The 143138-nt window shown below is 42.5% G+C and overlaps 7 protein-coding genes across 11 annotated transcripts; 6 read left to right on the top strand and 1 right to left on the bottom strand.

Moving 5' to 3' along the window:
• Positions 1-7346: 7346 nt before the first annotated feature.
• ccdc120b (coiled-coil domain containing 120b) lies at positions 7347-12650 on the top strand. The gene is made up of 9 exons (XM_041959873.1): positions 7347-7395; positions 8082-8212; positions 8791-8892; positions 8988-9108; positions 9310-9369; positions 9718-9871; positions 10019-10120; positions 10455-11492; positions 12554-12650. Exons 1-9 carry the CDS (start codon positions 7347-7349, stop codon positions 12648-12650), a joined length of 1854 nt encoding a protein of 617 aa, XP_041815807.1.
• Positions 12651-26025: 13375 nt separating this feature from the next.
• LOC121615071 (SRSF protein kinase 2-like) lies at positions 26026-43127 on the top strand. Its single transcript, XM_041949241.1, has 16 exons — positions 26026-26310; positions 26435-26750; positions 28727-29030; positions 29110-29218; positions 29325-29412; positions 29893-29980; positions 30173-30279; positions 30429-30594; positions 30764-30789; positions 30905-30958; positions 32111-32471; positions 32711-32808; positions 41816-41923; positions 42077-42146; positions 42229-42321; positions 42464-43127. Exons 3-16 carry the CDS (start codon positions 28799-28801, stop codon positions 42646-42648), a joined length of 1785 nt encoding a protein of 594 aa, XP_041805175.1. The 5' UTR covers positions 26026-26310; positions 26435-26750; positions 28727-28798; the 3' UTR covers positions 42649-43127.
• A 348-nt stretch (positions 43128-43475) lies between these two features.
• comtb (catechol-O-methyltransferase b) lies at positions 43476-47556 on the top strand. Its single transcript, XM_041960892.1, has 6 exons — positions 43476-43530; positions 44620-44791; positions 46552-46669; positions 46761-46954; positions 47042-47173; positions 47262-47556. Coding segments are annotated over exons 1-6 (798 nt in total). The 5' UTR covers positions 43476-43528; the 3' UTR covers positions 47442-47556.
• A 2197-nt stretch (positions 47557-49753) lies between these two features.
• grm6b (glutamate receptor, metabotropic 6b) lies at positions 49754-61812 on the top strand. 2 transcript variants are annotated; one of them, XM_041950625.1, is made up of 10 exons: positions 49754-50290; positions 53884-54103; positions 55854-55989; positions 56169-56323; positions 56676-56816; positions 56906-57106; positions 57861-58000; positions 58812-59435; positions 59506-59817; positions 61573-61812. In XM_041950625.1, exons 1-10 carry the CDS (start codon positions 49754-49756, stop codon positions 61810-61812), a joined length of 2706 nt encoding a protein of 901 aa, XP_041806559.1. The 2 variants fall into 2 exon arrangements, with proteins under 2 accessions (XP_041806559.1, XP_041806568.1); XM_041950634.1 differs by having other exon boundaries at positions 53884-54100.
• A 1455-nt stretch (positions 61813-63267) lies between these two features.
• Positions 63268-67882, bottom strand: LOC121622382 (TRAF-interacting protein). Of its 2 annotated transcripts, none has more exons than XM_041959345.1 (16): positions 67743-67882; positions 67410-67528; positions 67263-67320; positions 67092-67175; positions 66886-66925; positions 66669-66796; positions 66443-66537; positions 65862-65975; positions 65637-65724; positions 65459-65548; positions 65284-65372; positions 65019-65174; positions 64869-64911; positions 64684-64788; positions 64537-64587; positions 63268-63918 (listed from the first exon to the last, which is right to left on the bottom strand). In XM_041959345.1, exons 2-16 carry the CDS (start codon positions 67505-67507, stop codon positions 63811-63813), a joined length of 1347 nt encoding a protein of 448 aa, XP_041815279.1. In that variant the 5' UTR covers positions 67508-67528; positions 67743-67882; the 3' UTR covers positions 63268-63810. The 2 variants fall into 2 exon arrangements, with proteins under 2 accessions (XP_041815279.1, XP_041815286.1); XM_041959352.1 differs by having other exon boundaries at positions 67747-67871.
• A 688-nt stretch (positions 67883-68570) lies between these two features.
• On the top strand, positions 68571-74249 carry mon1a (MON1 secretory trafficking family member A). Of its 2 annotated transcripts, none has more exons than XM_041956454.1 (6): positions 68571-68700; positions 69184-69335; positions 71240-71623; positions 71738-72503; positions 72682-72829; positions 73150-74249. In XM_041956454.1, exons 2-6 carry the CDS (start codon positions 69212-69214, stop codon positions 73288-73290), a joined length of 1563 nt encoding a protein of 520 aa, XP_041812388.1. In that variant the 5' UTR covers positions 68571-68700; positions 69184-69211; the 3' UTR covers positions 73291-74249. The 2 variants fall into 2 exon arrangements, with proteins under 2 accessions (XP_041812388.1, XP_041812395.1); XM_041956461.1 differs by having other exon boundaries at positions 68594-68700; positions 69164-69335.
• Positions 74250-74833: 584 nt separating this feature from the next.
• Positions 74834-91635, top strand: mst1rb (macrophage stimulating 1 receptor b). Of its 2 annotated transcripts, none has more exons than XM_041951561.1 (21): positions 74834-74969; positions 78215-79521; positions 81657-81833; positions 81932-82054; positions 82704-82874; positions 82977-83137; positions 83730-83865; positions 83981-84117; positions 84477-84656; positions 84879-84978; positions 85082-85300; positions 85418-85564; positions 85901-86054; positions 86233-86322; positions 86426-86641; positions 86745-86825; positions 87037-87218; positions 87349-87458; positions 87646-87811; positions 88337-88473; positions 90435-91635. In XM_041951561.1, the coding sequence occupies exons 2-21, from the start codon at positions 78316-78318 to the stop codon at positions 90664-90666; spliced, it is 4125 nt and encodes a 1374-aa protein (XP_041807495.1). In that variant the 5' UTR covers positions 74834-74969; positions 78215-78315; the 3' UTR covers positions 90667-91635. The 2 variants fall into 2 exon arrangements, with proteins under 2 accessions (XP_041807495.1, XP_041807503.1); XM_041951569.1 differs by having other exon boundaries at positions 86429-86641.
• Positions 91636-143138: the final 51503 nt, after the last annotated feature.

Below are 143138 nucleotides of genomic sequence, written 5' to 3' on the forward strand. Positions count from 1 at the left end.
TTTTTCTCAAACTATTCAGCGTCACGGTGCGCGTGCCCGCGCAACACCTGGACAACAATAGTTGTGTGACGGGCGCACATTGAAGGCATGTTAACATCTGGGAGGGGCGTCGCTGCTGTGACACCGTGGAGTCCGCCTGGCTGCGTGGAATAGAGGGTTTTCATCCGGCGCAGATGGGGGAGCTTTCTTCTCTCTGAAAGCGGCTCTGCTGAGATGCGCAGGGCTCCGACACGGCGGAGGTCGCGGCGCTGCTGGTGAATTACAATTGGGATACGAAGCCACCATGAACGAGCGGCTTTCCCTGCGTGCCGCGCGTTTGCTTCGTTAAAGCTTTCTCCTGAGAGGATTTTTTTGTCCCGTGGTGCTGAGCAGGAATGCATTTTCTCGGCTTGGTTTTGCTACAGAGGACCATGGAGACCTCCGAAGGCATCGGTCATGCTCTCTGGTAAGAGGGGATTCAGCTCCAAGATGTCCTTCTCATCCTGACTGGGCGTATTAATGAACATCCGCCAACACATCCTATATTCTCTGTAAAAAAAATAGCCTGGCCTATATATTAGACGTTATTTGCTATGTTTATTTATTTATTTATTTTGGACGTGCGTTTACCTTCACGTAAAAAAACGATCGGGCTTGTCACCGTGTCAGCCAGTGACACACCTGCGGTATGTTATTGCTTCCATTAATTAGTGCGCTGTGTTTCATTACCAGCCGGTGCCGCCGTCTGCAGCCACTATGCAGATGCGGGACGGCTGTTGCAGCCTCGGCAGCGCGGGCTTAGTGTGGGAACGCACGCTTTATGCTCTCCACGCCGAGCTAAATAACACGCCTGTAAATTCAATGCACGGAGCGCGGGGAACGAAATCCTCCGCGTCTTTCCTCCGTGCGTGTGCCATATCCCAGAAACAGAGGGGGACGCACCGACTGTGTTCACCATAAAGGCAGGGAATGCCAGGGTTGCATTAGCATCTGCATGCATTCAAACGGGCAGATTTAAAAGGAGTAAAGAAAAAAAATCTGTGTCGCGCTTCTTGGGAATACACAACTTCTCATTGCTGCATTGTTGTTGAGCAAAATAGGCAGAAGCACGCTGCTGTCTGCGAGGCCGTATTGATTTCACTGGTAAAAAAAATCCTGCTTGTTCTCATGCAGCAGCGTTGAGCCCTATTATTAACAGATTCCTGAGCAAGGATGTCTGTCTGGATCTGAAAAAACTCATCCGCATGTGTTGTGTGGGTCAGTCGGTGCCTTCGGGGTGATTCACTGCTGGTCCACCCTTTGGTGTATCTGGGAAACACCTCTCTGTTTTCAGAAGAGGATTTTCCACTCTGCTGCCAAGCATTTACCAAAGTGCTGATCGCTCCTATTTTTGGGTTCTTGTATTTGCAGGGGCTTTGAATTCTTGGACCATTGAGCCATTTGCAGAGAGCTTTGGTTCCGCTGTCTTGTTGCAGGGGGGAGCTTGGAGGCCATTTATACGTTGCTTGATCTTGTTCGGGGGTTTTTGACACATGTTGGTGTTTGTTTTCTCGCCTCTCTGTTTGCTTTTACCGTCAAATTGGTCGCACGGCACTCTTCTTCTCTCTAAAGCACTCCTTGTGGTTTCCACGCTACTTTGAGTGCTACAATTCAATCAAACACCATGGAGTTGGACCTTGACCCAGATTGGTGCAAACACAATGGTGTTCTTTAGCTATGTTGTTAGTCAAGGTGACACTGCTACTTTTATGATGCCCTTAAGACGTGGACTGACATGATTTTAGCATCTGGTTCAGCAGCAGTTGACTGACAAATGGGTAGGTTTACTGGGGCATGTGGAGTGTCACACACTCACCCCCTGATCCGGATCTTTCAGCAAACCCTTTTACCTGTACATTTTCATGATTTCATTATGTAAATATGCTTTTGGCTTTGTCCAAAGTGTCTTTGCGCGTGGTGTTTGAGTTCAGGGAATCAAATCCCAGACCTTATCAAGAGTTGAAAATGTACCCGAGCGGTAGCGCCACGGGGAGGACAGGGACTTCACCCACATTTCTTTAATCAGGAAGAAGACAAAGGCACAGAAGAGTCAGGTCAGGCTGTATGCATGTGTATGAATGAATGGAAGCGTATGGCTGTGGCTGCACATCATAAGCAGACCTGAACTCCCTCCATAACCAAACAGGGCGGATTATAGCCGAAGTGGAACATGAAAACAACTGGAATACGTACTGTACAGAAATCCCTCCAGGTGTTACAGAGCGAAGGGAAAATGCATAGGAATAATCCCCTCGGACGTTAGAGCCACATTCCTTTCTTTATTGCTCCCCCTACCTCAGCTTAGCAGAATCCAGGTGGATAGCAATCACCAGGATTGCTTTGTTTCGCCCGCAATGGTTGTGTCAAACGTGCAAAGGTGAGCGTCAAGGCCAGGGAGGCGAAATGGTGAGCCACACGATTGGTCAGTCCGAGCTAAGCTGCCCTGCTGTGTGCCGATAAGCGTGTTATAAATCAGTATTTCATGGATATAGAGAGCACAAGAAGAGATCATATTAGAGTGGGGGGTGGGGAGTAGGGTCGCCTGATCTTCCATAAGCCCTCCACGGTTCTTTGGTTGGGGTTTGCCAGGTGGGAGTCGTTCAGTAAATCTTCTGCCCTGAATCAGCTGTGTGTCTGGCCTGGACTGATCTCTGTTTCACACAGAAACCTGAATTGCATCCACGTTTTTTTTTCTTTGAGTTAAAACGTTTGGATGCTGACATTTCTATTCCTCACTCTCATCGTCACAACTCGACAACGGGTGTATAACATCTGGTTATCTTACAAAAGAACAAAATGAGGTTCACAGCTCGGACGCGTCAAGATAAAACAGCGCAAGCGTTGTCCTGGCACGCCATTGAAGGCATTGTGAGTGCCAACTTTGTATCCTTTCATATGGATGTTTCAAAGCTACACAGTCGGCAACACTACTGGCCTACTTCTGGCTGCTCAGAGACAGACCTTTGCATGTGTCTAGCAGGAGCTGCATGGTTGTAACCCTGCCCTCGTTACCATGTGTAAGTTCACAACAGCGGCAGCTGTGTCAACACCAACAGTCAACATGCGGGCTGCCGGCCTCACCTGTCTGGAGAGAGCTGGAGGTGATATTTCAGCTGCTCTTTAGCGTCTCAGCTGCTCTATGCTGCCTGTTGAAAGAGACTCGCAAACACGTCTTGCATCCGCAGCCGCTTGCTGCAGATATCAGGCTGTTGCACAAGAATCTCCTGTTACATATTAAGACGCGCTGCTCTGTTAGCCATGAATATATCTGTTACATAAATGCTGTTGACAGCAGGAGCCTGTTCCTGGGACTCTTGGGCCAGATACAAGCTGACAGCAGAGAGAGTGGATCTCTCCAAGAGCTGGGAGGCATTGTGTTTATCAAGGGATGAGAAAGCTGGATATGAAACTGTTGCCCGTGGTAATTTAGCTTTGCTATGACTGTTGCGCTCTAATATGTATGACTTCTAAGCCTAAGAGAGCAGCGCAGTTCCTTGGGTGGACACGGTAGGATTGGACCTACCTTGCAGGCGTCAGTGTTTAGCCCGTCGGACTTGAATATTAAACTCCTCGCTGATTAGCATTCGTGTGATGCGCGCTGCACAGGGGCAGCTCACTTTCATCGCATAGCTCATGTTTTAATCAACATGGCTCCCACAGTGCTATCTATACCGCCATCCAGAGCCCGTCCCTCATCCCCTTCCACATGCTAAGTCAACATGTGTTTGATGTTCGTGCTGCATTCGTATCTCCCCTAATCATTCCTCCTCTGATCGCCCCTTTGATGCCGCTCTCTGTGACTCTCTGTTTATCTGATCCTTCACTGTCCCGCCATCTCTCCCGCGGGCTTCTCTCTGGAATGTGATGGAGTCTCATGTTGTTGTACCTGTGCCTCCGTCTGCACACATCTGTAAACCAGATGTTTGAGCAGTTAGCGCTTGACTTGAGCCAGTGAGACCACTGATCCTCTCAGGTGTGTTATTAGACTCAGTGGTGGTTTGAGTGTGACCTGTTGCAGTTGATTGATTCACCTTTGTCTGAAGCAATTCTCGAGGTTCCTCCGGGGGGCCATGAGGTGTGTTTTTTGAGGGGGGTGGTATATGGGTGCTAAGGACACACTACAGCTGTGTTTTGCTCTACGCTGCATTACAGTGTGTTTTCTTTTTTTCTTTATACTTCCTGTCAGGCACTTTTTCTCTTTCAGTTTTGCCGTTAACACAAAAAGTTTCTTCTCACGAGCCGTCACCCCGATGAACAGTTAGCAGTCATACAGTGTCATTAACCCTCTGACACCCAAACATCTGCTGATAATACAATAACGCACGGTTGTTAACATTCACTGCCACTATCAACACACTCTACACAAGTAGAGTGGCCCTCCACTTATCACAAGGTTCGTGGTTCAATCCCAGGCCTCGGCAGTTGACTTGATGAGGTGTCCTTGGGCACGATACTGAACCCCAAACTGCTCCTGATGCTGTGCCATTGGTGTGTGAATCCTCTTTTTTTCTACTAATCCTGCCAGCTCGCAACTAAATTCATCTGTTTATTCCAAACAAATGGCAACAGCTATTGTCGGAAGCCTTCGCAGTGAAAGACCAACCAGAGTGTTGCAAGAAACTTCATGTACACTGCAACACTGTACGTTAAAGCAAGACTTAAGTGTGACCTGGTGTGCAACCTTTGCTCAGCAACAAGCAATTATGGGATGATGGTAAATGCTAAAACACAGTATGAAGTGGATCGCACACTGGCTGTTTTGTGCAGCGTCATGTTATTGCACGTCGGCAACTGATGCCACCACCACGCGCTGCACGTAGACAGGCAGAGGCACAGCAGCCGGGCTGATGTGATAAAATTGCTGTTTTTCTGGAGAGTTGACGCGAGTTGACGCTAGAAAATTAGGACAGCGGTGAATGCGACGCATTTAGACGCCACAGGTATGTGCTGCCCTATGGAAGCGCGTGTAGAGGAGAGCATTTAAGCCGTCAAACTGACTCAGTTACACTGCAATGTTTACTTGCTAATGTTTGCTAGCATCAGCTACCATTAGCCACTGCATAGCTAGTGGCCATACTTGACCAAAGAAGGCTGTAGCTGCAAGACCTCTGAGTGCATTTATGAGAACAAAGGTGGGTTTTATTGCTAATACGTTTAACTTTTCATTTGTAGGAACAAGAATGTGTTATTTTCTTTCCTCCAAAGTAACGTTGTTACCCTTTAAATGATGAATGAATCCTCTCAGTTATAGCGGCATAAATGAAACACAGCCACAGTGCAGAAGTGGAAGGGTTGTTCGTTTAAGAAAGAGGTAAAGGACACATGTTAACACCTAGTTTCCAAGCAAATGTTTTGGTTGCTGGACAAAGCTATTCTTAAGAGGCATGGCAGCCTTTTGGCTCCTGTATTCAGCTGCCCGGCGACCATCCAGATGAATACCAAACGTCTCTGTCTTCTGTTGACTGCCTCTCTCAGTGGGTTCGCTATTCAGCCTTGCTGTTCAGCAGACATGACGCTGCCCTGTCCAGTCCCGGGCGAAAGTCCTTCTCGGCATATTAGGTTAACTTCCAATCTGATTATCACAGACTCGGTTTCGCGTAACGAGGTTCATGTGATGAGCTTTTGTCCGAGCGGCGGCCGTAACTCTGCCACTTGTTTGTGTGAAAGGCTCCCGCTCTTCTGTAAATGGGCGGGAGGTCGAGCGTGCTGGGGGTTTTTCACACGTTCCGGAGCAAACAGGCGCTACTGGTTCAGTTCCAGCGCAGGAGCAAACTCTGTGCAAGCATGTCAAGCATGTCCTCAGATGAAGGGAGCCTCATCCTTTATGTTGTGTTAGTGAGGAAAACAGAACTGTAGGTCTTCCTGACCCCCAAAAGCAAAAGAGCCGGCCGGTTGTGTGCAGAGCCTTGAGACAGATGCTCAGTAACCGATAGATAAATGCTTCCTTTTGAAAGGTGCAATGCTGGCAGCAGCAGCCCTTGGACGGGTAATTTAGATTCAGCCCTTGAGGCCTTCCATCTAGATTTGTGGGTCGAATGGAGTCATTTTATGATTTACTCAACTGGCAAGATGCTTGTTTATGGCAGCGATTTGTGAGGAGCGTTGAATGAGAGGCTTTTGGCAGAAAACGTTAATGCTATTTTTGGATGTCAAGTCTCCATTGGGTATTAGAGAAGAGGCTTTGTTTGTAATGAACCTCCATTATGTGGGGAGAAGTGCACATGAGACATTGCTCACCGGCTACAGACAAGTGAAGGCAGCATTTCTTGTCTTCTATTGCTTTTTTAATGGAGATTTATTCTATTTTAGGCTACAGCTCTATTTTGTGCTTCTTAATAGAACTATCCCAGATGATCTGATATGTAGAAGCTATAAAATAAACTAAACGTAATTCCATGCAAAGTGAATTTCATGTAAACCTTCATATTTATGACTGCAGCAAAGAGGAAAGTCCACTGAACATTGCTTTTACTCCTCGCCTGCGTTATTTATTCCATCACTTTGCTCCTGGCTCTATCCCTTTGGCTCCCTCTCTTTCCTACCGGCACCTATTGAGCTATTGAGACATAAAACACAAATGGATTAGGTTTCTCCCTCTCTGTTTCTGTCCATACATTATTAATGTTACTTTTCCTGTCTCGTTCTTCCTTCTCTTTCCAAATTAATTGGTTGCTAATTGTATCTGAGAGCTAATTTTAGAGCATTACTCACTTTCAAAATGCCTCATGGTGCAAGTTATGATCAGACTTTTTACCATTGAACTTTTGATATTCTCTCAATGTTGTATATATTTTATATTTTAATATAGCTTTATATATTGTCAAATCTGGGGTTATTGTGCTTTTAGTGAAGCCGTTGCTATAATGATAACAAGTTATCTTTCCTACATTCAGTATGACAGATTGACTTTCATCTTTCCTCTGTCTCTGGTGATTTTATGTATATTTTAAAGTCACAGAAACATACAAATATTGTTCCCACATTTCTTTTCTTTTGAAGATGTATTAGTAATATTTTTTAACCTTTTCCAAGGTTTCAGCTTTAGACACCTGGAAATAGGTGCAGTGGCTCCCCCCTGATGGTACCTGGTGTAATCTGATCTAGGAGACACCCATGCTTATCTACTGCTGACTTGCCCGGAATGCAACCATTGGCTCTACACCTCAAGAAGACACATGGCTGATACTGCAAGGTTAGAGAGAGGAAAGCATCTAAACCTAAATATATTCTGCCACTGCGTGTCAGCAACACTTAATTCTTGGTTTCTTTTTCATCAGGTGAGGGCGTGGCTGGGAGTGTGAGTTGTAAAGTCCCCAGAGTTACATCACATGGAGGTCAAAGGACATCTGATCACATCCATGGGTTTGGGGGCTCCTGGTGAGTAATAATGACTTCTCACAGTCTAAAGACACTTTCATGTCTGGACCGGCCTGGCAAATCTATCAGATTGTGTTTTTTTTCCACACGGTTCAACAGAAGGAAAACAAGTGTTTGTCTACAGGGAACAGCCAGCTGAAAAAACAGCTGTATGTGTGAGGGCCTTTTGTTCACATGCTGTCACCACAGCTGTCAGATAATCATACCAGAGCAGTGAGTAACTGTTAGCAGACACCCTATTGTTAGGAACAGACACTTAAAACGGCCCAAACCAAAACATTTTTGGTTGCATTTTTTAGTTAATTTTAAATGGGAACATTTATTTTAAGTCCTTCACATCTACATTCCAGTTATTTGGTGTAAAATGCCCCGTTGTCAGAGGAGACGTCTGTAATTTTTCTGTATTTTCCTTATGGTTAACAAATGTTGGTTTATTTTATTCTAGTATCGTAATTTTATTTTAGAATCTTTCTTATCTTTCTTATTATCTTCATCTACACGGGGCTTGCAATGCAAATTTCATTGACATGTCATGCTCAGTGACAATAAAGAAATCTTGAATCTTGAAGCTCTAGATACACTGACAGTACTTCAGTGCGATCAGTTCACTGTTGGTTTGAGTCTTTTGGTGGGATTTGTTGACAGCTGCCTTTCTGAAGATGTGTTACATGTGCTGTGGCGTGTAGATGTTCAAGGCTGCCAGGACAGCAAGCTGCAGGCCGAGAGGATTGCAGCTCTGCAGGAGAGGAAGCAGGCCCTGGAGGCTCTCCTCAACACCAGAGTGGGAGAGCTCAAACAAGTCTGTTTGCAGGAAGCAGTGAGTAGCTCTCACTTTTAAACACATGTGGCTCTGGGTGCAATAATCTCACTCTAGTTTACCTCAAGTGTTTCGATGGCAACTGCACTTTGGTGATTTGTTCTGAGCTTAGATGCAACTTGTTGAGAATCAGTGGAATTTTTTTCTTATGTAAAATGGGCTGGATATTAATATTTGCTTGATTTCTACAGAAAACCTGTCAGCACACCATAATGAAGCCACGGCTGCTTCCGCCTTTCATTAACAGCTGTTTAGACCATGTTTTCAGCTCAGTGCACTGTGACTCACAGGATTCACAAGTTATTTTCAGTAACCTGCAGTGTTTTCAGTGTAGCTTATTTCATAGTTTGAAGCACTGCTCATCTGCGCAGTTGTTCTGTTTCTGCGTCAGAGGTAAATTATGATAGAAACATTATTTCTGGCATGCCTATTTCAGTGCAGTCAACTATTTAAAGTGTGGTTTTATTGAGACTTAAAGTAATCTCTTAAGTGGTGTTATTTTATATAACACTTAGGGGCTCACAGGCAAGTGAGAAGATGGATTTTAGCTACTGGGGACTAATGAATGTCCTCTGCAGGAGCTGACTGGGAAGTTGCCACGTGCTTTCCCCCTGGAGACGGGAGAGAAACCCCCACTGGTGCAGCGCAGAGCTGGCCTGGCGCCCAACACCAAGGCAGAGGTAAGTCAACACCTTGAATATCAATTGTGTTTACGCAGCAGCCGTACCTCTGTGTGTACTTGTGGTCTAACACTGCTGGCTGTCCCTGGATGCAGGATGAGGCTGCCCAAAGAAAGCAAATGAAAGCCATCTTTACCGGGGCTCTGTACAGACACTCAGAGTCAGACAGAAATGTTCCAAATAGCAAGAGGACGGTTCATCGGGGGTGTCACACAGGTATAATTACGAAGCACCTAAACATCACACACCCACTTAGAATACAAATATATCTGGTGTTAGTGAATAAAAGCAAAGCTACACTGTCATCAACCTTTTATGCTTTTATAAAACACACTTAGCTTTGCACTTGTGTTTAGTGAATATTACAAAGTCCATGTTGCATTGTGTGTGACATGTGAATGGTTTGCTGTGTTTCAGAGGACACGGTCATGTCAGAGAGTACAAGCTCCATGTCTGATTCAACATCCCATGACAATGGTGAGTCGACCGAATACAAACTGTCTGTCAACAACTATCTCGGTCTCCGGTGGATAGACTGCATGTCAATATTCATGACGAAATTAACTGGTGCAGTATTTGGCAGGCAGGCAGCAGAATTAGCTCAGTGTATTTGCATCACATTCAAAATACATCACTCACACTTAGCGGGTGGGGACTCATTCGCACTTCTGGTGTTAAGACACCAAATCAGAATATGTTGTCACATCTCAGTTGTAGACCCAAAGCAGCACCCTGGACTTGTGCTGTCAGTGAAAGTGATTTGTTTTTTTGTCTGTGAGTGGGCTCCATTAAAAGATAATTTCTTCGCTTTTCCTCCCCCAAAAGAGTCTTCTCCCAGCGTGGCCGCTGAGCAGCGCTCTCTGTCTCAGCCCCGGCTCACTGTGGGCAGCCCTGACCACAGGATCAGCAGGAAGCTTTCTCCAGTCGAGATTTACTACGAGATGAGGACACGCCGCAACTCTGTCACCAGCTCTGTTAGGTACTTCTCTTAAAGTGACCCTACAAGTAGTCCAGTCTTATGACGTGTGTGAGAGAACACACTGTCTGTTCATGTCTGCATAGACAATTTCAAATATGCGTGATAAATGTTCAATGCATCCTTGTCTTCTTGCGTTGCGTCTCACAGCCCCACTCACTCTTTACCAAGAAGTGCATCTAACGTTGAAGGCAGAAGTGTTCCAGCCACTCCTCTCTTGGCCCGGACCGCTCCAATCAGCGTTCACGTCAGGTAATGTCACGCGGCTGCTTCCGTCTGATGCAGCACAGCTACGTCTCCCTCCCACCGCGATAACTGTGGTGTTGGAAATGGCTTAATGACTTAGTTGAATGCAGACACAGAGTCAGGGCTGTAACAACGATTAGTGTCATATTTAGCTACCAGCAAGGGCTTGAGCTCATCGTTTGGTCTTTGCGCATAAAAATTGTGTCCCATCTTAAGAGATTTTCTGTGAAATGCAGTTACATGGTTTTGATGAAAATTGCCTTCACGCGCTCTTCTTTATCCACAGTTTCTCTGAGTCCTCTCCTGATGTCAGCTGTTGTTGTGCTTATCTCTGCCTCAGGTCGGATGCGTCAGGTGGTAATGGGTTGAAGCAGTGGTCTGGCAGCCTGGATGTGCCCTATATGATTCCACTGGCCCAGGAGGGCTCGTCTTCTGACCGGCGAAGCTGCCCTTACAGCTCCCGGGCCAGGCGCAGTAACAGCTCAGAGGCCCTGCTGGATAGATCGAGCCTTCCTGACGACTCTGCCCCCAGAAACGGGATGCCCCCCAGAGGAGGGCCCTACAAGAGCTCAGAGACACTGACTGATGGCAAGCTGCGGCACATTCATCTGGGCAGCCCTGAGAGACATGTCGACAGCTCTGTGGAACAGGCCAAAATGCGCCTGTCCATGGGTGGCAGAGGGGCTGGTGGTGGCTACAATGAGCTGTTGATGGACTATATCTGGGGGAAACAGCAGAGGATGCAAGTGCAGCACCACCTGTACCAGTCCACAGGCAGGATCTGGCAGGACATGTCCTCTCCTCGCTCCTCCACTGCGGCGGTGCCTCCCCACTCCAATGGCTTCTCTCATTCCCAGGTGCACCTCCCCAGCGCTGCACCTCCTTATAGCCCCATGGTCCTCCGCGGGTCCCAAGCTGAGCTGCGCAGGGTCAAAGTCACCAGAACCAAATCTTGTGGACCTTTTATTCCTTTGCAGCAACATCCCCAGGATGCCATCCTGCTGTCAGCGTATGAGACTCCCCTTCCTGCCTCTGGCACCACCACATCCTCCATCCCCAACCTGCACCCCTACCAGACCGAGCTATCTGGCCCTTCCTTCAACCGCAGACCCCCACAGTTCTCCCTGCCGACCCCAGAAGACTCAACGCGAAGCTTGCATAAAGCCCTGGCTCTGGAGGGACTGAGGGACTGGTACCTAAGGAACGCGCTCGGCTATCCTCCTGCTGCCTCAAAGGGCCACGAGGCAGGGATCTCTCGTCTCTCACACCCCCATCCGCTGGTGCACCAGGCCCAGTCTGTTCAAGGCGAACCAACCAACCTCCACAGGTCTCAGATACCCCAGTCAGCCAGCTTCCATGGTCACCCGCTGCATGGAAGGTCAGTACGTTTGTTTGGTTTTTTTTATCTTACTGCTTTGAGTCTTACACACCTGTATCTCTGTTGGTGGGAATCATCATCAGTGCTGTGAGCTAGAATTCGTACACATACATCATAAAAACATAAAGGAATGGAACTTTTTCTTTCATTATTGCACATTGTTTTGTGTTTGACATTATATTGCACTTGAAGCAGAAGAAATGTTGCTGTGTCATTTTAGGAGATGTAAGGGGCATTTTGTAAGCTTTAGGGGCTATTTAAGAGTACATTTGATTGAACTACGATTACTGACATGCATGTTTTGCATGTTAGTGTTTGTAGCTTACATTTACTCACTCAGTATTTAGAGATTTGGTTAAATATTTCACTGGAGGATGATCCTATATCCTGCCAATTGATCCGCACACATCTGCAGCGTGGGAGCTGGAGGTGATGGTGGCCATTCCAGACAATGTTTGTGATTCCATCACAAGCGTCTCTCTGCTCTTCTCTGTGGGAAATACGCATCTAGTTAATTTTCAAAATAAAACATAAACACAATTAAAACAGACAAAAAAATAATAAACCATTTAACTATGTTGCCCACTTACCCATGGCGGAAGGAAACATCACCAAATCAACAAAATCTGAGCAAGTCAACAAAATTTGGCCGGCAAAATGCAGAGTCGCAGCGGGAACGAGGCGCGGCCGTGCCCTCTATTCCCAACCAATGCATCTATCACCCTGTGACTTTTACAACAGTGGTTGTTTTATTTTTGTTTGTGTTTGTATTTTTGAGGTCAGCATTGTCTGCTGCTGCCAACACCCACGCACTCGGATGTCTCCTGATCAGAAACACTCGCTTTCTCACCATTAGGCTGAATTGCCTAAAGTGGCCTGCGAGAGACAGCAGCGACATTTAAACACGAGCTCTCAAAGACGTCCCTCTCCAAGCTCCGTTCTATCTGACCATGATCCATACTTATTATTTCATGAAGACGTTTTCTCAGTGCGGTTTCACCCTCCACTTCCTCCCTCTTGTTTGTGAAACGCTGTATTGATTTGTCTTGCCTCCCCAACAGGTCGATGGAGTTCTCTCTCTATCAGGAGACTCCTCACCCACAGATGCAAGAAGTGACCCCAAAGGAACCCAGTGCAGACCCAGGCACCCTAGTCTGAAGCAGCAGAACACACATGTACACACACACACACACACACAAAGTCATATGAGCAAAAACACTGCAGCCTCACACACACATTCACTCAGACTCACAGTCACACACGTACACAGACAAATTGATACAATGTGACCTCAGCAGCAAAGCAAAACACGGCAACCTCAGCAGAAGGAGACGGGAGTAAATGACAAACTGTAGCTGTACTTTATGAAAAAGCCTTGGCAAGTTCCCCGTGTTATAACTGATCCCACCAGTATATGAACTTCCAACCCAGTGTTCTCATGTGGATGTGCACTGGAGTTGACTTAGCTAATAACAATATGGTCATGCCGTTCTTCATATATCGATATTTCTGGTCCAACACAAGCAGTAAAATCCCTCCTAATACCCTGAAAAGTCTCCTGAGATATACTTTTTTACAGAATATATACAACTCTAAATCACTATTTTGTATCTTCTGAGATATAAAGAACAGTTATATTAAAGAGGTAATTTATTGCTCATTAATCGTGTGATATACAAAGATGCTATATGAGCTCACATCATTCGAAAAGTATTAATACATGCCGCTGAATGTGTGTTAGTAAATTATATGAAACGCAAAAACATGCTTCGGTCTTCATCTGCCGTTAATTTCACAGCCATTCGTATCTGTCATGTTTGATAACTGAAAGGGGCCATGAACTGTAGCGTGCTGGCGTAGCGGACGGGAGTGCCTAAAAGTTTCAATATGAAAACTAAACCTTGGTTAGAAAACTTTAAAGTGCTTTCTAATAATCTGAAATGCTAGCATTAAGCCTTTGTGAGCTTAGTCTAATCACAAACTGAAAGCAGTTCACGATGTCACTGAATTAAGGTATCTGGAATGATGTCATGTATATTGTGATTTTTTTCCGTTTGTTTTCTAGATTCAGCTCGGTGCTGGCCAATAAATGTAGCTTTCTCTGTGCTGACCTTGAGAGAATAATTAGACCAGTTTTAGGACAAACCTGAGGGCTTTTGTGAGATCTACTGTATGGCAGTAGCACATCACTGTATGACAACAGTTTACCCATATCAAATCATTTTTTTCTGCAGTTAATTGTGGAGGATTTGAGTGTCATATGGAGCACTTTATGAACATCTTAAGCCTTAAGTCCCTATTAAATTGTCTCCAAGAGAGATGACGGGCAGTAGGGAGGTTTTCACAGGGTTTCTAATTGGGAAAAGTTAAGGAAAGTGAGTTTTATCAACATCTACTGAAGGTCTATCTCAGTGTTAGTCTGTACATAGCGTGGATTGTACTGATGAGTTTCAAGCTGATATTTTATTCCCGTACTAACCGTGTAATTTTTAAACTAACGACGTAAGTATTTAATCAGAATAACCTCCCCCACCCCCAAGTGAGCACTATTTAACTGGTTGTAAAAAGTGAGGTTGGTGGTGTGAACAGAAGAGGTTTTGCTGCAGCTTTGAATGATGGCGTGAGCGGGTCTCATACCAGGCAATTTGTTATCGAGAGTTCATGCTGGCTGATTTTTGTATTTGGAATCATTTCAACTCATGTGCTTGATTTTACGTTGTTTAAAAATCTAACTTTCTTTTTTTTTTTAAAGAATCAGAGTAGTTATGTGTCATAATATATTGGGAAAGCTTGGGAAAAGTCAGAATAATAAATGAAATCCTGAAGGAAGCTGAAAGTGTTGGTCGTACTGTAAACAGAAGTTAACATATCTTTTAAGATTTATTTTTTTCATTCATGTTTGCCATCTCGGGATTCATCTGAATGTAATTCTTTCCACTTGTCAGAAGGGATGTTGTTTTCTCCTCCGTTACAACCTGTAGCACACTGAATGTTACCTGGTTTCCTCTGCTGTCCGATGTGTTCACATCCTCTTCGTATCCAGCTCCATGCAGCTTCTTCCAGCTGGTGAAAACCTGAAATCAAAGACCAAACTGCTGTGCACTGGGGGTCGGAAATGTATTTTTCAAATAATGTACTCTGTAAGTTTCAAAGTAAATTATATAAATTTAGCTCTAAAGCAAATTTATCCAAACTATATTATATTTATGAACCTATAACGTTTTGTAGCTATCTACTGTAGCTCTGTCTCATCAGTGCAGGAATTGGTAATGTGTGTTCAAACCATTTCATTCAGCAGTGTGACGTGTTAATATTTGATCATTCTTATTTTTTTAGACATTTAAGTGCAGCTGTTTTCTCTATCCCTCCTCTCTTTATAACCAGGCCTGTGAAGTAAGACTTGTAGGCCCGCCCTATACTGTATGTATGAGACTGTGCATTCATTCTACTAAATAAAGTGTCATGTTGAAATCAACGCAGAATGTGTCTCACATGTTTATCATCAGACGAAGTTTTATTAAAGCAAAGCAGTTTTCCTCTCTGTTTCTGTTTATTGCTCTTTACTCTTAAGTCCACTGTTCTTTTTCCTAATGAAAAGTAAAGGCAGTTTTACTCTTTATACTGAAATCTAAATGTTAAAGGAGCGGTTCACTAGTTTTTCAAGTCAACTCTTTTTAAAAGAATGGTCAGATGTCCATAAGTACACTGACACAGGTTTTGTTCCTGTTTATACTCACCATTAATACATTCTTTCCTGATGTGCTTCTCGTGTCAGAGATGGAAGACAAAGTCCTGAACCTGCTGAAATGCCTAGTACATGAGTGTTACTAAAAAGAGCTTTTTCTGTGCATTTTGCCCTCTCTTCCACACAAATGCAGTTATTTTTTTTATTTAGATATTTTAAATTGAACATATTACAATACAAACAAACACGGCTCATTTCACATCTTAGTCATCACAAGTCTTCTGCCTCAGGGTGAGCAATGACAACATCAAGTGCAAAAGGACAGAATAGATCATCAAAATAAAATCTCAGTCTTTAAAATGTGTTTGTTGCTTTTGAGATTTTGAAGTTGACCTCTTTCACCTCATCTTTCTCTTATTTTCTTACACTCTTCAACTTCAAATTCCCTCAGAATATAATTTATTTATATTGGATAAGGGTTACACTTATTTAATAGAATGTTTCTAATAACTTTGTTGGTACGTTTATAATAACAAATGTCAGTTCTTGGATGCAGAGCTGCCTCAGTGCAGGGGTTACCTTTGAGTGCATATTAATGTGTTTTCTAACCATTGATATCAGAGGAGTTGGTATGGCTTTTTTCACTGTATTATAATATTTCACAGTACATTGAAGATGGTATTTCACACAGAACTCCTCATGCTACAACACATTTCTACTGTCATCCATGAAATGAGTAACAGCCCAGACTCCTTTCCATCGCCATTCCTCTATAGATACACTCATCATTATGCATCTATTAGTCCGAACTGGCTGTTAATAAACATTCATAAAATCAAAATCAATGGCATTCACACCTAAATCCTCATGGCTTTTAACTATGTTTTCTGTTTCCGTATGCTTCTCCATGTGACTGTAAAATTGACAGCGTTTTATGGTTTAGATCAGTCGCCAACGCGGGTTTTAGTAGTTGTTGGCTTGTGAAGTCAGAGTGGAGCTCCTTTGTTGACTCGGATGGGTCCCAGCATGCAGGTGGCCTACTGGTAACAGCTTTTGTTTTTTTCAGGCATCTGATTGGCCAACAGGGCTTCATGGTTAGAGTTAGAATGCCACCTGTTGGCTGGGCGTGGTCTTTACAGCGCATCAGCTGTGGTTTTACGCTGTTGTTCACGTTTTGAGAACGAAAGAGGAAAAACCCAACTGTAAGAAAAACCCGCGTGCATGTGGAGCACAGCATTTTGTCATTTTATTGATCTCACCGGTGGGTTTCTTAATATGAACAGCAGGTGAACAGCATCACTGGTTTGAGTCCAAGTTATGTATATATATATATATATATATATACATTTTCGGGCCTGTGTGTATAATGATAATAATAATAATAATGCCACACTTCTTCTTCTCCTTCAGCATAGAAATACTAAAAAAAAAAAAAAAAAACTCCTGTGTGAATTGGATAATGTCACCAAAGTTTATGTACTTGTAAAAAAAACGCAGTGGGAAAAGTGTTTTAAGACTGAGGTATATGATCAGATCAACCAAATATCAAACATATGTTAGATTAAGCATGATAAGAGTTAAACTGATGTTTAAACTGCAAGCCACTCTTAGTCGTGGTGTGAGAGATGACACAGGACAGGCCAGCAAGAGGGAGTCCTAATGTGGAAATGTAATCTTAGGGGACTGTTCAGATGTGAATCCCCAACAGAGGTGGACTTATATGGGTGAGAGTGGAGGAATGCATTCCTCAGTAAGACAGTGTACAGAACATGGCCTTATTCATGAGTAAGGTACGATATGGGTGGAGTAGGACAAACCATTATGGTCTATATTGTATTGTCTTTATGATAACGGCAGAGTTTTTCTGATCTGACCCTGAAACTCTCTCAGATGGCCAGCATCTGATCTGATACTGCTTTAAAGTTCTCTTCAACTCAAGCTTGTATCAGCGGAGTCCTTGCTACACCATCATCACACCGCTGCTCAGCAGGACCTGGCTGATAAACATCAATTTGGCATCATGAACTCGGAAGGTTAGTGCTCCGGCTGTTGGTGATTGGTGGCTCCCTTCTGGAAACTGCCATGGTGCTTTGCCAGACCCGACGTTAAAATAAGGTGAGTTTATTCACCAAGTGCAAGGACACATTCTTTGGGGGAATTGCTTGTTTTTGCTGATGGTTGTGGGCATTCTAATGAATTAATTTTAATTAATTAAAATTAATTAATTTTAAGATTAATTTGTGTAGGGATCCAGATCATGGTTGATGGTGGTGTAGTGGCTATTAGTGGTAATTTGTTTTTTGTTAGGAAAAAAAAACGAGGGGAGCTAGATACCCTCAGTGTGTTTAGATAATAGAAACAAAGAAGCACATGTGTTGAAATAGATATAGAATAAAGAGTTAAGAGAAAAAGGGAATAAAGAGTGTTACGTAACAAGAAGAGAAAAAGAGAATAAAGATTTACGTAACAGGAAAAAGAGAAGAAAACAGAGAAACAAAGAAGTTGTCTAAATACATAAACAATTTGTAACGTGAGTGAGTTAAACAACCATGTAGTAATCAGATGTAATCAGATGAGGGCCCTTCAGTCTTTAACGGTAAGAAATTAGCCGCTAAGTGAAAGTTGGGTTTATGTTTAGTGTAGGTGACAGAAGTCAGACCCAGAGTAATGTCTAAATTCAGTAGGGAAAGTGTATGGATATAACAGAAATAAAGAGTGATGTTAAAGATAATAGGGTAGGTATAAGTCTAATTTGGAAAATGATATCCAAACTGGTAGGCATAGTGTAGGTAAAAAGAAGAAATTAGTTTCCTACCATGAGAAAATGGCAGGAAAAGAGTAAAAGAATAAGAGAAAAGAGATTTAAAGAAGAGAAGAAAAAGAAAATAGATGAGAAGTTGAGCATGCATACATTATGAACCTAGTTTGTTTTGAGAAGCTTGGCCAATCGACAAATTGAGATGAAGAAAGATGAAGATTAAGATTAAGTCGACTTAGTATTTAGATTAAGTGTTGTTTTGTGTTGTCTAAAGTGGTGTTGGTTGTTTCATGGTATGGAAACTGCCATATATGTTCTGTTTCTCTGTGAGCGGTGTGCTGCAGCTGTCTGCGTCTCCAGCTGTGTATCAGTATGAATGTGGAGATCTCCATAGTTTGTGTGACTATATGGTTGAGAAAGTGTTTGAGCAGGATGCTGATTGCAAACTCTGAGGCAATGGAATCTGGTTTTTAGCATGCTGGGTTGCATTTTGGTTGAGTGAGAAGTGTTGTTTGGATGAATTCTGGTTTGATTTGAGTTTATGAATGAGCCAGAGTGATTATGTCTTAGATAGGCTCCAGCCCCCCCGTGACCCTGCAAAGGATTCAGCGGTGTATAGATAATGGATGGATGGATGGATTATGTCTTAAAGCAGATATAGGCATATGTTGTAAAGATCCCATAATAATTAGGCATATAGATTACAATTGACTATAGGAGATATTGGAAAGTCATAAGGGGAGAGCATGTTGCCTCTTCAGGGATAATAATACATGAGCCTTCGGAAGGAGGACTTTAAAGGACTTTCGTGAATTTGCTAATACTGAGTCTTCAAAGGAAGGACATTATTATAATATGTATGTTAGGTTATAATAAAAGTCATGTAGTTAGCTAGGAGTCTTCAAGGGAAGAACGTTTTGTTATTCTGTTAAATAAATATGAGCCTCTGCTAAGTCTGACACTCATAAAGACCAGTGAGGACTTCTGTTTGCACAAGCGCTGTTAAAATTAACAATACCCCCTCACAATAGCGCCCCAAAACTGATTTTATGTTTGTATTGTGAAGTTTAAATTGATTGATTGACTGACTGATTGACTAACTGACTCACAGATATATGTTTTTGGGTCTGTTTTGCTTGCTTCAACTGCAGTGGAAATAAGGTGTTTTAATAAGAGGAGGATGCTGTATTTTTTGCTTAGTAGGGAAAAGCTGAAGATATTCTGTGCCAAAGTTTTTGTGTTGCAGTGTTAGGTCTTAAGTGTGCTGTATTGATATTGAGAAAATAATCTGGTTCCTTTTTGCATTTCGTGAGGAAGAACATTGGGATCCAGATGAAAGCTTAAACTCATAGCAGAGCTATTGATAGAGTTTGGTTCTAGATCGAAAGGAATGAAATTGTCTCTTCAGTGGTTGGAGACACACTGGAAGTACTTTCTAGTTTTGAGAGGAGGAGCGAAATTTGTGGTGTTACACACACCCTCAGCAGATTGCCGGGACAGGTGAACATCACTTGAGGCTTGTTGGTGATGGCGCGTGCGAGTACCTGCATCCAAGCAGAGCAAGTCCAGTGCGATTTATCCACAAACTCTCTGAATAAGCATCTGCATTCCTACATCCTACATCCTATTTGTACTGATACATTTATATACAGATAGTGTTGCTGATTTATATTTTATATTTTTTCACATAAGGGTTCATAAGGTATAAAGTATTTTATTGTTGCTGTGGTGCAAACAATTTTTTGGATTGGTGGTAATCTATTCACATACATACAATACATTATATGTTACATTTAGTAAAAGATATCTTGGCAACTAACTGACCAACTGTCACATAATTAAGTGTAATTGATTTGGTTAGTTGTTGATCCCTCAGTTTATCAAGTGATCCAACCTTGGGTAGTATTTTTATCATAATCATATGGTTTGAATCATTGGGGTTAAAATGCTACTAATGATTGCAAGTAGTCAGTTTCATTATTTGAGCATGGTCTAATTTGATGTAAGTTGATTTGGAATAAAGATATCGAAATTTATTCAGTGATTTTCAGGTGAACAGCAGAGCATCAAATAATAAGTAAGTTATTGCCTGATTACAAACAGGAGGACATTTAAACCTGAGAGTCAAACTTTCTGATTGATCTTTTGTTCTTTGTCCAAGTATCATACTTGGTGGTGTTTCTGCTTTTGCATCAAATACCCATTACATTCCTTTGAAGTTGGTAGAGCTACTCAGCCTCTTTTGGTTGGCTGTGGTAATACAGTGCTTTCAATATAGGTCAATTGATTTGATTGGATTTGAATAGTTTTGTGAGACTGTTTATATAATGTCGAAAGGCAGATACTGGAACCGTGAAGGCAGTTACCCCAGTGGAAGTGGTGCGGAGGAGTAATCCTCTTATTATTAAAGGTATTGAAAAGATATCGGAAAAGTGGCATAAACAGTGGCCTGAAATTGACCAACCTTAGTCAGTGGAATGAACACACTTCTATAGCACTCTTGGGAAGAGATGCTTTTTGCAGACTGAATTGTACAATAAGATGTGCACCAGATGGCTGTCTGGGGGAAGTGCCGTATGATGTTTGTCATCAATTGTTTATGACAACGGAGATTCTTCTTCAGTGTTTTGGATTGGAAATCTTATTCCAGAACTACTGGAGCCAGTCAGACAGTGCAAAAAGTTTATTAATGCAAACATGCTGGATGTTAGACTCCCTGAGTATCCGCCGCACTGTACACTCAAGTATTTCAAGAATGCTGCTGAGTCGAATCCAGAGGAGTGGCTTGCCCATCAACCGAAGCAAGTTCAGCTCAGCTCAGACTGTATAGTCTTGGGACCACAAGGAGCAGCCATGAAGATAAATATGAATGATTATCTTGATAAAGGGCATGATATAAAGGATAGCTTTCCCCATGTGACGTTAATGATAGGTGAAGGCTACAAACAGAAACATATAGGAGCAATGATGGCAGCAGCAGAAGCACCAACAAAAGAAAGCCTGTTCATTTGGAAAAGTGAGGACCAGCGACAAGTTCCAGAATGTTTGTGGTCATGACATAGTAAGGACATTGGACTGGTGAAATCAGCTCAACCAGTGAAAGTTGAACTTCGACCAGGAGCCAGACCCCCATGGAAGAACCAGTACCCACTGAAAGAAGAGGCGATCCGAGGGATTGAACCACATATCAAAGGACTATTACAAGCCAATGTTTTGAAGATAACAGAGAACCCTCAGAGCAACACGCTTCTATTGCCCCTGAAGATGCCAGATTATTTGCAGAGCTTTTTGTTATATGTGTCTACTTCCACTGGAGGTAAGTACGCATGTGCGGTTCTTTGTCATGCAGGGATGGGGACAAGTCCTCAACCTGTTGCTTATTGTTCTATTGCCTATTCAGAAGTAGAATTGGGATTGGCACATTGCTATAGAGCAATGGTGGGAGTTTACTTGACAAAGCCTCATCAGTGACGAGGGGTTATCCAGTGGTAATCCTTACTCATCATAGTCTCATTATAGGCTCTTGGAGCAGGAAGATGTTACATTGGTGAGGTGTACCACTGTGAACCCGGCAGAGAGTTTGCCAACCTCTGAGGATGGGGAACCACATGATTTTAATGCAGCAAGCAGTTCATGCGATTGATAAACAGCTGTGGTTGGACTGAGGTGCCTCCCAAGTTGCTCCTATGGAGAAACAATGAGGGTCTGTTGGTGGACCTCCTGAGTCTGTTGATCCAAGAAGCACATGGCTTGGCCCATGTTGCAAGGGGGGAAGTGAAGAGAAAAATCACAAAAGAGTAGGGGTTTTGGGCACCATACTTACTTGAACAAATTGATTATGTCATAGGCAGATGCACTGCATCTGTCTCAAAAACAATGTTCGGAGAGGTGTAATGGTGCCTCCTGGTCACATTCCAACTCCAAAAGGTCCCATGCGAGAGTTAGTTGTGGACTTTGTTGACATGATAAGACCAGTTGAAGGTAAGAGATACATGCTGGTTGTTGTGGACAGATTTTCACGATGGCCTGAGGCATGTCCAACTAAACGAAAAGATGCTCAGTCTGTTGCCAAGTTCTTGTGTCGTGAGGTCATAAGTAGATGGGGACTCCAGATTGGATATCCTCTGACAATGGGAAGGTGTTTGTCGATAAAACCGTAAAATTAATCCTGCAAAAACTGGGGATTAAACAACGTTTAGGAGCTGTTTGTCATCCACAAAGTCAGGGTGTTTGCGAAAAAATGAATAGCGTTTGTAAATGACCTAAATGGTCGACGAAAATATGTGAAAGAAAAGAAACTGTGCTATGGTTGCTTGAAACCAGGGCATAGTGCTAAGGAATGTCATCACAGACACTCATGTGACACATGCAAGGGTAGACATCCAACCTGTCTCCATGACGACAGCTTCTCTAAAACCAAACCAGTGTTGATCTCAAATCAGAGCACCACAAACTATGAAGCAGCAACCACACTGTCCCTCAGCGTGGAGACTGAGGAGCCATCTTTTAACACCGCCATGATTGTGCCAGTATGGGTTTCCACTGTCAGCAATCCAGGTGTGGAAACGCTTGTTTATGCCCTGCTTGACACCCAAAGTGACACAGTATTCATTGACCAAGAAGTTAGCCATAGTCTACAAGCCAAAGCACATCCTGTAAGGTTGAAGCTAACTACAATGATTGGAAAGGACAAATTAACACACAGTGAAAGGGTCTCAGGTCTCAGAGTGCGTGGCTACACCTCCACAATCCTCATTGATCTCCCTCCGGCCTACACCAAAGATTGCATACCAGTGAATAGATCACATATTCCTACCTGTGAAACCGCAAGGCACTGGAATCATCTCATCACAATAGCAGATGAAATGCTAACACAGCTGGAGTGTGAAGTTGGTCTTTTAATAGGATACAACTGCTCAAGGGCACTGGCACCACGGCAAGTAATCTTGGGAGAAGACAATGAACCTTATGCAGTTCGCACAGATCTAGGGTGGAGTATTGTGGGTCGTTCGTCCCCTCATCTCGACTCACCAGGTATCACCAGTGTGTACCACAGAGTTGCTGTCAGAGAGCTTCCTCGAGTGACTCCATCAGATGCTATTAAGGTTCTTGAGTCTGACTTAAAGGATGCCAGTAAGGATGGCAAGGCTGTGTCTCAGGATGACATCCTCTTCCTGGAGATATTAAAGGACAGTATTCATTCACTCATGGCCATTATGAGATGCCACTCCCCTTTAAAGAGAGACCCTACCTCCCTGACAACAAGCAACTGGCCATTGTCCGGCTAAATCATCTGAAGAGAAAGTTGTTGAAGGATGAAACCTACAAGGAGCATTACATGAAGTTCATGAGTGAGGTAATTCAAAGGGGTGATGCTGAAGAAATTCATGATAAGGGGAAGGAAGGAGAAAGGTGGTACAACCCCCACCATGGGGTCTATCACTCCAAAAAAACAGATAAGCTTAGTGTTGTGTTTGATTGTTCTGCTAAATACAGGGGAGCCAGCTTAAATGACCACCTACTGTCAGGCCCAGATATAACAAATAATCTAGCTGGCGTTCTCATCAGATTCAGGCAGCACAATATTGCATCGATGTACGACATCGAGAGGATGTTCCATCAGATCCATGTGTGTGAAGCTGACAGAGACTATTTACGTTTCCTCTGGTGGAAAGACGGAGACCTGAGCACAGAGCCACAGGAATTCCACATGAAGGTTGGAGGCTATTCAGCTTGGCTATTCAGCTTGCAAAGGAAGCTCAGAAACTCTGCACTATGGGTGGACTGAGACTACACAAATTTGTTTCTAATAACAGATCAGTTCTACAGAGTATATCCCCATCTGAGCGTGCCATCGAAGTAAAGCCTCTTGATCTCACCCTCAATGATTCCACATTGGAGAGAGCCTTAGGGATCCATTGGAACATTGAGTCCGACACCCTCAGATTTTGTATCTGCCTGAAGGCTCAGTCAGCAACACGTCATGGCATACTATCCACGGTGGCCTCCATTTATGACCCGTTAGGGTTTGTGGTTCCCTTCCTGCTTATTGGGAAAAAGGTGCTTCAGGAAATGTGCAGACATGGCACGGGGTAGGATGACTCTCTCCCCGGTGAACTACAGTGATCTTGTGAACTTGGAAAAAATCGACATACCTCGCTGCTATGTACCACCTGACTTTGGACATGTTGTGAGGAGAGAGCTACATCACTTCTCTGATGCAAGCACATATGGTTATGGCCAGTGTTCATATTTGAGACACGTGAATGAGGAAGGCATTGTTCATTGTGCTCTGGTCATAGGAAAGTCCAGAGTAGCTCCTATCAAGGTCATAACTATCCCCAGGCTAGAGTTTTTTTTTTCTTCTTCTCACATCCACTTGGCTTACAGGACCTCAGTTCTTGTGGGAGAAGGAGATACCTCCAGCTGCAGATGTAATCACAGAATTACCAGTTGGAGATCCTAAAGCCAAAGGGGTTCAGACACCACACGTGCAAACCACAGAGCAAGCAAGTCTCTCAGACCGTTTGTCAAAGTTTTCTTCATGGTACAAGGCCACTCAAGCTGTCGCTCGTCTCCTCCACCGTGTCAGGAGTGATAAGTCACCAGGTCACAGCACAGTTCAGGAGCGAGAAGAAGCGCAGTGCATTATTATAAAGGACTTACAAAGACAAATTTATTCAAACAAGATTAAGTTGCTCAGTAAGGGAGCTCAACTTTCCCCTCAGAGTAAACTGTATCACTTGGATGTCTATCTTGACCAAGACGGAACCCTCAAGGTGGGAGGAAGGCTGAAAAATGCATCTTTCCCTACAACACAGAAACATCCAGTGATAATTCCAAAGGATCACCATATCACCAGGATGATCATAGCTCATTATCATGAATGGATTAGACATCAGGGAAAAGGTCTTACGATTAATGAGATCAGATCAAATGGATTCTGGATCCTAGGAATCAACAGAACTGTTGCTGCATATGTGCGCCAATGTGTCACATGTCGAAAACTCAGGACATTTACAGAAGAGCAGCGCATGGCAGATCTGCCGTCGGAGCGTGTAGAGCCATCTTCCCCATTCACATATTGTGGAATGGACTGCTTTGGTCCATTTCACACCAAACAAGGACACAAGATGTACAAAAGATACGGTCTCCTTTTAACATGCCTCTGCTGTCGAGCTGTCCACATTGAAATGCTGGACGACATGTCAACAGATTCCTTCATTAATTGCCTTCGCTGTTTTATTGCCATAAGAGGAGCCGTCCGTCAGATACAGTGTGACCAAGGGAGTAATTTTGTTGGTGCTAAAAACAAACTGAGTCAAGCTCTAAAGCAAGTAGATAAGCGCCTGACTACATTTTTGGCTGCGAAGCAGTGTGATTTCATTATGAATGCTCCCCACTCAAGCCATGCTGGAGGTGTCTGGGAGAGACAAATCAGAACAGTAAGGAATGTTCCTCGTGCCACTCTCTCACTCTCATCAGGCAGGCTGGACGATGCCTCTCTACGCACATTCTTCTACGAGGCAATGGCTATTGTGAACAGTCGTCCGCTCACAGTTGACAACCTGAGTGATCCAGACAGTCCTGAATCACTAACGCCAAATCACCTGCTCACTATGAAGTCTGTTGCAGCCTTACCTCCTCCTGGCAGATTCATCAGAGATGACATGTACGCTCGTAAGAGATGGCATCATGTTCAGGTTGGGGGACATAGTCATGGAGAAGCCAGATGATCTGCCACGGAACGAGTGGAGATTAGCCAAAGTTGTAGATACAGTGACTGGTTGAATAGACTTGCAGTACGGAATAAGCCCTTTAAGAGTTTGTGGTCATTATTAAGTGAATCATTCGTGTTTACATCCCTTATCATTCTGAAAATCACTCATGATTGGTGGGAGTGTAAATTACCTAAATGGTGACGTTTGTTCAGTTTATTATTGTTTTCTTGTGATCTTTGTTGATTTGTCTTATTTGGTTAAGTTATAAAAATTGGTGCTTTTATTTTGAAGGCGGAATGCGGTAGGAAGTAGAAAAGACGTATATGACAGTAAACATGTACAAGTGCTTCTTCCAAATGAGGAAAAACATCACGGGATGCAACAGTGTTTGTTAAAATCTGTCAACACACGGGTCTAAATTGGGTAGCGGCACTGCCATTAGCGTATGACGCCGCATGAGTTAGTCACGGGCAGACAGATGCCAACACCTTGTTTGCCTACAAGCGGAAAGGGTCCGAGTCTGTTTCTTTTGGAAGACGAAATGAGAGCATTCGTCAGATATTTGACCACTCTCCATTGAAGTATATCCACGTATGTTTCTGACAGGCAAAAACAGCGGTGAAAGGGAGGCTCGAGGAACAAAAGAGAAACAAGGTGCAACCTCAAGACAAATTTCTTTTGATTAATAACGATTAAAAAACAGTCACATCAAATTAGGAGTTAGCTAACACTGACGGGCTGTTTTCAACTTTTTCCATCTCCTCTATCTCTATCATAGGCCAAATTCTTGGTGACCTGTAGTCGGCTACATCCACAACCTGCATCTGGACTAGAAGCTAAGCAGATGAGGGAAAGACCTGCTTGCCCCCCCTGGAAACAGCACTGGTGGTGATAAATGTCAGAAAGCCGGGCCAGCAGCAGCAGCAGCTTGCTATTCCTGGACGTGACTGCTTTTCGGTCACGCAGAGCAAAGTGAGGAGGAGCAGAGCACGCGGGCTGAGGGGCTCTGCCGTCCTCGCGCCAGCCTCGTTTTTAATTCCTGCGTTACAAACTTAAGAAGTGGATCTGCTACACACACACTCACTCACACAGGGGTAAGTAGGCTCCTCCTCTAACGTTGTCTAGTGTTTCTCACGAGGCTCTCTGGGTTTTACTACAAGTGTTGCGGTTCAGGTCAGCAACATGTCGGCCCGCTGCGCCTCTTCAGTCCGGCGAGAATAAACAGCGCTTCCTGTAAACACCTTCACCGGAGGACTGCTGGACCTGGTCCCCCTGCGGGAAAGAGCTGCTCGGTGAACTCGCTGGAGGAGGGATTTTGTTTCAGAAAGTTCAGCAGTCAGATTTACAACTTCAGAGCATTGGAGAATAGATGAAAAGCCAAGTCGGTGATCATAGTCAGCGATGAATTAGTAGGCGTTGGTTGATTTCTAACCTGCACAGGTCAAAGGAACAGGAGATCTAGCCGAAGTGATCTGGAGATCTCCCCCAGAAAACTGTTCACTTCAGAGCCCGGTTTGCTGCAGTCTGGTGGCTTCATGGCTGAGTTTTGCTGCTGAGATGTGGAGTCTGGAGATCAGGGGGGCTGTATCGACAGCAGTAACACTGTATGTTGAGCAAATGAAGGAGCACTTTGTTCAATTAAATTGTTCAATTATTAAACTAGAAGAGCGGCCTAGAAGTAGAAGAGAGGGAAAGAGTTAGCTGAGCTAGTTTGTTTGGATTTGTCATATTCTTCTGTTTGAGTATGTCAGGGGTGTTTTCACTCTACATACATTATATGCATCTTTTGATTTTGAAGCTGTGTGTGTGAGTGTGTTCAGACTTTGTCCTTGTGCACAGAAAGCCTGTTTAACATCTATGTGTTTATCCTTTCATGGAGTGGCTGTGAGGCTTCCCCATATTTGGCTTGAGATTTGTTCAGGTAGCCTGAGAGCATGCTGGCAACCCTGCATAACGTCAGCCGAAAATGTAAAATTATGTGATGGTACTAGATTTTTACTAGTTTGTATCCCTGCATGAGAAATATGTAAGCTTATGATACTCTAATAGTAGATAGTTGTGAAATTGAATGACCGATTGGCATGGGGTCATCAAACTAGTAAGTGTTTGGTAATTGTAATTGATGTTACTAGATTTTAGAGGCGGGGGATCAACTGCATTCATGATTTTGCATTATACCAACCTTGAAGTCTCTGACTGGGAATCTTAAGAATGTTTCAGAGCAACAGAGAGACAGGAGTCCCACAACTATAGTGACTCCGTGACTGTGAGAGGAGACACACTGAGATCACAGCATGAATGGGAATAAATGACAATATAATACTTTTCTCTATAGTTCTTACTTTGCCCCTGATTTGTTGTGCAGTGCTGCTGCTGCACTGTTGTGCTCCGTTGGTGTGCAAAGTGTTAGAGTCTTACAATCTTACAGTCTAATGTGTGAGAGCTGGTTCAGTGCAAAATTGTTTATAGACTGTTAAGATTTTATCAAGCAAACCATGATATACCACTGGTACAACTTTGATTTGATTTATTTTGAAGTGCTGGTAATAATTGGCATATTTCCAGTTTTTTTAATTAATATCAGCTGATTTGATCTCTTAGTAGCTCTTGACAAATCCATGACACAATGTGTACAACCACACAAAAATAAGACCACCTTACCACACCTTACTGAATAGAGTGAGGGCTGTGTTGTTCAAATCACTTTATTATATTAACAAAATAATTGCCCCTGCCAGATATCTCTTGACAGAAAATAAATTAATTGGGTTTGTTCACCACCATGGCACCCACGCTGTAGCCGTCCATCCAAAATCAGACAGAGTTCAGCTGCAGCTGGGCCAGTGTCAGGAGCTATTTACGTTGACATGCCATTCATCCGGTTAAAAATAAATCTACACATTCACTGGCCCATTTAAATGTCATTGCAAACAACCTCCTGCAATCAGTGACTAAAAGCACAAACAAGCTGTTAGAGACTAACAGCGAGTGAAGTCTTGCTTCAGGCGTGGAAGCGTGATTGAAGAGCTCCTTCTATTTCTGAAAGAATGTGCACGCTTTTCTCTCGTAGCTTCCTCCTGAGTGCCGCTGTCGTCGGGGTCCGTCTTCAGCTGTGCGGCAACTCATCAGACGCCAGTTAAACATGTCGTCTTCATACGCTGCCGCTATAGCGGCCCTCATTACAACCAGGTCTTTGGACCCACCCATCAAACCCAGCCCTCGCCCCTCCTCACAGACCGCAAGGAGGCCTAAACCTTCCCCCCTGCTCAGCAAATCTGCCCTCTGCCCTCCAGCTGCACAGATACACCCTCATGCCCCTGAGCCTCTGGCATCATATGATGAGCAACAGGAGAACCCTGCAGACTACGGCATAGGTAGGCAGCACCCCAACACCAAACTCCAACACACCGCCCGACATCTTTTCTTTGATGCAGGCGGTGCTTTGTGTTGCAGGTGGTTACTACCAGGTAGAGATTGGAGAGATTTTCGCTGACCGCTACCAAGTGGTGAAGAAGTTGGGATGGGGTCACTTCTCTACTGTGTGGCTCTGCTGGGACATGGAGTGAGTGCAAGTTTGGCCTTTTTTTACACATAATAACATAATATAGTGATAATATAACATGATATAAACATAATAGTAGCTAACTGCCATAATCATTTGCATGCAGGAGGGGGCGTTTTGTGGCTCTGAAGGTGGTGAAGAGCGCTCAAACATTCACAGAGACGGCCCTGGATGAGATCAAACTTCTGAAATGTGTCAGTGTGACCACATCGCTTTTCTTTAAGATGCATTCTCCGTGGTTTTAGTCAGAGTAATCTCGAAACGCAGCAGAGGCAGACTGTGCAAGGGTCCAGTCAGCACATAGAAAGTACTGTCCGCCCTGGTAGTCATGGAGCATCGAGATTCACTAACGAATGAGGCTGATAATGGCGGCAGAAAATTATACACTGATGTAGCTTAAAAATCTCTAATAGGAGACAGTTTAGGGGTCGTATCTGTGTGTGAGTGTGTGAGGGAGTGTGTGTACTCCTACAGCTATTTTTGTGAAACCCAATTTGAGGTTTAGCCCTTGGGAGTGAGGACATTTTTGGAAGGTGGGGACGTTTGGTGGGTCCTTCAAAGGGCTGTTTTAATAATTTTCTAGATGTTAGGAAGTCGTTTGATCACAGTTTGTGTCTTTATCCTTTTTACACATTTGAGATTTTTTGATATTGTAATATGTTCATGACCGTCAGGTAAGAGACAGTGACCCCAAAGATCCAAAACGTGAGAGAATCGTGCAGCTCATCGATGACTTCAGGATCACTGGAGTAAATGGAGAGCGTATCCTTTACAGAGACGTATAATAGAATCACCTGCTGTGCAACTTGTGGCTTTTCTATCAAATGTGCTTACTTGGACAAACAGATGCCACCATGACAACATCTGATTGTGTCTTCACCTTCTTCAAAAACCCAGGAAATCTTAAATACCCAAGCTATCCAATATCTAACTAGGTCCTTAATTGCTCACCAGATGTGTGCATGGTTCTAGAGGTGCTGGGCCACCAGCTGCTGAGGTGGATCATCAAATCCAACTACACAGGCCTCCCCCTGCCCTGTGTTAAGAGCATCCTCAGACAGGTGCTGCACACTCCTTCAGTCCATCTTAAACCACCTTTCCTGTCTTTCACCACTGACTGAGCTCTTTCTTGAACAGATTACCTTCTATTTCTGCTTCTCGTTGACATGGGGTGCAGTGACAGTGACTGTTTTTTCATTCCTTATCGCAGGTTCTGCAGGGTTTAGATTACTTGCACACTAAATGCAAGATTATCCACACAGACATCAAGCCGGAAAACATCCTCCTCAGAGTAGATGAGGTTTACATTCAGAAGCTGGCGGCCAACACCAAGCTGTGGCAGCTGCCGGTGTCCTCTGCCTTCAGCAGCTCTTCAGGTTAGTGATGCTGCTGGCGCTAATGGTCACGTGTCAGTCTAGTTTCAGATATAAAGGAATCTGCGAGCACCGGGCTGTTGGAGGTGTTCTTGAGTAAACGCAAGAAAGACGTTTGCTGCTGTTGCCTTTTTCACTTATTTTCCCATTCTGTGCATCTTATTCCTGTCAGAGGACGGAAGCTCCAGAGGAAAACAGGTGTGCAGCCGGACATGTTATATTCTGTCATTATTATTTCACTCATTTTATTAGGACATTTGTTACTTTTTAGAATTGCATTATGACTTTTGCATTTCTGTTGTGACTTCCTAAGCTGTCCAGCTTGGTGGGGAAGCTGACTGGGGTGTTCCGCACTCTCAGGGAGTGGGTAAGACACACATAGTGTTTTGCTGCTTTTGCACTTGATACATGTACAGCCTGGGACTCACTAAAGGACATGTGAAATCACGGAAAGGCATCAAACGTAGTCCGTTTCTGTTGATTCTATCTGATATAATCATGACTGTGATGCTTGAGAAATCAGGGATTTGACACATTTATTTATGACCTTCATATGACAGCAGTTTCACCTCACTTCCTACAGTTATGTGAACAGCACAACTCACTTTCACCAATAATTTGGGGGGAAAATCCTCGCATGATCAGAAAAGCAAGCAACAATGAAGTATTTTTTGGATGGGGGGGTTAAATTGGGATCTATATATCCAGGAGATCTTATATTTACACCTCAGGAGTTTGTTGGACATTATGTGTGTCCACCTTACTCATTCTGCTGCTGTGCTTTTCTTGCTGTCACACTTTGGCCCTAAAGAGGAAGTGGAAATCCCTTAACAATATTGTACAGTTTTGCAACTTAATTTGATGTTATTTCAGGAAGCACTTTTCTGGCTCCTTTCTGCGTTGGAGTCAAGATGTGAAGAAATGCTTGTTCAGTTACACTGGACACCTCTTACATCTCAGAGTAAAAAGTGTCCATAACAGGAACAGCCCCTGATTGTATTTGTCATGATGGAACGTGCTTTTGTTTAATTTCTACTCGACTTTGCTTGCTTGTTGTTTCACTCTCAGACTCCTGTTGCTCAAAGGGATTTGATCAGGAAGGGGGAAGAGGGGGTTTCTTGTTATAGACTTACATAAGAGGATACAACTGCAGATTTTGATGTCCTTCCAACAACCTCTGTTGTGGTTTCAGTAACTTACTGTTTTACAGCATGTAGAGTAACAGCTTCACAGTTTTTAGTGAGGTACGAATCCATGGATTTCATGCAAGGCTCTATCAGCTTTTGGTAATTACAGATGATATGCATAAAGAACACAAGACTGCACATCATAGAATATGTGATGCTTCTTTAATATGCGAATGTTTTGTTAAAATGTTTTTTGATGCTACCATTAGTCCCAAAGCCAGACATAGTGGCTTTAATTTGAATGATTTGCTTCACTTTATAAACAATGTTTCAAATAGTTTCAGTCAGTGCTCACCTCTGATTGTTTCCCACACCTGATCGCACCCCTGCAGTCCAGCAAGATCTCCAAGACCCCGATTAAGCGACTGACAAGGAAAGACAGGAGTCGACGAGGACGGGACAGTGCATCTGACCGCCATCAAAAAGACAAACTTCATGTGTCGTTCGCCGATGCTCCCTCTAGCACCCATAGCTCCACCGCTCACTCTAAACTCACGGGCCCTAACCTCACATTGAGGAGGCAGACCCTGCTATTTGAAGACGGGCTGGACTGGGATCCACACGGCCACAGAGACTCCGTCTGCTCGTGGCCAGACCTCAACACAGATGCTCCTGCCTCTGGCTCTAGATCAGTGTTATCACATCAGACAGCAGCCAAAGAGCCTCCTCCGCCATCACCATCCTCTCTCCGTGGTCAGTCTCATGATCTTTGTGTTTGTTTCTAAACTACGATATCAGCAGATTGTTCCCATGCTTGTGCAAAGTTAAGGTTTACGGTTTGGCAAAAATCTGTACCTTTGTTAGCGTGTTTACATGAGCTAATATTTACGTTGCATGCTACTATACAGATTACCTGGCATCATCAGTATACTCAAAGTCTATCCTGATCTGATCTTCTCACAGTAGCTGTCACATTCTTTTATGTATTTAAGGTATCTGTGACTCAGATGTACTTCTGGACCTGCTAAAGCCCCAGAATGCTGATAAAATCCTCATCAAGATTGCTGACCTGGGCAACGCCTGCTGGGTGGTGAGTGATTGTTTAAAACCCAATTGCCATTGTATGTTTCTGCAAACCACAGATAAGTAGAAACTTCACATTTCTTAATGTTTTAATTTAACATTTCAATTTTCAATTTCATGTTGTGACACTGCTGTGGTCGAGGTTTGGTTAGAAAAGCCACTTGGCTAGGGTCAGGAGAAGATCATGCTTTGGCTTAAAATACCCGCGTTTTTGGTGACAAACACTGGAAAATGTCCCAAAGCTACAGTAAAAATGCCCAGTTTTGTTGCCACAAACATGGCTGGAACAGAGGTCTGCTGCCTGGAAGTCGTCTCGCCTGTCACCACCATCCCCTCCTCCTCCTCCTGATGGGAAGCTCATATAAATGTAATGTCAAATTGATACCTACCGTAGATACGCTGATATGACATGAAACGTACAAATTTAACATGGCTGTGATTTGCAGAAATGTGCAATGCCAACATTTATTTCTGGTGACTGGGCTGTTATTCAACAAGCAAACTAAACCTGAAAATCTGCAGAATTCTGTATCTTCAAACCAGAAAACTGTCAGTAAGTGCGTTCTTCCTCCATGCTGTCAGAATCCTTCATAAGTCACAATTCATTATGACAAGAGGACATTTTGTCTGTTAAAATACACATCATGCTGATTAACCATGTTTTTGGGGAGTACCTGAATCTCACATCAGACTCTTGATCCCTCAGGTTTGCTTGGAGCCCACACGTGTGAATGGCATCTAAATTCAGATGCAACTGCTCAGTGTGTTCATGAGTTACGTCAAAAAGATCACACATGTCAATTAAAGAAAAACTGCTTTGTAAAAAAACTAACAAATTAATAACTTTAATTATTTTCAGGTTTGTTAAAACAGTTGTCAAACTAAGTGAAGATTTGAAAATTGGTAAAGAAAAATCTAAATAAAATTAGGGCTGCAACTAATGATTATTTTTGTTGTCGACTAATCTATTGATTATTTTTTCGATTAGTCACAATTATCTTCGTTGTTTACAAACACCTATTTGGGCTTCTGTTTATCCTAACTTGCTTAATAAACCGTCACACCTGTGAAAGTTACCCTGTTGTACATACGTTTTAAACAAATATATTAAAATAATGACACATACAACATGTATCTGTAACAGCTGATATTTTTGAACATATAATATCACTGTGACCACAACAAAAAATAAATTAATTAAATAATACAAACTTAAAGTGCAAGTGGTAGTAAATAAAAAATCTTTGTAAACAACTAACTCAAAAAAGCTGCACTTAACCAGCCTTGCAGGTTGAAGAGACATTAATGTTTAAACCAACTAAGGAGTTGCTTTCACTGAAAGCAATTCTGTCCATAAAAGTAAAAAAAAAATAAAACAAAACATCCATTTTGACAGTTGGCAGTTAAAATACCTGAAACAAATTATCACTGACTTTTTACAGCTTAAATATGGAATTAATATGCTCCAAATCACACAGTTGATAAGTGAAAGATGTTTACAATTCAGTATAAACGCTAGTATCGACAGGGCCTGAAATTAAGTATGTCAAAGCAGCTTCGCCTGTGAATCATTGCAGACCATGTAGTATCTGGAGGATTCAGTTTCACTTTTTGATGTTGAGCTTACCCAATAAATGTTTCTTTTCTCGAAATGATCTCAAACTAATTGATACGCATCAAATCTGGGTCTGTGTAGTCTTCATCACAAGACAGTGGGGCAAAGAGGGGTCAGTAGAAGGCAACAGGAAGGCCTCGTTCTTGTCTTATAATGTCTTTGGTGGCTTAATCAGCCATGTTCACTTTTCCCTCAGCTGCTTTGCACAGTGATGAACTCTCCTGGAACGTCACAGCTTCAGACACGATGATACTGTTTCTTGGTAGTGTCATTGCACTTGGAAATGCTTTTAATGTGCCTCTGAGTGACCCTGTTGGGCTGCTGTTCATTCAGAGTAATGTCACAAATGCATCCTCCACAATCTGTGGTGTTCCTGCTGCTGAACAGCATTTTATTCCATGTTGCACAGAGTGACACACATGAAAAATCAGAAATCAGGAATCAGATGTTCACAAAGTTTCACACTAGACTTTCTTTCCCCCAAACTTTTCAGTGCAAAGGAGATTTTTGCCCTCAAAGAAATGAGTTTAACCCCCAAAGACTTAATGATTATTATTATGAAGCATGGTATTAATAGTATGATGCCAATGTGTTATTTGTATTTATGACCATATCTGAATCAGGTTTTCAAATTAAACCTTGTACATGATGTACATAACACTGTATTTATATGTTGATTGCCATCATTTCTTACTTCTTACTAAAAGTGTGATGATCATTGGTGCTAGTCAGTCATGTGTGGAGGAATGTAACACAGGACACTTACTCTGGTACTTCTACAGTCCAGAGTTGAGTTAGTTCTACTTAATCGAAGGATTTCCTAATGGAACTGTGTACCTTTACCTTTACTGCATCTCAGAGGCAAATACAGTTTGCCTGCTTCTACACCACCACATCTGACAGCTTTAGTAACTGGTTACTTTTCAGACTAGTTTTTCATACCCTCCCTGTCCAGCTATTGTTCCTTTATGGCTTGAGAAACTTCTTGTTTTTCTCCAGCCAAATAAACTGTTCAAAAACCTTCTTGGATTTGCTGGAAACGACATTGTCACAAAGCTGGAAACAGGACTGTTTTTCAGAGCTCATGAAAAGAAGACTTTTTAGAGTCAACACTCATGTTGATCTTATAGAATATGATGCATTGCTGTAGATTAAACTACCACACAGTGTATAAAGGAGTTGAAATTAGCACAACTTTAAACATCTACAGCCACAAAATGCGACTTAACCAGTATTAATCTTCCAGGAACCTGATAAACCACTGACAGGGACCATTTTTTCTGCAATCAACCAGCAGGTGGCCCTTGAGTCCACTACATTTTATTATTGGGCCTCATGCACCTTGTACTCGCCATAAAGGTTTGGTTTCTTAAGTTGTTGCACTATTTGTCAGTGCAGTCCGTCACAGAGTGGTGAACCCCTCCCCATCGTTACTTCAGAAAGACTCAATAAAATTTCTCAGTTTCAACATTTCAAATCTTAACTTCACAAACTGCTCTGAAAAGTGAATCACTGTTAAATGTTTAATCATTGGCTTGTACTGAGCTGTTTGTTAATACAGGAGGATTGGACCAATGTGCGGGGAGTGCGTTTGCAGAAGACTTCCTGCGTCCCCGAAGAACTTGACTTAATGTTTTCTCGTGTTGCATTTGAGTGTGTGAACAGTGGAGACATACCTCTCCAGACAGAGAACATGGTGTACTGCACATCACTTGGAGGTTGATGTACCTTCACTCTCAGGGCAGCATGGTGGCTCAGGGGTTCACACTGGTGTTCTCTCAATGTCAAGACACTGCTTTATTTTTGCTTGATAAATATGGTTCCTGATCCGTGAAGGTAAATCAAAGTCAAAACACCTGAATTCGGCTTTAATTTGTTGTCGCTAAGATATTTGAAAACATATGAATTCATTTTTTGAATACAGGAAGTTGGTGGGGGCTTTGGTTGCCATTCTACACCCTCAGAGTTCGCTGTGTTCCACCCGTTAGTGGTACTATATAAGAGTCAGGTGTAGACTTTCTAACACTGACACGAGTGTAGAGCAGTGGTCCCTCACCCTTTTATCACTGCGGACCGGTCAACGCTTGACAACTTTACCGGGAGCTAATTATTATATTGTAAATATAATAATCTAAATATACCTACACAACTTTATTTTTTTATTATAAATGCCAGTGGTGAAGCAGTTTTGAGGCTCCATTGCCTCATCAGAGAGCCGGTCGCCGCATATGATGCAGAGTGGGCTCGGTGTGTGGGAAACGTTTTTCAAAATAAATCATTGTTTTTCAAAATAAATCACATCACATTTTGTTTTTTCTGCTACAAGTGCAATAACTGTATGTCAGGCTTTCACCACCACCTGATTTCATTCCCTCACGCACACTTTTTGGGTAAAATGTGGTGTTTCATTTCTCCTAATTTCACCTTCTTTAATTGTAATTTGAGTGTTTTTCATCCTTCAGCTTCATATAGATGTTTATGAAGTATATAGTAGCTTAGTTTTTTAGACAAGGTCTTTGAAATGACTTCTGCTGCTGTGACATGATCCCTGCATGGGATCAATAAAGTTCATCTCTTCATGAAATTGTAATTTTATTTATTTATTTATATATTTCAAAAGTTATTATATTTCAAAAAGTGGTCTCTTTCAGTGACCACTTTTTGTTCTTTTGGGAAGTCACCGCATGTCGAGTGGGTCTTCTTCCCAGTGTGTTTATCTTAGGTGGTGTGCTGGGAGAATCCGCCATGTCGGGGATGCTCCGTGTTGACCCGGCTCCACTCCTCTCCTCCTCTGGAGGCTTTGAGTTCACCAAAGAGGCTTTCAGCCTCTCCGATTCCTCTCTCTGAAGGCGGAGGCTCTGTTCCAGAGAGGTGATGTGCAGCTCTCTCTTTTTCAAGTCCTCCTCTGCTGTTTTGCGCTCGTGCGTCCAGGAATTGATGGCCGCATCGAATCTGTCCAGCAGAGCAACCAGACTGTCTTGTAGAGAGTCGATCTCTTTGTTGGCTTCCTGGAGGTCGGCCTTCAACTTCGTGTTCTCTCCTTCGGTGATGGAGAGCTTCTCTCCACATGACTTCTTGAAGATCTCTCTGTCTGAGATCTCCTTCCTGAAGCTCTCTTCTGTCTCTGAGATCTCCTTCCTGCAGCTCTCTTCTGTCTCTGAGAGCTTCTTCCTGAAGCTCTCCTCTCTCTCTGAGATCTCCTTCTTGATGCTCTCCTCCCTCTCTGAGAGCTTCTTCCTGAAGCTCTCCTCCCTCTCTGAGATCTCCTTCCTGCAGCTCTCTTCTGTCTCTGAGAGCTTCTTCCTGAAGCTCTCCTCTCTCTCTGAGATCTCCTTCCTGCAGCTCTCTTCTGTCTCTGAGAGCTTCTTCCTGAAGCTCTCCTCCCTCTCTGAGAGCTCTCTCTGGTGGCTTTGTTCTCTCTTTTCCAGCTGCTCTTGCAGCTTTCCCTCGACAGCCACACAGGTCTCTTGTCTCTGTTTTAGAGCTGACACTGTTTCGTTCAGCAGGGCCAAGGTGTCGATGTGAGCGTTTGTGCGAGCTCGTCTTTTTTTAATTTCCCTGCTGACCTGCTTGTCTTTCTCCTGCAGGAGCTTTTTCAGCTGGCTGACCTCTGCCTGCCACCTCTCTTCTATGCCGCTCAATCCTCTGGAGGCTTTGAGTTCATCCAAAGAGGCTTTCAGCCTCTCCGATTCCTCTCTCTGAAGGCGGAGGCTCTGTTCCAGAGAGGCGATGTGCAGCTCTCTCTTTTTCAAGTCCTCCTCTGCTGTTTTACGCTCGTGCGTCCAGGAATTGATGGCCGCATCGAATCTGTCCAGCAAAGCAGCCAGACTGTCTTGTAGAGATCCGATCTCTTTGTTGGCTTCCTGGAGGTCGGCCTTCAACTTCCTGTTCTCTCCTTCGGTGATGGAGAGCTTCTCCACCAAGGTCTGTCTCTCTTTATGAGGCGCCCACTGCTGCGGGACCTTCGCCTTTGATGGGGTCCTCATGCTCTCCTCCATTACTCGGGGTTCCTCCTCCACCTGTCTCCTTGAGTCCTCCATGGCTCTGTTGAAGCCCTGTGCAGAATGAGCAAAGAAATGCATTAGTCGTGCGTTCAGGACACTGAGTGGAAATACAGCAGGTCACATTTACATACAAGGAAAAAGAATATTTTGTACAATCTGGTTGAAATTCATAAACATTTTCTTTAACGTTTGAAGATCTAATCATCACTAAAGCGCATCTCATGCAAGAGAGCCAGTTCAAACTAATGGAATAGTCAGAGTCGTCATATTGACATTTACTGTGTGCTGATTGATTCACGACGTGAGGGATATGGACCAGCACGGAGATATATCGTTTTTTGACCGTGCTTGCTGTGTAACACCTGGAAATTGTTTTTGAAGGCTTGTTTTGTTCACCTTTTTCATTAGATAAATTTTTTTTTTTTTTTTTTTTAATTATTATATAAGAACCCAGCTTGTTCGCTGTCCATTCTTTCAATCGTGCTGGACTGAACGACACCGATATTGATCGGCTGCCGTAACAGCATGTTTGGCTGGCTGCGCCGTAATATCCTCAACACGATCAAACTATTCATGAAGTCAGTCTAACATCTGATCGTGAGCTCAGTTCTACTTGTCTATTATCTGTAAATCTGCCACCATAGAAATCAGCGGTTTCATCACTTTGAAAATGAGCCACAACGTAACGCGTCGTAGGTGCCGCAGTGCTGATGGAACAGCTGTACACCTGCGTACAGGTGTGAACAGAAAGCTACTTTAACCATGAAACAGGTCATTTCTGGATTGTGCATGACTTCAAATACTGTTTATCTAATACATGAGTTGTTTGCTGTAAACAACAGTAATCTTGTGTGTGAGTGCAGCAGTGAATAAAATGTGTCAGGTGTCTCTAGTTTGAAGTACGTACCTTCCTGCCTCCGATCGCTCTTCTTGCCATCGTGGTCGATGTTGTATAACAGGATCAACGGTAAAATCACTAAACACAAGTGCTGAAACAAATCTGCAAACTGATATTCTCAAAACAAAACGCAACTCAACTATCTCTCACTCCAACTTGTGAATCCGCGACCAGTGTATTCATGCCGGCTTCTATGACGTAGAAGATCAAAGCACAGAACTGGCTGGATGTGTGTCCATATATAGAATTGGACTCTGCTTTTTAAAAAATGCACTTTTGAAAAACAAACAAACAAAAGATTCAAGATTCTTTATTGTCATTGAGCATGGCATGTCAATGAAATTTGCATTGCAAATTTACTAAGATTAGAAAGAATTAACTACAATAAAATAAACAAACATGCAATAACAATATTCGTAAATTCAATTAAAAATATACCAGAATGAAAATATACTAAGGCAATACAAATATACTAAACAATAAACAAAAAGTGCAAGTGGTAGTAAATAAAAAAATCTTTGTAAACAACTAACTCAAAAAAGCTGCACTTAACCAGCCTTGCAGGTTGAAGAGACATTAATGTTTAACTAAGGAGTTGCTTTCACTGAAAGCAATTAAGTCCATAAAAGTAAAAAACAAAAAAATAAAACAAAACATCCATTTTGACAGTTGGCAGTTAAAATACCTGAAACAAATTATCACTGACTTTTTACAGCTTAAATATGGAATTAATATGCTCCAAATCACACAGTTGATAAGTGAAAGATGTTTACAATTCAGTATAAACGCTAGTATCGACAGGGCCTGAAATTAAGTATGTCAAAGCAGCTTCACCTGTGATTCATTGATTTCTGCCGTAAAATACGCATTAACGTAAGTGACCTAGCGTTCCCTCAGCAAGCTTCCGACTGATAGACGTACGACACAAACCTATTATGTACGTGCATCATAGGCGGACGGTTAATTAACCAGTTAGCATTGTCTAGTTGCTTTATGATTTAAATAAATCTGCTAACCTCTACTACAAACCTGTCTCACCATTTTTTGTCATGGCCTTCGAGCCAGGTCGTGATAAAGTAATTTAATAATAAAAAACATCTACTCGGCAACATGTCGGCTTTTAAGGCGTTCGTGCATCCCCGTTGTGCTGCCATGAAATGATAGTTGAGCTTCACAGAATTTAAATTTCACATGTTTCGCTGGATTATTTTCTGTGAAATGTTCAAACTTTGGAAAGTTTAGGTCGGAGTTTTCGAGCCTCTCCTTCTGTTTGTTCCGCCATAATTCATTCATTCTTCTTCTCTGTTTCCTTGCGCGATGTAAACGGCGAGCGATACTGCCCCCAGCAGTTCCTGTAGTGCACTGCAGTTACAGATGAGCACGAGGCGGACTGTGTTTTAATCATACATGACTAGTCAACGCTTAAATTTTCGCGTCGACAATTTTTTATTGTCGACAGCCCTAAATAAAATTAGAAGCTTCTCGGTGATTCAGAGATAAGATTTATCCCAAACGAAAATCCTAAATCAAAGAGTTCAGGATAAAAAGCCATGAAGCAAATTGTGAGGTGTTTTATAAATGGCCACGAGTTTATAAAACACCCTCAACGCATCTTTCCTGCAAAAGGTGTTTTCTGTAGAGCACAGTATGAAAGCCGTGGTTACTGCGCCCTGCAGTGAAATACACAGCTGCCGTATGTGTCCAGTGAGACGAGACTGATTGGAATTGTCGCTTGAGAGTCGTACAGTGTAATGTTGTACATTTCAGTGCTGCTGCTGGTTTCTCATTTCATGTCAGGCAGAGAAAGATGTTATTTTCTCTCATGACAGGTTTTATTTTAATGCTTTTAGCCTTGGCTCTAGGCTCTGTCTTACTGCTCACTACTTTGATCTGGATAGAAATATATGAAACCTTTTTAATGGACTGTCATGAAATTTTGGACCGCATTCTTGGACTGCTTACTCTGGTGACCCCCTGACTTTTCCTCGAGCAGCAGAAGGTTTAGTGTTTTGTTTTTTTAGTGAACACCTATCAGATGGCTATGAAGTTTAGTACAAACATTCGTGTCCCCCTCAGGATGAATTTGAAGAAGTTTGATGATCTCCTGACTTTTCACCTAGCCATGTCATCAGGTCAGAATTGTTATGATCAAATACCTGCAAAGCTGCATAGGCCTCATCTGTATGTTACCATGCTACGATGCTAAGATAAGCTGGTGAACATGGTTAACATTGCACCTGCTTGGCATCAGCATATTTGCACTGTTATCGTAAGGATGTTCAAGCATTTAGCTCAAAGCACTGCTGTGGCTAAATGCAACCTCACAGAGTCGCTGGCATGGCTGTAGGCTCTTAGTCCTGTTAGTAGAGATGTAGTTTTGTAGTCATTAAAGGGATGTTTTATTGACATACTACATACAGTAACTATTAGATTATCGGTTTTGTTAATAGTCACAGATATAGTGGAACATTAAACATCTCATCTGTCTCGTTGTCAGCACAAACACTTCACTGAGGACATCCAGACATGTCAGTACCGCTCTGTGGAGGTTCTGATTGGTGCTGACTATGACACACCGGCTGATATCTGGAGCACCGCCTGCATGGTAAGCCGTGCACCTGCGTAGATGTGTGTGGTGTTTTTTTTTTTTTTTTTTTTTTATGTTCTTCCTCTAACCTTTTCTAAAAATTTCATTCCACCATTGCCATTTCTGGATGTGTCACAAGCATTTTTTTTTGTCCCTTTATGTGTACCGTAGGCTTTCGAGCTGGCCACAGGGGATTATCTGTTCGACCCGCAGTCAGGAGCCACGTTCTCTCGCGAGGAAGGTTTGTGTTGTTCCGCACATCCCTTTTGTCCTTGCTGAAGCTACATGAGCTTATAACACGGTATCTGGCTGTGTTCTCTCAGATCACATTGCTCACATCATTGAGCTGCTGGGACCCCTTCCTCCCCAGTTTACTGTCTCAGGGAGAAATTCTAAACGATACTTCAACTGTAAAGGTAAAATGTACCAAATTATTACAAATACAGCAACACTTGCTTGTAATGCTTACTTGCTCATCATATGACCAACTTACCTGCATTACTTTCATGAAGTTTGAGGTCAATTCAAACTTGATCTGCTACTTCTTACCATGTGCAGGACAACTGCGACACATCTCCAAACTGAAGCCGTGGAGCTTGCTGGAGATCCTGCTGGATAAGTACGAGTGGCCGCGGGAGGAGGCCGCACAGTTCAGCTCGTTCCTCCTGACGATGTTGGAGCTGCTGCCGGAGGAAAGAGCCACTGCTGCCCAGTGCCTGAAGCACCCGTGGGTCGCCTCCTAGACACGCCGGCTGCGTCTTGTTCAGAGCTCAGCGGACTAGCTCTCTGTTCAGGAGCGGGCTCGGACACGTCGCATGCGACCTGGGACTCGGACAGCAGCAGCCTGGTGCCGGCATCATGAGCACAGCTTTCATGAATATTTATTAGCCTGAGTGAGAGCCTTTCCCCAGCTGGATCGCTTGGTGTTTTAGCATATTAATGTCAGTCACATTATATTAGGCACAACTATGACAAAAGAGGAGTTGTGTCTTACTGCAAAACTGCTGTGACATGATAGCAAAGTTCTTGAATTTCAATAAACTGACATAAGAATGGTTTTAATGTTGTTTTTAAGAAAGGAGAATCAAGTCTTCAGCTTACAGAAATGCCTGTTTAAGTGCTGAAAGGTTGTGGATTTACTCACACAGCTCTCAGAAATGTCAACTTGAAAGATTACCCTGATGACGCAACAAAGAAAATATACATGCTGTCTTATTAAAAAGAACAAACTATGACAGTCATCTCATTTTAGCTCCTTTTGGAGAAAAGGTTGAAAATGTAATCAAAATGGAAATGAGATACTACCACTAATGCTTGCACTCACAGTTAGCCCTGAAAAAATCATTAAATGTCAAACAGGAATGACTCCCAGCTTTTTGTGCCATCCCTGACTGAGTGTGGAGTGTTGACCGAGGAGATTTGGTTCCTTGTGCATTCCTCGCATGCTCATGTTCAGCAGATCTCAGCGAGGGGATCAATGGAGGAGGAGGAGGACGAGGAGGAGGAGGGAGGAGTTAGTCTCATGTAAGAGCAGGCATATGTCCGGCAGTCAGAAAACTCGCAGATTTCCCTCTAGCAGCGAGAGGAGGTGAGACGAGGAGAGGGAGCGCCGCCTGCCCACACATGTAAGTCTTATTTTCTGTTAGATTTTAATGAGACATCACTATTGAAGATGTCTCATTATTGCTGCTCATGGGGGACCATGGCTCAGCCTGGTTTTCATCCCTGATCTGGATGGAGGAGTGTGTTGTTGATGGTGATGCGCCTCAGTTAAACCATTTCCACAACATAGCATATCTTCATAATGAACGAGTTTGGAATATTTTTGTTAACCTTCACATTCTTCATCTCCTTCCTTTTCTTTTATTTGAAAACTTTTCATGGTTTGATTTGCGTTGAGATTGAATTCTTTTGGATAATATGAACAACAGAACTTTTGCCTCTATCTGCACCATGCTAAAATACATCTAAAGTGTGTGTTTATCAAGCCACGCCACAACTATTCTGCATTGCAGCTTCTGAATCTCTTGGTTTAGTGTGTGCTAGGATGAAGCCATCGTAAAGGTTAAAGCCCCAGTGCTCTGCCTTGTGTGACACAGCTCTTAACCCCCAGCCAGTTGCCATGCAACTCAAACTCCAAATCAAAAGAAATTACTTCAACCACCACTGGTCTTTCACTGTTGCATTATGAGTGCAGGGCAATGCTGTTTCTGGCAATGCCCTCCACTGCTTTCCCACAGAAGGAGCCCTTGTTAAGGGTTCTGGCTGTGCTTTTCTCCTCCTTTTTGCTCTGCTGTTCCCAATTCATCTGTGCTCAAGATTGTCTAAGCAGACTAATTCCTTCTGAGAGTGGGAAAGCTGCACACAAAGCACCTCACTGTGTGTTCACCAGGGCTTATTGCAGCTGATATGAAATGATATCCGACAGTGATCTCTCATCGAGGTGTGTGTGGGTGTACAGCCTGGACCTGACAGCGGCAGCTGATAATGAAAACAGGAGCAGCAACATCATTGTACGCTGCATAGTAAACACACATCTCATTAGCCTGACACAAAGGGAGAGCTGGAGTGGGGGGAGATATGAGAGCTTTCATTTATCTCATGTGTTGTTATTGCACTGTGTGCCTGTGGCTCATTTATCACAGCCCCTTCCCACAACGCAGCATCATACAACCGCGCTGAATTGATGTTCACGCTCTCTGTCTTGGTTGCAGGATGTGGGTGACTCTTCTTTATAGCTGCGCTGGTGGAGCGGCTCTTCTGTACGCTCTGTACAGATGGGTGATCCCCGCTGCTGTCCAGTATCATGGAGGACTGGCGCTCTTTTGGCATGATGTCATCGTGGAGAGGATGTTGGACACACTGACCCAGTCCACACGCCCACAGGTGTGCCTTGAATATATAGTACTCAATTCTCACAAGCGCAGCACCAACACACTAATGACCAGATCAGTGTGATATAGACTGACTCGATGAGGCTGACAAAAAACAGGCCTTAGTTTAAAAAAAGAAAAAAAAAGGGAAAATCAGGAGTGGCCATGTATAACTGTGGGTCAAATGTCAACACTGCTGAAGTACATGTGTGTACTGGTTAGCTGCTTGTGCTTTGAGCTGCATGATAATCTCAGCATGCTAACATGCTCAGTATGAACACTGCTAACGAGCTGATGTTCAGCAGGTGTAGTGTTCACCATGTTCACCACCTAGAGTGGTAGCTTGCTAACATTTGCTAACTATTCCTAAACATTAAGTGCGACTGAGGGTAATGTACGTGGCCAAAGAGAGTTTTGTAACTGTATCTCAGTCTCTGTGTGTGTAATTATTATTTTTTATTTTTAAGTATAAAAATAAAAAAATAAAAAGTTTTTTTCATTTTGACTTTTTAATGCAACAACCCATTCATAATGAATAGTTCAATATGAAACATGAAATGATGACACTTCAAATTTGTCTCAGTTCATATAAATTAATTGTGACCTGATATTGCAGCCTATTATTAATTAGAATGGCAAAATATGCTAAAGTTATGTAGTCTCTCCACAATATTAAGCCAATTCATACACAAACTCTCACATATCTATTCCTTGAGATTCCTTTCATAACTGGTATCTACAGAGCTGCTAGCGGTAGCTGATTCCTGAAGTGTGGCTACAGCTGCTGAGTGATCATCCTCATTAGGAGAGCTTTTCTTTTATGTCCATTTCCACAGAGAAATATTATTGCTAATACTAAACCAGGCTAGCCAGACACTGCCTGAAGTGAAGCATCATACTGATTAAAAAAAACAAAAAAACAAAAAAAACTCTGGAGGTTGATGCCTCTCACGCTTCCACACAACTCAAAACCAGTCTAGTGGATCACCAGCAGAGGGTGAACTTAGACCATATTATCAGAAACACAGTCAGACTTTCTAGTCTTTTTAAAAACATGACATTTCAGACACTAACGCTGCAAGATTGTTGAATATAAAAGGAACATAATGCTCAGAACTCCAGGCCTGAAATGTGCACATAGACATTAATAGAAAAGCATTTTGATCCAAGAGTTGGAAGTATAGTTACATCTCAGTTGGCTGTCGTTTTACATGTGACTTTTGCTTCACTTCTGCAGCGGCTGCAGATGCACAGTGTGTAGGCTACTGTAATTCTTATTAATGAAATTACGTTGAAAAGATAATCCATCAAAGCACCTTTTGAATGGAGTGCAGAGTTTGATTACATTTGTGTAGAGAGGTAGCCACGCAGTGGACTTACAGCTGGTGGCATTTTGACTTAGACTGGTCTTCCTTATCCAAACACATAGCTGAAGGAAGAGAGACAGAACATCTTTGTTATATGTGTTAATATCTTTTCCTGAGGAAGAGCAGTGTTGGTGTTTGGCCTGCAGGTTTTGGGTTGACAGTTAAGATGGAGAAGGGAGAAATGTATACTTTACTTTTGGTGTTATTGCTCCTTCATTCTCCTGCTGAATTTTAGGAAAATCCCAATTTAATGAGAGTAGACACCAACGAATGGGACCTATCACGTAAATCTGGAACAGAGGTTATTTGATCTATGCTTATTAATCAAGCATAGAAGCATTAATGAATGAATAATTAATGACGGGTTGCCCTGTGGGAAAGTGGTAGTGATTTTTTCTCCCTTCAGCGGCTCCTGAGTGCAGTACAGAAGAACGCCACTAGAGGAGACCCTTGCAGCGTGGTCAAAGCCATCGATCAGTTCTGCAGACACAAGGAGTGGGCCATGAATGTGGGGGATGAGAAAGGTACTGATTTCTCATTATTACTTCATGCTTTCATGTGTAAATTCACTTCCTTACTTGACCCAGCTGTTTCTTTTTCTTTTTTTCACCACAGGCTGCATTCTCGACTCAGTGGTGTCTGAGGTGAACCCGGCCACTGTGTTGGAGCTGGGAACCTACTGTGGCTACTCCACGGTGCGGATCGCCAGCCTGCTTCCCCCTAACGCCAAACTCATCACTCTTGAATTTAACCCAGACTTTGCTGTAATTGCTCGTCAAGTCATTGCGTGGGCAGGATTGGAGGAAAAGGTAAAGCCTGATGTCTCCACACAAACTGAAAAACAATGATTTACTCAGTGTGCACAGATCAGACGACAACATGTGTCTTCCTTCTAGGTCCAGTTAGTTGAAGGAGCATCTGGTGACTGGATCCCCAAAATCAAGGAGCGGTTTGGGGTGAAAACGTTTGATTTGGTGTTCCTGGATCACTGGAAGGATCGGTACCTTCCTGACACAAAACTGATGGAGGCGAGTTTGTTAAGGTCATGCTCCACTGATCAAACTGTTGATTGTTCTGCCCTGCCCTGTTGATTGTTCTGCCTTGCTTTTTATTCAGGTGTGCGGCCTCCTCAGGAAAGGCAGCGTCCTGCTGGCAGACAACGTCATCTGCCCTGGAACTCCTGACTACCTGGAATATGTCCGCAGCAGCCCGCGATACGAAAGCCGGTACTTCAAATCTCACCTGGAGTACACCAAAGTGGAGGATGGCTTGGAGAAGTCTGTCTTTTTAGGGTAGTTTTTGACAAGAAGTGTCATGTTTTGCACAGGTCAAACACTGTCACGACAGTGGCTAGCAAAGCTCAGACCTCTGCTGTCTCGGGTTCTCTGAACAGATTTAAAACCTGCTTTTCTAAAATGCCATAGTGTGTTATCTCGAAATAAAAAGTGATGTGTCATGTGAAGGGAAAACAAATAATTTGTGCTGTGTGCTTTATTTCTTTAACACCACACGATGGAAGTCTCGATACCTGATGCACTCTTTGAGATGTCTATATTGGTGCAGCAGGTGGCGGTAGTGATACTATGTTCAGGCATCTAATTGACAGATGAAAAGCTGCAAACTGATCCGGGGGCTGCTTTCCCCAGATCATTGACTCCGGATCAATAATAAATCTAATCCAGATGCACTCTGTGGTGCAGAAACCTATGTTGTGCTGATATTCTCCACCATTATGCCTGTGTTGGCAGGTGTGTGAAGTGTGTGTGGCATGTCAGTATGTGTGTGTGAGAGAGTATGAATCAAATTGCTGCTCATCTAATCTCTCAAAGTGACAGAGTTCCATCATACTGGGGGGAGGAGGGTTCTGCATTTGGTCCAGCTGTATGAAAAAAAAAAAAAGAAATGGACTAGTCCACCTCATGCTTTCTTCATAGACGCCTGCATGATAATCCCAATCTGTGGCCATTAGTGCACCGAGAGAACGAGTAAGAAGAGGGTTCAACTGAGAGAGAGAGAGAGAGAGAGAGAGAGAGAGAGAGAGGGCTCGCGCGAGAGAGAGTGAGGGAGTGAGGGGGGAGCGCCTGGACAGAGAGCGAGAGAGGAGAGCGAGAGAGAGAGAGAGAGAGAGAGAGGAGACAGAGAGACAGAGAGAGAGGAGAGAGAGAGAGCTTTTAAGGGATTTGGCAGTGATTTGTAGAATCTCACCACTGTAATGTTGTGCTTTTCCTCCACTTTTCCCTGATTCTGCCATGATACCAAACCCAGAAGCCTCAAAAGTCAGTGTTTTCATTTTGTTTTTCTAAATCAGAACTTCTTCTTTTTTAGACCATTGCTTTCAGTGTGATCCGGTTATTTTTGAGCGTGCACAGCGGCTGTCTGAGATGATAGAGGATTTACGTTTGGTGAGGAGAGGAGCGCCTTGCCTCTAGATATACAATCACATTTCGGACCATGGATGGAGGCCTGTTCGGAAGAGCTCGTGTGATGGATAAAACCAAGACCGGTCAATGAAGGATGGGCAGGTAAGAAGTGCCTCTGCATGAAGACATTTCGCTACTTGCAGGTTGCAAGGTGATGATGGTATTTTCAATAGGGAAAAGTGTTTGCAACTGTCATGCAATTTCTGCATCTTAGATTTCTGCAGATTCATGTGATGCTCATCGATTTTGACAATCTTTTCAACTAGTTTCCTAGTCCACACGGGCTGTTCAGAAAAATAGGAAGATTTATTTTTTGCATATGGGTTTAACTATGAATTTAAATATGTATTGTAATGGGAATTGCTTAAGTCCTTAATTCATATAAGACATTTGGATTTAATACTAAGATTTTAATAAAATTAAGTTGTCCCACAATAAGTATGGTCTATTGTCCAAATTCTGCCTGGAAACATTAAACATATTTACACTCTTAATAATCTATTTGTTTTACAGTCGGTGGGATCTGTGGGTTCTGTCAAAGATCGTCATGCAGATAAAATTAACCTGCTCCCAACTTTTGGAGCATGAAATGCTGTGAAGCTTCAGTTGATGTTTTCTGTTTTGCAAAATTTATAGTGTTTTCCATCATCGGCTCTCAGCTCTCTGTGATAAAAGCTTCCAATATTCACTCTGTGTCATCCTGCACGCCGACTAAAATCTTCTCAGCTCCAGCTTTCTTATGGTGCACACACACATAGTTTCTGTTTAGTCTTTTCTTATACTGTCTCAGTTTGGATTAAATACACCAACAACTGACTGCAGGCTCATGCAGGAATATTTTAAGTCAGAACATTGGTCAAAAAAACGTTAAAAAGTTTTCTAATGGGCTCTAATGGGAAAAAATTGTCAAAAATGTTGTTGTGTGGAATTTTTCACTTTATGTTGTAGCCGTTTGAAATGTTGTATTTAAACATTTTACAGTGACGTAGCTTCATTGTGACGGACTAAACAAAAATACAGAATACAAAGTGATGAGGTTTAATATTGTGGAAAAAAGATTTATCCAGCTTTTAAACTGAAGGCAGACACATAAAGATTCACACCTTGAAGCCCCCTGTCTGACTGCCCTCAGGTGTCAAAGGTAGAGGGAGTGGCCCGGTGCTGTCAGTACCTCTGCTGGTCATCATCATGACAACAGAGGCCCGCTCACCCCATCAGTACTGCTGGCTCGGTACACCTTCTACATACCAAACATGGCTTCAGCTGATGTGGGTGCTGCTGGTGGGTCTCAGCCCGGGCTCCAGGGCCCAGCAGGGCACTCAGCCCCAGTCCATCAAAATCGAGGGCGACATCACCTTAGGTGGGCTGTTTCCCGTGCACTCTCGGGGACCTGCCGGGGTGCCCTGTGGAGACGTCAAGAGAGAAAAGGGGATCCATCGATTGGAGGCCATGCTGTACGCCTTGGACCAGATCAACAGTGACCCGGACCTGCTGCCCAACATCACTCTGGGGGCCCGCATCCTGGACACCTGCTCCAGAGACACCTACGCTCTGGAGCAGTCGCTCACCTTCGTCCAGGCCCTCATCCAGAAGGACAACTCAGACGTGCGCTGCTCAAACGGAGAGCCTCCCATCATTCCCAAACCGGAGAGGGTGGTCGGGGTGATCGGGGCGTCTGGCAGCTCGGTGTCCATCATGGTGGCCAATGTGCTCAGGCTGTTTGCGGTGAGTTTTCTTTCACTTCCTATGTTCATAAAACAAAAGGGCAAAAATATTAGGGACAGCAAGCATGCTGATGAGGTGAATCTAGGTGAAAGCCATTATCCTGTACTGACTTCTTTTTCTAAAAGGTCCCAAGGTGATTAAACGGATTTGAGAGTTGTAAAAAAAATTATGCTTGTTTCATTTCCCTTGTATTTTCTCTTTGAAATAATGGATACTTGCTTGATTGAGTGGTTAAGATGTGGACTACATGACAGCAACATCACCAGTCTGATTACAGCCAGGAACCAGCAACATCATCACCTCCTCTCTCCTCCAGTGTTTCCTGTCTCTCTCCTCTGTCATACTATCAAAATAAAGCCTGAGTCTGGATACTTTCATTTTAAGGCAGAACTGATAGCCAATGACTTTCAAACCAAGAGTCAGCTGAGAATGTGCCAGAAATTGTGCAGCAATCAGGAATCGGTCCCAAACGTTTTGCATGGTCAGTTTTGAAGATCTTTTAGTGATATCAGTGACCAGCTGTGCTTCCCTGGTGTCTGCACACACGAAAAAACAGGTAAACGTACGGCTCAAAATAGCTGAACTTTCATCTTCTATTGCATTGAACTTACTTATACATGTTTGCACTGTTAAATGAGCTGACTGCTGATCTAGAAGATGTCCTGGTGCACACAGAGGTCGAACTCAGCTGAAGTCCCCTCTTAGATGATGGATGGGCCATCATTCAGTTTTTCACTATTATTATTATCTCTATCCTGCAGCATGAACATGGTTAAGTTTAGTTGCGGGTCAGTTAAGGCTTTGTGCTGGTTATAATTTGCTGCAGAGCAATGTCGCATTTCATTGTGGTCTGTGTCTGCGCCCGACAGACGACAGTAGCCTACATCACTGTAATTACTACAGCAAGAGCAATAAAACTGATTTTGTCGCAGTCATCATCTTGGTGGTATTTTCTTAATTTGGGCGCTCATAGGCTAAAACATAATTCAGTGGATATGGCTTGCAGTGTATGTACAAGCAGTGTGATATAGTGCAAATATCCCATTATAGCTGCTGTACAGACACATAGCAAGTCATTTAAATCGATGCATAATTTGAATGAGTTTCTGTATTGATGGTAGACACACTTCACAGGATTTTGAATCCATTGTCATGCGTGGCCTCTGAGGCTAATCCGTGTTATGTGTTCACTATCCAGGTTTTTTTTTTTTTTAACAGATGATTGACCTTTGATAATTGATTACACTGCTTATAGCAGTGATGGGACACTGAATCTGTGTAAATCCCCCATCATTGCCATGTTCTCATCGACTTACTGACATAGTCTGCCGGAAGTCTACAAATGTCTAAAAATAAACACTAGCCTGCGTCAAATTGGCCAATTAGTTTTACATTTTAAAAAAAATTCTACTTTTCTGGATGCTCCTTGTAGCAGCATCCTTTACAGTGAGGATGCTGAGTTGAGAGCCAAGGAGGGCAGCTTGCATACAGGGCAGATGTTAACTACAGAATTATAGATCCCAACCTCCACTAAGCCCCTCTCAGCAGCTCAGGACCCTGGGCTGAAAATAGAGCATCAGGGCGGAGGGATGACATTGGTTCTAGGATAACAGCAACTTGTAGCGTGGACGGTGTGGAGTAGATTTAGCTAAATGGTGTGTTTCCTCCTACTGTCCATATGTGCTGCTCTCCGGACCGCAATTGATTCTAGACTGATGCTCACTATACACTGAACATCTGCTCTCAGCCGGACCAGGAGACGTTTCTACCACATGTACTGCTATCATGCTGGCTAATTTTTGCTATAAGTGAAAACTGTAGATGTACGTCATTTTTTTAATCTTCACTAGTCTACCTCTATTACAATTTCTGAAGGGCGTGTCACATCAGCTTTGTTTTTTACTCAACGGTTCAGCTTGTTGAAGAACAGACCTTTAAGAAATTACCATGGAGGGCTGAAATGTGTAGTTGATCAACAGGCTATTAACTGATTCTTTTCAAGCATTTTAACTCTCGATTTTCTGCTTTTCTCTCTTTTACGTCACTCTAAACTGAACACATCGCTTTGGTAACTGAAATGGAAATTTTTCACTGTGTTTTACATTTTATAAAAGAACTAAAAGAAAACAATTAATCAAAAACTAATGTATATTAACATGACAAAAGAATTAGTTGTAGGCCTATTTATACTAATACACTGTGTTTAGTGTCATCCAAAATTTCAATGCATTGCCCATAATCTGAACCATAGCAACTGTAGACTGCACAGCTGAAAGGAATTTGGTCCAACCAAACTACTCTTTGGCTCAACCCCATTGTTGATGAACATAGGAATAAATGCATTATGAAAATACATGCTTGTCATAACATCTGTATCTTGTACCTGCATGCAACACACTTCTGTGGAGTGTTTAGTAAATTTTAATCACAAAATCAAGTCAGAACGAAACCACAATCACATTTCCTTGGTTTGCATCCTTGAATATCCTGTTTCAATAATTAAAGGATAGAAGCTTTCAGCTGTGCCGGCCTGTAAGTGGATACTTGTGTTACTGATACGGCTCATTGATTTTACAAACTGAACCGGTGCAGATGCTTCTGTGGGATTAATTTGGAGAGGATTATGTGTTGCCTTGTTCATTATAACTTTGTATGCAAACGAGTGAATCACCTCGCTGATGCTGACTCCTGTGGACGATGATGTCTTATGTCGCTCAACAGACTTGTCAGACACAGTGACAACCACTTTTTTTTCTTTTGGAGAAAGTTCACCTCCAGTTGAGGATGTGGTCTGCGATATAGAGGCTGACCAGTTAATTCAGATCTTGATGGGTTTGACACACGGCAGCAAATTGAAGCTACATGTGGCCATCAGAATTAAATATATTGTATGGCTTACAGCTGAGAAATACTAGCCTTTTTCTAGTCTCTTGATCTCTGTCTCTCCCTCTGTGCTTAACGTAATTTGACTAAAACCCCTATAATCCTTCCAGATAATCTGTGAAATGGTTCTCTCGCTCCTCTCTCCTTCTCCCTTCACTACCCCTTGTGTCTACCTTTCTCTCCTCGTCCCCTCCAGAGGCCCCGGCGCTAAGCCACGCTGGGGAACCGGCATTAGCAGGGTCAGGGTTGAGACTGTCGACATAAACTGTGTCATTAAAGAAGTAGCACACCAGTAAATTAATCTTCTCATCCATTTTTTTCCAAACAAATGCTTTTACAGCTGTGTTTCCCACCATCTGTATTTCACTGTGACGTTATATCCTCAGCACAGGGCAGCTCCGAGCAGATCGCACTGTGAAGTTGCCTCGGTTCTGAGAATTAGGGAGAACACAGGCTGTTCAAGAGGTGAACTCTCTCTATGATAGTCCAATTTTGGGATTTTAATGCACTACAACATGTCAGTGTTAATGTGGAAGGCCTCCATTAAGACCCCGTTAAGGTTTTGTCTGAGTAAGTGGTGCATCATCCTCTGACATGGTTCGCTGCCTCTTCCAGTCATTCTTTTTTAGCTTTGGTGTCACATATTGGCCTAACAATCACAACTGCTCACCCGACCCTTTCGTAACCACTGACCGATCCTTGTGTCTCAGATCCCCCAGATCAGCTACGCCTCCACTGCCCCAGAGCTAAGTGACAACAGCCGCTACGAGTTCTTCTCCCGTGTGGTGCCTCCTGACTCTTACCAGGCCCAGGCCATGGTGGATATAGTCAAAGCCATGGGCTGGAACTACGTCTCCACGCTGGCCTCTGAGGGCAACTACGGAGAGAGCGGCGTCGATGCCTTCCTCCAGATATCCAGAGAAGCAGGTTGTGTGTCTGGCTGTATGAATGCGAATTCACTTCTGTGACCAAAAGGGATTACTCATTTAGCAAGCCGTGCAGTTCTCACCGGTTAAAAGACTAATAGGAAACAAAAATCCTTTAATACACCTAAAGTAGCAGGGCAAACAGAAGTCATCACTCCATATGGGTTTGAAAGCTCAAATGATGTTACTAGAGTTCAGATTTCATTTGATCAAAACTCATTAAAAACTCATGCGCACACTGCACACCGAGAGGTGCCAATGCTAGACAGCTCCAGCATGTTGTTTTTAGCCACGTTAGCGGTGTGTCTGGTCTGCCATTTTGATCCAAACTGAAATATCCAACATCTAGGCCTGTCAGATGGATTGCCATGAAATTCAGCACCAACATTCGTGGTCTCCAGAGGATGTATCTCAACGATCCCCTGGCTTATCCTCATGTTTGCCGTTCTGAGTGAAATGCCTCGATAACTAGCCAAACCAAAACCAAATTACCTTCAAACAGACGTTTCCATTGGCTCCAGCTGTACTTGTTGTTTAGAGCTAATTAGCAGTAAATGATAGTATGCCAACACACTAAACTAAGATGATGAACATGGTAAACATGCTGCACTGAGAGCATGTTAACATACTGTTGAGACATAAGTCTCAAAGCTGCTAGCATGGCCGTAGACTCTTAGCATCCTATTTTTAGGCTGATTGTCGTCAGTCAATGCAATCATTTATTGTGCCGGGTTCACAGAATTTAGGCACGTTTCCTAGTTTCAGTACTGGCCTGTGTTCAGTGCTCTTCATCTAGTCACTAACAAGACTCTACAGTCATGGCAGCAGCTTTGTGAGGTTGTACTTGGGCACACGGCTTCTTCGAGCTAAATGCTAACTTCTGCAGGCTAACATGCCCACAATGACAATGCTGATACTAAGCAAGTATATTGTTTACCATGTTAACTATCTTGGTTTAGCCTGTTAGCCTGTGGTCAGAATGTCGTTACTTTTGAAGATACATAGTCATACAGAAGATCACTGCGATCATCTGCTGCCAAATTAACACAAACCACCTGTACACATCAGGGAAGCAGATTAATTTCAAAAGAAAGCTAAAAACTTATCTCTTCACTTTAGCCTTTAACTAGCTGTGACTTCCTGATACAGTCTGAAACTTTTTTTTGCTTTGCCTTGCGCTGATGCACTGCTGCACTTTTAAAATGTTGTATTTTACTTGATTTTATACATTCTGTGTAATCTATTTTTACCTATATTGTATTATTTTATTTTGATCTGATTTTGATTTTATTGATTGTCTTTATTTTTATTTTCATCCTTATTATCATTATCGAGTAGGTTTTATTCTTATTTCACATTAATTTTTTGTTCATTCTATCTTTTCCATGTAAAGCTCTCACTTGGTGCATGTGGTTTCTGTCATGTAAAGCACTTTGAGCTGCAATTCCTGTATGAAAGTGCTATAAAAATAAACTTTATTATGATATTATATTATTATTTTAAATTATTCAACAAATTACAATTTTGACCTCATGGTGGTGCTAGATGGAAATCCAGAGTAGGGGAACATGCAGCTCTTTTGTGTAATGGCACTATATGCTATATCCTCCTTTTTGAAATACATAATGAACTTTTTAAGGTTTCAGATGACTGATTATTATAAGTATTATGTACATAATTATTTAACTGTGCAGTGAAGGGAGAAAACTGGGATGCACATCAACGCCAACATGTTTGCAATATCTCTGACACAGGGGGGCTGTGTATTGCACAGTCCATAAAGATTCCCAGAGAGCCCAGACCAGGGGAGTTTGAGAAGATCATCAAGAGACTGATGGAGACCTCTAATGCCCGAGGGGTCATCATCTTTGCCAATGAGGACGACATCAAGTGAGTCAAGCTCTGCTGCACATCGTATTAGAGAAAAGAAATCAGCCAGAAGATAAAACGTGTTCAAGAAAACTGTTTTATATTTAATTGTCAGGCCTCCTGCATGATGATCACACTTGGTCTCTAGCAGAGGAGTAAAGTAGGAAATGTGTGATAAAGTATTATCTGTCCTTTTTTAGACGTGTGCTGGAGGCTGCCAAAAAGGCCAACCTGACCGGCCACTTCTTGTTTGTTGGCTCGGACAGTTGGGGGGCCAAAAACTCCCCCATTCAAGACCAGGAGGATGTGGCTGAGGGTGCTGTCACCATCCTGCCCAAAAGAGCCTCTATTGATGGTAGGGCACATTTATTAAATCAAAATATTACATTTGGCTCTAACCAACTGGATGCAATAGCAATATCTACTCAGTCTGTGACACATGACGTTGATAGATGAGTCTAATACCAATCCAACAAATAAAGGAAATTAATGATGTTTGATAAGGCAAGCGATATTACCATCCTGTCACTAAAAATTGGGTAAATTGAGTCATACCCATATTTCATTTTGCAAGAAGTAGATTTTTTTTGCTGATTTTCTCACAGCATGATTAACGATATGCTGATATCAATCTGAGTGCAGTGCTTTCCGAGCATGCATGACATTTTCATGAAGTGAAACTGAGTCTGGTTTGTGAAACGATTCAGGGTTCGACCAGTACTTCACTTCAAGATCTCTGGAAAACAACAGAAGAAACATCTGGTTTGCAGAATTCTGGGAGGACGACTTCAAGTGCAAACTAACCCGCCCTGGCATAAAGTATGAGCTTGGTAGAAGAAAATGTACAGGTAGGCAGGCTACAGTACAAATCTTGAAAATGACATTTTTATTTATTGTTTTGTGAACAGTTTTTTTTGACTCTTTTGGTTTCTATCAGGTGACGAGCGAATCAGTCGAGACTCTCAGTACGAACAGGAGGGCAAGGTACAGTTTGTGATCGATGCTGTGTACGCCATGGCCCACGCCTTACACAGCATGCACCTGGACCTGTGTCCTGGCTCCACGGGTGTCTGTGAGAAGATGGACCCTGTGGAAGGACGGATGCTCCTCCAATACATTCGCTCTGTCAACTTCAATGGTGAGCTTCTGGCTTTCAGTCTGTTTTTTCTCATTTCTTATGCAACATGCAAGTTTATTTACTCTGGTAAAACTGGACCTGAAACCCTTAGTGTTGGCAGACGTATACTGGCAAACAAGCAGCTTTGACACTTCTGCTCTCCGTCACTGCAGGTTTGAAAAGAAGACAATTTAAAATAGAAAACATTAGAATGGAGGTCAGCTTGAAGTTGGAAGCCTTGAGATGTTTCTGCTAATGTACCTAGCTACAGAATACAGCACATTTCTTCAAAGCACGTCCCCTCCCTAGGGCTGCCTCCTTGCCCTTCCCTATACACAACGCTCCCGCTTTTCATGCTCGTCTTTCAGAAAAAACGTCACAGTTTGGAAAGAGAAAAAAAATGTGTCCTATGAAAGCATCTATTTACCGCTCTCCTCTTGCTGGATGACCTTGGCTTGTATGGAGGGTTTTCTGAATGAGCGCCTGCAGGGACCTGAGAGGAGCATTCAATCACGTTAGGGCAACAGAGCAGAGTGCACTGAAAGACTGTACTGGTGGAGGAGAGCCTTCACTAAAGAGCATCCTGCACTCAGCTTTCGCATGAATGCACAAGACTGAAGAAAGATGTATTCAACAACGTGTGGGTGCTTTCTCCACCACTAAAGATGGGGGTGCATGTCTCCAGATTAGAGACTTTGAATTCTTCATCCCCTCTGACACACTTCTTTGCTTTTTTGAGTGTGCAGGCCATTAAAACTCTGTCTCCATCAAACAGGCAGCGCAGGAACTGGAGTGATGTTCAATGAGAACGGAGATGCTCCTGGTCGTTACGATATCTTCCAGTACCAACTGTCTAATGTCAGCAACCCCGGCTACAAGGTTATTGGCCAGTGGACAAACCACCTCCGACTCAATGTAAATATTTGTTTTTCAGTCCATTTGAGGTACAACATGGAACTTTTACTCTTTCTAGCTCGACATTTCGAGAATAGTGATACCACTGATATCGCTCTCATGTCTGTAAGACAACTATGCAGCTAGAGCCAAAAGCCAGTTAGCTCAGTTTAGAATAAAGACTGGAAACTGGGGAAAACAGCCAGCTAAGCTAACCAGCTGCTGGCTGTAGCTGCATAGTTAGCGTACAGACATGACAGTGATATTGATCTTCTCAGCTGATGCTTGGCAAGAAAGCAAGTAAGCACATTTTTCTCAAAATGTCGAACTATTCCCACTGAATTCATACGTGTCAAGTCCTCATTCTCTTAGACTGTGGTTCCTCTATAGCTGGGCAAACACTGTGCATTTTATTCATCTCTGACATCACAAGAACATCGCTAGAACATCCAAGTTTTATGCTTGCACTGCATGGGTCAATTGACCAGCCATGACATGGTGCTCACACTTAATGTAAACATTGGGCCCCTGTTGGTTTTCTTCTTTGACAATTACAATAAAGTAAATCCCACTGATTGTCCGAGTGCCAGATTGTTGGTCGTTCAGGCAGTTAATGAGGTGTCGTGACCCCCCTAAAACTGCACATGAAGTAACAGCCTGGCATGATCTGGCACAAATTTGGCTCAATTCTATAATTAGTCGGGGGTGAGCGACTTGGCTAAAATCTGGCTTAATCTGAACAGTGTTTGCCCGTCTTCATGGCAGCAGTTTTAGTCTTACTATATTTCATGTATTGTAAGACAATGTTTGTGTGTTTGTACATCCACCCTAGTCGGAGGAGATGCAGTGGTCAGGCGGTGACCGTAAGATCCCTGAGTCGGTGTGCAGTTTCCCCTGTGAATCCGGAGAGAGAAAGAAGATGGTGAAGGGCGTTCCCTGCTGCTGGCACTGCGAGCTGTGCGATGGCTACCAGTACCTGCTGGATGAGTTCTCCTGCGACATGTGCCCCTTCGACATGAGGCCCTTAAAGAACCGCACAGGTTGCCGGCCCACGCCCATCATCAAGCTGGAGTGGAGCTCTCCCTGGGCCATCATCCCCGTGTTCCTGGCCATCCTGGGGATCCTGGCCACCACTGGGGTCATCGTCACCTTCATCCGCTTCAATGACACGCCCATCGTTCGGGCCTCTGGCAGAGAGCTCAGCTACGTGTTGCTGACGGGCATCTTCCTCATCTACCTCATCACCTTCCTCATGATAGCCGAGCCAAGCGTGGCCGTGTGCGCCTTCCGCAGGCTGCTGCTGGGACTCGGCATGTGCATCAGCTACTCTGCCATGCTCACCAAGACCAACCGGATCTACCGCATCTTCGAACAGGGCAAGAAGTCGGTCACACCCCCGAAATTCATCAGCCCCACCTCTCAGCTGATTATCACCTTTATACTCATCTCAGTGCAGGTATGTAAATACTTCTTCCACACACATCACCTCGACCCTTTGAAGCACTCTAACGCTTCTCTCTCTGCAGTTACTTGGGGTGTTCATCTGGTTTGGTGTGATGCCCCCCCACACCATCATCGACTATGAGGAGCAGAAGCCCCCGAACCCAGAGTTTGCCCGTGGAGTCCTCAAGTGTGACATGTCCGACCTGTCCCTCATTTTGTGTCTGAGCTACAGTATCGTGCTGATGATCACCTGCACTGTGTACGCCATCAAGAGCAGAGGGGTTCCTGAGACCTTCAATGAGGCCAAACCCATCGGCTTCACCATGTACACCACCTGCATCATCTGGCTGGCCTTTGTACCCATCTTCTTTGGCACAGCGCAGTCTACAGAGAAGGTGGGAAATGTAACCTTTTGATAGGCATTACTGGTCACTTCTGGGATTGGAGGTACTTAACTTGAGTACTTCAAATTCATGCTGCTTCTACAGACTGAACTAACCATCAGTATATATACGAGTTAAAATTAGCTCCACCTTAGCCAGCTAATGCATTAAAATTCTGCATACACATTAATGCATCAGAAATATGTGTGTGTGTTGGTAGTGATACCATGTATGTGCTACAACTATAACGATGGCAGAAATTAATTCTGTCATCTACGGTTGAAAAAGAAAATTAAGCCTTTTGTTAATCCTGGTATAATCAATCAGCTGATAGATGAATAAATTAATATGTTTAGATTTGTTGTAAAATTAAATATCAAATTAATATAAATACATTCATTTTGTTACAGTCATTTATGCTGCTCTGCTGTACATATACCTATAATTTAACGGGAGTATTTTAAGTAATCTAGTGAATCAAAATTACGCAATACACTATAACATGAAAAGAAAGAGAGTAAATGAGCCCCTCAGATGTTCAACGTGAAATCTGAGTTTGCTGCTTGTCATTTCATATTTGCTTCCTGCTGTACTCACAGGACATCCTGCCCCCACTGTACTGAGAGTTTAATTTAGCTTGTGGGCTATTTCTGCTGTCACAAAGTACAAGACTGTTGGGGGAATATTTGAAAAACAGAAATACACTTTGACTAATAGCGAGCTGTATTATGAGTCAGTCAGGCTGAAACAATTAAAGCCTGCGGTGCTTTCAAAGTCTTTTCACCTCTTCCGAATGGAAATGAAGTGAATTAAGAAAAGGGATGGAGGGAGGGAAAGAAAGGAGGTCAGATGAGCTGAGGGATGGTCGGGACCCCTCATCGACGAATTCAGCCATCCCATTCAATTAATCATCACTTAGAAAAAGAGCTAAATATAGACATTAACTTTTGTCTGGCTCTTTGATATAGTGGCTGTCATCCATCACGTGTGAGACCACGTGATGGAGGAGGATATTTACCTGCTTGATGTCTCTATTTACATATGGAAGAGGCATGCACTGTTCCCGAGCCAATCTCTCTGCTCGCCTCAGGTCAAGCGTATGAATACAATACACTTTGTGCTCATAAATCACCACGGCTCCTTTTAGACACGGAGCGGTCACTAAGAGGAACTGATAAAACGCATGATAGAGATGATAAAAGAAACTATACTGTATGGACATCAGTCTGTGAGATACCAGAATGTGCTGCTGCTGAGGATAGTGTACAATTTATGACTTATTTATGGCACAAATATATCTTATTTATGGCACATATGGCTTGACTTATTTATGACCTCTACTGTTTGGTTGAATAATGAGTTCATAATTTATTGGAGGCAGACCTCAAGAGGAGTCCCCTCTCATTGTGACTGTTGGATTTTCGATAAGGGGAAGAACAGTGAGGTGTAGCCGTGGTCAAAGCCCATAAATAGAGCCTTCTTTCCTGACTACATATACCAGGTCATAAATCATTCATCAGGGGGAAAACACTGCCTACTGGGCTTTGAGATGAAAATTGTAAAGACTGCATTGTGACAACCTTTGAGATGACATACGTATACTGCAGAGTATTTTCTTGAACTGGTAAGATGATATCAGTTATTGACGACTGGACACTGATGGATGCTCACAGAATTCTGAGAAATCACAAAAAATTAATCAATAATTTGCTCAGTAACTGTGTGTATGTGAGTGTGTCTATCTGACCTGCTATGTCTCTGTTACAGATGTTCATCCAGACCACTACCCTAACAGTGTCCATGAGCCTGAGCGCCACCGTGTCCCTGGGCATGCTCTACATCCCCAAGGTCTATGTCATCATCTTCCATCCGGAGCAGAACGTCCAGAAGAGGAAGCGCAGCTTCAAAGCTGTGGTGCAGGCGGCCACCGTGTCCACGCACCTGTCCCAGAAGTCCAACGACAAACAGAACGGAGAGTCCAAGATCGAGCCGGACAGATCGCAGTGAAACAAATCAAACTGGGCCCACGTTTTCATCAGAGATGGCTGACAATCAGTGAAAAAAATTGTAAAAATTTTAAATGTAAAAAAATCAGCAATTCCTTTTAGCTTTGGCTCGATTGTTTTATTTCTCCCCTTTGGACTGAAACACCAGCAAAGACATTCCTGGATGTTGTTTCTTTTCACGCTTTAGATTACTCAGATTTACCAAACCGGGAATGAAGCACAAAAGGCAACAGGCTCACTCTTATTATGGACAACTCGACAGACATTGAGCTGGACTGCAACTTGTGAGAGTTTTTCTTTTTTTGTAACAACATCTACATATACAAGCAACTTGACAAGGAGGTATTGTTAGTTTTAACCCTCCTTGGGAAAATCTGTTTAGGAAAAAAAAAAAAAAAGCTTAACGATGGAAGGGAAGATGTACAGGTATGTGGAAATCCCGTGGGGTCAGTGAAGCGGTATGGTTTACTGGCTCCAAAAGCACTGCATGGATTATGTGTTTTATGTGTACATGAATGTTTTGAGATATTGTTTATATGGGGTGTTGTGACTATCTTCTGATTGCACTGAAAGGAACTAGCTATTAAAATGCACAGCCATGTCCTGTTACTATTTCTGATAGAATCCCTTGGTACGGTTTAATTAATCACTTCACTATAAATCGTTTAACATCCAAATCACAAAGGCAACAGAGCATTTTATTCAACTTAGTGTCATGTACGCGGTTATTATGGTACAAGATGGTTTTCATTGTGGAAACTGCAAATTCATGGGTGCTAACAGGATATAAGTGATTGTCAACAGGATATTTATGTTCTACCTGTACATCTACTCCACGGTGGAAAACAATGACTGGCATTTCCCCATATTGTTTTTCAAAATATCAAGCAGTCTCCTCCAAGGCCAGTCTGTAAGGCAACATACCAAATTAGACAAGCTACTGTTACGCACATGCATGGGAACCTTGTCAGAAAGCTTCACATCAGCAGTTGTATTTGATAGATTTTGTGCCGTGATAGAGGTCCTCTATCACTACAAGTTCTCATGTCTGCAAACACTGTAAGCCATTTCACATGAGGCAACTCCTAAAGTTAACAGGCCTTTGCCTGTATATGATTTGCAGCATACTTTTTGTTACTTGATCACAGTGTACAACTCAGGTTTTACTGAAGGTGTTTTAAAAGACGTTCTTCTTGAGGATTTCCTTTTGTGCAGGCGCAGCCTTTTCAACACTAATGGATTCAGCGGTTACCACGTGCAGCGCATTTTTCCTCACAGTTCAGGAGGGCTGTGAGATTTATGTCCGCATGTGAGAAACCACTGTCTGTACTGCCCTCTGCAGGAGAGCACACCTCAGTGAAATGTTTGTGAATAAAAGCACAGTCAAGAGGGAATTGTTTGTAGAACCCACACAAACCTTAATAAAAAAAATATATTGTTTATTATTTGAGCTGGTTTACATCTGACAGGACCATTAAAACTAAAAATACCTTTAATATATCTACATGTAGGTGTTTAACAAGACAGTTTTGAGATAACTGTGAAAAACAACTGGTTTTTGTAGAGTGTAGAGATGTACAGATGCAGCAGCGATCATCAATGACATAATACAGAGTACTGACACATGGATCTGCAAATAAGTTGGTTTGTCTGTCACTCACATGCACACACTCACTCACATAACAACAACAAGAGAAGGCTGGTCAAGACAGAGTCTCCAAGTCAAGCTGAGGTCATCACTCAAAAAATGTACAGCAGGTTTGCTGATGTCACCAAAGGCTCAGCAGCCTGTCGTCAAGAGGAAGGTCAGCTACTGCTTTAAATAAAGTTTAATCACAAAGTCCTGTTTGGTGCTGAGTGGCAGAGCCGCTGCCAGGCTGGCTCGCCACAGTAGCAAAAACACACGACTTCGCACATGTAAGCACACACACATGCACGCACGCACACACACAGCACCCTGACCTCTGACTCTACATCTGAGGAAGTGGAAAGTCAGCATTTACTCCAGGAAGCTGTCCAGAGTCAGGCAAGTTGCAACCTTGGGTGGAGGCCTGGCTACCTTTTTCCTTTTAGCTTTCATCAGCGGGCGAATCTCTGATAACGGAGACTGGAGTGGAGTGCATGGTTAAGGAATGAAGGAGTATTCATTGAGGTTTTATTCTGCCCTGATCATTTTTTGACATGAGTGTTTTCTAATGAATTTTCACCTCTTCAATGATTATAGTCTGGACACCCAAACATGTTCAAAACGAGTAGCAACTAGATGCTTTTTTACTTAAAGCTTCATTCATTTTAGCCAACTGGGACCAGTGGAACAAGGTTAAAAACACAACATATTATCATTGCATAAGGTTGCTATGGTGTTTGTTAGCACCTACTCCTTCTCCAGAATATCCAGAATATCTGAAAACGCAGATATTTTTCATTTCACACTTGTGTATGCTGAACATTGGACCAGGGCTGGCTTCCAAACTATTTGATCTCACATGCCATGCTCGTAGGCCCGCCTCTGAAAATCTGATTTTCAATGAGCACAGACAAAATTTACACTTTCAGCAATGAATGTGAAAACAGCAGTCTAGTGACAAACTCTGCACATCAATCTGCATAGTGAAGCTCAAACATTCAACTGCAGCAACAAGAAGAAAAACACATTTTTGACTGGAGGGGGACTCGAGAAACACCTGTCTGACACATACATTCCACTTGACAGGAAAAAGGATACAGGTTGGATGAATTTAGTACGTCCTCCTAAACCATCATAACCACTTCTCACCTGAAACAAGAAAGATTTTCTGTCACGAAATATTAATTATAACAAAATATTAAAACATTTGACCTGAAGTGCAGGAGATGGTTGTGTTGTACATACGGTTCCAGGCTTCCTCTGAGGGTCCAACATGCTCCCCATAGTCTTCTTTCTGAAGAGGAAGGAGTTCCTCAGAAAAGGATCCATGGCTCCATCCTCATCTCGAGCCTGAGGAATGATAAAATCTTGAGGGACATGCACACCTTGTTTGAAAAATGGACCTTGCTGAGTGACATTAACAAACGTACCTTGCTTTGACATGAACCTTTCTTGTGTTTGGACAAAGATGGCCTGAAAAATAAAGTATTTCACATAACATTTAAAGGTATTTCTACTTATTTTTTCAGTGTACAAAAACAAAAAAAAACCATTCCCACAATGAGCCACATTAAACTTACACCAGAGGGTCAAGCCGCATCTTCTTGGATGGGATCTGTGTTGGTCTCTTGGCCACATCATCTGGAGTAGTGATGTCATATGTCATGTTGAGGTCAATGTCCTCGCTACCTGCAGGCTGGTGGAGGCGAGGCTGCTTCAGCTCCACTGGGGCCGGGCTGAACGATGGGCAGAGAAACCTCGTAAGTAAATTGCGCTTAGTTTATGTTTCCATCAAGAACAAGTCAAACCATTTGGAGATTTCAGTCCAGTAGCTGGGTCACACACCTTTCAAAGACGAGCCGACTGAGGGCTTCGTTCGTCCTTGTCGGGGTGCTCAGAGTCCTCTGAAGAAACTCCACTTTCTTCTTTAGACTCTGTGGACAGGCATGCATGCAAGAAATCACAGTCGTACATTTCTCAGATATTAAAAGTAAAAGCATATTTGGTGGATTTGCCTTACAGAAATCTCTTTGTCAGCATTGGCCAGATCGTTCTGCAGAGACTTCATGTCCTCTTTGGTCTTAGTCACCTCCACTGAGGCTTTGTGCAACTAAAATGACACAAGAAACTGTAATTTAGAGATGCCACATTCTTGAATTGGTAAGTCTGGGTGCGGTGACTTACTAACATATAGCTACCTTGTTGTTTGAGGTGAGCACTTCTCTCTTCAGCTTCTCACACATGTCATTTGAAGACTTCAAGCTGCCTTTTAGATTATCATACTCTCTAAAAAAGGGAAGGGAGGATATAAATGCACAGTGAATGACGACAAGGACGTTGCATTCGTTAGGACTGAAGCTCTAAATGATGTGGTGTGGAAAATGATTTGTCACTTTGTGATCAACAGCTCTTGGGCTTCTTACTTTTTGAGCGAGATGCAGTAGATGGAGAGCTGCTCCACCGCCGCCTGGCTGATACCCATATCTGTGATCATGGACTCCACCTCTTCCCTCTGGCCCTGCAACAAGACATCCAGGCTGGGGCCAAACCAGCAGTGTTAGCGCACAGCATGACTATGACTTTCTTGGACAGCGAAAGAAGACAGAGTACTATGCAGAGCATTGCAGATATTTTGATCAATCATCAGTATTATAATACAAGACTACATATTAAGATTTGTAATTAGTCATATTATTATTGTTGTGACAAAATTGTAAACTGTCTATTTGTTAAACTCATATGACTGTTCCAGCTGAAGGGGAATGAACAATGAATCCTACAGCTTTCCCTTCTTCTATATCCAAATGACTAATGCTGATTTCTTCCACCCACTCCAAATTGGATTTATGAAAATGTATGCTTTCAGACATACCCATCGTATCGACACTGACGTACTCAAGATCTTCAAAAACATTTTTTACATTTGTTGAATAGTCAATATTTTGATTAATAGTGTGCCTCTACTTAGAAACCTAAACATGATGGTAGTTATGACTGCAGATACCTTTCAAATGTTTTCATTTTGGTCCTGAGTCTCCGGGCCTCCTCCTTGGCAGCCTGGGCGTCGTTCTGTTGTGTCTCCAGGTATGTCATCTGTTTCTATGAAAGAAGAAAAAAATCAAGAAAAATATATATGAATAAATAAATAAATAAAAAGACATTACAGGGGCAATAGGAGATACGAGTCAGTATACAAAATGGGTTTGAACAATAAAGAACAGACGGCTTACTCTGAGGGCAGAACAGAGCATCTCCTTGTCCATTATCTCTTTCCGCACACTGTCCAGGTCTCTCCTCTGCCTCTCCACTGTGTCCTTCAAACCGTCCACCACCTTCTGTTTGTCCCGCCAGTCTCGCTCTACAAATTGATCAGACAGATGATGAACTGGTGCTGCCTAGTTTAAATAATCAAGTGTAGGTGTATTACAACATTATGAGGTTTCTTACCTTTAGTGGTTAAATGTGCCTTCATTCGATCGAGCTCATTCTAAGAGAGAAACCCACAATGAGAAAAAAAATATGACACTTTAAATCATCCATCTGAGTATACAAATATATATTTTCAGAATTGATTCAACTTTTTACACCCAATTTATCTGCAAAAACCTCAAAACCAACATGGATATGTTGTTAGGATGCTCCAAGTTTGGTACCTGCAAGCTTTCCGGATCCTTCAAGCCCTCCTCCTCTTCACCAACATCAAAGTACAGCTTGCTGATAATGTGCCTAGTGCTGACCTACACACAAAGCACAGCAATATATAAATTGACGTTCAATCTAGGCTAGGAGCAGTTTGGTGGTGTTTGAAGTCCGCATCACTGTACCTGTTTCCTGCACTGTGGACAGGTTTTTGTGGGTGCTGTCTGAAACCACTGGAGAAGACTGAGAGGGGAGAGGGAACCATTTCAATGTCAATTTAAAACGCCAGACAGTCTGTTGTTGAAAGTTGAAGCTTTTTTGCATTATGTTACCATTCATAGTGGAAAGTGTGTCCGCAGTGGATGGCAGCAACATCTCTGGAGTGATCGAAGAAATCTGAGCAAATTGTGCAATATGCTCGGATAGGCATCTTACTGTCACAAGGATCGCCCTGTTATGAACAGCAGCGGAAAAATCGGGTTACTTTACGTACAGTGAACTTCTCTTTTTTAGTGTTCGTGACCTAGGCTACGTACAACTGCTTGGCTAACGCTGTAGTGGCCCTGCACTCGCAACGTTAACAGCTAAAGCTAGCTACGCTAAAGCTAGTTAGCTTTGGTTAACGGTAAAAGTATTAACAACATCCGCCATAACGTTAACGTTACCTACAAAGCGAAGACGTTAATGTACTATGCAGTTCTTGGTAATGAAATCAAGCATCCATTATCTTGTGCAGAATATGAGATTCTGGCCGAGTTAAATTGACTCTCCCAGACAGACCCGTCATTAGCTAGCTAACACAACCTCAAGCCTTGCTCCATAGCAGTTGTTTACCCGCTGTACGTTCAAACGCAAGTCCCGCCCCTTACGGTGCGTTCAGGTGCTGCTCGTCTACGTTAAATAACAGGTCACACATTTTCCTCTTATTTAAAAATTACTTGACGAAGTTTTATGCGATTAACGTATTTAAGTTTAAAACTAATGATATCTCTATCTGAAAACCTAATTTGTATTGTCTTACGCATTTATCGACATTCATATGCCATAAAAAATCATTATATTTCACACTTACGCACTGGAAATGGTCATGTGAAAAAAGCACTGATATTTACATTTTTTCACACCAAGGAAGTGTCTTTGTGCTAAATTCACAGAGCTTTTTATTACATTTCATATATAATTGAATAGTTAAACCCTCTTCAGTTATTCCCACGACATCGTGTTTTCTATTCGAGTACCTTAATAATAAGCAAGCATAGTGGTTTGATGTCCGAAGTACTTGAATACACCATCAAGATCAAATGAGGAACTAAGTTGAATAACAATAAACTTAATCATGCAATATGTAACATGTCGCTGCTAGACTGATCCACAAGTATTTCAGCACTGTCTTTCCCATGAATTTCTATTCCATTCATACAAAATTAGGCAGTCTACTGCTCTATAGCCATTCTCCGGAAGAGAACTTCAAATCCCACAATTCCTACTTCCGCAATCGAGCAGGGCATGTTGACTAGCGAGAAGTACTTCTGACTTGTCCCTGCTTGTTAGCTAGTTGCAGTAAATGTGACAAGCGAGTTGTGGAGCACAACAGTTAAATGCAGACAGCTCCGGAAATGAAAGGTAATAATTTCTAATGTATCTGAAATGTCACGAGAGCGCTTTGTCAGAATGAAGCCAGACCCAGCTATCGTTAAATGTGATACTGCAGATTATCTGCTAAAGTTAGCTATCAAAGTAGCCTTTGAAGTTCTGCACCAGCATATCAGACGTCTCTCTGAGACTCAAGGCTGTGGAACAAGATAAGAAGAGACTCCATGTAGCATTTTATAAAGAGGGAGGGTGTAAACGTAGGAGAAATGTTGTACTCTAGCAAGAGTGTCTTAGGTTGTCTTCCAGTTCAGTATCACATTAGCCGTTGCTTGTAGCAACAAGAGTTGGATTTAAGTTTCTCAGAAAGTAAGAAAGTTTAAAGTCAGACCATAACATTTTAATGACTCGTGCACCCATAATGATAATGCATCATAACCAGCTCGATTTGTAGTCATAGTCTCAGTTATGTAGCTGTTGACCTTTGGTCCCACAGCTCTCTGTCTGTCCTGCCAGGTGTGTGTCCCTGCCATAAATAGCAGTGATGGATGGAGGAGCCCAAAGGCCGACTGTGTCATGGGAGAATGGTACCCTGGCTCCTGTGGACCGCCTTCGGTCTGAGAGGGCGGACAGCCCCACACCAGGCCTGGTGGAGGGAACTGAACCAGGTGAGGCTGGTCCACATTCAGTAAGCAGCCAGACAGACCTACACGGTGAAACCCAAGTTTCATGTGCATCTTGATAATCTGAACCACTGCAGAATGGTTGTCGCTCTGAGAGGATTGGAAAGCTCAGATAAACTGAAATTGTGTTTTGTGTCACTCCAACTCCCACTATGCCTTAATTTACTGCTACACTACTGTAGGTTATCCCGCATGCTTGGAAGGAGAGAGTGAGGCGAGGTGTGTTCAGTTGGTTCCAGTCTGCAGTCTCAACGCTAGATGCCACTAAATCCTACACACTAGTCCCTTAAGTGTCATGCCATCCTCTAGCCCATCCCACGTGGGAATATATTTCGAAACATCAGAAATGTTTACAGTACACGGGTATAACGTTTACAGTGCAGCAGTGTCCCTTATTCAAAGAAACAGCTTCCAGTCGGGCTGGTCAGGCTTCAGTCCAGGGATGAGTAGAGATCCACTGCCTTGAATCCTAAGTAATAACTCTTCTGTTAAGGGTTACTGATGCTTAAATAAACCATTTATTGTTTCCTCATTTGGTATCCAGTCAAAATTTAGGTTCTATGATTGCTGCTGAATTCAGCACCATTTTTAAAAAGTAGCTACAGAACATCTTCGCAGTGAGCTAAGCCTGCAATGATGCGGATTTTCAGTGAGTACACAATTGTACTGTGGCAAAACATGTTTAAAGCACAAGAGTAATATTTTAACTTCTCATGCCTTGTTTTGATCCTGTCAATAGACCATTTTTAAATGAGATTGTTCTCCACTTGATATTGCTATAACCATGAAATCTTACGGGAAGTCTGTTTGAGAGAGAGAGAGAGAGAGAGAGAGAGAGAGAGAGAGAGAGAGAGAGAAAAAAATACACACTGTATGCACTGTTTGTGGAAAGAAATGTTCAACATAAAATGTGCCCTCTATAATCTACATGCTACTCTGTTGGCTGTTTGAGGGGAATGTTTCTCTAATAAACTTGGAAATAGCGTAAAAGGAGCACCGGAATGCATCATTGGTTTTGGGCTCTGTGAGAATAGACTAATAATACAAATAACGTCTCTAAATTTATGTGACCTTGCCAACAGTACAAGAAGGGAAAGCTGCCATATTCTCTCCCAAGAACTGTACTAATACAGACGTCTCCTGACTGCACTCTTTAACAATAAACAGATTTTTGTCATTGTGAAAGTATGTCGGTCTGTCACGTCCAGCTTGAACAAATCCAACTCTGACAGGACAGATGATCCATCTTTTCCTGGATTTGCTCTACTGAGTCTAGCGATAAACACATTCTTGCAGTGTTGTCTAGCTGACTCATTATCAGACTTGTCCTATTCTTTGCCTTCTTTCTCTTTGTCTAAATTAGATAAACTGTGAGTCTGTTTTTCTGAACCGCCCTCAGACAGCGCTTCATGGTTCCCATGTAAAAGCTACAGGAGGCGGTTGTGCACTGCTCAGAGGAGGTGGGGAAGTTAACCAGAAATACATTTGCCAAACCGATCAGTTAGTCTTCATCATTGAAGCCTTTTCTCTTTTAAAATGGAAAAATAGTGTTTGAAGACTGAATAAAGTATACTCAAAAACAGGCCGGGACGAGCCACAAAAAATGGAGATCTCTGCCTTATTTGAAATGTTTTCTGACATTTAAAAAAAAAAATTACAAGAGAAAAGACTTTGACGATGAGGACAAGGTGGCTAATGTACTGGCCGCCCACCGCCATGAAAGAGCAGTACAGCCATTTCACCAAGCTGTTCTATGGGAGCCATCGATGACTGTCTCCCCAGCCCCCAACAGTGCTTTATATATTTTCTAGGCTTACTTATTTATTCCATGCAGATTTAAGCATTATAATGACAAACATGGTAATCATTCGTCCCTATATTAATTTCAGGTGCTGGCCAGCAGAGTGCTATGTTCGTCCATGCACAGTCTTTTGAGGATCTGACTGCTGAGGCTGAGGAAGAGGCCGGGAGGAAGGCTGAACTGGACAAATCAGGAGAGTGTGCAGAGGAGCTCAAGGTGCTGGTGGGAGAGAAAACCAGAGAGGAGCAGCACAACAACGACATTTCATCAGAGAGCAGGACTAAGGAGGAAGACGTGTCCAGTGAGGCATGGAGGAGCCACAGAAAACACGTGTTTGTGATGAGTGAGGCCGGAAAACCAATCTACACCCGCTACGGCACCGAGGAGGCTCTGTCCAGCACAATGGGGGTGATGATGGCCCTTGTGTCCTTCGTTGAGGCTGAGAAGAACATCATCCGCTCCATCCATGCAGGTGAGAATATACTTTGCTCTAGGATGTGGTTCATAAGTGAAAATAAACAGGTCAAAGTGCATTCTGTGAAATATGGCAGATCCATGTCAACTCTGTAAACATTTTGTGTGTCAGATGGCTGTAAAGTGGTTTTCCTCGCCAAGAGCCCTCTGGTCCTGGTGGGCGTGTATCGCACATGTCAATCAGACAAGGAGCTGCTGCGGGAGCTGCAATACATCTACTACCAGATCGTCAGCCTGCTTACCCTCACCCAGCTCAACCACATCTTCCAGCACAAACAGAACTACGACCTGCGTCGCCTGCTGGCCGGTTCCGAGTATCTCACCGACAACCTGCTGCATCGGCTGGACCGAGACCCCGGTCTGCTGCTCAGCGCCGTAACTTGCTTGCCTCTTGCCAGCTCCGCCAGGGACGTGGTCTCATCGGGCCTGCAGGCCGCCAAGGCCAAAAACCTGGTGTTCTCCATCCTACTGGCGGGGGACCGCCTGGTTACTCTGGTGAGAAAAAAGGACCAGTTCCTGCACCACATAGACTTGCACCTGGTCTTCAACCTCGTCGGCTCTTCCTCTTCCTTTCGAGAAGGTGAGGGCTGGACGCCGATCTGTCTGCCAAAGTTCAACACTGCAGGATTTTTCCACGCCCACATTTCTTACCTGGAGCCTTCATCCGAGCTCTGTCTCATCCTGGTCTCAACTGACCGAGAGGACTTTTTTAACATGTCCGACTGCAAGCAGCGGGTCCTGGAGAGGCTGAGCAAGCGCAGTGCCTACCAGGCCTTGAAGGAGGCACTTAAATGTCCCAGCTATTCTGTGGAGCAGGTCGGCATCCCGGAGCTCAGACACTTCCTGTACAAATCGAAGAGCTCCGGGCTGTACACCAGGTGGGGAAGGCGTCTGCTGAAACATTTTAGTTGTACTTGCGTTGAATTTATGTCTGTGGTTTTTATATTAAGAAACTGCCCAAATCTTCATAAGTGATGTGATTTTTAGTTTTTGGCATCCCTGAGAGCAAACCTTCTCTTGCTGCATTTGACGAGACGCTCATTTCTTTTCCTCCAGTCCAGAGTTTCCTGTAGTGTACCAGTCTGATGAAGAGCAGGAAAGGCTGATGGGATTGTACCAGGACCTTCACAGTCACTTGCACCATCCAGCCAGACCTCTCCGCTCCTTCTACCGCTGCAGTGAAACTGAAAACCTGCTGGCGTGGGTAAGTCTGGTATTGTGACATGAGAAGCTAACAGTCTTTTACAGTATGTAGCAATTGCTGGGACTCAATTTTCACAAGAGAGTTTTAGTTTCACTTGACATGTAATAAGGAAAAACATTATGCACTAAGTTTAGCAAAATATCACAAACTTGTCATCACTGAATTTTAGTAATTATTGCATTCATTTCATTTTCACCACTGCCATACTAAGGTCTGACAGTGGTGCTGATGTTATTAGCAATTATGTAGCAAGTCAGTTTGGCTCTTTGCATTAAGAGTTTTTACATCTCTGTACACTGATTTACACTTATGCTCTGCAGGTGACAAGTGGCTTCGAGCTCTACCTCTGCTTCAGTCCACTCGGGACCAAGGCCTTGGCCATCTCTGCTGTCAACAAACTGCTGAAGTGGATCAGGAAGGAGGAGGATCGCCTCTTCATCCTGAGTCCTCTCACATACTGAACCCTCCCTGCCGGCTGACCTCCTGAAACAAGATGTGCCTGCATCACCAACAGCTGTGGATGGTGCAGTAATCAGTTCATTGTTACGGATGATTGTCAGAGCGATGCTTTTTTTCTTGCTTCTGGGTTCCTCTGATCCAATTCACAGGTTTGTGATGAAACAGATCGCAGAGCGCAATGAGGGTAATTTAAAGCTGTGTTTTATCTGGCTCTTTTATAACTTTAACAGATGGAAGTACCATCAATGTCATCGATGACACAATAACAAGGTAATCTGCGTTTGTCAGATGCTGAAGTCGACATGTTTGTCGAAACGATGTTTTACTGTAACAGACCTATTAAGCTTCTGAAAATATGAAAAAATGCTGTCTTTGTTTTATAAATGCTTTCAGCTCAGTTCTTAAAAATCCAATCTGAATTCAAAAACTGGAATTTTCTGAAGACCTGCAGTAAAATATATTCTCTTGTTATAAGACGTACTGTCAAAATACCGCTGACCACATTCCTGTTGTGTTGACTTTTTAAATGGTGACCAACAACTGTAAGAACCATTATCATTTTACCTCTATGCACTTCCTTTATGCAAAAGACACTCGAGAAATGTGTTCATGAGTCTGCAACCTGTTTACTGCTGTCATTTGATTTTGATGTATTGTTTATGGCTGTGTATAACAATCAAAATTGGAGTCCATTATTTTCCAGGTGTCCATTAGATTTTCCCATTCTGCATATTCAGTTTTGTGTGACGTTTTATCTGCTTGTGTCTAATCATACAGTCTAACTGTAATTTATGCCGTCCTGCTTTGCTCGAGGCATCCAGTGTCCACATCTGCCTCCACTACTCATGCCTTAACTAATAGTCGTTGTGCAAAACCAGTGCAAAGTTTCAGATTTATGGCTGCTGTGCAATTTCACATTTATTAGATATAAATAAATAAATGGCTTGAAAAAATAAAAGGATCCTGATCATGCTTTGTGTCTTATATGACTGTGTGGTGTTTCCCTACCTTTGTTAATTCTCTTACTGGCAGAAATGTTACCTGTTTAGAAAGCCTTTTAATTCTAGTAGAATAATACAATTATTATTATTTTCTCATTACTATTATTATGTATTTACAGTTCTCTTGTACATATTATAAAATGTATTCTAGGATTGAGTTTTTTCAGTGTACCAACACAAGAGGAACAAGCAGACAAGCCCCTCTGTTGCCTAAACATTGAGGCAACCGTACACCTGGATCAGGGTGAAACAGGCACAAGTAGCTGTGATGCTGTGGTGAGTGGATCAGGGCTAAAATGTACAGCTGAAGATGAAGAGATTACCAGTAAGAAAACAACAAACAAAGAGGTAAAGGTGCATCGGTTTATGGCATCATGGTGGGTAAACCAGTAGGTTACAGTGTGTGTGTGTGTATGTGTGTGTGTGAGGCGGTGAGGGGAGGAGCGACCTGCAGCGCGACTGACGCACACAACACCGACTCATACTGGAAGCTGAAGTTCAATCCGAAACTAACACAGCTGACACGGCGGACAGGACGGACAGGCTTTAACTTCGAGCAGAAACTGAATCTGATCCTGAATCTACCCGCGGAAAGATCAGCCATCCCCGCGCTGATCTGAAGTCAGACCCAGCCTGGCAGAGGCTGCTTCCCTGGAGAGGACCGTAACTAACCTGTGCAGGTATTCTCCTCACAACACTCACAGCTGCATGAACCCAACATGTTTCTGAGCAAGACAGAAAAGAGCCAGTTTCACAGCTGGCGGGGGTTCAGATACCTGAGCAAACATGCTGCCGCGACAGAAAATCAAACAACGATGCTATAACAGGAAATTAAAACTTAACCTCATCACTGAGCACCACATACACACTTCATTCTAATATAACCTGCTGTGTTGAAACTGCACTTCATTCTGTGGCATGTTGTGTTTGTGTGATGATCAGGGGAAAAGGTGTGCTGAGCACTGATGATATAATGCTGATGATATGCAATTGGGGAATTTTTCACATTATGAAATATTATAATTTACATTTCTGACTGGATTCATGCTCAGTAGGCTGCAGTGTGTGTGTGCTTTCAGAGCATGGTGTCACCCTGTCTAACCTCTCATGTCTTGTGCATCTTGTGCAAATTCCGTCTTACCTGTGGACTGGAGCCAGAATGCACTGGCGGGATTTCACTGAGCTGAAGGCGGACGGTTGGAACAAGAAACAGAAGTTTGAGCATGGAGATAAAAAAAACAAAACATAATACACAAATAGTTGAAAATGACGGGAATAAAAGCAAAGGCTGAAAAAGAATGCCACCTCTGTGCAGTTTTAAGAATTGATTGCTGATTGATTAATTGTCTCAAAAAATAATTTCTTATACAAATTTAGATGTTTCAGAATGAAGTAAGTGCACAGCTGTTGTCTCTCCACACTGGTGGTTTCTAGTGGTTCTGTACTGGTTTGGGATGCATGTCCTGCCACTGAATCAATACATGTGTCCTTGGGGTGCACTATGTTTTGACCATTGATTTGCACAGCAGATTGCCTCCTCAGGTCCCTGTGGATCCCTGTGCAGTCATTAATCAAAGAGACATGTTTTTCTTTCTCTAATTAACTGACATCTAAGTGCCTGTGAGCAAGACACCGATCCATTAAATCCTTTGCATATTGCAGCCAATGACATGTCTGAATCCTTCTTACTGCTGTCGCTAAATGATAGTAAAGAAAGGTTGTATGTGTTTGAAAAAAGATACAGTTTAATTCATGTTGGTGCTAGGATAAAAATGCCCAAGCCTGACTGAAAAGTGGTTTGATCTCTGCATCCTTAATTCACCTGTGAGGGAGCAGACTGATGCAGCATCCAGTAAACACCTGCATGCCCATGAATAGCACCGTAGCACAATGAATGGAAACTCAATTTCAACCATTTGCTTTGTTAACTACGAACATGGAGAAAGTCAATCAGTGCCATTACTATGTATACCCATGTCTTCTAACCTTAACCTCAGCTTCACATGGAGCCGCAAATGTTAAAATGTAACATGATGTTAGTGGAATTCTATGAATTATTAATGTGAAGACACCAGATTCTTGACTCCCAAATATTACATATGACGTCTTATATGAAGTATAAGTGCTGCTTGTTTGAGAGAATTCTGGTCAGAGTGAAGTTTCTCTGCTGCTGAATAAAATAATCAGAGTTGATAAAATTCTTTGGCACGAGCAGACGAGCTGTTTCTTCTTCACCTGGGACTTAAAAAGGCTCACGTCGTCTTCTGACCATCCGTGCGTGCACACCTTTCCCCCTGAGAGGCACGTAGTGGTTGTGACAGGAATGTAAAGTAGAGAGGCCGGGGTTCTTGAATACAGCCTCACTGTGATGTGTCTGGTTAATGATCCACCCAACAGCGTCTGTTCAGGATGGAGAACGGGCTCGGAGTTTGAAACACGGTTCCATTTGGTTGGTTGTAGTTTATAGACTGATGAAGATGAGCCACAGAAAAATGCTTGGGTTCATTTGGTACGTTTGGTTAATTAAAGTTGAACTGAGGCCATTAACTTGGCTCAAATTAACTAAAAAAGATGACGATTAATCCTGACCAGGCAAATATGAATGACTTGTGCAGGAAGGCACAATAAAAATAGTTTATCCACTGTCTACTGTGCTGAGCACCACCGCTGCTCTCTGTGATTACATTTCCTGTAAGTGTTTGTGGTGAGTCAGAGGAAGCTTTTATCTTTATGACCACATGTACTTTCATCATCATCTGGTTCAACCAAGATGATAATATTTGTCACCTCAGGTGATTCATCACAGAACATAATTAAGCAGATGATGCTGAATTGAACTTTTCTCTGTTACAAATAATGCACACTCCCAGGAACCACAATTTCCATAAATCTTTTTCTATTGATAATTTTAAAGTTTTGCAGAAGGTTTATTGTAAACAGACAAAGTAGATCAGTTTAGAATTAAAACGTTTTCAATAATTTGACTAAAAAAATCAGCCTCTATTAACAAAGAAAAACAACTCCATTTAGTTCAAACATTTTAGGAAAGATTCTTATTTGCTTTCTTGCTGGGTTAGATAAGAAGGTTGATACCTCTATTTTACCTGATCAATATGAAGCTGGAGGCTGAAGATCTGGAAATGGGGAAACAACTGGTCCAGCTCTGTATATAGATGACAGATTCTGCCTACCAGCACCTCAGCCAATATATGTAGAATAACCATATACTAATATCTAATGTTAGCTGTATTCCATTTGTTTAATCGATACAAAAAGTATAGGTGAAATGAAGTTTAAGAATGAGAATTTGTGCTCTTATGGCAGGGTTTATGTGCTGGATTATTTCTTTGCTGGGAGCAGTGACTTTCTGTCCACTGGCAACCTCATGTTAAAGACAACACAGGAAGTCACGGCTCTGAACCGCTTCAGAGGTGCTGGTGGGCAAAATTTGTTACCTTTGGATATAGTTAGCTGTTTCCAATATTTATGCTACGCTAAGATAACCGTCTCCTAGCTCCAGCTTCATACTGAACAGACAAATATCAAAGTTGTATCAAGCATCTCATCTTATTCTTGACAAGAAAGCAAATAAGCTTCTTTTTCAAAAGGATTTGAAAGTGATTTCAGGGTCAAGATTGAATTTTTATGCTGTGCCATATTTGCCCTGTAGAGCAGGCATGACCAAACTGTTCCATAAAGGGTGGCTGTAGGTTTTTGTTCCAGCCAATCAAGAGGTCAGCTAATTATTATCTGAAGACTGAGATCAGATGATTAAATGAGTCCAGCCTGGTGTGCTCCTTCTTGGTTGGAATGAAAACCTGCAGCCACACGGCCCTTTATGGAATAGTTTGGACATGCCTGCTGTAGAGGATGATTTCTTCATGATGTAATGGCTTACTCTACTCTGTCGTTTCTCTTGATTCAGGTGTCAGCGGCTGGTTTTGAGGATGTGTCTGTCCCGACAACAGACCTGGAGGTAACCCCACGTTGTCCGTGCCTTTGGCCCCTGTGCACCCTGCAGTGGAGATGGTCCACTGGACCACACAATGGGGGACATGTGTCTGGCTCCAGACTCTGCTGTCCTTTGCCTCGGCCAGCTGCTCCTCAGTTGCTCCTAGCCCAGTCAACTTCTCCGTGGTTTACACCATGCCCTTCTTCCAGGCCCGGGGCCCCATCCAGAACATAGTCAACAACTCGTTTTACCAGGAGGTGTATGTTGCCTCTCAGAATGTGATCGAAGCTGTCAACAGGAGCTTGGAGAAGGTCTGGGAACTCCGCACTGGGCCTGTGGGAAGCCCAGAGTGTCAGATATGTGATTTGTGCAACGTTGACAAGGATCCCAACTTCCTTGAGGACACAAACAATCAAGTCTTGCTGCTGGATACTCTCTTTATGTATTTATACTCTTGTGGAAGTTCTCAGTATGGTGTATGCTATTTCCACCAGCTGAACTCAAATGGAGAGTCGCCATCTCTTTCTAAGTGTTTGTTCAGAGAGGATTCAAACTCTGCTGCCTACTGTCCAGACTGTGTGGCCAGCCCTCTTGGCACCAAAGTCACCATGGTTGAAGAGGGTCAAACACTCTACTTCTTTGTTGCCAACACTGTCAATGACAGTGTGACCCAGCGTTACGGAAGGAAGTCTATATCAGTGCGTCGGCCACTGGCCACAGAAGATGGTTTCTATGGTGATGTGCGTGGCCTGACCGTCCTTCCGGGCTTGCGGAGGACATACCATATTGAATATGTCTACAGCTTTTTCACTCAGGAGTTCGTCTACTTCCTCTCAGTTCAAAGAGAGAGCCCCGATCAGGACTCATCTCCGTTTCAGACTCGCTTGGGCCGTCTCCCACGGAACGAATGGGAGATGAAAAGGTATCGTGAGGTGATCCTGGAGTGTCGGTTTGAACCAAAACGCCGGAGGAGGAACGTGGCCAGTGAACCCTATAAGGATGTGGTGTACAACGTGGTCCAGGCAGCCCATTTTGGCAAGGCAGGCAGGGAGCTGGCAGAGGAGTTAGGGGCGGAGGAGGAGGATGACATTCTCTACGGGGTTTTTGCTGTTACCGATGACAGCGGGGTCACGGAGCACGACTCGGCCCTGTGCGCCTTCCCCATGGACAACGTGAACAAAGCGATCGTAGATGGGGTGGATGACTGCTGCGAGTCTGGACCGGAGCAGCTCTCCAGAGGGCTCTGCCATTTCCAGCCCTGTGAGAGCTGTCCACATGAGGTGAGCCCATCAGTCCACCAACACGCAGCAATTCCAAGTGATTACTGGGTCACCGGTGAGCCTACACACTTGCCATCATTCAGAAGCAACCAGTGGAATGAAAATTGGATGGAGGCATGGTGGAAGTGAGGGTAGTTGTTGACATTATGACTTGTTTTCTGCATGAGTTTAGTGAGTTTCTCTGGTTGGACAGAATAATTTAATAGAAAAAAAATTACATTTATGTACTATATATATATATATATATATGCAGATACATATATTTAAATGTCTTAGATTATGATATCATTGGGTTCTTGTGTTACCTCTATTGGGGAAACTGCTATTTATTTCCAGCCCCATGCATATTTCCCATAATTTGTGCCATCTTCAGTGATGGCTGTGGGGAGTGGGAGGCTGTGGTCAGACTTCCTTTTCCCTGTGTAGTAAAAGTAAATCCCAGCCGATTCCCAGAACTGACTTCCTTTTATTGCAATTGCAGCTATGATTTCATAGTTTGAATGTTGAGTCTGTGGACATGTGGTAAGAAAACAGATGTTGTGACTCAGAAACAGTACTGTGAGGTGAAAGCTGACAAACACTGGCTTTGATTTCAGCTGTTTTCAGCAGGTTCACAGCAGATGACAGTTTGAATGCTCTCTTTTGGAAGTAGCTTCTTCTATTTTTCTTCAAAGAAACACTTTCTATTTGAACTAGTGAACCTTTCCCCCGATGCTCCTTCTGTTTTTGCTGTTTTGTTGCTTTTGGCTGCTCTCAGGGTTGATAACCAGCCAGCAGGATTGTCCAACAATCTGAAATCCTGGTTCTTCCATTTCTCAGCATTACAAAACATCTTTTGTGCCAACAACGTCATCTGTGTCTCACAGATACTATGCTTTTCTGCTTTTTGGTATGTCATTGAATTATTTAGACAGTAGAGGATCATTAGATTGACTAATGTAGTGTTTTTTTTCAATATTAGTGCGCACTTCTTTTGATCACATGCCATGTTTGGCTTTTTGGCTCTCACTGAAATATGCAAATTTAAGACAGGACATGATCAAATGTGTTGTATTTTCAAGAATGTTTTTGTCCACACTTTTTCTCAAGGTCATTTTAGAGGAGGTATCTCTTGAGGTCAGTGGAATTTGAGTTTTAGGGCTCGGGAAGCTGAATTGTAACGAATATTTTATGTCCCTTAGGATTTGGAAGTGACTGATTCAGCCAACAGCAATGCTGTTTTTGTTTTTTTCCTTAAGCTCTACTCTCATCATCATGCATGTGTTCCGATAATCTTTTTTTTTTTTTTTGCATCCATGTTTCCACTTTTATATGCCAGGAAAACAATTATGAAATACATTTTTTTTTGTTTTGATATCTTTGCCTCCAAGATATTAGTCAGTGTTTACATGAAGACTCTCTTTAATCAAACAGTGATCACACAATCCGACTGTCAGTAATGCAGCAAATAATAATTTATAATGGCCTCTTCAATTATGAAATGATCAAATTATCATGATTGTCATGATGACAGATTTACCTTGTGCTTCTGTTGTGTGGGGACTGTCTCATTATTACCCTGGAGACCAGTACAGCTCATGTCAAGTCCTTAGAGGCAAACAGCTGGGCCTGTCTTAGGACATGTGCACATTTTTAAAAGATACCATTCTACTAATATTATTATCAAGCTAATTTAAGCACCTTTTTAAATTTGATTGGATGCTATGAACTTTGCAGGAGTAACACCAAATACTGTAGAAGCTCCAGCTGTTTGGCTGTGAATTAGCATAGCGGTACTTTAATATTCATTATATGCTTATTATGTTATTATGTTATGTGCCTGTGATGGGATCACACCTGTGATGCCCGTCAACATCTTAACATTCTGACTCATGGGTTGGAGCACACCCATCTTCAGACATAATCTGCCCACAGACAGACATAAAAGCACCTGGCAAAGTACTGAAAACCAGTTCTGTGGTAGTTCCTGCTACAGTAGGTGTATTAGGACCACATCATAACACACATACGCACACACACACATGGTGAAAAAAAACACGCTGTTGTGCCTGGTGATGTTGAGTGTATCCTCTGCCCCACTCTCTACCTCACTGTCTCACTGTCATGTCCTCTGCTGCCTGTGGCCTTGGTACTAGAGCATGGAGAACAACGCGACATGCAGAGACCATCCCACTATGGTGTCAAAGCCCTACTACAGAGTAGACCTCTTCAACAGGCAGATGACCGACGTCCTGCTCACATCTTTGCTGGTCACAACCATAGAGAACAAGACCGTAGCCCATATTGGCACCTCTACTGGACGCCTGCTGCAGGTATACAGCATGATTTATAAATTTCAAGTTTTTTCACCAGCCATTTTTGGTATTTATATATACAAATTAATAACCATGTGTTGTGTCTGTCGTTGCAGCTTGTATTGACGAGATCTAGCCCTATTATCTTTGCCAATTACTCTTTGGTCGAGAACCAGAGGGTTTCATCCATTGCTGCTGTTTACTCTCCAGAGTATCTTCTCTTTGTGGTTGGAGACAAGGTACAGTAGCAACCCCATGTCTTTAAATGAGAGTAAAACAATCACTCTGGGTAGATTTTCTAAACATACAAAGGCTCAGTGGATATTGCTGTCATCTGATGGCTCCTAGGGTCATCTATCCTCCCAGAGTTCAAAGACATGCAGGTCAGATTACATGACAATTACAAATGAGTTGGGAGCGTGACTGATTGTCTGGGAGCGTGACCCCATGATGCTCTGGAGACCTGTCCAGGGTGATTTCCTGCCTTTTTTCCAGTGCATGCTGGGATATGTTGTGACCTCTGTGACCTAGAGAATGAATAAATGGCTCAAGAAAATCTATGAACTTCATATGGCTTTGTAGTTTGGGGCAGGGTGGATATTAGAGGCTGACACTGGATCAGTAATCACATGGGTCTTGTGGCGTGTGAGACATTAGGCCTATAACGAGATTGGTTTAAGAGACACCAGTAGCTGTCCGTGTGACCTGTTACAGCTTGGTGCTGAATGAGGCTCAGTATCAGCTTACATGTCCCTCTTTGTATGAAAAGAATAAATTATTAAGGAGTATATAAATGTTGTTTCATTCAGCGGATATGTTAATGGATGGAAATCCGGTGGAAATCTTTCTTCTAAGACTGAAAATGTGACCTTAAAAACTCTGTTTCAGATGATCCAGGTGCCCCAGAGAGGACCAGGCTGTCAGCACTTCCTGACTTGCGCCATGTGTCTGACAGCCCCTAAGTTCATGGGCTGTGGCTGGTGCTCTGGAGTTTGCTCCTGGGAAAGCGAGTGTCAGAGTCGGTGGAGGAACGAGTCCTGCCCACCAGGGATCACAGGGGTGAGGTTTGTTCTGTAAGCAGGGATACAAACATCTCTTAATGCAACTAACAAAAACATTTCATTCCAAGGTGGTACTATATATTGTGCTTTATTGACGCAGTTCTTTCCACGGACTGCTCCCCCTGATGGTCAAACAGAGCTAACGGTGTGTGGATGGGAGTTCCAGTCCCCCATAAGACCTGCCATCACTTCCAGAACCCACCAGGTCCGACTGGGACAGACGGCCTGCACTGTGCTTTCAGCCAAAAGCAACAACACACAGTGAGTAACCATGCACATCTCACTCTGCTTCCAAGTACAATCTGATCATACTTTAGTCGTTTTGTTTTTATCTTATTTTCAAAGGGCAAGAAAATCTTAAGGGTGGATATGAAATAAGATACTTACAGTTTCATTCCCAGAAGCCCCCTGAGACAGAATGCAGCCATGATAGTGGCTCTGTGAGGCTAACGTCAGCTAACATTCTCACAGTGGCAGTGCTAACATGCTAAAGTTCATCAGCTAATTTTTACCATCCACCTTAGTTTAGTGTGTTAGCATGCTATCCTTTGCTAATTAGTGCTAAACAAGAAGTACAGCTGTCTAATGACAATGTTGTTATAGGTTTGGTGAAATGTAGTAATTATACATTTTATAAGTGTGGCTAAAAAATGTTAAAACATTTAAGCTTTCACATGTTTTTTTGTTAGATTCAAGCTAATTCTATAAAACAAAAAATCATTATTGAGTTAACTTGAAAGCTGTTTGTTAGCAGCAATGCTAACCTGTTGAATTTATCTTGAGATTCAGTCGTCACTGGTGTTGCAGTACCACTGACATGCTGACGCGAGCCTTTTGTTGTGCTGCTCCTCAGCCTGGTGTGTAAGATCCGCTCCGGGGCCACTGAGCTGTCCAAACCAGTCAACATTACAGTGGAGGTGCATGAGGGCAAGGTGGAGGGACGCTACTCCATTGACGGGAATGCGGAAATGCCAGGATTTACATTTGTTGTAATCTTTGCTATTATCATCTACTGATATTCTCATTTCAACATACAAGCTATACATGTTTATATAAGCTATTTATGCTTGTCTACCTTAATACTGTAATAATCTGTTCCTCTAGATTCCCAACATCACAGAAATTCAGCCCAACTATGGGCCTCGTGTCGGGGGCACACTCATCACAGTGACTGGACCTCATTTGGATGCGGGGAAGACCAGGAAGGTCACTCTCAATGACGTGCCCTGTCCCATAAAAAGGTCTGGAAATACATCTGCCCTCACCTGTTCTCATGACACCTTTATTTAAAGTTTTAAGTGTGTGCCTTACATCTTTGTGTACTTTCCCTACTTTCTGGAGGCTAAGAAGATGAGTTGCTGCTCAGAACACTTTTATTGCCAAGGCGCATTAAGTCAACATGCTCCAACTTGTGGGTAGAGTAATTATGGTTAGGGAGACTATAGGCTAACTCCTAGAAAGGTCCTGGCATCCAAAGACTGACTCAGAACAGAAATATTTTCTGCTGTAGCTGTTTTCTTATTGAACATGCAAAATAAAAAGGCTTAGCCACAGTTTATCTGTTATGGCCTGTAGTTCACATACCTCTGTCTCTCTACAGAGTCACAAAGCCTAGAGGCAATGTGTCCTCCATCATCTGTCTGTCCCAGCACATCTCAGAAGTGAGGGACGTTCCTCTGAGTGTTTTCATCGACAAGTCTCCCGTCCTGACCACGAAGGTGTTTTACTACAAAGAGAACCCAAAGATTACAGCCGTCCTGCCAGGATGTAGTTTTGACAGGTAGGCCGGTGAGGCCTCCAGCACAAACAGCTGCTGTGCATGTGAAGTCTGACGTGGAAATCAATCAAATCTATTGAAACAAAACAAAGGACACACAAGTAGAAAAATATTATATTCACAATACATCTTCCTCATATGACAAATTCAGCTGTAACAGAAAAGACTTTTATTTTCTCTGATGTTACGTAAATGTAACCATCTCCACATTCATCTGAATTGCAGGGGGTCAAAGATTGTGATTGAGGGGGAGAACCTGGATTCTGTTTACCGCACCATCATCCGCTTTAAACCCAATGAAAGCCACTTGAAACCTGTGACAAGGGTACAGTGTTCATCATAATGTACAGTAGATAATGTACACTGAGAAGCATTTTATTTTTTTAGTCATTTACATTTTACTGTATGATCACACTGTTTCGTTTCAGGAGTGCATAGGCAAGTCCTTGCCCACAAGGATGGAGTGTATCTCTCCTGTGTTCCCCAGGGATGAGACAGAGGAAGGAGAGCTTTCTTTTGACATGGACGGAGCGTTGGGACTTTGGGACAAAGAGTTCTCCTACCACCCCTACGGCGAGCCCATACCTTTTGAAACAGAAGGACATGTGCTGAGTTTGTACCCTGGGTTTGATGAAGTGTCATTACATGTAAGAGATATCGCTGCTTTTGAAGTAATGACAAAACTAATTTGTTTTTGGAATATTTACTACAGATTTTCTTCTTCATTTCTTCATTCCTATCTTTTTTGACCTCTCTGTACACAGCATCAAAAGCTGAATCTGGTGAGCTCCTGTATGACCATCATCATGACGGTGGCAGGTGTTAATTGTGATGCTAAAGTCCTGGATAATGAGATCACCTGCAGGATCCCCAAAAACATGACCATCCCCAGTGAGGGACTGCCAGTGAAGGTTAGTGAGGCTGGAGGTTTAGATGATGATTGGCTGACTGACTTACCTGGATCCTGCATGCAGCACGGGGACCCAGGCCGCACATGTGCTTGTCACTAACAATTATTGTATGTTGTGCAAGTGCACTAGCAAAATCCACCTAACGATAACCCTCAACAGGCACAGATTAGTGCCTGTTGAATATGCATGCTGCATGTTAGAAGAAGGTTTGCACCATGAACAGAAAAGAACTCATTTAACGTACTGCTAAAATTTTAATAATATAGTATTTAAAAAATATTGAGATTGATGCAATAATAACAGTATTCACTTTGTATGATTGAGTGTGTTCTTTAGATCTCTATCAATGGGCAGGTCCACAACGTTGGCACTGTGGTGAGGGTCAGCAACCACTACATGGTGGGCATTGTTCTGGGGATCCTGGCAGCTCTGGTGGCTGGGGCGGTGCTGGCCTTTGTTGTCATGAAACACTTGCGGAAGAAGAAGAAAGGTAGGCTCCTCTCTGGCATGTGAACCTTGGTCAGACCTGTTTATCCAACTGCTACCGGCTGTGGGTGGGAATTTGGGATGAAGTCTTTCAACTAGAACATCCCCGGTGTTGCGTAGGATGTACAGTTGTTTTTTTTCCAGGGGTCGATGATTAAAAAGTGTTGTGAAATGTTTTTCAGCCTCCATGGTAGAGACCCGTTTGGCCCACAGTGCTAACCGCTCTGGTACAAATAATGTGGAGCTGTCACCTGTCGGGGACTACAGGAGAGGTGACTGTGCACAGTAGCTTAGCATCATAATACACTGTAATACTGCACACCTGATTTGCACCTGACATGCATTAATACATCTCTCTCTCTGGTCTTTCACCAGTAGTATCCTTGAGTCCACCCACCCCTCTGGTGGGGCCGGTGGTGTTCCCCACCCGGGCCTACGCTGCAGGCAGCATAGATCCTACCCTCACTCCCCTCATGCCTGCAGAGAAGATCTCCATCTCCAGTTTTAGGCCAGAGCTGCTGGAGGAGGTGAAGGATGTTCTTATTCCCGCTGAGATGCTTCTTGTACAGCACCACCGGATCATTGGGAAGGGTAAGCAACCCCACTGTCTCTATCTGAAACACAAAACTTGTTATGGAGCCTTGTGTAAGATCATATCTCTCATATCCGTCCGTCATTTTGTTTGTTTCTGCAGGTCATTTTGGCACTGTCTATCATGGCTACTTCACAGACCACAGCAGCAGAGAAATCCACTGTGCTGTCAAGTCTTTGAATAGTGAGTAATATCTGCTTCTTGGGTGTTGATGCTGTATATATGCCTCAATGACTTTCTATAGTTCCTCTGCTGTGAAACAAGCTGCCACAGGGTTTAGGATGTGTTCTGATAACCTTTTAAAAGCAATTTATTCAAAAAATTACCTTTAAAAGGTGCCACTTTCCTCTTTTATATTTAGGACCATAATGTTTATATATGTGTGTGTCATCAGGAATAACAGATGTCGAGGAGGTGGAGCAGTTTCTGAAGGAAGGTATCATAATGAAGGGTTTTCACCACAGTAATGTGCTGTCTCTGCTGGGCATCCTCCTGCCACAGGAAGGGCTCCCTCTGGTGGTGCTACCATACATGAAACATGGGGACCTGCGGCACTTCATACGCTGCGAGAAGAGGGTGTGACAGCTACGTTAAAACAGTGGAAATTAATCATATGATTTATGTACAACCATGTGTTTACTACCAAACAAACTTTGTAATGTTTACAGCTGTTTTAAGTTAGTGTTTTTGTCATGGATTTATTTAGAACCCTACCGTGAAAGATTTGATTGGTTTCGGGCTGCAAGTTGCCAAGGGGATGGAGTATTTGGCCCAGAAGAAATTTGTTCACAGAGACCTCGCAGCACGCAACTGCATGTGAGTCACCGAGATGTGCAGAGAAATAAGCAATTTGTTCACTGTCATTAGGCCTGAATTTCTCTGCGATTGAGTGTTTAGAGATGTATCATGGTGCCAGTTTGGTTGAGGATGTTCAGTATCACACCACAGTAATCAGTTCCAATGCTTTGCTGCAAAAATATCATCTTACTTTTTCTGTCTTTAGGCTGGACGAGTCATATACAGTCAAGGTGGCAGACTTTGGCATGGCCAGAGATGTTTTTGATAAGGAGTATTACAGCGTTCAGGATCACAGGAAGGCTAAGCTGCCCGTCAAGTGGATGGCCATCGAGAGTCTGCAGACACAGAAATTTACCTCCAAGTCAGATGTGGTGAGCAAATGAAGATCTCCTTTAATCAAGACCTCTGCAGTAGTAGATAATGTTTGTATGCTGAGGGTACTTAGTGTACATAACGTTTGTAGGGGTAGAAATCAATGTTTAATGTGTGATGTATGTGTTGTTGGTATTTGGTAGATTGGGAAAAAAAGCATTATTTGGCAAGTAATTATGTGTCTAGTTCACAGAATTTCGCATAGCATTTTAAATTGATTATTACTTGGCTGGATTAAGCACTAAATATTCCACATTTCTTTTCAGCACAATACAGGGAACATTGTTTGACAAATTTACTCCAGTCACACAATCTGAACCGCATTGCTTCAACTCCACATATTTTCTTAGGAACTATATTGTCATTGTCTGTGGCTGTACAGTATTTCTTGTTCATCTTCCACAAAGCAGAGTGGGAGACATAAGTGACTGTATTTAACACCTTAGAAGTTGTACATAGGTTTCAAACTTTTTTCTGTACAAGTGGACTGGTACTTGCTGTAACTTTTGCCTCTCCTGATGCAGTGGTCCTTTGGTGTGCTGATGTGGGAGATGCTGACCAGAGGAGCAAGCCCCTACCCAGAAGTGGACCCTTATGATATAACACATTACTTACTGAAGGGCAGGAGGCTTCCCCAGCCTCAGTACTGCCCTGACCCTTTGTAAGTAGTAGGAGTAATAGCACTATGGGTCTGACAAGACACTGCGATAAACATAGCCTGATACCTGTCATGAACATGAAGGAGTCTTTATGAATGTTTATGACTGTTGTCATGATGTATCACTCCGTCAATTATGGCATTTTAGTGAACGGCTGATACTCTTTGAGATGTCTTTGTTTTTATAACTTTTGTAACTTTAACCACGATAACATAACCGTGTGACAGCTTTATGTGTTAACATTAAATTGAACTGTCATATGTGGTTGGCCTCCGCTGCTCTCTGTTCATAACAGGTGTTATGTCATGGTTATATGACAGTGTCAAGTCAGTTTTATGCACACCCTTTCAAATAATGTGTTACTGCATTATGTTGCTTGCTTTGTTGAATTAGTCTAGAAAATCAGATTTGTTTTGTTGCTGTTGCTTAGTTTGCATCCACTGTAAAACTTCTCAGAATTAAGAGCTGCTTTAGTATGAATAGTAATGCTGTGTTACTACTGACATTGATTTATATCTCCAAAGTGGGAGTGGAACAGTCAGTGGGACAAAGTCCAGGTAGTAATAACGAGATGTTCAAACGGTCCCTCAGGAGTGTTAAACCCGTAAATTGTCCACTACTTGGTATTCCAACATGGTTAAGCAATGCAGTTTGGGAGTTAATGTGTATGTCTACAAGGCACCTCAAAGAACTTTCACTCACAAACACACTCACACACACACACACATACAGAACCACATACACACATTGGACTTAACAAGTAATAAACCAACATGTTTTTGCTGTTTTCATAATAAATCACTTGGACTGTAAGCTTTTGCCCACCAACTTAAAGATTGATGGAGAATAAATCAACCATTCACATCCCTTGTCCACTTAGGCCCTGTCATGTATCCAGCATGGGTTAAGGAGTGGGACCAAGGGACACGTGTAGAACGCCAACATTGGACATTAAAGAGATGTTTAAACATTTTGGGAAATTAGCTAATTTGCTGTCTTAATGAAAGTTAGATGAGAAGATTGATACCACTCCCATGTCTGTCAGTTCAACATGAAACTGGAGCCAACATGTAGTATGGCTGTTTTCTTGATGGACTATTTCTTGGCCAGGACAAACTTCCTGGTTGCTTGGCAACTGGTCCCAGCCACAAACCAATTTGGCACATACTCCCTCGTAAATTAGCGAATTTTAGTTTTACACTTCTGTTTTTGTAAGTAAGTAAGTTAAAACAAACAAAACATGTTAATAAGTGAACTTCAGAGGTGTTGGTAGGCAGACTTTGCCTTTGCCTTGATACCTTTGCCTTTGGCCAGAAGCAGGCCAGCTGTTTCCCCCTGTTTCCAATCTTTATGCTAAGCTAAGCTAACTTCTGGCTCCAGCTACATATTTAGCATACAGACACGAGAGTGCTAGTGATCTTCTTGTCTAACTCTGCCAGTAAGCAAAGCATATTTCCCAGATTGGTGAACTATTGCTTAGTGGTTGATGTTCAGGGCAACTTCATTTTGGCTGATAACACTCAACAGTAAACTGACCACAGTATAACCTTTTTAGTCACAGCTCAACACCACTTAAAGGCCCTGTACACCCACAGAGGTGGTCTTACTCATTCTGGTGCAACAAAGCTAATAGGTGGGCCAGACATGTTAATCAAGCCTAGTCTGCACATGCCCACACAGTCCTCGAAGAGGTCTGCTCAGGCACAATAAGCAAAAACACTTGTGTGGGTGGACTTGGGTGTGTTATGTTATGAGCTTATGAGCTTCTGCTTAAGGAAACAAAAATAAAATGAATAAAAATACAGTCTTTTAAAGTGAAATCATCTTCAGTTTCAGAAATGTGTAAAAAGGCGATGAGATGTGAAAGTGCTTATATATTATTTTAATGTTAGCCAATATTGTAGTGATTTGGCCATTCCTTCGTTACTCAGACACGGACTGTAACACAGTCTTTTTTTCCCAGGTATAGCATTATGCTTCAGTGCTGGGACCCTGATCCAGAGTTGAGGCCCAGTTTTGCTACGTTGGTGCTGGCCGTCTCCACCATCCTGTCCAGCCTGGAGGGAGAGCACTACATCAGTCTGAATGTCACCTACGTCAACCTGGACCAACCGCGGCCCTACCCCGCCCTCACAGAGTCTGCCGACGAATATGACTCCACGGATGTTGAAGACTCAGGCTCAGTCTCTTCCTGAGATGGGGCTCTTCCTCCCTCAGCTTTAAACTAGTATCGGTGCTAACGGCAAGAGCACAGAAAACCTCTGCCAGGTCTCAACAGTGTCGCTTACCACAAAGCATCTGAATCAGATATACTGCCCACTGGTTGCCTGCATGAAGGTGGTCGTGAGATGCTTTCAGCCGACCCCTCGGGCAGCCATATTGGAGGTCTGTCACTTTTGCAACAATGGCTAAATACAGTGTGAGCTTCCAAACTTGGTCTTAAAAGTGCTGAATAGACATTTAGTTTCTATTATTTTTCATTGCTGACAGATGTCACTGGTAATACAGCTTTTGTAGTGCTAACTTGTCAGCCAGACAGACACTTGTTAGCATGACACTGGTTAGCTAAATCGGCCTGCAGGTTAGCTAACTAGCTAACAATGGTAAAAAGAAAACAAAAAACACTGTGTGCAGATTAACTGAAGCAAGGGGTTTCAAAGACCAAAGTATTGTGCAATAAAGGCACAGACAAGGACTAAATAAGTAACTAGTTCTTACTCATTACTGGACTGACGTGTCCCACACTAAAGGAGTCTTTTTCAGATATCTGGGTTGTTTTTTTTTTTGTTTTTTGCCCTGCTGGTATTCATGTAGACATTTTAAATGCAAAGTCAGTTCCTCCATGTGCATGTCAAACCATGTTGGCTACAGTGTTGAAGGAAGGAAGGACTCACACAACCAGAGCTACAGTTCAAACAAATGAAATCCGTGTAACTCAGTGGCACATTAACTTTCTTTTACTGCAATGTAGTGTACTGTGACAGCAGCAGAGTCCATGTGTAAATACGTTTAGGTGTGCATTCCCACATTTGCTCTTAATTCTTTTCCAGTGTAGTGATTGTTCTGTGTGTTTTGGATCATACTTCTGTAAGGCACAATGTTGACCACACTGTTCTCAAAGCAATCTGATCACCCCGTTGCTTGTATTTCTGACACAATGTCTTTGAGATAGTATAATAAATTAAAATATTTATTTGTTTATAGATTTGCTCTCATGCTGTTGACTTACAAACATGCAAACTCTGCCATTTGCCACTGATTTATGTCACATAGTCAAATATTTTCCCTCATGGCTGCTGTGTAAATTGACTGAACAGGTTTTTGTTGCTGTTCTCCACTAGAGGGCAGCGTTGTGTTAGAAATTCAACAACATGGATGCAGAATTTTCTTGTTCATCATTATCATTTTTGCAGTAGCATAGCAACATGAATGACCTAGGTCTTTCCCCCATGTCTAAAAAACAAGCAATAAGCCCTCTAGATGCCACGTAAGATATTAAAGACAGCCCAGAACAGCACAACACACCATGCGGGAATGCCTTCCTCTTTTCTTCCTCTTTCATTTGTTCCGCCTTCAAACATTTGGCGGGGGCAAATGACTGCATTTTCAATTAAAGGAGCTGAAGAAACAGCCAACAATGACAAACAATCTGTCAGTCTCAAAAAGAAAGCAAGCACATCTCACCAACATACAATAACAACTCCCTGTGCTGTAAACAGACGTCACACACAACGAGCACACTTCCTCCACAACAAAACCGGAGTCAAATAAAACCAGAGGGAAATAAACATCATAAAGTTTTCTTTTTTCATGCTGCCTAGAACAGAAGTCAATCCCCGTGTGGTGGGGCCTTTGATATAGACAAAGTGAGCCCAGCTTACGTTGTCAAAGTGTATGTGTGTGTGTGTGTGAGGCCATATTTTGCAGGGCAGAGCCCACAGGATCCACACTTCCACACAAGATTCAAGACAGCCATGACCCCCACACCCCCACCCATCTCAATTTCTCTCTGTGTTGTTCCCTGTTGTAATATCTGGGTTATAAAAAGTGCAGAACCTGTAAAGAGTGCTGCTGTCAGCTGTGTGACCATCTCTTTTCTCCTGAGCTGGCCGTTACTTCCTGTACTGTCTGAAGTGTATTTCACACATACTCATACATTTTCTCCTTCCCGTCTTCTGTTGCTTGTTCATATGGCCTTCAAACCCCATGCAGAGACTTTGACAGTTGATGCTGGTTTGACCGTGATGCAGAGAGCGCGTTCGATTTATGTCTGAACACTGTATGTGTTGCATGGCAGCCTCATCAGAGGGAACGTGAATAACCAGAGCTCGAGTGCGGTGTCAAGTTTGGGGGGAGGGACGGCAATCTGTGTGACTGGCCATCTGAACAAGTCTTTCTGAAAGCGGTGGGCTAATTATTTCCGTTGCTATGTGATGATGGCAGGCCCTCACAAATAAGTGCTGGAGCCAAACTTAGAGCTCTTGGATTCTGCTCCAGTAGGATCAAGAATAAAAGAAGGCCTGTGAAAAATCCTATGGAGGCAGTGAGGCAAGACTCTCTTCACATGTTACGCTGCGCAATAGGAAACAGTTACATAAAATGACAAGAAACAGAAGTCTTCTGGGTACGTTCAGCATTTGTGCCAGCAGTATTACCCTCATGAAACCTAGACACCCAGCCTAAGTACAGTCAGAGCCATTTTTATCTTTAACAATTCATCCTGAATCCATCCACCCTCTGCAGAAAAGTACCACTGTGATAATGATAAAGTTGGCGAGAAAAAGCTATTCTAGGATACTGCAATAACATTTCAGTTGAAGATCAGCACTGCGCTCCTTTAAACTAGTCTCTAAACACACCACAGAATGAACCTGAAGAAGTTACAGTCTGCTGCATTTTGCAACCTTGCACTTTCAGCCCCAAACAACTGTGGAGAGTAAGTGAATTTATGAGAAAAGCAGAGAAATCATTCAGCGTTATTAAACTGCACAGTCTTTGGAGCTTCATGGTTTGTAGTGGCTGTTAGAAGCAGACATTAAAAGAAAAAAAAATGTTTGTACCGTGTTCAACCATAATTGGTGCAACCAGATTTCCCTGTTCTGAGCACTTATTCCTACATTTCAATTTATTACTTACTGTGTGCCGAGGAGATTTCCTCTGACCACACACTAATTTATGTCTCAGTATGTGGACATGGCTGTTCCTCTCAGTTGCACCACATTTACAGTTTGGAGCACTAGTTTCACATTTAGTTGTTGCATGTTGCCATTTTTTTATATCACCTTTCATATGTACAATGCAGATCATAGTGCTTCACATCAAATCGCATGAAGAACGTTTAAACAAATAGCCAAATTAGAAGGTGTCTTAAGTAGTGGCACATTTAATGCTGTGGTGTTTGATGACCTAAGGTAGTGGCTAGGAGTATAGGAGCAGAGACAGTTGGCCAAGTATGGGCGTGGTAGATGATTTAAAACCTTATTAGCCAGTAATAAAATGTAAAAATCAATTCTAAATGAGACAGGATGGTAATGCAAAGATGCTAAAATAGGTATGATGTGATAACCCAGTTCAAAGACCATTGGTACAAGTAAGAGAAAACCACCAAACCACATTATTTAATTTGTTTGCATCGGGAAGAATAAAATATCTTTCAGATGGAAAAATTTGGTCCTGACATAGTCAATATGCTTGCGAAACTTTTTCCTTCAGGTTTTGCCAGAATTATTCAGTCTTTTTAGGACTTTGTCTCTTTTAGATCCAGCACCAACAAAGATAATTTCAGTTTTCTCATCTTTTAATTTCAAACAGTTGTTGCACATAAAAAGAAGCAGTCTGTTGAGAATTTTAAAACTGTTGGGTTCAGCAGGCACTAGTACAGTGTCATCTGCATAGCTGTGAGTACAGCGTTTCTTTAAGTGGAAGCATGTATAATGAAAAAGGGAGTGGATCAAGTGAGTAACCATGTGGAACATTGTATGAAATGTAAGGGTTCACCATTATTTCCGAAAATTAACATAACACATGGTGTGAAAAGACAGAAGTGTTTCAAGAGAATTCAGGATTTGCATATAAAGTTTGACCTGACTGGAAGTCAGAACTGAAACATTATGCTGTTTTGTCTGTACCTGAAACCTTGAGCCATTACAATCTCCTCTAGTTATGAATCTCTGCAACAACAGCACTGTGCAAGAGACTTGTAAGAATTATATTGCCTATAACCTGACAGTGTAGATATGAGCCATCCATCAGGAGCCCGGGCCTCTGAGCAGTCATACCCAGCTCTGCTGAACGGAGCCCCACAAGCTGCAGCAGATGAGAATAATGCAAACTGTTGCTTGGCCGTTGTCAGTTCTGTATCAGCAGGAAAAACTTCACTCCCCTGAGAGCTCTGGTCTGCATCTGTAATACACGCCATTAATAATGTACACATCTTCTTTTCTTTTTTTACAGAGAGAAGAAAAATCAAACTTTTCTCTCCCCGGCCTATGTTGACAGCAGAAAGGAGATGCACTCTGTCAAGCAGATATTGGTCCAGTACCTGGGTTTGAAATATAGTGATGTTAAAAGTCATTGATTTTACAGCATCATGCCTGACTTATTTTACCCAGGAGGCAGAGTATGAGGTCAAGACACACTGCTGATGCTTTTTTAATCTGGGAGGACTTTGCATAGAGGGAGGTGAAGGGAGAAACCCGGCCTTTCTTTTTCCAAAGAATCTGCCAAAAAATGATATATAAAAATGTAAATACCAGCAAATTCAGTCTGCTGGGAGGTAAATCATCTCCTTTTCGTGGTCATCAATTTATTTTATAAGTGCCTGCAAGTGTACATCATACTCTGGCGAAGAATGTGCCAGGCTCTTTCAGCAGTTTTCAACTCATCTCTTCTTTTTCAATACAAATCAAAATAATTAAAATAAGATTGAATCGCTCCCTGCTTCTCAACACCGAGGCACTTCTTGTGGGACTCACAGTCCTGATCAAAAATGGAGCAGGGGGATTAATGATTTCCTGCCTCCATTAATCTTTATCAAGCTGTGGCAGGCTTCTCAGTTGTCTCTAGATAGTAGTAAATTGTAAACAGGAGAGCAAAGAGGAGAGTCCTTCAGGTCCATTTACACCTCTGTGCTGGGGTGTATTAAATCACTGAAGTGTAAACTGTGTGTCAAAGTGGTCAGAGGTCCTCCTGGAATACAGAAGTGACTGACAAATGCATACTGGCTAGATTACTTTGACCATTTTAGTAACAGTAGAAAATAATTCATTTTTAGTTGCACAGTATATCATGTATATCATGCAAAGCAGCAGACAACATACTAAATTTAACTAGAGAAGGAAAACAATGATCTGCAATGAAACAATGACTGTGAGGCTGACGTGCTGATGTTCAGCTTTAATTTTGGAAGGTTAAGTGACTTAAAGGGCCAGTGTATAAGACTTGTGGGAATATTTTGGCAGAATATGGCAGAAATGGAATCTATTATTCTTAATTAGGTTTTCATTAGTGTACGACTACGTGAAAATAAGAGTTATTGTGTTTTTGTTACCTCAGAATGAGCTCTTTATATTTACAGAGGAAGCACTTGGTGATGCCCTTACTGTCTGTGTAGTAGGGCCATGAGGTTTACATTTGTGGTTGTGAGTATGTTTTAAGTAGATGTATTGCCATGAAATTTTTAACTTCTTCTGACTTTTCATCTAGAGCAATCATCATGTTAAAATGTAAAGCCCCACAAAAATAATGACACTACTATCATTCTCAGTTTTAGAGTTAACATAGAAGTAGTAACATGCCAGCCAGGTAAACTAACACGTGGTAAACATTACCTGATAAAAATCAAGTTTTATTGTCACATACACAGTCATACACATGACAACGTTTAGTGAGTTTCTTAGGTGTCTAGCTCCAGAACAAGTCTAACAAGCAAAATAAAATGAAGATTTATGTAACAATAAACCATGGAAATAATCTAAAATCTAAATGTCAGCATGTTTACGTTATCATTGTGAGCATTTCAGCATGCTGGCTTTAGCATTTAGCTAAAAACACAGCTGTGCAGCCTCTCTAGCCTGGCTGTAGAATCTTTAGTCTTATTTGTATATAGACCACAGTTAATAGGGACAAATTAAGATCAATATAAGTCATCATAATTAACATCCGGTTGCCAACCATTCTTAATTAAGACTGTTTCAGGTCTATGACCCATAGACTGTGGTGTCTTCCAGGCCTGTAGTACAGCTGCCATCACTTCTGTTTTGGGGGCTTTTTGCCTTCAGTCTGGTCCTCATCAACTCAAACACACACTCACTTCGGGTCGAGGTCAGGTGACTTGGCCAGTCAGGAACACCTTTGGCCCTTTGGCTGTAGAGCCATTACATCAATTTGTAGGTCAAACTGCAATTTAAATTGACATAATTCTGGTTATTGAGGATTCTGAGGTAGATGGATGCTTTGTGCTCACATGAGGATGCCAGAATTCAGTCAAAACAAAACTAGTGGCCCTTGGTTTTTCATAGAGTTGTAAATATTACCCTCAGCATCTAATACATGGTGTATATACACACACACACGCATGCACGCACACACACACACACGTATATATATATATATATATATATATATATATATATATATATCCATCCATCCATTATCTATACACCGCTGAATCCTTTGCAGGGTCACGGGGGGGCTGGAGCCTATCCCAGCCATCTCTTGGGCGAAGGCAGGATATATATATATATATATATATAAGGATATGTGAAAAGATGAAAATCTTGTGTATAGACAAACACCCAAAACACTGTGTCTGCAGAGATGGAGTCTGGATGGAGTGAAGAAGAAATGACCTTTAGGAGTACTGAAAAGGGACAGGTCTTCATTTTGATGTCAACACACAGATACCAGAACTCAGCGTCCCCGGATCTGGACCCTGTCGGGCCCATCGGGGAGGAGGTGAGATCCCTCTTCTAGGTTTCTAGCACCTTCTTGAATCCAGATTTTAAATAATATATATAAGAATCTTTTCTGAAGGCAAAAGTAGTTTCTACTTAGTACAACCAAGGTGAATCTAATAAAGTGGGCGCTGAGCTTTGGTTAAAGGTGAATTTCTTGCTGGACAAATTTTAGCGTATATCTTTGTCCTGGGTTGGGATAAGTAGTCTTTCAGAAGGGCAGCATCAGCCTCTGTAGCGCAGCAGCTCAGAGGGCGAACCTACCAGACCCAGCCTGACCTGAGCAGTGCCAGTTCCTGTGTATACAGTATGTGCAGAGGAACACGAGGGACTGCTGTAAAAACAACATTTACAGTAAACCTTCCCTGAGCAAATAAAGATTGAGAAAAGTTTTCAAATAATACATCATAGCCTGCGCAGCATATTGAATTATTGATGCCTTGCCCAAAGCAGAGGACGTTCAGAGAGTTCTGCTATCAACAATACTTGGACCACCTCGACTTTGGTTGAAGGCATGCTCATCTTTCCATCTCATTAGGCGTCTTGTCCCGGAGGCAGCGCAGTAAAAGGAGGAATCCTGTTTATTATCATTAAGAAACAGATTCAAATAAAGCTCAGGTTTAAACGATGGACAACTCATCATTCTAGGCAAAGTGCTCCCAAAAACACAAAACACAAAAACAAGGTAATGAATTCTTACAAAAAAACTTAAGACCATTTAAACCTCTAATTCACCTCAGTCTCTGCCTGCCACTGTTTACCTCATTACATCCATCTCCAGGGTCAAGGAAAGTTCAACCTTTCTCACATGCTGTAATATATTCTTTTCATTAGTAGTTAGGCCATTGACTCGTTTATGCCCTTTGGTTACAGCTGCAAGTACGATGTGATGCAATACCTTCATCTTCAAAATAAACTGCCACCAATATTCCTTTTATGAAATAGCTGCTTCCTTATTTTTCTAAAGACGCCAGTCTGGCTATACCAAAATGTAAGAGCTGAGTATCAAGCTGAACAGAAATATTCCCTGTGTGAAAAATTTAACTCTTCACCATCTCAGCAGTATTATTGTTATTATTATTAATTTTTTTGCTCACCTAAACAGCTAAGAGGTGCTTTGTTTGGCCATCAACATAGGAATGAGTCACCAAGAATAGCCTCCAGCGGGACAATAGTCCGGTAGCAGCAGCCGAAGGCAGAGCTCATTTATAGCAGGCTTTGTGTGAATCCTATTCCTTGAGTCTTGCATTGTATTTCTTCAGTACATGGCAAAATTAATGATAAGCCCATCTTTTTGGACATCCGTGTCATTAATTTGTGCCTAGGGGTGTACAGGGTGATAACACAGGAACACAATGGGAGACGAGGGAGCACATATTTGGCTCATCTGTGGAATTGTCACACTTAGTAATGGAAGTTCTCAGCTATTGTGTCTCTTTACTTACTTTGATGGGATTTTCTTTTCACTCCTTTATCGCCTGCAACCTTTATCTTATAGGAAACTGATGATGTGATAGAGAGCGCTGTTTTCTCCAGTAATCATATTATCAGAGCATGTAATCAGTGGCAGCAGGGTGCATGTGTAAAACTATTAGGCTGCTTTAGGTTTATTGGATAAGATTCAATCTCGTGGTAATGGCTTATTTAAAATGATGTGAGGGAGCTCAGAAATTGGGAATTAGTCATCACAGATGCGCTTAAAATAAACTGGACAAAATTCACTGAAAATAGTAGAGTAAATGAAAATGTTGCCAGTGGAATGGATGGCATTGGATATCCTCAGCAGGGAAAAGTAATTACCGTATATTTACTCAAATACTGTACTTAGAGTGGTTCTAATGGATATTTTCATAATAGCAATGTGTGACATGACAGTGTGAAATGTGACAATGCAAAAGCAGTCGCTCAAAGCGATGACCTTAAAGAGAGTTATTACCTGATTCTGCTGCTCCCCTCAGCTTTTTGGAGCATTATAGCTTCTCATATCGTGCTGCTTTACTTCCATGCATACTTCATACTCTGCTACATTCATTTGACAACTACATTTACTTTGATTACTTTGATAGATTTTAAATGCCGAACATATTATCTTATACAATACATATCTAACAGTTTTTAAGCAACCAGTTAACCAGTTACAGCAGAAGTAAGTACATCAGTAACTTCATTTACATAGCAGCTTTCAAGAGCATAACATCACAAACATCTTCACCAAAAGAAATCTGGCACAAAAAACAGATACAATTACAGAGTTATGATGAATAAAAACATCATCAAACATAGATTAAGTTAAAATAGAAGCAAATGGAAATTTACACAAAACAAGTCTCAGCAGGCGGGTCTGACGTGGTCCAGAATTCCAAAGAAAGTTCCAAAGAGACAACTTGTGAACACAACGCTGACACACAAATGTGTTAGCAGACAGCTGCCTCCTGAGCAGCATTCGCATTGACTCTAAGTATACAACTTTTATCTCTGTTTTTGGTCTCTACCAACTCCTGAGGGAAAGATTTGGCTCTTTAGCTGCTAATTGCTACATTATGTTCACTGGGTAGTCTCTAATCATGTCTGTCTGCTGTTTCGTGCTGGGAAGGTAGTGTACAGTGGGTTTTCAGAGCTTTTCGCTGAAAACAGCTGCCAGCTGCGACTGGAGACTACACTAGGAGCGGTGAGAGTGAACAAAAACACAACTCCAGTCAGCTCCTATTATTCATTTATTTCTTAACCAGTTCTCGTTCACAAGGAAATGCCAATTTAGATCACTAAAATGGAGATATTTAAAAAACATTTTTCCACACTCGGGTTTCTGTGCATCCGTTTGTCCATGTGAAATGGTTCGTTTGAGAAATGATGACCATTGTTGCTTGGTGCAATGTTCATGCATCTGGAACAACAACAATGGCAGACTACCAGTTTGCTCACCTTTGGTTGGCCCTGCTTGGCTGTGTGCCAGAAAGGTGTTAAGCTACTATAGATTAATAAATAATTAGCTATTGTCTGCGTTTTCAACATACTACCGCCAAAGGAAAATAAGCTCACTATTCATGCTCAGAATGTTCCTCTCTGGTGTTTTCCCAAGTGTATGGAGATATTTTGTTGAGTGAGGGTCATGCGGACAGATATTTTTTTAAATGGAGGGGGAATATGTCTGTGGTCAAGACCTAACTCTGCTGTTGTGTCATTCCCTCATTATTCTCTCCTACCTGTCCAGTTTCCTTCATTTGTCACCATGCATTGTGCATTGCCTCGCGTTCCAGTGTTTTGATTCCTGTTTTGCCTGCCCTGCCTGTTTGAACCTTTTTGCAGGAGTCTTGGACTTTGGATTCCTCTGCCTGCCCCTTGTGGGATTTGCTTGCCCGTTTGCATGCCCTCCTGGTTATAATCTTTGCCTGCCTTGAACTAATTAAAGATGAACTTAGTCGTTACAGTGACTATGCTTACATACACACTAACATTCCACCATTATCCCAATCTTCAAAATTTGATACTGGTGATGTATTCAGCATAATTAGGATGGATTTTCAGAATTAGAACTTCAAATGTAGATGTGCAGCCAAATGTAGTATTTTCTGATTAAGACATGTGGGATTTGCCCATATTTTAGGAGCATTCTTTGGACACATGTACAGCGCATTTAGAATATGCATCTCAGTTGTGGTTTTACCACAGCACAGAGCCTCTTGCCTGTGTATGGTCAGTCTGGGTTAGAAATGTCACTGTTCACAATAATAGCCTGATGTGTGGTGGCCCATAAATATTTTCCCTAACCACGTGTGCTTTGGCCTGACACAACCACAAATGCCTCAAGAATATGTGGGAAATGCTTATTGTCATCTTATAGAATGAACAGATATTACAGGAATCAAGCAGTGGATCTGAATCATTCTTCACTGCTGGTTGTGTATGTGCCTTTTTTTTTTTTGTAGTGTTTGAGGCCAGTGCTGCAAATGTTAAACATCTCTAGAAATTCATATAATGTTTGTCTAAGTCAGCATTGCACCACATTTTCAGATTCTTCCCTCTGATCGGAAGAAGCTTGTGTGAGAGTGAGAGCTGCATACACAAACAGCCAGCACCAGCTATATTTCTCATGCATGGAAACTAAAGCTGTCTCTCCTCAACTCTCACACATGGAAAAAAATGGATAATGAGGAACTATTTCCTATTCATGCTGCCATATACTGTATGTAGGTCTGCTGGTATTCAATATTTTAGAGATCACATCTCAACAAGTTCCCATTTATCATCAGGTACAGTGTATGGCTTTTTTTCTGCTGAGCTGACTAGTTGACAAGCACAGGATACGAGCCTCGTAAAGAAAGCATCAATCATGCAAATCCTCTCCGGGGACCAGCCTGTCTCTTAGCACACTCTGCTCACTCACCATAATCAATAACCCACCAATGAGCGCCACATCCAGAGACAGCAATCTGACTGCTTTTTTTTTTTTTTATATGAGTGTGTTATGGCAGCATCATGCTGACATTCTCTCTCGCATCAGCATCCATTTTTAATCATGGTATCTGGCCTCACTGCTGCTTGTCAAGTGCCTCAGCCTCCTGTCAGAGTTTGGGCTTGCTGGGAAGGATAAGAGCTCTTACTGCTGCTATGTGGAAATAGATGTGCTGGTACAACTGCCCACCTCTCCTGGACCATCTGTGGAGTGGCTGTGCTGGGTGACTGTTACATAAGGCATTCACAACAGGCCCTCTCTTTCCCACATTATGCTAACAAGTCCTTCAAACAATTTGAATTTCTGTCGCAAATTTTCTTTAACAGCATCTTGTTATTCAGTGTCTAGGTCTTCTGACAGAGATGGTACTTTTCCTTTTTGGCTGATGTCTTTTTTGAATAAACTAGGTTCATTTTTTTACATTGAATTGCTTTGTCTGTTGTGCAGCAGACGTTGTATAATGAGCTACAAAATTTTTCTTTTTTGTTTTTTCCACTTCCTTTACTGTAAATATGAATTGCAGTAACTCTAAATTTAAACAGTAAGGTTAAACCACTGAACAATGACCTTGAACTCAATATAAGCTCTGTAACCTGGATGGAACCCTCGATTTGTGTGAAGTTTGTGAGTTCATTACCACGATTAACCACTGTCACACACAAATAGTCATGTGATCCATTGTTAATATGACAATATTAATTGTTGTGTCTTAAAAGTAAATCTTCTGCCTTACTTACTTTACTTTTGATGGAGGCTAGCTGTTTCCCTCTTTCTGTTAAGCTAAGCTAAACACAAACTTCTCCTGCAGTTTCAGTAAGACAGCAGACAAACAAATTTCCTGAAACATTGGGTCAAACCTCTAAGTGAATACAGAACAAATATTAACTTAAGTCCAATACGGTTGTCATGAGTTATCATCGAGGTGATCCCTAATTATTTTGGTGCTAAGTAGAACAAAATTGAGTCACTGCAGGGCAGTCATTACGTTGAATGTCAATTATTTGCGCGCATGTGTGTGCATTCTTGTGTGTGTGTGTGTGTGTGTGTGTGTGTGTGTGTGTGTGTGTGTGTGTGTGTTCATACGTCCATATAACTTTACAATTGAACCGATCTCTCCAAACCACGATGTCTGCTGCCAACTGTTAAGCATGGCGGTGGATCTGTAATGATATGGGGAGCCATCTAGCGAGTCATTATATCTGATAATTATCCTGCATAGCTGTATATCAGCCAAAGAATACAAGGCCATTTTATGCAGCCAGTAGCACCCCAGGGTGCAAACACTGCTCCCTCATGGTGGGCTCATTTTTCAGATGATAATGCTCCCATACAAACTGCAAAAGTGGTTTCCTGAGCACCACAGTGATGACTCTGGAGCCTTTCTTCTTGATGAAAGGTCCAGAACCCACTACACACAGTTCAGGATGTTGTGTGACAGCTGCACCAAGCAGACTGAAGCACTTCTGAAGAGAAATTGCATCTCTACTGCTTATTTGTTATTAGATATTATAATGTTATTTCCTCCAGGCCAAAGTCAAAATGATCTCAAGTTAGAATAGTTAATAATTCTGAATACTCATTTCTTTAAGCTCAGATACAACAGTACAGCTGTACAGCAGAAAAATTAGACCACCACAGTGTAAATTTGTTAACCAGGACTGATGCGGTGTACTATGCCTGTGAAGGAAAAACATAATGTTACACATTATTCATTGCATTAAGAAAAAAAAAAAGAAAGCAAAGCGAGTGAAATATTCCAGCAATCAATAGCAGCATATATATCAGCAGATACTAAGACACATAAGGTTTGTTTTAAATGATTTAGCCTGGAGCTGGTTCACGCTGACAGTTTTCCAAGTCCTCTGGGAGAGAAGATAGTTACAAAACAGAGAGTGTAATTAAAAAGAATGTCTCTCAAGCATAGGTGCCAGCCAATGCAACAGGAGCAAGAGATGGTAGTGGGAGTCATGGAAACAGCTGATGGATGGAGACAGACAGCATGATGAAGTCACTGCCTTGTCAAAGGACGCTGGTGTGTATGTGTTTCCTCTATAAAACAGCAACAATTATGTGAAACCAAAAGGCAAACACTGAAATCATCTTTTAAAATTCGCTATGTTCTTTTACAATGAAGCTGTGTTGACCTTTGACCTCACAACAACAGCCAGCTGCACCATCAAAGCTTCAAGAAAGGACACACTGTAGATGCTTATTCTGCTCCTTTGAAGCAATAGTGCCTGCCCATGTCCGTGTGAAAAAGGCATTTGTGATCCATCTATACACAAGATTAGATGTACGAGGCTTCCGCCCCTTAAAAAATTAGCACTCATCTCCAAAACTAATGAAAACCTGAAGCTCCTCAATCCCTGCAATGGCAATTTGCATAATAATTACAACACAGCAAAGACAGTGGGGGAGGACAGCAAAACAAACCCCTGCCATCTGAATAAGTATAATTCAGCGTACAGTAAAAATAGCTATGGCTTCATTCTAATAGAGCCAGGCCTCCATATTTTGTCCCACTACTCGATTAATATAGCTGCTCACAAGTGTCTGCAGGGAGTTTTAGCATTGCATATTAAAGTTGAGCGACTCAGAGGACTGGTCTCAAAAAGAATGGTCAAATTCAATGCAACAAATGACAAGATATCCTGACTTTTAGTCTCTAGTATGGACAAAGGTCCAAAAATGCTGGATCCTACTCTTCCCATGATGCAAATGAATCATTATTAGATCCTCCATCCTCTAAACTCCATGCTTCCTGTTTGTAACACAAACATTCTGTTGTAAAGTTGTTGCATCCAAAGCCAAGCTGAGATAACCCTGCTGTGAGAAAGATTTTTCTCAGACTTAGAAAGTTCCTTTAGTGCCAAAGAAGACGCTGTATCAGAGTTTTCATAGGTTGAGATGTACTCCTCGTGATAAATAAACCGATCTTGATTTCTGAAAATTCTTTAATCACTCATGAGTAACAGTTGTTGCCTGGTACTGTCAATGCACAGCAAAAGTAAAATGTCCAGATGCAAGTTTTTTTTCTTTGCTATATTACATGAAACCACATTTCCTCTGTTGGCGTTATCTTGCATTTCAGCGATGTGGTGTTACTTGGTAGCCTGATTCTAGACGTCTGAATCACTGCCCACATCTGTGATCGGTTCAGTGATTCAGATCTGGTGTTGTGCCCATTAATGGCAGTTTCCAGCAGTTAAAGAAACAGACGACCAATTAGATCATCTTGCTACAAAGCTATGTTGCACAAGCTGACTTAAAGAAATGAAGCTTTTAAGCTGACATATTTCTTTTGACCAATAAAAAATGTTAATTGGTTCTAGCAACTGTTTTTCTACAACAGTTTCAGTGTCACCGGAGAAGTACATCAAGGGCATGGGTGTATTGCTAGCTACTAAATGATTAGTGCAAGACAAAACTAAATAAGCCCCCCATCCAAAAACAGACTGGTGAACATGAAGACAAGGTCAGGCTGAATGAATGATGTTAAAAAAAAAAAAAAGAAGAAAAAAAGAAGTCAATTTTGACTGATTATCAAGCTGGTTGCTTTGTGGTGTATTTTTTATTATCGCTGATCAAATGATCATAATGGTCTTGTCAGGTCAACATATTCCCTGCTGAGGTTCAGTAAAGTCTGTAATGTCAGATGCTGTAAATCCTTAAGAATCAGACAGAGATGGCTTTTTTCCAGGCTTGCAGGCACGGACAGATCATGGCTGTAGAGGAAGAGAAGAAAATTGAGCCGCCAGAGAGTCAGAAGACAAGGAAGTCATTTTTTAGTAAACGGTGACTTTTTAACAACCAGAAAACCTCAATTTACTGTCACAATACACTCTTTCCACCTTCAAATATGCTGTAGCAAATACAACATAACACATATACTCATATACACTCCTTCTCTGGTGGTGGTTAAAAGTCATTCTGGGTAAAAATCGTTAAAGGTCCCAAACTACAGGAGGCAGGACGGAAAGTGGATTGTCCATAAACATAAATCACAATAGAGAATCCAATAGAAGGGCCAGCATACAAATATAATGTACGTCCTGTGTCTTATGCAAAATTCAGTTCACAACAATTCTCTGTGGCGTTGGTCCACCATCACTGACGACATGAACCAAAACTTTCTTACAGTACGCAGTCAACTGGCATTAACTTTAAGCCACTGATGACACCAGATGGTTTCACATTAATTGGTGATGAACATCACCTGTTTAACTGCACGGCAGGACGGACAGACCCTCCAGCTGCATTCTCCTTTGCGTTTTGTGTTGGCAGTGTTGCCTCTGTCGTCTGTGTTGGATGTTCCAGCTCCACAGACACCTTATTTCACACAGTCTCACCTCTTATCTCCCACTGAAAACCCTTCCTGCCAATCATCACAAGGATGAGTCGCCGGGCGCTCGGCAACCACAGCCACGTAAAAATCCCATCATTGCTCCTAATCGACGTTTCAGCAGCTTTATCTTTTGTTCCGCTTTTAAACAAAGAAGACAACTGTTGTTAGCTCTTTGTCCTTGGGTATTCTTATGGTAATTGTAGAGGATTTGTCTAAATGCGTGTGTTTGCTCTCTGACTCATCTGGTTTTATTCTTTGGGGAAGGTATATAATGTTCTGGCTTTTAAAGAGTGCAATTCTTTAGAGTAATGCAGTTAAAGATGAAAGTCTGCAGTCTGCAGTGCTGCAAGTACCAACCTTAACACATCAGTTGTGTATTTTTTGTGTAAACATTTAAATCTGCACACATCAATGTATTATTTATTGTAATTAATAACAATGAAGTCTCTTACTCAGCTCTAAGGAACATTTTAGCCTTTTTCATCTTACTTTTTGGGGGGGCGCCTGCAACTTTGATGTTATGGTTCCGTCTCACCGTTCTCATCAACCTCATTTCCAGCAGCAGGTTTGAAACCGAGTGCACGCCACCTGTCCAGCACTGAACAGCTCAGCAGACTCAGCAACACAGCCAGCGACCAGCTGGAGATGGTGAAGACCATAACAGAGCTAAAAGGAGAATGCTAATTTAGCTCACTCCACTGCCCGCAATCACCCAAAAATAATAATTATTTTTTTTATTAATTGTTACTTCCAGGATAAATGTGCTTTTAAAGCTACAGTACATACTGTACTTGTTGCCTGCACTGCTGGCCCAGTTCTGTACAAATTAGCCTGTGTTTCTTAAAAGATAACTATTGCTGGGACGATATGCTTATCAACTGATCTGATAGTAACAAAAAGTTTTTTTTTTTTTACACCAGACCATGAGAAAAAGGTGAAACAGACACACTTCTACATGCTGTATATCACAAAATATCAAACAAGAAGGTGCCATTAAGAAAATAAAAAATAAAATAAGATGTTAGGTCAAAATAGAGGAAAAACTGCACTCAGCATTAATGTGAGATTTGAACATATGTAAACATCATTCCTCTATGACGTTAAACACCGTGTGCTGCACTTTCCTGGCACACGGTATCGCCATCTAGTGGTGGCTGTATTTTTAAAGCCTTTAGGGACATTGGGTTTTGACCCTTGTAGGTTGCTGTAGCTGGTCAGGGAATGGTGTTTAAACCGGCAATAACACAAGTTTATTCACTTCATTTTGAAGTAAATGTAGACTGCACAGCGTAATGGCTACAGAATAATGACACCATCTGTGTTTAGACTGGTTCCCTACGAGCCTCGATTTCACTGTGCGATTCTGCCTACCAGCGGGTACAATCTCCTGGGCAAATGAAGGCTGGCACCATTTCTATCTGCTCTCATGTCTCCATTTTAGATTAAATGAATGAATAAACTAATGTTTTTCTCCTAAGGTTTTCTTTTACCCTCCCTCCACCCTCATTCCAACCCTTGCTGTAGTTGCTTGTTTGGGCGAAACAATGCTCAAACTATATTATTACTCCATACAAAAATTTGATCTCAATTTCCTGTGTTTTTGTAGGTGCTGGGCTCTGAGGAAAATGGAAACAATCTTCTTGCCTATGAGACAGCGGTGCCAACAGTAATACCACTTGGCAACGCAAGCACACATGTTGTTTTATGTTAAGCAGGTGAAGTAAAAAGGGCAGCTTGTTAAGGTAATATTTTTGGGGTTGTGATGCTAATTTACAGTTTGTGTGTGTGTTAATTGTAATCCAATTATGTGTTAGCATCAAGCTAACGGATTTAGTGGCAGCAGCCAACTGCTGCAGCACAATGACAAACATGCATCATTTGAAATAACCTTGAGATAAACTCACGTCCGGGAGACACACAGATGATATCATTTACATTTTATGACTCTAATCAGCAGCACAAAAACAAAAACACACGCAGCTCCTTTCTTCTGTTTCGGTATCTCTTTTTGGGCAGCATCACTTCATGAATTATATGTTTGTGTTACAGCAGAATGCACATGTACTTCTGCTATGGCACAGAGATAAGCCCCTGTGAAAAATGCACATGTCCCTGCTCCCCACTAAACGATCTGAAGTGTAAAGAGACTGCTGTGCCACAGAGGCGATTCAGGAATCATAAAAAAGAAAGAAAGAATCATAATACTTAAATCAATCGATTTTTTCCTCCCATTCCTAGAAAATACTACATTTTAAATTGGATAATGAGATTCAGACACCAGGGCTTTAACAATATCAACAGAGACGAGCACTGGCCAGGCTTTCTGAGTGGCTGTGGTATGTACAAATGATGAAATAGTGTGCTAATGATCCCTGCTGCGGCAGTTACTTTTTCATTAACTATACTGTTTTCTACTCACCAGCTCACACAGTATACCAAAGAAACGGATAATAGAGAGATGTCCATTCAGCTGCTACTTTGTTTGGTACACCTAACAATGTCGAGGACATGTCTCTGAAAAATCTCTGGTCTTTTGGGTTCTTTTAATGAAGCAATAGGAGAAGCTGTTGAGTCCCAAAAAATCAGTTTTATTCTAACATCAATAGAATGTGGAAGGTTACAGAGCTCTGGGTCTAGACTTAACCTTTCCCTGATCCACAACAGAGTTGGGTCTGTCCACGAAGTCTGACACACTACCTCCCCCTGACCCAGTATAGACACCCTTATCCCTGACGCCAACCTGTTCTATCTTAAGTCGAGGGCCCCAAGATGTCTCCCATGCCAGGCCTCTATCTCAAAACCTCCTGTTCTAGGTCACACTGGCCTTAGATATATTTTGCACACAAAGAATCACTCCTCGTCTAAATCACGTCTATGAAAAATAAAGGAAAAACTTAACCGGGAGAAGTAGAGTTTCTGTTGATTATTCAGTCACACAATCCATCAGCAGAAAATATGAATAAGATCAACACATCAGGATCCAACTATCATTAATGTAAGCATATGCATGTAATCTAACTATTAGCAGAATACATGTGTGTAATCAAATGAATCAAAGTATAGGACTATGACCCAAATATCCATCAATTGTCTGATACAACAGCTCTGCAACAAACCCCTCCTTCATTCCAGGTTATAATGCTCTTTTGAGGTCAGTCCTTAGTAGATATCCAACTCTGCCACCTTCACTCAACTTTGTCTGTCTGCCGTATCACAACCGATGGGCACAAGTCTGTCTTAAGCTGAGGTAGAAGACAGTAAACAATGATTCTACTGAGTCTAGACAAGGCAACAGGCATCTACAGTTGGCAGTCCAGCCTGTTTCTCTTGTTAATTCAAAGTGGCCTCGAGCAATTTGTAAATCTGGCTGCTGATATGTTACTTACAGAGCACTGGGAGTTTGTGTTCATCTGCCTGCCTGCTTCGCTCTTGCACAAGCAAAAAATAATTAATGAATAAATAGAAAAATAAACAAGGAAGCAAAAAGTGGAACAACAATTCAACGCAGTTCTCTACCTCAAGCTCGCAACATTGTTGGACCAGGAAACTAAAACTACCTGTGAAACCCAGACTTCACCAGGTTGTCCGTCCTCACCGACTTGATTAATTTCTTCTTCTTGGAGCTGTCACAGAAGTGTCTCAGTTTCACTACACTTCAGATCGTTTAGTGGGGAGCAGAGACGTGTGCATTTTTCACAGGGGCTTATCAGCTCGCAGAAATACATGTGCATTCTGCTGTAACACAAACATATAATTCATGTGGTGATGCTGCCCAAAAAGAGATACTGAAACAGAAGAAAGGAACTGTGTGTGCTTTTGTTTTTGTGCTGCTGATTAGAGTCACACAATGTATTAAATGATGTTGTCTGTCTGTCTATCTCAGGGTTATTTCAAATGATGCATGTTTGTCATTGTGCTGCAGCAGTTGGCTGCCGGTACTTTCTCCAGAAAGGAGAGATTCTGCTTCACTGGGGCCTCAGGATCCTGCTTCCGGCAACGAAAGCAAAGAAAATCAAAGAGCTGGGAGACATATATTTTTCAAGGGAAGAAAAACTGTTCAGAGAGGGTCTGCCTTCAAAAGGTATCACACTGTGGATGTTGAATATGAACACTGTCTTGTTATTCCCTGTTTCTTTAGCTTTCCAGCCATGGCCTTCCTTTATTAACAGTTTGATACTGTAGGTCCTCAAGATGTGCTGGTCAATATTTTCACTGTAAGAGTGAATCAAGTGACTCATCTGACTCTGCAGTTCCTTTCAGCTCTGCCCAGCATTTTGACATCTTTCAGCCCATTATTTTGGTTTTATGGCCCACAACTTAAAGGTGAGGTGAGTCATTCCGAGGAAAGATTATTGATATTCACTGAATTTGAAATTCAATGGTCCGCTGGCTGTCTGTTCTGAGTGTCCGCTGAAAAAAAAAAATCTGCTTTTGGCTCTGCAGATGGGAAACAAACAAAGTGGCTCGGACCAAACCCCACGTCGCTGTTCCAGCCAATCAGCAACAGGTGGTGTTCCTGTTCATGCACAGGACAAGTGGAAGGGGAGGGGAGACGTGGGGAGCGCGAGAGACAGCAAATCTGGCATGCTAACGTGTAATCGCATTGTGAAGAAGGAGCGATGGCAGCTCCGGCATGACTCACTGCACCTTTAACTGTTTTTGTCTCACCACTCTCGTCAGCCTCGTCTTCAGCTGCAGCAGGGACCCGTTTCATGAAAAGGCTCTAATAAATCTACAGACCTGCTCAGCACCAAACAGCTGACAAAGTTAGCGGCCAGCTAGTAAACATAGTGGAGCATTTGAGCGGCTTAAGAGCCCATCAAGGTCCTAAACTGAAAGCCAATATTAAGTGCAACACACTGAGGCACTAGAGTTGGCAGCAGTTAGTCATACTATGCATGTTTAATCTTAAGGCACACTGCTGCTCCTCTCAGGTGCACCAACAGAAAAACCATGTCTGACTTGCATAATTAGTCTTACAGAGTGGTGCATTATGCATGTTAATTACCATAGTATGTTAAAAGGTTTCATATTACACACTGTGTATTGATGCATGGTGGCCTATATACATCGGAGGGACTTTCTATGAGAATAACCTCAAATTTTAATATTTTCAGTGCCAGTCTGGTGCTGACGCGTCAGTCACATTTTAGCTTTGTATAACAGTATGTGGTTACAGCTCATCAAGCATGCCACTGCACAATACTGAAGTGTGCCCTATATTCAGTAATGATTACTGTAAATGTGGATGCTTAGTGCACACTAATGCTAGAAAATCTGCTTCATTAACCACAAATGAAAATGAGACTTCATTTCCTGACGCTGCTAGACAGACAAAAAGCAAATGAGTCGCACCATGAAATGACATTTCTCCGAGAAGCTGATAGATTCAATCAAAAAGCGCCGCAGAAAACCCAGGGGAGTCGGCGCTGGGGCGCGTCATTCCAGAGCTGCAGGGTGGATTGGTGGATCAGATCATGGGAGCAGATGAGCCACTTGTCTCCCGTCGCCAGATCGGATCTGCACAAGAAATCTCCTGAATAGCTTTGGACATTCGAGCATGTCAGTACCCAGAGGGCTTTGCTCCCCTGCAAATGTGAAATGTCATCTCAATATGATAACCTCTTCACTGACTTCTGACAATATTGGTTTTTATGTGTCTTTACTTATATTTGATGATAATCTGCCTATTTAGAATGACACAGAAGGATGTTGAAGATTAATTTGATATAATTTGACGCATGCAAAGTTTCTTTTTTCCCCCCCGAAATGATTGCAGAGACACGTCCTGCTTTCAGTTGCAAAGTTGCAAAAGGGGAACTGGTGAGGCTTCATCCATTACCAGAGGATCTGAAAATCTGGGAGCCAAACTGCACCAGCAGCAGCCTTTTTCAGTACCTTTTCATGTTTTATCTGTTGACTGCGTCCAACAAATGTGCAGTGGGCTTGATAATGTTATATGATGATTCATGGCAGATGCTGACAGGACATTTTATATGGCTTGGGGGGTGGTGACGAAGAAAGTTAGCAAACGTAACTCTGAACTGTTTGTCAGATCGCTGATGGCTACATTCATTCAGAAAATTCTGACAGACAGCTTCATGTGACTTTGGGGTCGTTCACCAAGGAAGCATGTCACGACAAAGCCCGTCCTCATGTGTTGCTAGTAGCGTTAGCAGAAAAATAAGGCTTGAAGTTCAGGGCTTTCTGTCAGAAAGTGCTGTTTGTATGTTTGATTTGCATATTCAGAGATACGTACATATTAAATGAAGGCATAGGCTTAGAGTTATATCTAAGCCTTTTTAAGGAATAAAGGGATTTTTTTTTCATGGAAAACACATCTAAAATGTAATTTTGACAAATAGATAACACTTTATGGGTTTAATGCCAGGAGAGGAACATCCTGCTATAGGAACGCTGTTTGAAGGATTTCATTATTCTCTGTCTTACTGGTCCCTATTTTTTTTAAAATTTCTTTTAACCTTGTAAATAATGGTAATATGGAAAATTCTCAAGTTGTTGTATCAGAAGAGTTTAGAGGATTTCTGAAGGTTTTTCCTCTGTTCTGACATGCAAGCCAAGACTTCACATTCTGTTTCCAGATCCCATCTATTACGCTCAGTGCAGTTTGGCATCTGTCTAAGTAGGTTTTCCATCTGAAGGAGTTGCCGTTTGCCATTGATTTTTTTAGAAATTGATTGCGTACAACCAGTGTTTTATTAATAAAAGCTTCACGTGGTCCCTGATGCTCCCTGCTTTGGTGAATCCTATGCCTTCATTTAGTACAAATGTGCAATGCAAAGGCTTCCTTTCACTGTAGCTTGTAGCTGCTCAGCTGATCATTTTGTCTGCTTCGAGACTTCGTGTTGGTGCATTGCCTTTAGCGTGAAAGGAAAGTGAGAAACCCAGCCTGCAGTGGGACTAACAAATGAATTACAAAAACATCTCTAATGAGCAGCTGGTACAATATTGATAAAGAAAAGAGAGACATTTCTAACTAAAAGAACAAATCAAATCAACATTCATGAAATTCATGCTGTTTATCCAATGATCCCTTTTTCCTTGTAATGACTGTTCTGTCACAGAACATAACGTAACCAAGAAACATTTCATGTTCCACACCAGCAGGTTTGGCTCCATGGACAGCTCCTCGTCTGTTTTATCCAGGGCTGTATGTGACGGTAAGAAACAAAGCAGAAGAACAGAGGTCTGCTCTGTCTCATTTGTATATTCTGACTCACTGCTCACTGTGCTTTCACAAAATGTTGTTCAAAAAATGTTGCTGCCTTCCCATTATGTTTGCAGTTTGGTATAATTCTCTCGAACGTGTATGTACCCCAACATAAAATGTGCCTTTAAACATGCTGTGTTGAGTCAGATTCATCAGGACACAATAGAATAGATGGCACCGAGCACAGAATAATACAGGAAACAGGGCCACAGACAGCAAATAGAATGCAGATTTGTGAATACACAAAGGGATCTTGTCGGTTATGTTATCTGCTTTCAGATAAAGTTGGCTCGCTCACTAATGTTATGTTTCCACCTCACAAACACGCTGTAAACTTTGTTTGTTTTATACGTAGAGGCACATTTTGGTTTTTACAAAAACGCTGAGAATGTGCTGCTCTTTTCTACCTTCTGAAAATAGACCCGTGCTGAATATTTTGCCAGCATGTGTCCAATGTGCTTCCAGTCAGATCATGTCAAACTAGACTGCAAACCGGACAGAAAAGCCTCTGCAGTGTGCACGGTGGCACAGTCAGTAGCCCCACAGCATGATTGTGATTAGGTGATAGTTTTAGACAGATGTACATGTTGTACCTGTCATAAAACCAATTTCGTCATGTCTTCAGGGGCTGAGGGGCCGTAAATCACTTCTTCCGACTGGAAACTTCTGATTACTGAGGATCATGAAATGCGTTCAAGTGTGACCATCTATATGTATAAGCCTATAAGTTCAATCAATTTCAGTTTAATACCGCTTTCACCATGTAATTGATCATGTTATTTGTTTACTTGATTTATGGTCTTTTATTGTTTTGTTGTTATTGTTTGAGAGACCAAGATCATCCACCTGTTTTACTCAACTTAATAGAAACAATTAGAGAGGCTTCTTGCCTATGTCTTTCATGCAACATCAAATGTATTGACACTCTGGTAAGGTGCTTGTGTGTTCCTCTTCTGTAACACATCAACATAAGATTAATACAGTGAACTCAGAAAGCAAGGACAGAATTCTCCTTGTGGCGGGAATGTGATAATGGGCCTAAGATGAAGTTTCTCAGTGATGGAGTGCCCACGGACCAAATCCTGTTTTGCAGCACAGAGGAACAAGGTTGGTGGTAATTAGATTTCGGATGGGTGCTGTTCCTTTAGGCACACAGAAGGTAGGTCGTCAACATTTGTCCGAGGATGTTTCTGTGGTGTGAGACTGCATTGTTACTGGGCCGCGTGCGCACACACACACAGAAACGTACACATCGATGAAGTCCACACGACGTGATGGGCCTGTAATGAAGCCCACTGTACAGTACATGTCCCAGTAGTACTGCAGATGGAGTTCAATATAGACGGTGTGAGCAGAAACCAGACAAGCGCCCTGGCTTGATAACCCAAACCTAGAGAGACAATTCCAGCTCCTTGTATGTAACAAAAAGGAAAGCGTAGAAGTAAAGGCTGTGACAAACGCAAAACGCTTCTTTCTTCACAAATGAAAAAAAGTGTGAAATTTTTGTATTGGGATAACAGCTTTCAGATCCTCTGAAGTCCTCAGTGATTTGGTCACTGAGGACTTCAGAGGAGCAGCTGAGATTGCAGAGGAACATCTGTCGGCTTAAGTGAACAAACTCAACCAATTACCCCCATCAAGCCTGCCCCAGGCCTGTATGCATGTGCGGTTACGTTGTTGAGGAAACTTAGAGCTCGAGTCAATGCTATTAATTTATTCTTTTGTTTGCTAAACTCTGGAAAGGCTCCAGTGAATTAAAGCTGGATGGTGTGAATTAAATCTTTATGAGCTAGGTGTTAGAAGAGACAGAGATGTGTCCATATAACAGAACACCCTCCATGGGTGTTGCTGTTGAGATTTTCAAGATCACGGTGAGAGCGGCTGTACAGTAAATGTCCTTGATTATGTAAATCTATCACACGGCCCCAGCCTCCACGGCACAGCACGATTTGTTTGTCTCCCAAGATGCCCTTATTGTGGTGTGCTTGTTACCAAGGTAACTGCTGTTTTCACAGTGTAGAATGTGTAGGATGCCAGAAGCAATGCCAGAATTTGGTTCAATATAGATAACCCAGGCTTTACTTGCACACTGCAACAGATTCGTAAAAAATGGATATGTACTACAAATGGCTCCACTTATAGTAAGATCGTGTAGCCAAGTTAGTTGACTTGTGAAAGGAAAACAGATCTGATTGCTTCTGTGAGATGAAGAAATGTTGTAAATAATGGATTAGGATCCGTGTGAGACATACTATGTATTGTTCGTGCTTGGACAATCTGAACCTCAGGCAAAATTGCACTTCTGAAATGCTGATGTTACGTAAGCTCCACTAGGCCATGAAATGCACTGCGCCCAACAAATGTAGGGTAAACGGGAAAATGACATAAAAAGCAAAGCAGTCCAAAAATTTGTAAGACTTGTAACAGTTTCTGTACTGCGTTGTTGCCTGTAAGTGTTCATAAATTATGCGGACTCAGGATAACAACAGTTGTATCAGTGATTAAGGAACTGGCCTCATTAGAGCGGACCCAAAGCCATAGTTTGGTGCAGATAAATCATTTATTTATCATTTCACAGACCTGGTGCTAAAAAAAGACATTTTAATATATATTGCTCACTGTTTTTACAGTGATGACTGCAGCCATGACCAAGCAACAGCCTGACATCCTGCATATAAATATGCTCATTCATGTTCCGGAAAGTTAGATGAGAGGATCCATACCACTGTCAAGTTGGTCTGTTAAATACTGAGCTATAGCCAGGAGATAATTATCTTAGTTAAGCATACTGTATGATTCCACATAGGGGGAAGCAGCTAGCCTGGCTCTTTACAAAGTTGCAGTCTCTTTAAAGCTCACTAATTAACACGCATGTCATTTTTACAACTGGTTTTACAGGCCACAAACAACATGGCATGGCAAACAACAAGGGGACATATGCAGGCCTACTACTGTTAGAAACAGGAAATTTGCTACAAGATAGATTAAAGTAGCTGGTATCCACCACAATCTCAAACTCCCTAATCACCCGTTGACTTTTATAGTTACTTGTAAAATAGGTAGATTAACAGAGGAAACTGTCCCCACCCTGCACAGGAAACAAACCAGATGCACCCTTCTTGGCATGTCTGTCTGGTCTAAGCAGTCATTTGCTAACTTTTAAGACAGGTAACTCTCCGAGCACTTACCAAATTCATTTTATACATGTCTTTTGGTGAGTGCTCCCACTGTGAGCGTTTAAAATGGTGACCATGTGATTAACGTTGGGAGACATTTAGACCCTTAGCTTCACTTTTTATGTTTAACCAGTATCCATCCACATTTACGGCAACCTGACACCAACCTGACTTAACCGCAGTTACTGCAGCAGCCCATATAGTCACATGGACTCAGACCTGAGGACTAAACCAACAAGGAGGTACTTACCCACAGAGGACGAGTGATTCACTGAATAATTTAACTCAATCAGGCCAGTTTAAACATTAATGGCTGAGTGGGAGTTCCTCTTGGCACCTCCCTGGAGACATACAGTAGTTGAGGAGACACTCTAATTGCTAACTCTTGTCCAGTAGAAGTCTTTAATTAAAGTGAGTGGAGAGTGCTGGAGCTTCCTTGAAGCTCAGCTTGTCGACCTTTGGAGAATGGCGGAGGGTGACAAGCAAAGTGGTCCCTCTATGGCCTACACACTCTCTCAGCTCTGTTAAAATTACATGGAGGGATACTGCCCTTGACTACATTAAGGCATATCAACTGAGTCAGTACCAATGTTTGAATCAGTTCACACCAAGCATTATTATGCGACTTGTTCTACAGTTGGTGAAAGGGAAATCCTGAGGTCGTGCCCGTCATGACGTTTCCCTCCTTTCATTCCCTTAAAGACAGTGTATCTTTTTAAGGCTTGCTTTATTACAGATAAATAAATCTGTTCAGTGCAACTCACAAAGGAACTTGACATCATGCATTTCTACATTCCTACTTTCTGAGTGTGGGAGACAAAGCTTGAATTTCCTCAGGCCGAGCTACAGCTAAAACAACATCATTCATTGGATATTTAAGCCAGGTTACATCTTTTGAAAAGCCCATTAACAGCACAAATCACGGCTCCTAAATTAGACAGCAGTTCAAGCGAGACAAATGAAATGGCAATGTTTGCTGTGGGGAAAAAAAAGAAACAAAAAATCCCATCTGGTAACGTCAAATCAATATATCATCCATTATCGTGCACACAGCTGGAACGGTATCAGCTGTAGCAGGATCTAACTAAAGAGGGGTAAGAGTTGCAGAGGGAGGCATTTATCAAACATTATTACTGCAACAGCACATCACAAGAATGAGCAAGTTTGCTAATTAGTAAAAGCTGTGTTGGAGGCGCTGAATAAAATATAAAAGGACCACAGGACTGTCAGAGCAGGAAATAATTACTGGGAAGTGAATGGAAAGCATGCAGCTCCCTGTTCAGTCTTACTGGTCTTGGTTAGATGCAGGATGTAATGTATATTTTCATTCTCATTATTGTAATGCATATTATTAATATTCGCAAACTTACACAATCTGGATACGTCTTTGTCATATCATCCCCAAGAGTTAGTCATTGCAGGTAACCATTGCATTCTGAAATCATGCAGTCTGGCTATAGCATTAGCTAACTATGCTATTATTGTCTACTACATGTCACCAGCTGGACTTCACAGCAACAGGACGACCACATTTAGCATACAAACCTGAGAGGTGGTTTATGTAACTGTGTGGACTAACCTGAGTAATCACGCTGGGGAGTCATTAAACTGACAGAAGTGCGATGAAGAGCCCTCACACCAACCCTTCCCCCTCCTGAAAAACCATTAGCACCACAATCACCACCTCCGCTCTACAGGTCTGCCTACCATCAGATCCTCTACCCACCCACCTGCCCACCCACCCCACACGTTCTTGCACTTTTGACCCCGCTGACGTCACCTGTTTCCATGGCAGCATACAGTAAATGCAACCCGAGTCTATTGATCCTCATCATCTTCATCCTCGTGATCATCATCAAGACCATCATCATCATCCTATTCTCTTATCCGATACGTGGGCTAAAGAAGACAGTCATCTCCTGTTGTTTTTGAGAGGCCACTCCATTAAATGGGCTGATCTGACAGCCTCTCGTGAACTGAGAAAATCATCACTGTAGGCAGACGCTTGGGAGGAGCTCTAGAGCTCTGGATTACAGCTGCTTCTCCGCTGGTCCAGCAGAGGTCATTGAGAAGGGCTGTGAAGTCTCCAGTCGGTCAAGTGTGTATAAGAGGAGCTGGAGGAGCCGTCCAAAATAAATGATCATTCCAAAATGACATGGCCTCCTACGTATGAAACACAGAAGTGATTGTTTATGAGACTGATATGTGCTGTATGTTAAGATGTTTGCTTGTAATAGCAACAACATCAACAAACAAGTAATGGAAACCACTTGCCATGTAGTTTACTGAGATAAACCCTAAACATATTCAACTTTCACTTCCTCAGATCTCTCGAGTTAGGAGGCAGAGTACATTGCTTTGTTTTGGATCTTACTGTGTGGTCCATAATGCATATTGCGTGGCAAGTAGTTTGTTTGGCTACATGAGAAGATATAATGAGGGTCAGCTAAAATGGATATTCCAAGGCGGAGTCTATTCAGTAGGTCTCAAAGGCATAGTTCCATATTTTGGGAAATATGCGTGCTCTTTTTAGATGATAAGATTGATGCCACTTTTAATTTAGTTCAGGATAAATAATCATGGTTTAAAAATACACCCACAGACACATGCAAAGCACATTAACAGGATGTATCTCATTTGTTTAATCTGTTCACAGCAATGTAAACACGACACTTTGTAGTTGTAGAATGAGTTACCTGCTGCAGCTGCTTCATGGCTCGGAACATCTGGGTGCAGCAGTGACTTCCCAAGGTCTTACCATAGTGAGGTAGCCAGGCAACCAGCAGGGATGCTGCACTGATAGGCTGGGTGTCAAGTCAAGTCATGCAAAATTGTGACATGTCTCCCAGTTTCCACATTTAAATCAGTTAAAAGACAGTGGTCATAAAAAGTTTTACTTTCAACTTAACGAAAGCCGCCTTGCCTTGCTTACACCCCATATATCTTACTGATATGTGATGTTTTGTGAAATGAACAACAATGGAGAGCGGGCCCGCAGGAGTTGCACACATCTCAAATAAACAAACAAACAATGCAAGACCCGAACCATAACCACAGAAAGTGTTGCTGCCACACACTCAGCGGAAAAGTGATGACATCACCAACTTTGAAAACGTCATCGACCACGACTGCCTTCGGTGCAACATGCCAGGCCGTCACACTCCGCTCCGAAAGAACTCAGTGGCTCTCTGAAGTGACATTAAAGCCATTTCGGATTGTTTTTGATACGACAGCGACCATGATGCATTATAAGATACGAATCAATGAATAAATTCCCAGTCGAGTCAAGTCGAGTCTTCTATCAAGTCATATTGTCATCAAGTCTCAAGTGCTCAAATTTGCAAGTTGAGGCTGTCTCGAGTCAACTCATGTGACTGTAGACCTCCAACTCAGTCAATTCACTTGTTACCCGAAATGTTGAACTATATGCTTGAATAATCCCAGACTGTCTGCTAAATGTAAAGCATTTGTGTACCATAGTAATCTAATACACACATCCTCCAAATGGAAAAAAAGTAGAACTCTGTTTTCATACTCGACCACCTCCAGCTTTGCAGATCTTTGTTGTCTTATCAAACAATGTCGTATCTGTGTCAAGAGGATTGGGCTGCAGATTACTCTATTGTTATTTCAGTTCACACACAGAACAATTGGTTCTCAGTGAGCCATTGTTATCAGTTCCAAACATAAACCTGAAATAAAAAGAGGCACTGGGCACTGGTTTGATGAATCATGCCATTTTGAATATTGGATTAAGGACACAGTTGAAAATGTCGCCAAAATATTTCCGTGGAGGGAGGGTGTTTTCAGCAGATGCACCATCCGTGTGGCCAAAAATACACTAATCTATTAATGAAATCCGAAATGGACAGCGTCCAAACAACGACTCAAGTGATGTATTTATACAGCCATGTAATTTTTGCATCCACAGCCCATTGTCTTTTTTTAGGCAGGATGTTATTAGCATACTCTGCTGTGCATGTGTGCAGGCGAGCTCTACGCAGGAGACTTGTTTTGTTCATTTATTAATAATTTCATCATTCAGCTCTGCTATTCCTCTGCCTCTCATAACTATGGCAACCAGCCGCAAAGTCTTGAGGAGAGTCTGGGTCTATTATGAGGAAGGAAGAAGTAAAAAAAAATGTTCTCTAATATGTTCTTACAGCAGATAGCCACTTGTGACTTTTGGCTGTATGAAGGCAGTCTGTCTTGCCAGTCAATGGAGAGCTTCTCATCTCCTTGAAAAAAACTTACAGACAATCTGCCCACAAGCAGACGTCAACCACATCTCACCACCTACCAGCTGCTTGTAATGCAGACACTGTGTGGGGTGCAGCGAGCAGCAGGCTAGCTTGGGAGGCTTAATTCACATTACAGCTTGGCTTCCACTCACTATTACTATATATCTCATCTCGCTACAATGTCAAATCTTCTTCCTTTTCAGGTCATGTGAGCATCCCACATCACCCACTGACTTGTTACAGGAAGGAATTTGTCTTTTCCAGTGGTAGTATGTTATGTTTTACTGTGACACCTCAGTGCTGGATCTTCGACTTCAAGACCTGCAGGTGTAATTCCTCTGCAGCTGATCAGGCCTACTGAGCACACCCACAGGGGCCTGAGGGATCAGGGATCAGGGTACGCCTAGTCCAGAACCCCTTTTTGAAGAGCAAATTAACATTTCTTTATGAAAAGTCAATCACAAGCACACAATGGCCACAAAGTGTGGCACAATGACCACACAAAGACAGAAAACAACTGGGAGTCACAAAACAACACAAGATTAGACACAGAATAATTACAAAGAGGCACACAGCAACCAGGAAGAGATGTAAAACGACAACACAATGTGACAAAAAGTCTATAACAAGACACAAAATCACCACAGATGACACAAAAAGGCCATAAGAGACAAAAAATCATTATGCAGAGTCCACAAAGGGATGCAAAAAGATTCAAAACAGCCACAAAACGCACAGAACTACACATAGTGACGCAAAACGGCTACAAAAAGACACAAAACCACAACATAAGATGCACAGCGACCACAAAGAGCCACAATAAAGACGCACAAAAAAGAGATGCACAACGACGACAAAGCATCTTCTTGTGTCCCTTTCACTCTGGCTGTCTTGTCTCATAATCCAGCCATGCTTTGAGGGGTCTCGTAACATTCAGTCAGTGATGCACCTCAGATCTCTCTCAGGCAGCAGGGGGTCCACTTGTCGAAAAGATAAGCTCCTGGCGGAGTTTGTATGCCGGCATTTGTGCCCTTATTTCATACCACCCAAACACCCCCAGAGGATGAACACAGGGAGGTTCGCTATAGGATCAAAATTCATACCTGAAGACAGTCTCCCTGTGGTTGCCATTTGTGTGTGTTTTCATGTTGGTAGGTCACTGGCATTTCCCCTGCGGGGTTGATAGTGACAGCACTGAAGTCAACAACTGTGCACCACACACTTGAAATTCAATATTTAGTCATTTATTTGCAACCAGAAGAGAGGCCATGCGAGAGACATAAAAATATGCTGCACTGAAATTATACATCACACTCAAAGGTCAAAGAAGAGTGGGTGGCACACGCAGTGATGCAGGTTAGTGTGGTTCCGTATGACTCAGATATAATCATTGTAGTTGTTTAACTCTGTTTTAACTCACCCTCCACCTGCCTCATCAATATTCATTTTATGTTGAATATTTTACTATTTCTTTTCCATCAAATCTCTCTCTCTATTTTTTTTTTTTTTTTGCTGGAATTCGCTGCAACAGCGCAACAAATGCTTAAATCCTTATCTTCAGCCCACGAGTCTGGCACTGTCTCATGAAAACAGTTTGCCCATTAGGTATTAAAAAGGCAGGATGCTTTTTTTTTTCTACTTCAGATCTGGAGCCACTTGTGTTTACCTCGTTATAAATGCTTGCGGTTTACATTTTAACAGCTTTAAGCTTATTATCACAGAGAGTTGGATAAAGGAGTTCAGATGCTCCTTTATGGCTTGGTGTGTCTGCACTGTTTGTTTCCAGCTCAGTTAAATGATGGTTTATGCACAAGTACAACATGCTTTGGACAGAAGGTTGAAAATTATTCCATTAACACGTAGAAATGTGATGATTGCACAAACATAACATCCCACACTGTAACCTTAATCTGTTTATCAGCTCAGAAAAAAAAAAAGGAAATTGCACGCGTGCACTGGCATTAAAATTTCATGGTCAGCATCAGTGGTGGGTTTAATTTGCTGGCTGTATTATGGTCTTGTACTCTTGATGGGCCATACAGTGAAACACTGGCACTGACTGTGTTCATCTGTAGCTGCGTGTTTACTCCTATGTGTTTCCAGTTTGCTGCCATGAACCACATCTGCCCGAAGTTGAGCAATGATAAATGGTGATTCAACAGAATAAACATACTGGATGTGACTCGTACTGTAACCAAAAATATGTTTGGAGAGAGTAGCAGAGCGTTTTTCCTCCACCACCAGCACCAGGCTTTGAGCAGCTGGACAGCCTGAGGGATAAACAGTTTTTGTGGCCAGAGGGTGTGAAGCAACTGAAAGACACAACAAGTCAACTGGGTCATAATACCAGCAGAACAGTCCTGAATCTTTGAAAGCTGTATTTGTTATGAAGCTTAATATAGATCCTGCCAGGGAGCCAGGAGTCAGAAAGCCAAGTGAGGTGATGCTCTATGCTGGTGTTGCATGTGTGGCTCGTGGCAGGAATAGATGTAAAAAAAAAAGAGCAGAGCAATAGAAAGAGATACACTGGATAATGGATGATGTTTCCCTAAAGCATGTGTGATAACATTGCTGGGTCTAAACAACCTGCATTATGAATGGTTGTGCTCAGTCTTGATTCTTGATGTGAACATTCTGAGGAAATCTGAAGGGCTAAAAACAGCTAGAGACAGTTTTTGATTCACGGCTCCTCTCTGGGAGTGAAAAGGTGACCATTTTTAACCTTTTCATGCATAAGACCATGAATGCATGGTACCAAAATCAACCTCATTTTCTTCCTCGTGCATGAGTTGAGGTGTGTTAGTGCCGGTCGGTGATTTGTTAATTTTTAACATGGGGGATGGCCCAGTGGGAGCATGCCATAATAATGCTTATTTTTCCAAACACAACATAGTTTTGACAGTATAAACTTTACCTCAGGTTATGTAACTGCAGCAGCTGTGCACAGTGCTGTCATTGTAGGTTAATTTCCTCAGTCACATTACCTGCTCTGCTCCCAGGATATGCCAAACATCTGCAGTAAACACTACATCTGTCGTCACGTCTCCCCTGAAATATTTTACAGAGCTGGTTTGGTCTAAGGTTGTATTTTCAGCAGCACAAATGCTACTGAATGATCATGGAAATATTATAGGAATATTATAGGAATACTACAGGCAGCAGTGTGTCTCTATGATCCTCTTACTCCTCTGCGACTACACGTTGCTACGTGTCACTTTGAAAATGAAGGTGACACTACTCTATATACAGATATGTATAGAATACTATATATATCTAGTGGTATGTAGGTTGCAATATAGAAACGAGTATTCATAATATATAGAATGGACAATATTATAGAAGACAAGGTAAGATGACTAAACTATTATCCAAGACAAATCTGACACAAGGGCTGGACTGAGAGGAAGAATTTGCATCTACAAATCGCAGCTTTTGTCATATCCAAAACTGTTACTTTTAAGGAAAAGAAAAAGAGGCAGTAAATGCATCAAATTACGTTATCATCGACTCACAGGCTACAGGGTTACAGAGCCTTTCTGCCCCTGCACCCTCCTCTCTGATGGAGATCGGGGGTTGGCAGGTTAACAAGGGAGATACATACCCCCCCCATCCTGAAAAATTCACCCACTGATTTGCCGCAAGTGGGTGTATGCATGTGTAGCCTCAAGGCCTGTTTCTCTAATGTTCCCAGCGGGGCAGGTTCTGAGGTCCAGCGGCTCTCTGCAGGGAGTCAGTGACTGACACTGCTCACCATGGGACTTTTGCTAATTAAGCCATTGTGCTCCGTGCTCCCTCGTGCCGTAGCTTCTGCTCTCAGTGATTTATCTTTGCACTGAGTCGAGATACGAGTCGAACACAAGCGTCACTCAGCACATGACGGAACAATACGTGATCTGCCGGGTTAAATGGGTTCAAGACATCAATAATTATGCTCAGCATGAGGGCAGGAAATGTGATGACCCTATGCTTGAACACTCAGATGAAAAATGGAAATAGTATTACAGGTAATTAAAAGCAGTCACACATAATTATGCCATGTTAAGAATTCACTGTATCAATTTAATGTGAAGAAGTGCTACTGACAAGAAACAGTAGCAACTGGTTACACATTTCCTTGATCCACTGTGATCTGACATCACATCGGTAGCTGAGCTTGTCAGCTGCAGAGATGTAAATCAGAGTCACTTTGCTGATTAGGATTGTTTTGTACGGTTCAGTTGAAACATGACAATGTAGTTTGTTCCTTTTTTTCTTTAAGCTTAAGGGGTCTGTATACCCTGTCAGACATACTTGACGGAGGGTTGAATAGTTTAAGGGTTTTAGGCTGCTCGGAAGAATGACAAGCCCGGAGGCACAAGGTTTGAGGACTCAAGATGCAGACCACAGACAGCTCAGCAGAGTTTCAAAATAAAAGGTTTATTTAACTCAAAGCGCTCAGGATAAACAATGAATGGCAAACTGAAGGAGATACAAAGTACAACAGAAAACGCTAAGGATGACTGGAAAACTAGAAAAAGAATAATCAAGCTCGAAGGCTGAGGCGATAACAAAGTAACAAACAAATATACCAAACTAGACTAGATGCAAAGTATCAAACAAAAGACCTTACAGGCAATACTGATAACTAGACTTACACAGACAAGGATCAAGGACGCTAGAGAGCAAGGCGAGTACGAGACAAGGCACATGACAATCTGGCACAGGACAAAGGGAGACGCGGACTATATATACACGAGGTAACAATGAACAGGTGGAGACAATTAGGGCGGGGTAGACAATCAGACAGGCGGGAAACACACCGGGAAGTCAAGGGCCTGAAACGAGAGGAGAGTTAGGTTTCACAATAAAACAGGAAGTGTATGACAAGACATGACGCTAGTGAACAAAAACACTTAACAGATTTGACGAGACATGACAAAGAACTACAAACACTTTCTATTTTCCAACATGGCCGGACAACACGTCGCACATATCGCTTCTTTTCTGGTACTGGCCCTAAGTGATCGCATCTTCAATCAAATGTATGTACCTGGTCGGCGCTGACTATGACCGACTTCAGGTCAGTCAGTAGTCTGTTGCTCACCCAAGCTGCTACATTCAGTTCAGTACAAAACTTTACCTACACAAGTAGTTTTTATCAGGTTAAAACTCAGCAGCCACTTCTTTTATATTGTTTTAATGGGCTTTTAACGAGGAAGCAACGTACTTTGTGTTGCAGGTGTGCTGACGGCAGCACTCTCAGTCACCAGCAGGGCGAACTCCACTGCTAAAAGCTTCTGATTCAGTCAGTGACAGCGGTGACTCAATCTCCATGCGTGATTGTGCTACATGAATGAATCTGACAAGCCATGAAGGCCCCAAGAGGTATCTTCAGGATTCCTCAGCGAACAGTGAGCAGTTCGCCTGGTGCCGTTTGTAAAGCTTCCGCTTCAATCACTGCAGGGAGAAATCACCTCACCTGAACATACAGTGGTCCAGTGTAGAACAAAACAAGCGATCCTAAGATTCTTCATATAACCTGCGAGTGGGGAACCCACTCTGAGCATAGTAACAGCACATACAGTGCTGTAGAGGGGCAAACATTTGAAGCTATGGTGGTAAACATTTTGCAGATATGTACATTATTCTGGATAATACATCGAAAAAAAAAAACCTTTACCCGTTAACTTTCTCTTAAAATGTGTTTTGCTGCAGAGTCACAAACATAATCCACAGGAGATACTATTGCTGAACACTTCATACATCTGTCTTTGTTGGTTCACAGTTTTTAACTCTCCATATTCTTGCCTCCTGCCCTGAAGGCTTCCTGTGTTGTGGACAAACACAGAGTAACAGATTCTCGTGGAGACCTTCGGCTGGAGGGAGTTATGAGCTTTATATTGTGTTTGCTGACAGGTAAGCATGCTGGACTTCTGCAGGACGGAACAATCAATGAGAACGATTCACAGCAGATGTAATGATTCACAGGAACTGTGCGCTTTTGGTGATAGTAGAAGATTGGATATTATAAACTGCTACTTTTACCAGCTTTTATTTGTTCTGCATACGACATTTTAAATGCAAATCACTCTATTCTTTACCCATATTGTGTTCAAAGATACGTGGGAAAATCATTGTATATTGTGTGTTAGTGTGTGTATACGTGTGTGTGTGTGTGTGTGTCAGTGTGTGTTTGTCCATTTGGCCTGGCCCGTAGAATGTAATCTCCTTTCCTCATGCCTACATCCAAGACCAATGTGCTTGGGATTAACAAGCCAATAAAGGTTTATTGATGGAATAGCGGCACTTTACTTCAGCATGCCTGACTGCTGTTGGAAGATATGTATTTATAGATAGAAAATCCTTTGCAAGCAGGCATTGTTAGACGGGTAGTGGAAAAATGAAAGATGCTTGTTCCCTTAAAAATTCAATTTCTCTGATATATATAGGAATACAATAAGGGATTGCTGCCTCTTTCTTCTCTCACTCTCACTGTGTGTGTGTGTGTGTCGATGTGTGTGTGCAAGTAAGGATCAGCAGTCAAGCTATCTGAATCTTACCTCAAGGGGCTGTGTTTGTGAAATTGGATTTAGCCTGTTATTTGATACATTATCTTCAGTGCAATTTGCCCCCACACTGATTCCACTTAGGGCCATATTGAATTTGTTTAAGTATGAAATATGTGTTGCTTGACAAGGTCAGCGCTTCCCGCAACATCCAGTGCAAGCTGAATCCATCCAAAACAATCTGCGCTCACATATTTATGTGTTTTTTCCATCTGTAACTGCTTTCTAATGAGGCTCATTAGGCACCGTGGGATGCTGAAGATGAGAAGTAGTAATACAGCAAGTGTTGATAATCCAGCTCTTTATGTAGGAGTCATTTTGGACCCCATCTCACTGTGAACAGAATCACCAATCACTCTCTACAACATGCATCTAATGTTCTCCCATTACTGAGATGGCTGACAGCTCCAGACCGGTTGGGTTTGGGAGGGGGGAATCGGTTTTCCAGCTGCTCGAACATCATTGGACGATGATGATGGGACAAAGTGCTGATCCAGCCAGTCCTCTCCGCTCTCTGTGGACCATGAAATGCACCTCGCATGCTGTTCCAATGAAATATTCATGAGAAATCCTGGAAGATGGTGCAGGTGAAAATTCCTGTTTTTCCACAGGAGCATCATTAAATGAGGAAGTGACGAAGGGCTGAGGCAGAGTTTCAGGAATGCAGTGAGGGTGAGTGTTTGGGGGTTGAGGGCAGGAAAACAAGTGCACAGTGCTTGCAGAACAGATGAACATCTTTTCTCTTAGGAATCGCTGGTAATTAAGAGCAGAAAAACCTTCCTCCTCTGAGGTCAGCTCCTCAACTACCTGTTTCCCTGTTACCAATGAACCTTCCTCATCCCTACTCACACACACACACACACACACACACACACACACACACACACACAAGGAGAATCACTTCTTAATAACAGCATCGCCCATAGCTGGCTGTGTATGGACGCTATAAATCCACAGAAGAATCATTTTCTCATGTAGCTGGAAACAAAAGAGGTGTCATCGCTATAAAACCTGTGAATCTCAGAATGTATAATTTGTCACCATTAGTGTGTATCTGCTTAATAGGCTCTTATAAAATATATAAATTCGTCTGTCCTCTTTCATGATTCATAACACACTTTGTTACGAAATCCATGCAGTTCTTCTTCTAAGGAATGAAATGATAATCAGATTTTAAATGGGTGAAGTGACGGTCATGCATCAGTGGGAAGGCACTGCATTTTAAAATGACATTTATACTCTCATTCTCTGTACCCCCATCCCCCAACACCCACCCACCCGCTGCCACCAGCTCCTATGCGCGTGCACACGCACACACACGCACACCACTGATTTCCTCCTTTTCTCTTCATGCCGCGGCGCTCTGTGTTCTCTCTCCTCTACGACGTGTGGCGCTGCGTAAACGGAGAGACCAGCCGAAAAGAAAATGTGACACAGTTCAAACACATTTTATTCAAGGAGCACCAGATGGCTTTGACAGAAGCTAAACTCTCTCTGCTGCTCAAAGTCTGCAGGAAGTAGTTTGCAAAGTTTTTGGGGCGAGCCACCCTGCACACGCACACACACACACACACACACAGGCAGAAACAGACTGTTAATTTGTGTGCTAATTGTTTTCACTGTTATCTTGCTGTGTTCTGTGTGAGCAATGCATAACGTTATTAACATAACATGGGAATTCAGATTCATGCAGATGAATGCCTCTTGGGAGCAGAAACAGCTGTTGATCTTTGACCTTTTATTTCTCCCTCTCCTCTATCACTTTTCCCACTCTCACCATTAAATGCAATCGTTTTTAAATCCGTCTAAACATATGACACGAACATTCAACGCAGGTACGGTAAGATATAAAGAGGAACACATCAAAGTCAAGGTTGAGAGCATTATGCAACCAGGCTGCCTAGTCACAGCTGCGACAGCCTATCAAGATGCTGGATCCTATTCTCCAGGTTGCCATGGTTGCATCAGTAAAGTTGTGTCATCCAATCTGTGATCATTGCATTGAATTGTCGAAGCTGACAAATCATCTATAATGCTGCCTTAGAAACGGTAAGGGTGGAATTTGCTCGGGAATATGAGCAACGTCACAAGACTTTGAATAAAGTGTGTTAGACTTTCAGATACTGCTGTGAGGTCAGTAAACAGTCTGCTGAATGAATGGAAGAGAACATGGTGGCACCTTATAAGCTTCTTGGACAAGCATTTTATTGTTAAATGTCGTAAGTACTACTCTGACAAAGTGGACACAGCATTGTATCTGATGGATAAACTAATCTTGACCTGTTTCTTGTTTAAAATTTACCCTTATCCTGATAAATAATCCATTACAAAAACATAAGAAGTGGTAAAAGTGGTGCTGTTTGGAGCTGCTCCATCTAACAAGCTACACTGACTCTATCATTTATCATCATATTTCTGTGTGCAGGTTATCATTCATCTCAGAGAACTGTCATTCACTCTGATTCTTCCTGATCTGTTGTGACACTCTCCGGCAGCACATCAGTGTCAGCACCTTGATATGAACGCTCTGTACACCCGATGCAATCGGATTTTGATTCACAAAGACATAATTGCCCTCCACCTGAATAAACCTCTGTCACTGTGCAAACTGGCATCCAGATTGCACAAACAGATAGAGTTGCTCTCACCAGCCTATGACGTATTGAATTGATGGCTTTTTATTCACCACTTTCGATCACTTTGAGGGAGCTTATCAAATAACGTTGTCATGGAAACCATCTGTCTGTGAGCCACCTCTGCTGGTGAGGCGGCTTTGATTCAAAAGTATCTCACAGTAGGGCAAATAAAATGTTCTAAATCTAAAATTATGTATGATTTTAGGTATGAGCCAAAGTGTCATACAGGAGATAGATGCAGGTTTTGTTTGAAGTGCTTGAACAGCAGTGTTTAAGCAAAAATCTGACCTGTGACCAGGCGGGATCAAACCAGGGATCTTCTAGCTGTGAGGCGACGCTGCTAACCACCGAGCCACACATTGGAATTGGAACACAAGGTACCTCTGCTCTTCGAGCATCAAACTATGATTCTGTTGTCACGAGGAATGCATTATTATATGAATGTAAAATATGTGCAGAGTTGATAAATTACATCTAGGCTCTTTCATCGCTCCAAAAAAGCGTCAAACTCAGCATAGCAATGAGTAGAGCAGGCCTAAAAAATTAGCCCTATTGGTAGCAGCAACAAACAATTTGAACATACTATAGGTGGAGAAAGGTCTGGAGTAGGCTACATGTAGGCCTATGTTACCCCACAGATATAACATTTATAAGAGTAACCCATATCATATATATCATAATAGTTACCACATACCTGAAAATAGACATAGGACAACATTGCTGCCTGAAAATAAAAATATTTTTCCCCTGTGTGAGGCTAATACGTAAGCAGGCAGAGCTATAGATGAAACTTATTAAACAGCTTTTTAACACATGCAACCTGATCATTTTAATCTTATAATACGATATGGACTGAGGTCGCTCATTGCTGAGCCGCGCTAACATTCTGGTAAACTTTAGAATAATCAGCCGAAGTTGTGAACTATGCCAAACTACAAAAGCAAGCACCAGCAGTCACTCACAGTCTCACTGTGTGACAGCGTTATAATTATGTTAGCTTATTATCATCGTCATTAATTGAATTAATCATCATTCATCATCATCATCATGGCACGGCACACACACTGCTTCCCTGCACCCTCCCTGAGAGGCCATGTTTCGCTGCATTCTACTCCCTGCTCCCTGTTCTGTCTGCCTGCTCCTCTGCCTGCTTCTCTTCCTGCTCCTCTGTCTGTTCCTCTGCCTGCTTCTCTTCCTGCTCCTCTGTCTGTTCCTCTTCCTGCTCCTCTGCCTCCTCCTCTTCCTGCTCCTCTGTCTGTTCCTCTTCCTGCTCCTCTGCCTCCTCCTCTTCCTGCTCCTCTGTCGGCTTCTCTTCCTGCTCCTCTTCCTGCTCCTCTTCCTGCTCCTCTGCCTGTTCTTCTTCCTGCGCCTCTTCCTCCTCCTCTGCCTGCTGTTTGCTGTATCTACTGTTTACTTTGTGATGAAAGATGAAATGGTCATAAGACAGCTGCAAAATACTTGTATTTTTTAAATCTTGTAGTATTACATACCACTGTGAGGTGCTTTGGTGTCTGAGTGTTCAAACTCATGGCTCTGTTCCTCAAACTGGACTTCATGAACTGTATTTCATGTCTCCTGGTACCTGAATCAGCACGCCCCCAACGACACAGGGCTGATTTCAGTCTGAATGCCTGCTAATCCACGGAAAAGGATATGATCCCTCACTGGCTTCCCAACCACAAATACTGCCAGTTGTGTTCTTTGGATCACTGAAGCGAGCTGGAGGTACTGTTGCCAGGAATCAAACTCTGTAGGTGGGTGCTTTGCTCCTTTGCCACCTGGATGCCCTTGATCTCTACATTTAGCTGTGAAGAAGATGTCTCTTATGGATGGATGAAACTGTGATGCCAGGAAGTAACAGCTACACATGTGCTCCTCTGCCTTGACCAATACTTTAGCAGCATGGCAGTGAGAATTATCACATGGCTGACCTGTTTTTTGCCATAGGCCCTGCAGATGGTCGCCTCCCAGCAATAAGCACCACTTCCTCCTCTCACCCTAGCCCTTTCAGAGGTACTCTCCATTTACAGTTCCACACCATGAGACACACAAGTCTGTAAATTCATGTTGGAGTAACAGGATGTGGACACTGGAAGCAGATTTGATTGAAAAAGTTGGTGGACTGGGGCCTGGTGCTGCTAATGAACCATTTTAATGCACAAAGTGGCGACTAAACATGAACCCAAACAGCAGAGAAAGTGTTAACTTAGTGCATTACACAACATACATCCTACCGAAATCACACATGGAACACATCCCTCATACATTCATCACCGCCATTGTTCTATTAGTACCATGGTCAGCTCATGAAAAACAGCTAATGTGCATGCAGCTGTTTACACAAATCAGCAGTAAAAGAAAATTACAGAATGAAAACACCCAGATGAGCATTGTTTGACCTAAGAAAGATCAACACACACTTAATTTCTATTAAATCAGACACATACTATGAAATCTGATTCAAAATCATGCTCTGAATTGGCTCTAAACTCATTAAAGCCCTCATTAAAGTCTTTAGTCCCTCAATTGCTTTGATCCATTTAGAGATCAACCTTGTTGGGATTTATAATCCCTGGGGCCCAAATCCCTCAAATTGTTTCCCAAATGTGACAAGCAAAAGTATGAACTAACCAATAAAACCATCTATGCCGCTCTGACGAGAGGCACCTTGATTTTCTGTTTTTGACAGTGCAGGGAACTACCATCAAATTTGTGAGGGTGGCTCATAAATTGCAGATAAATTGGCAGGTAAACTTCAGCATCAGGGTAGAACACTGGTGCAGTGGAGGCAGCAGCCAGGCTAGCTTCTGATGGGCTGATAAGTCTGAAGAACTGGGCTGGGTGGACTCAAGCTGTGATGTGTCTTCCTTAACTTGCACTTGCAAAAAAAAAAAAAAAAAACAATTTCAGTACGGACATTTTGTTGGTAACTGTGGCCTGGAAACAGTTTGCAAGCCCTCAACACAGCTTGTTGTGTCTTAAGCCTTTATTAGCTCAATAAGTGAAAAGCAAAGTAATTTAATATGTAACACAAACAAGCATCTTTTGGTGATAATGTAGACGCCTCTGCTTTTGGCACAAGACGACTTTGTCATCTTACTTCCTTCCACACGACAGGATTACAACAATGTTGGCATCCTTCTGATTTCATGGTATGATCTCAGTCTGACAGATGGACCCGAAGAGCCTGGCACGAGACACTACTGGTGACTTTTACAGTAGCTCAGCAGAATTGCAGGGGACAGTTCAAAATCCAGACGTGACTCTTCTAGCCTTGTTTTCCTCTCAAAACAGATAACAGGGCAGTAGCTGCCGTAATGACTGACACAGACCACGACTGCTGATGCTTTGGGGCATTTTCCATAGGCTGCAAACATTAGGAAAGTGTAGGGGTCCTGGTGACAGAGGGGCTCTGCGCTACAATGTGATGCGAGGAGAAAGCTTGATCTACTGCTTGCTGCATTTGTATTCACTTCCTAATTGACAAATGCTCTTTCAAAACTATAGAACTACACTGAATGCATGAACCCCCTTTTTTTAGAAAACATAATACTATTCCCCACACAAAGTCTTTTTATTACTGAGTTTTGTCTTGAGCCAGTGGTCTGGTAGTTACAACAATAAAGAGAAACTGCTCTGAAATGTAATCCCTGTCATGTTTAATGCAAGCTGAAGCCACAGATGCCCTTTCTCTCTCTCTCTGTCTCTCTCTCTTTCTCTGTCTCTCTCTGTTTCTCTATCTCTCTCTCTCTGTCTCTCTCTCTGTCTCTCTCTTTCTCCATCTCTCTCTCTGTCTCTCTTTCTCTGTCTCTCTCTCTCTCTCTCTCTGTCTCTCTCTCTCTCTCTCTCTCTCTCTCTGTCTCTCTCTCTCTGACACACCCACACACACCCACACAGTTGCACAAATGCACTTACATTATAACAATGTCCTTGAAACACAGTGGTCAGTAAATGATGAAACCGAGTGAAGTATTGGTCCTTACGGTGTGTATGACCGTACATGGTAAAGTTCTGTTCTGTGTAATTGTTTTCGTGTCACTTCTGTGCTACGTGGTGGCTGTTTTTTTCACTGAGAAGTTTGAACTGTCTTCGCGGGGAGCCTGAGCTTGGGGTCCGTGTCCATGCAAACCTGCTTCACCCCATGTCATGGCAGACAGCCTGTCTGCCATAGATTGAATAGATGGACCTGAAGTAAGAATTGTGTCCTGGGTTCACTTGATGCTGAAATTATGCTTCTCTGACGATACACATTAAAGTCGTAGTGGACCTTCACAGAGTTCATGTGATGTGTCATGTGACCCTGCATATCAAGCAGGTTGATTAGTTGACTGAATGCCTGTTCAAACCAAATGTCCTACATACAGGTATAAAAGAAAGCGCCATGCAAACATGGTCTTAGTTCAAGCTTTAGTAAAATGCTTTGCAACGTAAAAGTCATATTCTTTATTGATTATTTATTCAGGTATCTTTACAGTGAAAGGATAATCCATGATTGTTTGCCTCACTGCGTTTTGTTACACACCAAATTAAAGGAAGAGTTGCAATTAGTCAATCAATACCACTCTCATGTCTGAATGGTGTTTATGAAGTTAGCTTAGCTTAGCTTAACACAAGGTCAGGAAAACCCAAAATCAACCAACCGGCAACTCTGAAGGTCATTAATTAGCACCTTATACGTTGTTTGTTTAATCCCCACAAAAACTGAAGAGCAGAAATAGCACATTCTGCATTTACGGGGGGGTTATGTGCCCCACTATGTCTTGGCTGTGCGCAGTCGCTTCACCGGTTGCCTGGTAACAACAAGAATCCAACATGACAAGACTGCGTTGATTAGTGAGCTTTGGAGGTAGGTGCTGGTAGGTGGATTTTACCTTGGAACAGATCAAAGCAGGATGATTTCCCCAGTTTCCAGTCTTTCTGCTAAGCTAAGCTAACTGTATTCTGGCTGTAGCTTCATATTACTGTAGAGGTATCAGTCTTCTCATCCAACAACGGCAAGAAAGCAAATATGCACATTCCCCAAAATGTAGAAGCGTCCTTCAAGACATTTGATTGTCCTTGATTAGTTAACATTGATATGTTATCAGCACACAATTTCCAGCGCGCCTGCAGCCTTTCTCTCTGTTACAGAAGTTGCAGAAGTAAATCTGTGGAGCTTTATTACCACAGTGACCATGGGTATTCATTCATATAATCTAAACTAAGCCCTCAAAGCCTTTGACAAAAATGAGCTTACTGTGTTATTTCAGGAGAGCCAAAAATAGCTCAGAGAATCTTGGCAAGAACTGATGTACAGTACCTGCCATAAATAAACAGACATGAAGACAGTTGAATGTTGAACAGCTCTTCCACTTGGCTGTACGCCCGCATTGAAAAATCCTCTGAGCTTCGCCACTTAAATGTTCAGTACACACACATTCACCTGCTGGAGGGTAATCAGCTTTGTAAGAGAGGAACGGTTGGCAATACTCTCTTTGATCAGCTCTTCATTTTAGCATATCAAAACTTTATCTTTTGTCGCAATCGAATATTCAATTTCCGCACATTCATCATTGATCCTGAGTTAGAATCTCTTTGCAGCAAAGGAAATGTTCGATAGACTTGACACTCTGAGCTTTGTTCAGCGCTCAAAGGCATTTAAGAGTTGGCTAATTCATTTGAGGGACTGAAAATATGACACAAGTCCCACATTTTCTATTTTTGCATTTTTAACACCAGTTGCAATGCATAACTAACAGCTAAAGCTCGTCTTATACGCGTCATGAGCTCAGCCACTTCAGTAACCACTCTCATATTTTTCCTTTACTACTGACATTTTTTTTGAAAATGTTCAAAAGCACTTTTTTCTTTTCTGATGTATTTTATAACACAGTAAAAAAAACAAAAAAAACCAACAGATCCTGCATATACTATCTGCAGCCTCTCAGTTGTTCTAATTTTGATTTCAATCTCACCATTGGTTGTGATGCAGGATGCTAAAAAAAATCCTGCTAAGGGGGAAGTGGATGGATCTACAGGCTGTGAAGAGGCCCCCGAGTGCTGTGATGGGCTGCAATGGGGAAACGTTCATCATTCCTCTGGATAGATGTGATTCACAGTAACTATGTCCATGTCATGAAATCACATCCATTTGTTCAATCTTTTCTTCCAGGAATAATGATAAAAGATTGAATATGCTGTACAGAGAGAAATAGATCAAATACAAAGAGCTCAGCTATTGGTGAGTCTGAAATCTCAAACCATGCCTTAGCTGAGAGCTGAGAAGCAGTGATAACTTACTACCATAACCCACTTCTGTTTAACAGTCAACTATCTGCCACATTTACATACAGTTACTACATATTAGAATATAATCCTTATATTGCTGCTGGTGCCTGCAGCTGTGACCTTTTAAAGTGACAGGAAGGTGCCAGCAGCTACCCCTCTGTAGGGCTGATATCAGATAACGCTGTGCCCGTCATGATTTCGCGTCTCAGAAGGGCTCCTCTTGAGAAGCTTGCGTCAGGTGATGCTGTCATGCAGTCGGTTGCAGCCAGAGGAGCCCTCCATTCACGGATGGTCACCAGAATAGAAGGGACACGCTAGTGTTCTGGCACATTTCACTAATGGGGAACAATAACAGGTTGACATCCATCACTCTTACAGGCTTTTACATGCCTGGTGATGTGGAGCTGGTAGGCAGTGGTACAGTAAGTATTCAGATCTTCCACTTTAACTACAAAAAAGTACAAAATCATTAGTATCAAAATACATCCAAAAGTACCCATTTTGCAGAATGTTCCATACAGAATCATATGATTATAATTGCCGATGCATTAATGTGTACATCACTCTAATGTTGCAGCCGGCAAAGATCAGAGCTAATGTTAACTGCTATATATACTGCTGGATATTATAATTACTTCATTTATATTTTGTATTGATCATCTAAATCTGCAGAGATTTCCCCATCATTTTCTCAATATGTTCACAAACACAAAAAAATAAGCCCTCTGATCACACGTTGCTATAGCAACTCCAGCTCAAGTGCCGTGATGCTACAAGGCCGTGGTTGCCGTTGTGATATCAGGCGTTTGCAGTGAAACAGCACAATCTGTCTGTGACTAAAAGTCCTGGGCACGCAATAAAGAAAGAAGACAGAAAAACAACAAAGAAACTTTTGGGGCAGAAATGAACAGTATATATATAAAGCATGTGACATGAGGACTGCAGAGTGTCTGCATTAATCAGACCTGAATTCGCTTGTGAATAAAGACACTCTGTTGCTGGCGCTGAGAGGAGATAAAACACGCATTACAGCCCACCCTGACAGGAAGAGCGTGTCATAATTCTGCTGCTTGATGAGGAGCTCCGTCCTCTGCTGTGTGCCCATGTCTCAGACCATGTGCTGCAGACAGTGAAGAAGTGTTCAGTGAAATCAAAGCTTCTCTACGGCACATTTGAGACTTCTGCATGATGAAGTCTGTCCTACAGAACACGGCATCCTGGTGACAGATCCCCAGCTGTCTCTCTGGACTCAAGGTTGAGAAATGACAGCTGAGTCTGAATTCTGCAGTAACTACTGCGCGCTTCATTACATCACTGATGTGGTCGTGACAGGAGACAAAGTGACTGATTGGAAGTGCCGAACGTATCAGACATCGTTCTGTGTACTTTTCAACTGTTCCCCAGCGCTTGCATTGCGTTGCTAATCTTGTCTTGTTTCACACTTGTTACAATTCTGCTAATCTGCTGTATATTCAGCTTGTCTCATGGACTGGCTGGGTTGAGAGGAAGCTGACATTTGCTGCTTTATTTGTAGTGTTTTATCATTAACGCCAAATAAATGGCACTCCGTTTGCTTCCTGAATGTGTATAGACTGCTCTGATTCCAGTCTTTATGGTATGTAAGATATAGATCTCTTAACAGGCAGACATGAGAGTGGTATCGATCTCTTCTAATTTTCAGCAAGAAGACAAAGCTCCTTAGATTAAAAAAAAACAAACACCACTTCCCATAACTTGGACCTCTGAAAGGGCTTCCTGAACATAATGCAGCGCCTCTTGGAGAGGAGTGACCCCGTTGTGCTGCCATGCGCTCCCACCACGTCTTCATAAGAATGACCGAGCCTGGAGCGCACATCGTGAACAGCTGAAGAAGCATGATCCCAGTTGGCAGGAGCTGTAAATGGCCAGTATGGCAGCTTGGCTTCTCTCAGTGGTTGCAGATGGCACCCGGCGACACCGGGGTCAACGTTCTGTCTGTGCCGCGCCAAAAATGCTGGTCCCGGGTGGGAGGCTCCATCTTCACCTGCCTCAGCACATTTCCGCACATGTGGGTGAGGAGGCTGCAGTGTTCGGTGGAGGGATGTAGCTCTGTCTGCAGGAGGTGCTAGAATAGAGATAGCTTCTATTTATGTGATATTTTTTGCTTGGCAGGGACACAATTTAAGAAGAAAGAATCAGCAACCTATAAGGCTTTCAGACCAGTTCTGAGAAGCATGTGATTGCAGTTCACTCTGGATGCCTTTGGCCTACGTTTCAATCATTCTGAACATATGTGGGGCATCGTACAGTATCTGTCGCATTGAGGGAAAACCATCTGCGCTCTGAGTATCCAGTGTCTCAATCCATGAGCATCCACTGTTTTCACTCCCCAGTTTTATGTACACTATATGTTTATGTTTCTCCTCATGCTTCATTTGTAATGCGTGTGGACATGTGGGCCCTTGAGGGTTCGGATAAGGCGCAGAATGTTAGAGCACGTTTTCATCTCCAATAACAATCAGAGGCCAGCTGCAGATGCTTGATTCGGCCGTTTAAAGGGTTGGTTCACCCAAATGACAGAAAAACCTATATTTTCATGTCCCGCTGAGAATAGAGCCATGCTGATTTTGGTTTCATTCACACAGGTTTCAAAATGTTCTTAGATGGGCTTTCTTCCATCATGGTCATCACTTGTGAGAGAATAGCACATATTAAAACAGCTGATAGCTTGATATGTGGGTTATCCAGAGTAATTCTCGTACATCCTTTCTGGAAAGAGATGTGGCCATTGATTTTTTTCATTTTCCGAATCTGTGAGCACCCCCTCCACTGGAACAGAGACAGACGTCTAAAAAACATGGACGAATAAAGCCAAAACTATCTGCACGGCCAGACACCAGGAGGGTTAAGTGAGAAGATGCTTTTCTTGGTTTGGGTGAACTAACTGTCTATACAAGTTAGGATGATCTGACAGATTGAGACACACTCCTAAAAACACTTACTGTACATTTCTGCATTTTTTTCTGACGCTCATAAACAAATCGACACGGGCACACAAGGACAACCGCACAAACTGACATTGTTGGACATGCAAGTGCTGTTTCAGGGAATAAAAGCAGAGCAGCCACTGGTCAGACAGGGGCAGAAGCAGACTGGTCATCTGGACTTCATTTAGAGAACAGCATGGTGTGATAAACCACAGTCTGTGGCTGCACCACCAAAACTGTACGGTGCAGTGCTCTTCCTTCATTTACATTATATGCCACTGTTTTTCATGAGAAAAAAATAATTAGGGCAAATTAATAACCAAGAACCACGTTAGTGTTAAATGTGTAAATCCATCTGTATAATTGCAGGCAGGCTGTACAGGTAAATATGAATCAAGGCGAACTATTCGGCGCACAAGTGATTCTTCTGTTCGTTGTGATTCTCAAAATTATAGCATTTCTGCTGTGGCGTGAACTGAAATGTTGCCTTCGCGGAAAAGGCGGTGAAGCTACTGCACAGGTTACAGTGGTGGGTGAAGTGAAGGTGAGCGCATCATTCGCTGCATGCCGGTTTATCACACGGAGCCCGCAGGCTGACTGGCTCCAGTGTAACTTGCTGGGCAAGGTGGGATTTGAACCCGCTCAGCCTGCCTGTGACCCCTCTCCCCCCTGCGCGCGCCGTCCTATCGGCTGTGCGCTCTGGACAGTAAACTCCCTCCCTCCCTCTCCTCCCCTCCTCACCGCGCGGAGCTCGACGCGCGCAGGCACAACAGATGGTACAGTACTACAGGCTGCAGGAGCGCACAAATCTGATGCACAACTACTTTTATTTCTCTGAACTTCACAGGGACGTTTAGTGTAATAGGAGTAGGGGGGGTTCTCCGAGGACAAACTCGACTCTGACAGTCACTGGATCCTACGTTTAGAGGCGGAATTTGGTGTCAAGGTAAGTTGTGGGGTTTGCTGAATAGCCGTTCAGATTTCAGAATCAATGAGCAGAATGCGCAGAAGAAGCGCAGAATGCGATGACTTCAAGTGTTTTTCTCCTTTATCGATGTATCTGAGTGTATTTATAACAATAACTCTAAGCGTTTAAGTTTGTTACGTAATATTTTACAGAGTGAAGAACAATGGACTTATGAAATAGCACTCTGGCGTCAATTAACCCACCATTACATCCAGCGCCTTTAACAGAATTTAAATGGGTTTTCTCACCATCTCGGTAAAGACAAATGTGTTTTTAGAGGTAGTTTCTTTTAAAATGCGAACTCCAGTCCAGCACAGCTTCTAACTAATCTAAACATTTGCAGATTTCTTGAAATTGAGACTATCTGACACTAATGAGATGTTTATTTTACACGGTACTTGACAAACTTTACAGCTGCAGCATTAATGTGCCCATGAATTAAGAATGAAAAGAGGCATCAGACCTCGCCATTATCCTGAATTCTTACCGCAATAAGAGTCTTTTATTTGTTATATTCCAGGAGTTTGTAGAGCACTAAGTCTTCCCCGGCTCCACAGGCACGCATCTATGTAAGTGCTGATGCTGCAACTCTGTGGGGATGCTGATGCCACAACACTGAGCAACATTCAAATATACAATGTTCATTTTTAGTGACTAGTGCAGAGCCCCCCCACAGGGCAAGCTTTTAATGTGAAAAACCATACAGACACCAACATGTCAAAGGTCAGTAATGCTCTTTGACATTGTCTGTGGTGGTTTGCATCTCTTGTAAGAAGCGGCTGAGGTTAAAAGATGGTTTAAAACAGGGCGACCTCAGACATGTTATCATTGCTCAACAGTAAAAGACCTCTACATATGAATGAGGAATCTAATTGTGACTTTTACAGAAATTGAATGCCTCTCTCACTCTGCTATGAAGGCGTGTAATGAGATAAAAGCAGTGAGACTTTTTGAGGTTAACAGCAATCAAATACCACATGCAATTTTTTTTTTTAAATGATTTTTGTTATTCAAAACACATGCACTGACAACCTTTGTAGACATTGAAATTAATTAGGTTTTTGGAAACGTGGCATAATGAGTGTTTTACATTCTGCAGAGGCTCAGTTCATAAGGAGTAACTGCTGCTACCATCAGCGTGCAGTGAATAGATAAGGCTTTTTACTGTAACAGCCTGTGAGACACTGACACTAATCTCTCTGAACTCTTGCATGTTCGCTGCCTCGGAGGAACATTCGAGAGCAGACACTCTGACATTGATTTATAGGTTCTGATAAGAATAATCAAGTCTCCATCTGCCTCTTGACATTCATTATTACCAAGCAGCTACTTAGATAGAAATTCAGGTCTGTACCTTTCGCAGCCCAGTAAGCCATCTGAGCCACACAGGGGGAAAAATAATCCACCATGGGAACATTTCTAACATAGGTTGATACTATTCATCCATATGTCACATCCTTAAGGCCCTTTAAGGTGAGGGCAAGCAGTGAGCTGTGCGTAATGATTTGCTTAGTCCCAGAGGAGGTCCAGACCTGCGGTGGACCCCAGGTGGCCCCGTAGCGGCAGCAGCTACAGGAAAGCTCAGCAGATTACCACATAGCCTCACAATTTGTGCGCAATTAGATCTCCGGGGGGAGCCGTTCGAACTTTGTGTGGCATCCGCTCTTGATTCTGTGTGAGCTGCTGGCACGATAGAGCAAATAGGAAATGTGAGGATTGCTGTGGAAATGCAACTGCAGATGTACAGATCTGACAATACTAGTGAAATAATTAGGGTGATGTTGTAAATTAATGGAAATGAACAAGTGTGAGACCAGTGGAGTAGGTGCTCCTGTATAAATAGCTGTGGGATCAATTTCTTGAAGTCTGCTCGTTCAGATCTATACTTTTTCTAAAAGTACGGCATCAATACATTCCAATATAAAATGCTTTTATTACTTTCTGCCTTTAGTAGTCCTGTTGTTCTCAGTATCCTTTGTCTCTAGGATATTACACATACGTTTTCCTCTTCCCTGCATGTGACTTTATTTGTGCTCATTAAAATTTTTACGGGACCTCTGAGAGTCCCTCAGTCGCTGATGCCTCTGTGCCAGAGCCACATGACAAAGTCAATTCACCATGTGTGCTCTTACACAGTGAAGGAGTGCGCTAGATCAAAACACACGCTGAGCAGCAATATTGGAGCATAGATTGGTATGTACCGCAGCGAAGATATCATGTGGGCCAGAGAGATTATCCGGTAGCTGAGATACTCTACTTTTCATTAATCAGAACACTCTGAGGCGGTGGATGCAGTGATGCTTCACGGAGAAGTGTTCTTGTTTATCCATCCTGCCATTTGTTTGCGCAACTTTTATGTGTCAACCAGGGAGGGCAGTGTCCTTTTCTCTATGGAGAGTGAAGTACACATTTTGACACTAAAGCACAGGAGTTGTCGCTGGCAGGAGGCACCACAGCTGACATTATTGGACTGTCAGATATGCTCCCAATATGGTATTTCATTATATTGTTGTAGGTGTTGTGAGAAAATAAGAGTAGTATGAGTGAGGGACCCGTATTATACAAGAGAAGGGAGTTTAATGACTGAAGTCAGAGACGACATCCCTCAAGTGTAAGATCTAAAGTAATAAGATAGGACTGGCTCTTTTTATGAGAACTGTAGTATGTGGACAGTGTGTGTAGTCTCTCGCTTTGAAGAGTAGAATCAAAAGCGTGTTGATACTCAGCCACTGCAGAGGCTGACTGTTGTATTGACTTTACATAACCCACATGTGAGGTAGACCTCATAAATACAGATTTTTGCCATATAAACTGAGTATTTTTTTCTTTTCCAGACTCAAGAAACAGCCAAACATATAAAATGCTACATTGCAGCAGAGGAAATTA

Source organism: Chelmon rostratus, chromosome 2 (genome assembly GCF_017976325.1).
Source record: "Chelmon rostratus isolate fCheRos1 chromosome 2, fCheRos1.pri, whole genome shotgun sequence".
NCBI classification, from domain to species: Eukaryota; Metazoa; Chordata; class Actinopteri; order Chaetodontiformes; family Chaetodontidae; genus Chelmon; species Chelmon rostratus.

Excerpts from the sequence above, each read along its gene's own strand:
- ccdc120b (XM_041959873.1), top strand. The coding sequence starts at position 7,347 with ATGGAGGTCAAAGGACATCTGATCACATCCATGGGTTTGGGGGCTCCT. Across the intron at positions 9,109-9,309 it reads TCATCGGGGGTGTCACACAG|AGGACACGGTCATGTCAGAG; the intron begins GTATAATTACGA and ends GCTGTGTTTCAG. Across the intron at positions 10,121-10,454 it reads CCAATCAGCGTTCACGTCAG|GTCGGATGCGTCAGGTGGTA; the intron begins GTAATGTCACGC and ends TCTCTGCCTCAG.
- grm6b (XM_041950625.1), top strand. The coding sequence starts at position 49,754 with ATGACAACAGAGGCCCGCTCACCCCATCAGTACTGCTGGCTCGGTACA. Across the intron at positions 55,990-56,168 it reads GCCAATGAGGACGACATCAA|ACGTGTGCTGGAGGCTGCCA; the intron begins GTGAGTCAAGCT and ends GTCCTTTTTTAG. Across the intron at positions 59,818-61,572 it reads CAGCGCAGTCTACAGAGAAG|ATGTTCATCCAGACCACTAC; the intron begins GTGGGAAATGTA and ends TCTCTGTTACAG.
- comtb (XM_041960892.1), top strand. Across the intron at positions 46,955-47,041 it reads GGGCAGGATTGGAGGAAAAG|GTCCAGTTAGTTGAAGGAGC; the intron begins GTAAAGCCTGAT and ends TCTTCCTTCTAG. Across the intron at positions 47,174-47,261 it reads CTGACACAAAACTGATGGAG|GTGTGCGGCCTCCTCAGGAA; the intron begins GCGAGTTTGTTA and ends CTTTTTATTCAG.
- mst1rb (XM_041951561.1), top strand. The coding sequence starts at position 78,316 with ATGGTCCACTGGACCACACAATGGGGGACATGTGTCTGGCTCCAGACT. Across the intron at positions 79,522-81,656 it reads GTGAGAGCTGTCCACATGAG|AGCATGGAGAACAACGCGAC; the intron begins GTGAGCCCATCA and ends CCTTGGTACTAG. Across the intron at positions 87,219-87,348 it reads TCATACGCTGCGAGAAGAGG|AACCCTACCGTGAAAGATTT; the intron begins GTGTGACAGCTA and ends GGATTTATTTAG.
- LOC121615071 (XM_041949241.1), top strand. The coding sequence starts at position 28,799 with ATGTCGTCTTCATACGCTGCCGCTATAGCGGCCCTCATTACAACCAGG. Across the intron at positions 29,031-29,109 it reads CCCTGCAGACTACGGCATAG|GTGGTTACTACCAGGTAGAG; the intron begins GTAGGCAGCACC and ends TTTGTGTTGCAG. Across the intron at positions 42,322-42,463 it reads ACGATACTTCAACTGTAAAG|GACAACTGCGACACATCTCC; the intron begins GTAAAATGTACC and ends TACCATGTGCAG.
- mon1a (XM_041956454.1), top strand. The coding sequence starts at position 69,212 with ATGGATGGAGGAGCCCAAAGGCCGACTGTGTCATGGGAGAATGGTACC. Across the intron at positions 71,624-71,737 it reads CATCCGCTCCATCCATGCAG|ATGGCTGTAAAGTGGTTTTC; the intron begins GTGAGAATATAC and ends TTTGTGTGTCAG. Across the intron at positions 72,830-73,149 it reads CTGAAAACCTGCTGGCGTGG|GTGACAAGTGGCTTCGAGCT; the intron begins GTAAGTCTGGTA and ends TATGCTCTGCAG.
- LOC121622382 (XM_041959345.1), bottom strand. The coding sequence starts at position 67,507 with ATGCCTATCCGAGCATATTGCACAATTTGCTCAGATTTCTTCGATCAC. Across the intron at positions 66,797-66,885 it reads GGCACATTTAACCACTAAAG|AGCGAGACTGGCGGGACAAA; the intron begins GTAAGAAACCTC and ends ATCAATTTGTAG. Across the intron at positions 65,725-65,861 it reads TACTGCATCTCGCTCAAAAA|AGAGTATGATAATCTAAAAG; the intron begins GTAAGAAGCCCA and ends TCCCTTTTTTAG.